This window comes from Gossypium hirsutum, chromosome D05 (assembly GCF_007990345.1).
Source record: "Gossypium hirsutum isolate 1008001.06 chromosome D05, Gossypium_hirsutum_v2.1, whole genome shotgun sequence".
NCBI lineage: Eukaryota > Viridiplantae > Streptophyta > Magnoliopsida > Malvales > Malvaceae > Gossypium > Gossypium hirsutum.
This window is the reverse complement of record NC_053441.1, coordinates 10,185,799-10,329,451: the sequence shown is the minus strand read 5'-3', so window position 1 is coordinate 10,329,451 and position 143,653 is coordinate 10,185,799. Positions and strand designations below refer to the sequence as shown.

The 143,653-nt window shown below is 32.1% G+C and overlaps 14 protein-coding genes across 19 annotated transcripts; 6 read left to right on the top strand and 8 right to left on the bottom strand.

Moving 5' to 3' along the window:
• The first annotated feature begins 2,047 nt into the window (after nt 1-2,047).
• LOC107906426 (cinnamoyl-CoA reductase 1-like) lies at nt 2,048-5,433 on the top strand. The gene is given in 5 exon segments (NM_001326976.1): nt 2,048-2,180; nt 2,309-2,463; nt 3,001-3,186; nt 3,381-3,733; nt 5,244-5,433. Coding segments are annotated over 5 exon segments (1,017 nt in total).
• Nucleotides 5,434-12,147: 6,714 nt separating this feature from the next.
• On the bottom strand, nt 12,148-18,923 carry LOC107906425 (metal transporter Nramp6). Of its 3 annotated transcripts, none has more exons than XM_016833405.2 (14): nt 18,599-18,923; nt 17,985-18,123; nt 16,608-16,686; nt 16,488-16,528; nt 16,088-16,166; nt 15,901-16,005; nt 15,450-15,559; nt 15,083-15,264; nt 14,924-14,993; nt 14,385-14,558; nt 14,112-14,216; nt 13,543-13,674; nt 13,253-13,348; nt 12,148-12,782 (listed from the first exon to the last, which is right to left on the bottom strand). In XM_016833405.2, the coding sequence occupies exons 2-14, from the start codon at nt 18,096-18,098 to the stop codon at nt 12,447-12,449; spliced, it is 1,623 nt and encodes a 540-aa protein (XP_016688894.1). In that variant the 5' UTR covers nt 18,099-18,123; nt 18,599-18,923; the 3' UTR covers nt 12,148-12,446. The 3 variants fall into 3 exon arrangements, with proteins under 3 accessions (XP_016688894.1, XP_016688895.1, XP_040949585.1); XM_016833406.2 differs by having other exon boundaries at nt 17,985-18,132; nt 18,599-18,889; XM_041093651.1 differs by lacking the exon at nt 13,543-13,674 and having other exon boundaries at nt 18,599-18,893.
• Nucleotides 18,924-28,236: 9,313 nt separating this feature from the next.
• Nucleotides 28,237-30,582, bottom strand: LOC107906424 (CBL-interacting serine/threonine-protein kinase 25). Its single transcript, XM_016833404.2, has one exon. It carries the CDS (start codon nt 29,859-29,861, stop codon nt 28,515-28,517), a length of 1,347 nt encoding a protein of 448 aa, XP_016688893.2. The 5' UTR covers nt 29,862-30,582; the 3' UTR covers nt 28,237-28,514.
• Nucleotides 30,583-48,497: 17,915 nt separating this feature from the next.
• Nucleotides 48,498-50,560, top strand: LOC107906423 (probable WRKY transcription factor 40). The gene is made up of 5 exons (XM_016833403.2): nt 48,498-48,936; nt 49,045-49,110; nt 49,233-49,574; nt 49,675-49,791; nt 49,930-50,560. Exons 1-5 carry the CDS (start codon nt 48,859-48,861, stop codon nt 50,275-50,277), a joined length of 951 nt encoding a protein of 316 aa, XP_016688892.1. The 5' UTR covers nt 48,498-48,858; the 3' UTR covers nt 50,278-50,560.
• Nucleotides 50,561-51,501: 941 nt separating this feature from the next.
• On the bottom strand, nt 51,502-56,759 carry LOC107906421 (probable GMP synthase [glutamine-hydrolyzing]). The gene is made up of 5 exons (XM_016833402.2): nt 55,829-56,759; nt 53,142-53,199; nt 52,954-53,037; nt 52,637-52,778; nt 51,502-52,388 (listed from the first exon to the last, which is right to left on the bottom strand). The coding sequence occupies exons 1-5, from the start codon at nt 56,325-56,327 to the stop codon at nt 52,032-52,034; spliced, it is 1,140 nt and encodes a 379-aa protein (XP_016688891.2). The 5' UTR covers nt 56,328-56,759; the 3' UTR covers nt 51,502-52,031.
• A 386-nt stretch (nt 56,760-57,145) lies between these two features.
• Nucleotides 57,146-59,481, top strand: LOC107906420 (photosynthetic NDH subunit of subcomplex B 1, chloroplastic). Of its 2 annotated transcripts, none has more exons than XM_041093650.1 (7): nt 57,146-57,609; nt 57,696-57,846; nt 57,953-58,143; nt 58,278-58,535; nt 58,687-58,792; nt 59,044-59,129; nt 59,214-59,481. In XM_041093650.1, exons 1-7 carry the CDS (start codon nt 57,173-57,175, stop codon nt 59,377-59,379), a joined length of 1,395 nt encoding a protein of 464 aa, XP_040949584.1. In that variant the 5' UTR covers nt 57,146-57,172; the 3' UTR covers nt 59,380-59,481. The 2 variants fall into 2 exon arrangements, with proteins under 2 accessions (XP_040949584.1, XP_040949583.1); XM_041093649.1 differs by having other exon boundaries at nt 57,696-57,876.
• Nucleotides 59,482-74,739: 15,258 nt separating this feature from the next.
• On the top strand, nt 74,740-77,459 carry LOC107906419 (probable N-acetyltransferase HLS1). The gene is made up of 3 exons (XM_016833400.2): nt 74,740-75,161; nt 75,360-75,490; nt 76,543-77,459. The coding sequence occupies exons 1-3, from the start codon at nt 74,946-74,948 to the stop codon at nt 77,399-77,401; spliced, it is 1,206 nt and encodes a 401-aa protein (XP_016688889.1). The 5' UTR covers nt 74,740-74,945; the 3' UTR covers nt 77,402-77,459.
• Nucleotides 77,460-80,453: 2,994 nt separating this feature from the next.
• On the bottom strand, nt 80,454-81,936 carry LOC107906418 (LOB domain-containing protein 24). Its single transcript, XM_016833399.2, has 2 exons — nt 81,334-81,936; nt 80,454-80,901 (listed from the first exon to the last, which is right to left on the bottom strand). The coding sequence occupies exons 1-2, from the start codon at nt 81,484-81,486 to the stop codon at nt 80,599-80,601; spliced, it is 456 nt and encodes a 151-aa protein (XP_016688888.1). The 5' UTR covers nt 81,487-81,936; the 3' UTR covers nt 80,454-80,598.
• Nucleotides 81,937-82,584: 648 nt separating this feature from the next.
• Nucleotides 82,585-105,268, bottom strand: LOC107906417 (ABC transporter C family member 13-like). Its single transcript, XM_041093648.1, is given in 36 exon segments — nt 82,585-82,931; nt 83,142-83,309; nt 83,838-84,027; nt 84,330-84,517; nt 84,640-84,795; nt 84,869-84,979; nt 85,115-85,207; nt 85,290-85,388; nt 86,251-86,373; nt 86,795-86,848; nt 86,956-87,067; nt 87,149-87,324; nt 88,312-88,468; nt 88,570-88,850; nt 89,298-89,445; nt 89,553-89,684; nt 90,724-90,791; nt 90,886-90,987; nt 92,527-92,775; nt 93,144-93,224; nt 93,334-93,450; nt 93,568-93,685; nt 94,472-94,538; nt 95,817-95,914; nt 96,259-96,377; nt 97,558-97,645; nt 98,417-98,477; nt 99,435-99,504; nt 99,770-100,021; nt 101,089-101,152; nt 102,464-102,564; nt 103,393-103,524; nt 103,644-103,799; nt 104,290-104,377; nt 104,507-104,547; nt 105,024-105,268. Coding segments are annotated over 36 exon segments (4,383 nt in total). The 5' UTR covers nt 105,066-105,268; the 3' UTR covers nt 82,585-82,850.
• A 3,422-nt stretch (nt 105,269-108,690) lies between these two features.
• Nucleotides 108,691-113,436, top strand: LOC107906416 (protein LOW PSII ACCUMULATION 3, chloroplastic). Of its 2 annotated transcripts, XM_016833397.2 has the most exons (12): nt 108,691-109,194; nt 109,718-109,748; nt 110,036-110,128; nt 110,206-110,268; nt 110,648-110,759; nt 110,916-111,001; nt 111,283-111,341; nt 111,427-111,529; nt 111,617-111,677; nt 112,438-112,520; nt 112,593-112,673; nt 113,065-113,436. In XM_016833397.2, the coding sequence occupies exons 1-12, from the start codon at nt 108,881-108,883 to the stop codon at nt 113,122-113,124; spliced, it is 1,146 nt and encodes a 381-aa protein (XP_016688886.2). In that variant the 5' UTR covers nt 108,691-108,880; the 3' UTR covers nt 113,125-113,436. The 2 variants fall into 2 exon arrangements, with proteins under 2 accessions (XP_016688886.2, XP_040949581.1); XM_041093647.1 differs by lacking the exons at nt 112,593-112,673; nt 113,065-113,436 and having other exon boundaries at nt 108,726-109,194; nt 110,916-110,994; nt 111,621-111,677; nt 112,438-112,511.
• Nucleotides 113,437-114,702: 1,266 nt separating this feature from the next.
• Nucleotides 114,703-120,161, bottom strand: LOC107906415 (putative cyclic nucleotide-gated ion channel 8). Of its 2 annotated transcripts, XM_016833396.2 has the most exons (8): nt 120,024-120,161; nt 119,169-119,302; nt 118,155-118,743; nt 117,401-117,613; nt 116,791-117,095; nt 116,320-116,431; nt 115,812-116,048; nt 114,703-115,532 (listed from the first exon to the last, which is right to left on the bottom strand). In XM_016833396.2, exons 2-8 carry the CDS (start codon nt 119,225-119,227, stop codon nt 114,807-114,809), a joined length of 2,241 nt encoding a protein of 746 aa, XP_016688885.1. In that variant the 5' UTR covers nt 119,228-119,302; nt 120,024-120,161; the 3' UTR covers nt 114,703-114,806. The 2 variants fall into 2 exon arrangements, with proteins under 2 accessions (XP_016688885.1, XP_040949580.1); XM_041093646.1 differs by lacking the exon at nt 120,024-120,161 and having other exon boundaries at nt 119,152-119,288.
• Nucleotides 120,162-121,704: 1,543 nt separating this feature from the next.
• Nucleotides 121,705-123,838, bottom strand: LOC121217694 (pentatricopeptide repeat-containing protein At3g14730). Its single transcript, XM_041093645.1, has one exon. The coding sequence runs from the start codon at nt 123,684-123,686 to the stop codon at nt 121,761-121,763; it is 1,926 nt and encodes a 641-aa protein (XP_040949579.1). The 5' UTR covers nt 123,687-123,838; the 3' UTR covers nt 121,705-121,760.
• A 7,747-nt stretch (nt 123,839-131,585) lies between these two features.
• LOC107906413 (putative receptor-like protein kinase At1g80870) lies at nt 131,586-134,626 on the top strand. Its single transcript, XM_016833395.2, has one exon. It carries the CDS (start codon nt 131,848-131,850, stop codon nt 134,002-134,004), a length of 2,157 nt encoding a protein of 718 aa, XP_016688884.2. The 5' UTR covers nt 131,586-131,847; the 3' UTR covers nt 134,005-134,626.
• Nucleotides 134,627-136,786: 2,160 nt separating this feature from the next.
• On the bottom strand, nt 136,787-137,852 carry LOC107906412 (lamin-like protein). The gene is made up of 2 exons (XM_016833394.2): nt 137,467-137,852; nt 136,787-137,256 (listed from the first exon to the last, which is right to left on the bottom strand). The coding sequence occupies exons 1-2, from the start codon at nt 137,636-137,638 to the stop codon at nt 136,907-136,909; spliced, it is 522 nt and encodes a 173-aa protein (XP_016688883.1). The 5' UTR covers nt 137,639-137,852; the 3' UTR covers nt 136,787-136,906.
• Between the last annotated feature and the right edge of the window lie 5,801 nt (nt 137,853-143,653).

The following is a 143,653-nucleotide window of genomic DNA, read 5'->3' as shown; positions in this document are numbered from 1 at the left end:
ATACGTCAAATATTATTCTTAAGAAATTTATATAATAATTAAATATTTTCAGAAATCACTTTGTTTACTTTTGTTTTATTATTTACCAAATCAAAGGTGTAATTATACAACTTTGTTTGGCTATTTATTTTCTTATTTAAAAAGTTTTAAGGTTTTTTTTGCTAACAAGTAGTCTGCTCTAAATAAACAGTTTTATCATAAACCCATTGTGATCTTGAAATTATATAATAATGGAAACAATAATTTTAGTCACAATCTCTATATCTAGTTCACTAGTAAAACAAGTTTTACTGGATACGTCTTATATATTGTTTCTGGACAATTTTTTTTAACAATTAAGAGATTCATGGATTTTATGATAAGACATATTATATTTTTAAAGAAAAATATTTATTCAAACTTTAAATTCTGACATTATTAAGACGGACATGAGAAAATAAAAACTTTTTTTATTAAACTTAAACTTTGTTTTTTTTTTATATTAAATTTTTGTCACTTATAAGAAGTGTGCCATAATGTCCTTTAATCACTCACATAGTGACTTTTATCTTTGAATGGAGTTTTCAGTTTTGGCATAACCGACTACCAAAGCATGAAGCAAAATCCGAAAATAGGCACTGACAAAAATTGGAAAAAGAAAATCAGATCTCCCATCCCTTTATTAAATTATATAACTATCATATGCAAAAATTGGTGTGGACAGATTTTGCTATTTACCCCTATCAATGGATATGTTCTTTCTTTTCTTTTTTTCCATTTTCCCTAGAAATTATGTAAAAAAAAGCAGAAAAATTCAAAATTATTTTTTATATGATAAATTTCCATGTCAGCATTGTTAAGAATAATGAAGTTTGTGAATGCAAGAATGGTGCAATTGTGTCTGTAATAAAGTAATTTAGAAGAGGAGAAGGATCTTTGTTATATATTATTACAATGGAATCGTTAATTAATTAAGGTGGAATCATTTCTCCCTCAATAATATTCTTTCAAGTTGAATTCAGATTACAAATCTAGTAAAAGAATGAAGGCCAATAGTCTTCAAATTGTTGTTAAATCCACATTTTTAGCACGGGTAGAGGAATAATAGCATCATTTCAGTCCACAAAAAGCACGTGGGCCGTTGTTCCCTTTAAAATCAATCAATATTGCAATATAAATAATTATGATTTGATGTGTTTTTTTTAAGAGGTAAATTTTAAAATTAGTTCATACATAATATTATACATAAAATTTAAATTTGTATACTTTTATGTATAAAATGTTAATTTAATTTTTATAGAATTATTAAAACAATTATTAATATGGCATCACTTTAAGCATACGTATTACAATATAAATAATTATATATTTTTAACATAAAAATCAATATATATATTTTTAAAATGTATATAATTGAATTAAATAAGTTTGATGTATACATTTGAATCACAATTAATTTTATATATATATAATTACATCAAATCAAATTTCAATATATATAATTGTACCAAATTAAAGTTCATGTATTAAATTACACATTAAATTAATATTCATATATAATTTTGAGATTTATAATGATTCTATCTTTTTAATATTATTTATGTTGTATTTATATTACTTTAGGTTATATTTTTCGTATATGGAATCAAACCTAATCCATCTACTTTCCAAATTCCTCTCCTTAAAAAATTGTAAAATAAGCAAAAACTGAAATCTTTAATACAAATTTATACTATAATAATAGCTTGCCGGAAACAACTTACTCAATACATCACCCCAAAAGAGTATTGAAGAAAAAAAAATATTAATAATAATTAACGCAAACATAATCATGATTTTAATTTTATTTACATGCCTATGAAGCCGCCTTCTCCTCTAATTATTGTTTTGTTTTTTTATATTTATTGTAAATACATTTTTTTTTAATTTTACCTTTGGTAGGTGGGAAGGGTAAATTTTTTTGGCTTACAAATACCCACCCCTGTGCCAATTGGCATCCCAGCAAAACAAAGCATCAAAACCCCAGAAGACAAGAGTTTCACCTCAACAAAACACCTACAGAGCAAATATGCCAATTGAGAGCTCTTCCACTAATGCCCCAACCGTCTGTGTCACCGGTGCCGGTGGCTTCATCGCCTCCTGGATTGTCAAGCTTCTTCTTGAAAAAGGTTACACTGTCAAGGGCACTGTAAGGAACCCAGGTTGGTTGCTTTCCATTCTTTTTAATCAGTCTGAAGAAAGAGATTTTGCTTGTTGATATTTGTTTGTGTTAAATGTTTTTTTTTTTTTAAACTTAAACATGGTTTTTGGACGTTGGTTTTCTGTTTAGACGATCCCAAGAATTGTCATTTGAGAGAGCTTGAAGGAGCAAAGGAGAGGCTATCTCTTCACAAAGCTGACCTTCTTGATTACCAGTCTCTTAAGGAAGCCATTAGCGGTTGCGATGGAGTTTTCCATACTGCTTCACCTGTGACTGATGATCCTGTAAGTTGTATTTTTTTTACTTTCGCTAAATTTTATATGTCCTGTTTGTTTGTAGAGAAAGTTCGGTGAGAAGAAAAAAAAAAAGAATCGATTTTACTTCCTTTTGTCGAAAAAGTTGAAAGTTACAGCTCAACTAAGATGGAGATGTAATGCACTAGATAATGCTTTTTTAACCAAAAATATTTGGTCAGCTTTATTTGCCATTTGCCAACACAGTGGGCCACCATCCCAATAGCCTAAATACTTTAAACCCTCAATTTTATCACCTACTCTTCTGATTCTTTTTCTATCAAATTTTTTTGTTCGTAAAATTCCGGTCAGATCATTTTCAAGTGAAAAATGTTGGTTGCAATTCTTTACAGAAGAATAACGTTTTCCTAGGAAAGAATCATTCCTTCACAGTATTCGTTTTATTACTATCAATAAATGAGGATTTTGATGTACACGATGTTTTTGCATTTATTTTTTTAATGTGATATGTATACTGATGATTGGAAGTTGGGGTATGTTTTTTTATTAATCATAAATAAATAAAAGGAACAAATGGTGGAGCCGGCCGTGATTGGGACTAAGAATGTGATAATGGCAGCGGCAGAGGCCAAAGTTCGACGTGTGGTGTTCACATCTTCCATAGGTGCCGTGTACATGGACCCCAACAGGAGCCCTGATGTGGTGGTCGATGAGTCTTGCTGGAGCGACCTCGAGTTTTGCAAAAATACCAAGGTCACTTGGATTCTTCCTTTTAATTACTGCTTAAGGCAAACTCTAAATTTTTCCCATCTATAAACTACCTGATTAAGGGTCCATTTGGATCCTGCTACTCATCACCAAAACCAAAACAGGCATTCAAAATAGGGAAATATTGGGAATTGGAAATGAATTAATGATTGGTACATGCACGATATTCAAAATTGCAGAATTGGTATTGTTATGGGAAGGCAGTGGCAGAACAAGCAGCCTGGGAAACAGCCAAGGAAAAAGGGGTGGACCTTGTGGCGATAACCCCAGTTTTGGTGCTGGGTCCATTGCTGCAACCAACTGTGAATGCCAGCATTGTTCACATCCTCAAGTACTTAACCGGCTCGGCAAAGACCTATGCCAATTCAGTTCAAGCCTATGTTCACGTCAGAGATGTCGCATTAGCACACCTTCTCGTGTATGAGAATCCCTCTGCCTCCGGCCGCTACCTCTGCGCTGAGAGCGTCCTCCACCGTGGTGAAGTGGTGGAGATTTTAGCCAAGTTCTTCCCCGAGTATCCCATCCCTACCAAGTAAGTTTTTTACTCATCCAATTTGTTTTTTTTTTCCATATGAACTTTGACAAAATCGGTTCAGAAACTTCAGTCAAAAATCGACTGCGCCAAATGTATTAACCCTGTAGTTCGGTAGGAAGTGGGGCAACCCCTTTGCTGTTTGGGATGAAGCTGATTCAGCTCTTTCAATCGGCAATTTGGGTAAAAATTATAACAAACATGAGGCATAATCACGATTTGTCAAAGATTAATCTTTTTAATACAAAGAAAATCGTCGTCTGATTTTTTTTTTTCAAATACAGATATTGAAATTCAATTTCCAAGTTGGATTATATCAAAGATTCTGTTCATAAAACAATGAAATAATGATATGCATGACATACAATATTAATGGAAGAATAGGGGTTATTTTAGTTTAATTAATTAATTGATAAAGTGAACAAAATCTGAATTCAGTGTTAGCTAGTTGTTAATTGCCTGTTAGTTTGTGCCCAATTGCATACTTTATGTATAGAATTATCTTAGTGGACGATCTCGTCTATTTCCAGTCTCTAACCTACTACAAAATTGCTAGGTGTTTTTTACTTGCCTTGAACGAATTCTCATGGGAGAATTTGAATACCCACTCTTCAGATAACCATGTATAGTAATATGTACATGTTGTGATGATTTGGAGAAGTTGAAGATGTGGAAAAGTTTTGGAAATTAGATTGGATATGCATCTTATTCATTGTTGTCATTGGCTAATTTGAAATTGTCAAATTGCTTGATGTATGCTTGCTTTGGCAATCTTACCTAACACTGGAAAATTTAACAAACAAACACCTTAACCCTCTGCTACACTTCAAATAGGGAGAGTTTATCCACAACGTGTTGACTAGTACATTTCGACCTTGTTGTTGTTGGAGGATAGTGACAGGAAGAATTGGTGCCTCTTCTTCAAGCATTAATCTAGTCCAGGAAAGTTACAAGGTATTAATATAGGAATAGACTAGGTAAACCATCTTTCAATATTGTACAGCAACGGGGGTGCGGGTGGTGTGGGGTTATGGGTGCACCCACTAGCTTTGAAAAAATGACAAACATGTCTACCTAATTCTCCACGACGAAGTGAAGTTTTTTTTCTGGTGAAACTGAAAGTTGATAGAAATTGTGGTTTAGAAAGGATCTTCACCAACCCCATATGTCTTTGTCAGCTAATCTCAAGAAAGTTGGATAAAAATGGATATTATATTCAATCCACCTACTGAACTTCAATCATGGAGATTTCGCAGTCTAGGGCAATTTACTTGTCTTTATTTAAACTAAACCTTTCTTTCTTTTTGAAATATTCAATGGATTGTAATCTCGTGCTGCAGAAGCAAGGACAAAATGGGGTCCCCCCTCAACTTGTTCCACCACCTTTTTATTTATTTATATCATTTTTGAGGATTTCATGCAAATCTTCTAAATATTTTAGGGGTTTTGTGTTTGAATGGAATATATATGCCAAGTATAGAAACTAAAGATGGTGTATATGGAAAAGCAGGTGCTCAGATGAGAAGAACCCAAGAGCAAAACCCTACAAGTTCACGAACCAGAAGCTGAGGGATTTGGGGTTGGAGTTCACCCCGGTGAAGCAGTGCCTATACGAGACGGTGAAAAGCTTGCAAGAGAAAGGTCACCTGCCTATACCAGCGCAACACCAGGAAGATTCTGGCCTTCGTATTCAATCTTAAGCCTTATTCTCATACACTTAATACTCCTGCTTAGCTTACCTACTATTAAGGGAACCGAGACATGCACCCTGGATGGCTAGCATTACTGAATGCCAATGTGTTGTGTGCCCATTTTGTGTTGTCGTATCTAATTAATAGCAAAAATAGCTTATTGGACCCAATAATCTGTTGAACTTTTCCATCTTCTAATTAATCAATTATTTAAAATGAAATGTGTGGAAAATATTATATTTTCATGTTTTAGTTGTTAAAAACTTCTCACTCCTCTCTTTATCAATAGCTAATTAGCAACTCACGAATTCTAATGTTTTAAAATTTTAACTAGTCATCAAATTAGTTATTAGTTTAATAGTTTTGATCCTGAATCTAATAACAATTAATAATTAATAAAGATTCGGTTCAACTCTCAATTTTTTTGTCATCATATTTAAATTTTTATAGGTTTCGACTAATTCACTTAAATACGGATTCAATCTTTTTTCTCAATTTGATATATTAATTAGTTCTGATCCAATCATATTCCAACAACATTGGCAAATTGTATGCTTCAATTTTTTTATATAATTTTAATTATATTATATTATATTTTTTTATTATATATTTGTTAAAACTTCAATATAAATTTATTAAAATCATTATGATGATTGGAAATAGTTTTATTAATTGAAAATTAGCGGCAAATTTAGGGGGCTGGCAGGGGCCCGACCCCTCTAAAATGAAAATTTGCTATTTAGGCTCTTTAGAAATTTTTAAAATTTTAAATTAATAAAGGTAAAATTGCACTTTAATCTCCCTAAAATTATAAAAATTTGATTTAATCGTTTAAAAATTATAAAGATATAAACTATTAAAAATTAAAATTTCATTTTTGCCTCCTAAAAAAATTTTCAACTTCACCCCTATTGAAAATACTTAAAAAGAAACTATCTTTTCAGTAAATAAAATGAAAATGTAGTGTTAGTTATAAAATGTTTTAGTATAACAATGATTTGAATCTAGACTATTTTTGGAAATGTGAACACATGACAATGGTCCACAACTTGGAGTTCATATTATATTTAAATTTATGATCTAGTATCTATACTTTAATTTTACATAATTTGATTTCTCTACTTTTAAATATCATCTGTCAATCCAAATAGTTAACACCCTTAATTATTTCTATTAAAATGCTAAGGCTGATTTTTTTTCTTCAAAATATTCATTCCAACTTATCATGTCAAACTAGACTTTTTTTTTGTGTTATAAATGTGTGTTTTTTTAAATCACGTCAACATTTTAACCGAAATAGTTAATGGTGTTAATTATTTGGACTAACTAATGTGATTGGAAAAGTATAAGAGTAAATTATGTAAACTTAAAATATACAAAAATCCTAAATTTGAGTATAATAAAGGGATCAAAAATAATTTGACTATTATCTTCTAATGACTAAAAAAGAAAAGAAAAGAAAATAGTTAGGCACCCTTAGGACCCATTTGGATGGGCAATGCGTTTATTTGCTATTAGTGTAAAAATAACGGTATTGGTGAGATTATATACTGTAACGATACGATAGCATGAGGCAAAGAGGTAAATGCCCATCCAAAGGGGTCATTAGTGTCTTTTTTTATATATAAAAATTAAAATGACAAATGATTGTGTTAGATATAAATTATTTTTAATTTAAATTATGGTTATGATGCGAATCTCGAGTAACTGATCAAGTCGTCAAAGTCGCTAAAGTGGTGATAAATCCTGTTAGTAAAATGAGTCCTATAGAAAGTCCATCTATTCCCAATCTTGAGTAAAAAAAAAAATTATCCATTTATAATCTTCCGCTAGCTGAATTAATGATTCTTCCAATCGAAAATGATAACAAAATACCTTTACTATGTTTAAATTTAGGATTTAGAATTTATACTTTAATTTGACATAATTTGTTCTGAAACAACCCAATTTTCAGTAGTGTCGAAAATAGTGATTTGGGATTACTAAATCCGGAAAGTAAGCTTAAAAATTTAATAAATTAATAATTATGGGTCAAGTGTGAATTTAGAATAATTTTTGAATTAGTGAATTTTGTGATTTAAAAAATTTTAATAGGTAAATTGGGTCTAGAATAGAGGTGTTCATGGGCCGGGCCGGGTTCGGGCCGGGCCCAGAAAAAATTTTGGCCCAGGTCCTAGGCCCAGGCCCGGCTCGAGAAAAAATTCATAAGCCCGGGCCCGGCCCGTTTTTTAAATAAATACTAAAAATTTATTTTAAAAATTAAAATAAAAATTAAAAAAATATTTTAAAATTAAAAAAAGTATTTTAAAAAATTTAAAATTAAAAAAATTAAAAAAAAGTATTTTAAAAGTATTTTAAAATTTAAAAAATAAAAATATTTATTATTCGGGCCGGGCCAAAAAAGTGGTGCCCGAGGCCCAGCCCATTTTTTAATCGGGCCTCGTTTTTTTGCCCAAACCCATATTTTGGGCCTATATTTTTACCCAAACCCTCCCATATTTCGGGCGGGCCGTCGGGCTGAGCCAGGCCGCCCGGCCCATGAACACCTCTAGTCTAGAACGAGGTATCGAGACCTCGAATTCATAAGCCGAGCCATAAATATTTTTATAAATATTTATGAAGTGTCATTGAGATAGTATCAAAGTTTTTCTACCCGGCCCATGAACACCTCTAGTCTAGAACGAGGTATCGAGGCCTCGAATTCATAAGCCGAGCCATAAATATTTTTATAAATATTCATGAAGTGTCATTGAGATAGTATCAAAGTTTTGTTAGAAAATTTTAATGTTGGGATAGTCAATTAATTAAAAAGGACTACATTGAAAATAAAACAAAATTTGTTAAATTGTGATTAAATAGCTTAAGTGACTAATAAGGAGGAATTTAAAAGGCAATTAGGCTCAAATTATATGGGTTGGACGATTTGGGCAAGAAAATGAACAAGAAAATAAAGAGAAACAATGGCAAAATTGGAAATTTTACAAATTAAACATATAAAACAAAGACAAAATTGAAAAATCTAGAGATTTCATCATTTTCTTCAGCCAAAACACCATAGGAGAGAGTTTTCAAGCTGTTTTTTCATATTTTCATCATGTAAGTTCAATTTTTTTTCTTTGTAATTTTTCATGTTTTGTGACTTTTACAATTAAGTCCAACCATTGAATTCATTTGTTTTTGATTCTATGAATTATTTTGAAAGTTACCATGAGTGAGTACAAGAATTTTATGATGAATTATCATAGATTTGAAGCTTAAATTTCATTATATTATGATTTTATTAAGTGATTTTAGTAGAAAATGATTTTTAGGACCTAATTGTGAAAAGGCTAGAAATTGGGGTTTTGTACAAGAAGGTTTTGGTTAAATGCACTAGCTTGTGACCATAGTTGAATGATATGATTATGACTTGTGTGTTAGGCATATGGGATAAGTGTGGAAAGTAAAGAAATGCAAATGAAAATAAAGAAATTTAGAAGAGTTAAAGTTATATAAAATCTTACTAAGCTTACATAAGCTTACTCCTGTGTGTTTAATGTTCTTTGTAGATTGATGTGAAATTGGTGGATCGGATCAACACATCAGGGCATACTATCCAGATTACTTCGGTAAATTTTATTGTGCATCTTAAGGTTTATATGGCATGTATAGGGTTTAATTAAACGGAAGTGAAGGTGTTATAAACTTAGTTATCAACATTTTTCACTAAAATAGTTTTGGACAACAGTAGTAGTCCGACTTTGAAAATTTACCAAATTGTGGAAATTAAATTAGAGGTTAAATAAAATATGAAATTAAATCTTATTGAGTTTAGTTTTACATAGAAGAAACGGTGTAAGCAAAAGAATTTCATATTATGATATATTTAAATTTTTATGAGATAGGGTCAGAGTGATTTTGGAATCCTCTGTTCTAACTTTAGAAAATCATTAAAAATTGTATAAAAAATAATTATGGATTATAATTTATATGTTTAAAATTATTAATGAGTCTATTTTCAATAGAAACAAACGGGAACATCATCCGAATCCCGTACGAGGAGATAATTAATTTTTAGTGAAGAATGGTCGAAACTATCAGATAACATAATAGGGATGTTTTTAAAGAATAAACTATACTTATTGGTTAAACCATAAATTTTGAAAATTTTATGGTAAGAAGATATATGAGTCTAGTTTCAGAGAAATTTAGCGGATCTTAATTCGGAGTTCTGTAGCTCAAGATATAAATAATTTAATGCAATGGTTTGAGTGGACAGCTTTGATATGATCATAAGTAAATAGTGGAATTATGTGCAATTATTCTGTAAACTCCGGTGATGCCTCTTAACTTATTCCGGCGACGGTACGGGTTAGGGGTGTTACATGTTCTATCTTCTTTTTTAATATCTTTAGTTAATTCAAAGAATTGACACTACTAATGATTTCAATAAAAATATATTGGAATAAATTTTATTCTTTAAAATGACTCATTTCTAATTTATTATATCAAAATTTATAGTGTATTAGAAAAAAATACTTCTAAAAGTTACCGTAAAGGTTAAATATTTGACCTAAATCCGTTTCAATTTTATTTTCAAAATAAAAGTTTTGGATTTAATCCATATTTTAATTTGATCTTTTTTAGTCCATGTATTTTTCAAAATTTAAAATTTCAATCATCGCTAGATGATAACTGTTAAATTCATTAGGTTAAGTTATGCTATTTCAAAAATTTGTTACGGGAAAAATGTTATTATACGTATAATGTCATGTTAGCTTGTTATTTTCATATATTAATTACTAAAAATCCAATTAATGGATTAGCAATTGAAACTTTGAAATTTGAAAAGTATAAGAGCTTAGAATGATTTAATTTAAGAATATGGACTAAACCTACAACTACACATATAGTACAATACTAGTAAATTGGATTTAACCAAATAGATTTAATTGTTATTAATTGGGTTAATACTAAAATTATCAATTCAAAAAACAAAAGAGTCTAAAATTAACCAACAAGCCTCAAATGTGAAACTAATAAAAGGGAGAAAGGCAGATATCATCTGACATACAGTTTAGGGTAATATTAACAATATTGCTAGATATGATGCTTTGGAATCAAAGATAATCTTATCTTTTGGATAGGCTTGTTACAAAGAAGGGTGCTTAAATAAAAATAAAAGGGATAAATACTAAATCTATACATGAATTATGATTTAATGTGTAATTGCACACATGAATTATGGTTTGATGTGCAACTTTATATTATGAAATTTTGATTTGATTCAATTCTTGTAAATTGTTAACACAATTATTGATATAATATCATTTTATGTTCATATACTACATACATAAATAATTATGTTTATCCAATATAAAAATAAATTTATGTGTTTGATTCTTTAAATGTGTATGATTAAATCAAAATTAAAGTTTCAAGTATACATTTGAACCACAATTAGAGTTTCATGTGTATAGTTACACCAAATTAAAATTCGCATATGCAATTACAAATTAAATCAAAATTCATGTGTAATTTTAAGATTTATCCCTAAATAATACAATATATCATAATCATATGACATGTATATGAAAATCCAAAGGATCTTATCTCTTGTTGACTCGTGGTACACATTTATTATTATATTTTTTATTTTATAAAAATAATTAATTTTTAATTTTGAGATTTAATTGCATACTTTAATTTTTAACATAATTTAATTTATTTATTTTTGTAATGTTATTAATTAGTTTAAATAGTTAATATTATTAAATTTTCAATTAAAATATTACGGTATTATATATAATTTGAAAGCAATATTTTAAGTCCAAAAAATAAAGAGATTAAATTCATTAAAATAAAAGTAGATAACTAAATTCTAAATATACAAAAGTGTAAAGACTTAGAGTTATAGTTGTTTAAACCGTAGTAGAATGGTCGGGCTATTGATCCAAAAAGAAGCATCAAATTAGTTGACCTACGAATTGAAGCGGACCGGTCAAATTAGACTTGTGATGATTTAGACTAGTTTGACTGCCAGTCTAGTTTTAAAAAACTTACCTAAAGTATATTTTAATCATTAATTTTTACTCTATAATTTAATACAAATAAATAATCAATCCAATACGAAACAAAATATATAAAATTAAAGCATCCAAGGAACAATGCAATGAAAGGACCGAAATAAAATTTAACGTTAAAAAGGAAAACATGATTACAAAATAAAATTATTGGTTTTCATTAAAAAGATTTCACTGGATATATAATTCGGAGCATTTTTCATTTTTAAACTTGAAAGGATAGATAAGGATTTTGCTAGTTTAATGGAATGAAATAAAAAATAGAATCTATACTACTTTATATTAAAGGCAAGTTTATTGTGATTAAAATATTAATGTAAAATTTGAAGAATTGTCCATTCTAATATTATTTTGTCACATGAATATTAATTGAATTTTTTTTTAATTTCAAATTATCACGCCAATAAATTTAATAAATGAATTTTAACCATATTAATAAGTAGACATATTTTTTTTAACTCAAAAAAGTCAAAGAGAATAATTCCTAAAAATAAGAATATGGAGACTAAATTCTAAATCTATGAATAATACAAAATTTTAGAGCATATTCCAATCTTTGAATTTTTACTCTATAATTAACAAATATATATATTTATCCCAACACGAAAGCCTGGATGAAAATCATACTAGCTAAGATTAAATTGATAAAAAGATGCATCAATGAAACTGAAATTTCACCATTCTATTAACAAATTGTAGGTATTGGTTAAGGTTAAAAGGAAAATGCTGTCAAAACCAGTGTTTTGAACAAGGGAAATGTTAAGAAAGTGTAATCCACTATCAAAATATTGCAGAAACAGGAGAAAGCCACATTAGAATCGGCAAGGTTTTCCGATTTGTACCCCTTTTTCCTATCCTTCCTAGCAAGTAAAGCCCTTATTCTACTACTCTAAACGAAAACACGAAAAACTAGAGTAAAACCTGCCTTCACAATGTAGATAAGCTGGTATAGTCTGTTAGTCAAATGTCCTCCGTCTGCCGTCTCTGAGGTAACTGCATGCTTACTATATCTTCTCGAGGGAGACAGTACATTGATGTGTTGCCTGCATCGTCAACCATATGTCGGTTTTCGGATGTTAATGCCAGAAGGTGCGTTGCTTCTTTGTTAGGCCGGAATACCAGGTATGCTATTGCAGCCAAATAGATCGCCACCCCTGAAAATCCAAATATTCCCAGAAACACAACTGCCACAAGCTCCCAGTGATTGTGAAGAAGCAAGTGGATGAAGTTCGTCATAAGATAGTATATGTTTATGCCCATGATCAGGGATCCGATGATCCACGTGATAGCTGAAACCTGCACACAACTTATCAACTAACTAGATTGTTCGATAACACAAACCCAAGTATCTGAGTTAGGAAGTATCCCAATTCCCAAATGCTCAACTCCGTAAGATCACAGCAATATCAAGTCTTCTAACTCTATTTACAACTGAGCCTAAACCCTCATAAAACATAAAATAGTCAAGAAGATTACGATCAAAATAAATTCCTAAATAACTTGGTCTCTTTCAGGTAGCTCCCAATAATGTGTTGATAGCATTTAAGACAAACAAACCCCCCAGGAAATTTCAGGTTGAACCAATCAGTCGAGCTAAATAAAATCATGTAAAACTTTATGATTTCTAAAGGTTCTCAGCCAGATAATTTTTGTTACTGTTTAGTCAAGCAACTTTCCAGAGCAAAGTCGGTTATAATACTTGTATCATATATGTAACTAAGATAACACCTTAGCCTTAAATTGGGAAAGGAAGAAATAGTCTTTACCGCAATTGAGTTGACATATGCTCCCATTTTCGTCTTACTGCTGGTGAACTTGAGAAGCGGAATGAGTGCGAAAGGTAGCTCAAAGGATAATATCATCTGCAGACATAAAATCAAGGTATAACTAACTTGCTGGTGATGCAAACGTAAATCATGATGCCTTTCCTCCATAACCATCAAAAGTTCACCTCTTTATATTCCAACAGCTGACGATATCTAGACACATGTGAATACAAAAAAAAAAAAAAGGAGAAGAAGAAAGAAACAGAAAGCATTAAGCAAGTATTTCATACTGAAGCAATGATAATTAGCTTTCCAGCCCCAGCAGAGCCACCAATGATGGCGACAATTAAACTAGGGACAATTGCCAAGCATCGAGTAAGCATGTTCCGGATCCATGGTGTTAGTCGTAAATCAAGAAAGCCCTACAGAAAAGAAGGGGATCTCAAAAGAGGGAGTAAATAAGATACGCAAGTTAAAATGCTACCATAGAAATAACAACTATCAAGTTACTTTGAGAAACAAAAAATATAGAAGGAAATGAAAGAGATAGAGCAGAAGTAATTTTGTTCTCAAAGAGAAAAAATAATGATTAAACCTGGTTGACACTACCATATCAAACTAACCCCTCAGTTTGTTTACGATCAAGATTTATTTAATCCGTAACCGATGGACCCATGACAGTCTAAGCTCCACAAATTAACTTTCACCAAAGTGATAAAAAGGCCAAGTTTTATAACAACAAAGTGACAATTTCTTTTAACTTTTCAAATTTTCAATATAGAAATGCTTAAATTGTTCAATTATGAGAACTTAAGGAAACATGAGCTGCAAAAGAATGCGGCATACAATAACAGAGTACCTGCATTACATATTGGCCAGCATATGTTCCCGTTATAGTAGAACTCTGACCTGATGCCAGCAAAGCAACTGCAAAAAGTTTTGAACTCCAACTGCCTAAGACATTCTGTAAACAATAATATAAACCATATTCAAACTCCAAATCGAACATGTTCAGGAGAGTGCAAATATTATCTTAGGATAAAGAAACATAAGCACTATTGATTAAAACTCAAAAGAGCCAGGGAAGTAAAGGGAAACTAAAGAAATCATAAAACGGCTTGGAACCACATACTCTTAGTAAGAACGAGGCCTTGTTCAGGTCTAAATCCTCACAACTATCTCGATCTTCTTGATTCAAATTTGATGAATTGCAAACTGCACCACTTACAGAGATAACTGATATGTTAATGAGAAATGCCACCATTAAAGCGAAGCCACTTTCTATCATATAAAATCTGCAAGCCTCCTGCAGAAGAAGTAACACATCAGATGTTGCTCATTGCTGCACATGACAAAAATCATCACTAACATGTAAGGTTTCCTGTTGTGGTGAATAATATCTTGTTGATATTGTTTTTGCAAAATTAACTTCTAACCAAGTCTTTCTAAGAGTTTACAACTTGAGCAATCAATTATGAGCATCGACAACTTTAACCGACTTCATTTGTTTTGTAAACTATACTATTCACCCTTCAAGGGAGGCTGATGTTGTACGATTCTCAATCATGGTTGGCATGCAAGCACATTTGGATCACATTTCTAGTCGCAAAAATGGAAAAGCAAGTTCAAAACTAGTCTGGTTAAATAACTTAAAATTATCCTAGAAATCACCTTAATGCCCCGGACGGATCGAGGGATTTTCCTGGAAAGCACCAGTGCAGAGTGGAGAAAGAGGTTGTGCCTGCAAAAGGGCACAAAATCCATCCAACAGATTAACAATGAGCCATATGGAAGGAATCACTAGAAACTCGTAAGAAGAAAGACACCTACGGCATAACCATAGCTCCAAGGAGTGAAATTGCTAGACCGGTGGCACCATTTCCTTTGAGTTGAGGAACAAAAAGCCCATCAAGAACTTCACTAGCCACAGGCTTCGCATAGTTCATCTCCGCAAAAAAGCACCCAGCAATTGTAAGTACAAGAAAAGCGATTAAAAACTCCAGTTTCCTAACCTGAAATAAATAAAAAAATAAAGAAAACAAGCACAAAGGCTTGCGCTTAGTCCAACTAATCAAAATCTTGGATCAATTAAACATTCCAATAAGATGCTTATCATTGGTCCAGTAACATAGAAAAACAAACCAGAAAACTGCAGTAAGACCTAGAAGCATAGGGCAGACAAACTTGATTGACATACCCCATATTGCTGCAATGCTAGAAGAACCAATGTACTGAGCCCCGTCAATAGGACACCAATCCAAACTGGGATGTTGAAGAGCATGTTTAATGCAAAGGCTGTGCCAATCACTGGACAAGGAACAGATCCAAAGCCGGAAGCAGTGAAAACAAAGGAGAATTGAAGGAAAAAAAAGGTAGATAATAAGCCCCAGATTTCAGTCCATTGCTTCCCAACCAACTGTTATCAATAGCATTAGAAGGCCATAACATGAATGAGGTGGAAGCTTTGTGAATCAAGCACAGCTGAATGAACATCAAAATGAATTGAAATGCCATATAATTTCAAATAATGATAGAAAATATAGTTTTTTGTCTTATTTCACTTTTGAGATATTTCCAATTAAATTAAGATCTTCATCAAGTGGCAATAAAGAACTCAGCTTGTTTAGCTTTTAAGATCTTATGGTCACCTTCAGGAATATCACATGCAACAATAGCGATTTCAGCAAGAACCCATAACACGAAGTTTGGGCCTCTAGGATATTCAGTTCTACAGTGCTCTGCTAAATGCTTCCCTGCAACAATGAAATCAACGCTAAAATGAAAAGAAATATCAGTAGCAAAATATAGAAACGGAAAATATGTGGTAATATATACCTGTAACAACACCCAAATTGGCAGCCAGGGACTGAATAACAAGAGCAGCACATGAAGCCACTAATATGATCCAAAGTAACTGCAAGAAAGATAAAATTAACTTAAAAGAAACCGAGGAAGTAAAATTTTGGAACTTTTTGAAAGAAAAAAAAGGTAAAATAAGGAGAAGCTAATATTAGCTTCGCCACAGGTACTCATCGTTAGCAGTGTCTATTGCAGCTCAAACAGGCTACAATAAGGGATACAAAGTGGCAAGTTTACATAAAATGGGAAGACTTCCCGAGTATTGTCAATTTATATTCCGAATCTCCGCAAATGGGACATGCTATCAAATTGTCTAATTCTGTCCAGAAAAAGACAATAATTTACAAGCCAAATAACTGCACTAGAAAGTACTCACCCCATATTTGTACTGCGCTCCGGCTTGAAGATCAGTTTCAACTGTAAGACAAAGATAGTGTTACAATATATGCCTACGTAACTTTTTCAGAATACAAAAGAAAACTTATAATGGTCTTACAATTTCCAGGATCAATATATGCAATTGAAACAAGGAATCCAGGACCCATGTATGCAAAAAAGTTTTTCCAGCTTTTCCGCTGCATAAACAAAATGCAACTAATAAAAATTTATAGTTCTTGAAAGCATTAAATTATTAAACCTAAAACCACAGTATATTCTAAAATAAAAAATACCATGAAAATCTAGTCTTTTAGTAATGACAGAAATTTATTCAGAAAAAGAAAAAAATAATGTAAATTTATATATCATGGTCCAGCAGGAACCTTATAGAATCCAAAACAAATAATACCAAATTTCTATTAACCGGTGTGCAGTTACGAAGAGCAATATTCTTAGCAGACTAGATAATCTGTAGTCATTGAGGACCACACAGAGGCACTCCGTTTACAACATCCACAAGCCTCTAACATTTGGATCACTTCGGATAATCCTGATTTATAATTCCTTTAATGAGTAAAGATTTCACACATTGTGAAATACTCTTTCCTAAACAATAGCAATATTGAATTGGTTATGTCTATGCATATTTAAAGGTTTGTCAGGCTACACTTTCATTGCACTTCTTAGATGAACTAACTAAATAGCAAAACTGTGATTCAATACTTGTTCTATCGATTGGATCAAAATACATATGAAGACATAGCGATAAGTGAATATGAATACAAAGTTCACCAGGAAATAGAAGAAACAAGAACTGAACGCTTTGTTAGTATAAAATTGTAATCTTCAAAAACGGTGTCTTGAAGGAAATTATAGTGAAAGATAAAAGAACCCCGCAAATATTATCCATGATTTAAACATAGTCGTTCCAGCTGAGTAAGAGGCTAATAAAATAACGCATCTTGACAACAAAAGCAGACTTCACATAAGACTTTAAGCAAATCATAGTATGTCATGCAAATTTCCGAATCCATTAACAACTCATCTCATCAAAGATTAAAATCAATCTCTTAACTAAACCTTTTATGAAGTAAACAATTGAAAAGCTCATCCTCAGTTAATTCTTAAACTGGCGACCAAAGATGAAACTAACCGTCCTTCCTACATATACAACCCGTATTGTATATTTAAAGTTCCTTCCAATGAGGACCTAAAATGTCATCTTCAAATAAACCCACCATTTGAATAAGACCAAATAATTCACACTCAAAATCTCATGTCAGTTTAATCTTTCTCCCTCGAAATCTTAAACGGTGTTTCGACAAGACTTCCCCCCTAACTTAATCCACCCATGTTAATGCTAAGCAACTGTAACACCCTTTTCAACATTTAATAAAAAAATAAGTTTCGACGATTCTGAGGACCCTATAATTCGAGAAAACGAAAAAAAAAAGTATAAAAATTTATATAATGGGAGAAAAAAAATCAGACTCACGTCAGGCACCACAATTTGATTAGTATCTGCATTCTGAATCAGCGGGGCATTTGAGAAACTCCGGTTGCCGGTGCTAGCTATGAACTGCGGCTGCCCGGAATTAGATCCCATCATACGTTCTTTTTCTTCTCTACCGTATCTGATTCAACTTAAAAAGAAAAAATATTAAAAACCAGTCAGCAAATTAAATAACAAATGAGCATTAAAGTTGAAGCAGACACAAGCTCGGAGTAGAAACCCAAATAGTTTTGAAGTAGGAAAAAAAAGTGTTTGATCCCCATCTGATGACGAAAAAACCAAAGGCTTGAAAACGCATGATGGTAGACAAAAGACAGATGAAAAAAAAAACACGCAGCTTTGAGATTGAATCTTCAAATGTCGATATAAAAACAGCGTTCGAACTAGATAAAAATTGCAGAAAAGGAAAATCAATTTTCTTATCATGTCAACAAACCAATACCAAAATGAAAAGACAATATATATAAATATAATGGTTATATCATGTGGGTTTATCTGTAAAAAGGGAAATCAAAGAATGAAATGAAGATAGAAAATTTTTTCTAGACAGGCAAATGAAACTGAGCAAAGAAGAAAGAGTGAAGAACCAGACAAACCTGAACCTAAGAAAAAAGCGTATAAAGGAAAGGAAGAGAAGAGAAGATCAGAGAGACCCAGAGTGGCTTTCCCTCTCAGTTTCCTTTCTCCTTAGTAAAATATGGCTTTCCCTCCTCCTATTATATATAGAGAGAGTTTTTGTATGAATTGAATGCTTGCCTTTCTTAAAATTTAATACTGTTTCATCGAAAGCAACTTTAGGCTTTGTTGCTTAGCTTTGACTTTTTCGTGTGGGCTCTTAGCTCTACTCCGCAATCTATAACTATTTAATGGTGTTTTTTTTTTTTTTTGAATTTCCGGAACAACAGAAAGGAGATCTTAGAGTCTCTTGTTTGTTTCCCGCACACTCTCTTTACAAAGCACAAAAACTGAGGGTGTTCTCCTCTCAGTTCGCTTCTATAATAGTCGTGGTGAGCCCACAATATGGGCCAACCACGCTCTTATCCTACACCTCTTACTAGTTTAATTTGAAGTCACCTATCTGTCCATAGGTGGGCCAAGATCCATATGCAACACAAAAGTTCCCGTCCACCATTTGAAATATTTTTATTTTTCTTAATTACATCTAAATCCAATTTTGTGTTTACTATTCCAAAAATACCAAAAGTAAGAAATATTAAAAGATTTATAAATAAATCTATTTAAACATAATTATAATTATTATTTTCTCAATCTTTCTCCCTCTCCACACTACAATTGATAAAAGGTTTTCTAATATCTTGAAAAAAATACCATATTGAATAAAGACTGTCAAGACTATAGTTATATTTAAATAAAATTATTCATATTTATTTATAATTTTTTAATATTTTAAATTTTACTCATTAATGAGGTGACATAATGTGATTTGTGCACAAGAGATATGTATTAACTGTACATCAAAAAATTATTTTTTTAAATAAATAATCATTTTTATTGTCAAATAATAATTGTTCGAATTTATAAAAAATTTACCCAAAACTCTATTTGTAAAAGTTGAGGATATAAGATAACTCTTGAATAAGCAGAAATTAATGTATTCTAAGGAATCTCATCTTCCTCAATAAAATGGTTAAAAAACATCACATGCTATTAGGTTTATAAAAGCCGCATGTATTCACGCGCACAACTGAGTCTGAAAGATTAGTTGAGTACAAATCACTTGATTTTCCTACTGTGCAAGCTCGGATTGTTTCTGCTTCAATTTTCTAAATTAGAATAACCTTTATTTATGGTCCATTTTTTTCAAAGGACATCCAAAAGTTCCTTCTTTCTCAATCAACTTTTATTCCTTGCTTTGTTGAGTGTTATTTTCGTTAATTCAGGATTCACCTCATTTTTCTAAATTAAATTAAATTAAATGTATTTAGGGTTTATATTTTTCTAGAGGGCATTCAAAAATTCGTGTTTCATTATCCTCCTCTCTTAATCAATTTACGCTTTCGCTGTTTTTTTTTAAAGCAGATATACTTGTTAAATTCTGAAATATATGCTCTCTGCGAATTATCCTTAAAAATAATGCCATGATCCCATCTCTTATGTTCAATCCTCCTTTCATAATTTACAACAAATTGCTGATATAAGGAGGATGCTGTAACAATTTAAAACAGTTCACTCAATGGGGGAAGTTTAGAGAGAAGAGAGTAGAAGAAAATTGAGAACTTTTTGACGTGTAAATTTTTAAGGTAAATCTTTTTTATAGTTCTTGAAATACTACATATTATCTACGTGTGTCTTGAACTTTTTATAAGCTAGCGAGCTTATAATCGCAGAAACATAAATGACTCCAGTCGTTTGCTTCTCAGCTACAATCCACGTATTTGTCCCTTTGCCTCTTCAAAAGTTTAAAATGGCACACACATCAATGCAGTTGACCTACATTTATTTTAGTTACAATGGAAATCTAAATTTTATGGGATTGACATAATTATAGAAGGTTGGTTTCCATTTCATTTTTCTTCCTTTGCCCCATCAGATGATGCAATAAGGTGACTTTAATTTATTTTTAAGTTAAAATATGTTGTTTGTTCTTGTATTTTTGTAGAGTTTGATATATAGTCTTTATATTTTAAAAATTAAAAACTCATTCCTCTTTTTTTTTTTTTTAAATTAAGTATTTTTCATCAAAATTTATTAATTTAATATGTTGATTAAGCTATCTTTATATGACATGACATAAGATTATGAGAAATAAATATATTAATTAAATTGATAATTTTTAATAGGAACTAAAGACAATAATGATTAAACTATAATTTTTAATTAAATTCTTAATTTTTAAAATATAAATATCAAATTCTATAGAATTACATAGCCAATAACATATTTTAACATAATGTTTATTACCTTCCATCAATTAACCTAATGTATTTCATATTTTTAAGTTTAATATTATTTTTTATTATACATTTGTTTTTTTACACTAATAATAATTTTTTAATTTCATAATCCAAGTTAACAATTACTACGTACTCAATTTTTTTATATTTAACTTCCTTATTTCACTCATAATATATCAAATAAATTTGTTTACTTCATTATGAATGCGTATCTTCTTTTTTTGTATTTTAAAGTTGATGAATCGAACGGTGTAAAAAGAGTTAGATGAAGTGCAAATGTAAAGAGTTAGCAGTATAGGATAAGGCCCCAGTAATATTCTCCAGCGTGTGGGCGAGGGAGCGTGACAAGTTTAAAAGACAGCATGGGACCGCTGCCACATCACGTCAACCAAAGATCAAAACGGGACCTCCCACAGAAAAACGCCCCCATGATTAAAAGAAAACGACAAGTGGCAAAGACAATAGGAGGTTTGTCCATGGGCTCTTTGGCCGGTTGTAGTTGTACTTATAACGCACCCCACCATCACTTCTTAGATAACACCAAATCTTTGACTTCTTCCACTTCCTTTCATCGAGACAGCACAATTATTTTTTTTAATTACCATGAAATTTTAATAACAACGCAATTAATATAATTTGAACTTAACTAATACTTAAAATGATAAACATCCATATACAAGAAATTATCCCATCCATTTTTTCCGGAGCTGTTAGGCTACACAATCTAGTAAGTTAACACATACCTTTTACCCTTTGATAGCTAAAAATATAGATAATGTGTCCATCCGGCACTAACAAGAATTTGTTCGAGAGCAAGACAGGATAAGAAATGTAGTCAAAAGAAGGAATACTATTATATTATGAATAAAGCTGGTTAGGAAATAAAATGAGAAAATATTATGATTTAGTAGAATAAGTTGATGTATTTACTATTCTGAATTAATAGTCTCCATTGATATATAAAATAATAAGGCCAAGTGGGGTTTACAATAACCATCCAATTCATGCACCATCTTCTCCCCCTTTCCCCCTTTTTTCATGGAATATTGTTTTCTCTACTGTTGTTGGATCGCTTGCATTTATGCACCATTCATGTATAATTTATGGCAGTCAGTTTCAGAACTCGTGCTCCCTTTACTTAGACTTGCCACTGATTGTGAACCGTCCATCAATTATTTCAAAACAGAATGAGGTATTCCACTACACAATTCCCCTTTTCAGGGATTTGTTTTCTAATAGAAAGAGCTTCTTTTTTGGTTGTGCAAAATTTTGAGACATATATTAATTAACTAACAAAGTGATGATTTGTTCTGTTTAAGATTCCCTACCCTACATTTGTGTGGAAGGAGAGTATGAGAGGCCAGGGAATGGTGTCAACTTTAATGCTTTTACATCTCCATTAGCATATATGCTGTCTTTATAATTATGTATACAGTATGACTAGGAAAGCCACAAAGTTAAACATTTTACATTGAGTTTGAGACTAAGAAAATAATTAAATTATGACCTTTTTTTTCTATATGCAACGTTTTCTTTATATATATATATATTTGTATGACGTCATTAAAAACAGAGAATTTGGGAAACAAGTGAACCCCTTACCTACCCCTCCTGTTGGCTTTTAATTATTATAATTTATATTAAAATCAATCCCACCTTTGTCTTCTTCTTCTTCTTCTTCTTTTCTAAAAAAATAAGAATAAGGGATAAGAATTGTATAAAAATTGAATACAAGATTGGTACTAACAAAAAATTTAATAAAAATTTATTTTCCACTCCTGCTATATAGTTCAGCTAGCTCCTTTGATTCACCTGTGATTATATAGTTTCATGTTATAGTCAATATTGATGTTCTAATGTTCTGCAAAAAAAAAAACATAAACAAACTTTTAGGCCCCTTCCTTTTTTAAATTCTAGGCTTCACCTTTAGTACAAACATAATTCAGTTTTATTTTTATTTTCTTAAAAAAATTATCAGGGTTATCAAAATCCAAAATCAGGGATGACAGGAATAAATGGCAGTCCATCCCAACACGAAGTGGTGTCCATTGGAAGGCACAACCAATGGCTGAAACTGTGCTTAACCCTTGGAGTTGAATGGCTACAGTATCAGTATACTCATCCTTTCAGCAAACGACTTCTTCAGTTTAGCCACAAGTCCAAGGGCAGCAGAAGCCCAAATCTCCTACAGCAGGCCTTAAACTGTTTAATTACTGATTGTTAGTTTTTTCCATTATTTGACAAATCATGTTAGTTTAAAGGTTAAAAAAATTAAATAATTAAATAAAAGATTAAAATAATATTTTTTGTAAAATTAGAGGGTCAAAAAAAATCATTATGCCATGTTTAAATGATCCTAAAATGATCTGATTTAATTTAAGCGTCCGACCCATCAATATATTGATCTGTCTTGAAAAGTAAACTTAAAGTCAATTACAAAATTAAACTTATCGACTCATCAATATTTGTAGGTTATCAACTTCTCCTTCTATTCTAATGATATGGTTTAAAATTGCTTTAAAACATTTAAGGTTATATGATTGAATTATCATAAACTAATAAATAATTATGGTATAAATATTTTTAAAATTAAATAAAATTTTTCAATTTTTTTAAATTATTATATAAATAGTTTACTTTTAAAAATTTCATATGATTGTTATTTTTTTATTTTTCAAATATTTAAATTTACATATGTAACCAATTAAGAATGTTTTTACTTTTTCAATCATAATATTTTTAAAATATTATAAATTTTATAATAAATAAATTAATACATACAATTAAATCCGTAAATCATACCATTTTCATGTTATAATGTTATCAACTATGAAGTAGTATCATTTTATCTTACAAACTGCAATCGTGACTTTATGGATGTTGATCCGTAGGAAATTATATCTCGACAACCATGAGCTAAATATTTTCCAAATATTCAATTTAAGTTTAACATTTCTATTTTAATACTAATTATCTTCTTCACTTTTAATATGACTTTTAGTAGCTTAAAGGTCAATTCTCTTGTATCCATCAATTATTACATATAATTACAAAGTTTGGGGAAGCTTAAAGATTAAATATGCATTCAACGTTAACTACTATCTTTATTTTAAATTAAATTTTAAATCATTTTAATTATATGTTTAGAATATCAATTAGGTTATTTCGTTATTAAAATAGTCACTTTAGGATAATATAATTTAATGACACATCATATATGTAATATGATTTAGGGTAAATTATAAAAATAGCTACTTTTGTTTGCCTTAGATTATATTTTAGTCACTTATGTTTGGAATGTTACGTTTTAGTCACTTACGTTATTGTTTTGTTACAAAGTGATCACTCTACCGTTAAACTCCGTTACCTCCCTAACGGCAGTCTTACATGACAACCCAGATGTGTTTTAAATGCCAACTTGGATGTCCTACGTGGCAGTTCAAATTAAATTTATTTAATTAAAAACCTATTTTCATCCTAGCAACTGGACATCCAAGCTGACATTTAAAATTCATTTGAACTGCCACGTAGGACTACTGTTAGGGAGGTAACGGAGCTTAACGGTAGAGTGACCACTTCGTAACAGAACGATAACGTAAGTGACCAAAATGCAACATTTCAAACATAAGTAACTAAAATGTATTATGAGGCAAACAATTTTTATAGTTTACCCTATAATTTAAAATAAAAAATTTAAAAGAAAAATGAATGTTTTAAAAATAATAGGTTCGAGGTTTTCAAAATTTTTACAAAAGTTTTAACTTTTACTCTTTTTTCTTGGTTTACTTTTGAGAGTTATGTAACAAAATTTTACATTTCTTTACATTTTTCATTTTAATTTTAACTACATAAAATTTGACGTTTTACAACTCTAATAATGAAAGGACTTAATTGATATAACGATAGTTTGAGGATATAATTAGAATGTTTTGAAGCTTGAAGATAAATTTAGAATGAGGGTTATAGGGATGTCAAATGCAATTAACTCTTTTTTAATCTAATATTTGTGTTTTTTTTTTGTTTGATATGTTATCTAAATTCGGTAAAAGTTTACATTTTGATACACGAAGCTAATGTTGTTAACTTTTTAATATTTAATTTATTTTTTAAGGTTGATTTGATTAAAAGTTGATTAATTTTCATTAAATCAACACTAAAAAAACACGATCATATTCTATTTAACAAAATAAGCATAGAATTAATTTTAAAATTAAATTTGTTGTATTAAAAAATCATCAAAATTCAAACATGCCATCAACGTTGGTCAAATTAACACCACTGTGTTTTGTGAAGGGGGTAAGAAGCAGTTAACTAATATCAAAAGGGTTCTTAGATGCTTTCAAGCAATGTCTGGTTATAAAGTCTATCTTGACGAGCCTTCCGCTATACTACATGTTCCTGTTTGAATTTCCTGTCTCGATTTATAATCAACTCAATAGTATTATGAGCAACTTTTTTTTGGAGCGGCAACGCTACTAAAAAGAGGATGCATTGGTTAGCTGGGCTGACGTTTGTGCTCCTATTCAGTCCGGTGGTTTAGGTATTGTCTTAAGAGTTAAAAACAAGTCACTCTTAACTAAATGGCTTTGGAGATATGAAAACGATAGGGCGAAAGGCTATGGAGAAAGGTGCTGCAAGTCCAATATGATCCTATTTCGAACAATATCCTACCTTCTGTTTCTGCTTTGGGTAATTGATCATGGGTATGGAATTATCACTAGAACACTTATCCCCTGAGATTGGAGCCACAATGATTTTTCCAATAATATTGTACTTTGTGTTGGCGATGGTGGAAGTATTAATTTTTGGTCAGATAGATGGATTGGTAATCTGTCGTTACAGCTCCGTTTCCCTAGGATTTTTGCTTTAGCAATCAAAAAGAAGGAAAGGTCATTGAATTCGGGTATAGGTCTAATGGTGAGTGGACTTGGAACATCAAACTCTCAAGACCAACCTTTGATTGGGAAAAGCAACATGGGAGGAGTTCTTGCAGGTTTTTGACTGTGCATCTTTGAATCGGTCTACTAAGGACAGTGTCTGATGGAAACCGTCCAGCTGTGGCAGCTATTCGCCTAAGTCTTTTTGTAACATGATCTTGGATAGAGCTTACCCAAAGGTTAAATACAGTAAATATGTTTGGGCAGGGTATGCTCCACCAAAAATCGAGATCTTTGTTTGGAGTAGAATACCAGCTAAAGTAGAGCTTGCTAAGAGGAATATTATCCCATCTAACGCTTGCTGCTGCCCATTGTGTGGTTCAGAGGAAGAGACTATTAATCACTTGTTTTCTAGTTGTTGCGAGTCTTGGGCTATTTGATAGCATTGTGCTTCGTTATGAGAGATCCTGTAGGTGGCCCCAAACAACCCTGATATGTTTTGCATGGCATGGATTCGTGCTATTGACCCCAACTGTTGCAACAAGATCTGGTCTATATATGCTATTTTTTGTTGTTGTTTAGTCCATTTGGTCTCACAGAAATGAGATGATCTTCAATAACAAAATATGGGATAGGTTTCAAGTCATTGATGTTATATTTGCTAGGGTTGCTTGGTGGTTCAAAGCTAAGTGGCCTGACTCTAAGGCCTCATTCGATGACATTTTACGCTTCCCTCATCTTATTGCTAGATCATCCAAAAGATGGCAGTCTCCGCAGTCTGGTTTCCTTAAATTCAACGTTGATGGTGCTGCATAAGGGAAGGACGGCCTCGCAGGTATTGGAGGTGTTTTTCATAACGAACTTGGCGAAGTTTTGATGTCTTTCTCAAGAGCAATCGGTGAAAATGATTTCATCACAGCAGACATGTTTACAATTAGAGTCGTGGTTATTTCCTTCACTGAATAACATGGTTCATCTCGCATAAGTTTATCATTGAATCAGATAGTTTGAATTTTGTCAATTAGATAAAAAATCTCGTTTTAATACCTCATCATCTCAAAAGCATTGTGGACTCCATTCTTATTTTTAAAAATCTTGATTATATATGAGACATTGTTCACATCAATAGGGAAACCAACAAATTTGCAGACAAGCTGGTTAAGGATGGTGCACTTAATGAGACCATCATAAGTTGATGTCGCCTATTACTTTGAGTATCAATTTGCAATTGAACGGAGTGCTTGGGAGCTCCTTTGTTTTGTTTCCCGTCTTTCTGACCCAAGTGCTAACTAAATGATTTAATGCTTTGCATTGATTTATTTTTGTTTTTTTTTTCTAGAATTGTCTTATCAATTTATTTTCTGTTACACTCGTTGTTGCAATCACAACTTAATCAATATAAGATTTTTTTTTAAGTTTAACACTATTATAATTTCATAATATAACATTGCTATAACATTTGCCAAATATAAATATTACATTAGACCAAAATATATATAATAACCGCATTAAAAAATATCAAATTTGAATAAATTATTTGCTTATAAAACATTCCATCAAAAGGAAATTAAAGAGAGGTTAGAAAAAATGGAAATAAATCATAATGAGAAACCAACATGTTTTTGTAGGATAAAACATTGTTAAAAGCTTGTACATGTAAAAAAAAAAAAGGAAAAGAAAGGCATAAAGCAATAGGAAGAAACTTCTCTATAGTTAAAATATACCACCGTGCACTGTTTTCATACTAGCAGTACTGTTTAAATCTAAGATTAAAACTACTTTATTGGCTTCAACCTAAGGGATGCTCAGGCCCTCTTGGCCCGAGAAACCACTGGATCAGTTCCGTTGTTCATCTTTTTCTTCTTTTCATTCTGGCCCATGCTTTCTAGGACCCATACTGTTAAGCTCGAAATGGATATTATCGAATATAACAATCTAATAATCACCATAAATTAGTTTTTATGTAAACATCAGTAATAAAGTTGAGAAAAAGTGAAGGACCATAATTCTAACTTCTAAGCTATTGATATAATGGATTAAAAAAAGGGGCTGATGTCCGTGAGCCTATATTATTTTGTGATGGAAAGGTGCATGATTTGTCTCGCTGTTTCCTGATATAACCAATACCAAATCGTCCTTTCTTTTTGCTTCAACCAAACTATCATCCATCACCAACCAGCCGCCTAGCTAGAAACGTAACAAAGTATGTCTGGTTATTAACTCAAGATTAACATCATCTTTTTAGGCCCTATTTTGGAGTCATCACTCATCCAATGGTTCATCAAATGACCACCACGTAAATTAAAAGAGAGACATGCAACTAACAGCAAAAACTAATATTGGAACTACCATTCCTCATTCTTTGATACTAAAATAATCAAACTACCATTCCTAGCTCTTTGAATCTGTAAGTTAACCCCACTAGCTACAAATTTCTTTGTAAAAAGAAAAAACCATATTTTCTTATTATCATTTATTACTGTAACAGCTCATTTACACACATATATATATATTCATGTACATATTTCATTAGCCCATGCCTCAAAACATGGTAACATTTGCTCATATTATACGTCGAATCAAACTAAACTAAGTAGACTAGCTAATACTAAGGCATATATAATCTAACAAACAAAAACTGGTTTACCGAGGAACAATTATTTGCGACAAAGAAAAGATTCCCATCTAGCTTGAGCCTCTTCCTAGCGACAGAAGCCATGTTACTGACAGTTATTTTCACCTTGCCAACTCCAAACTATGTCTGCAAGGGCTGGCCTTAATTCTTCCTCGTAAAACTTGTTGTACTCAAGAGTGTCACCCGCGGGCTTTGACAACTCCACCACTGCTACCTCCGGCGCCAGCTCGAAAACCTCCGCTGTAACCGCTAATTTCCCTTTCCTTCCTTCCACTTTGCCTTGCATTCTAACCTTGAATTCTTTCGTAGCTAACACCCTAAAGTTCAACTTCTTCGCCGTGGATACAAGCCTCGCCAGGGTTGCCGAAGCCGAACCCTTGGAAGTGAATAAAGAAGCTGGCTTTCTCTCATTTTCGAACAGATTCGACAAGTCAAACCCTGATGACATTGATGAAATCAATTCAAACGCGTTGTAAAATGGTGGCGGGGATGACTTCGTGGTTACCATTTCCAGCTCCCTATTGCCCTCAATCCCATTCATGTCGCCATTTTCATGTTCAACCAGTGATGACACAGTCTTCGAAAATCCCTTCCGGAACCAGGGATTGCTGATGATCCCCGGAACAGTAATCCTCTTATCAGGGTCAGCAACGAGAAGCTTAGAAATTAATCTCCTTGCGTCGTTTGAAATCCAGGGGGGGAACTCATATTCTGCCTTGAAAATTTTCCTATACATGTGCATAACATTTCCGGCTTGGAAAGGCAAAAACCCTGTCAGGAGAACAAACAAAACAACCCCACACGACCAAATGTCAGCTTTGGCTCCGTCATACCCGTTCTTCCTCAAAACCTCGGGGGCAACATAAGACGGAGTCCCACATTGTGTGTGAAGCAACCCATCGTTTCTTAGCTGTTCAGGCAAAGCGGAGAGTCCAAAATCTGAGACTTTCAAGTTGTCATTCTCGTCCAGTAGCAGATTCTCAGGCTTCAGATCACGATGGTAGACGCCTCGACTGTGACAAAAGTCGACCGAGCTGACTAGTTGGTGAAAGTATTTCCTGGCTGAATCTTCCTTTAACCTTCCCTTAACTACCTTAGCGAACAATTCACCACCTTTGGCGTATTCCATTATGAAAAATATTCTTTTTTTGGTAGCCATAACTTCTTTGAGCTCCACAACATTGGGGTGACGAACCAGCCTCATGATTGCGATTTCTCGCTTTATTTGCTCCATCAAGCCTTCTTTCTTGACTTGGTCTTTGTTGATAACTTTGATGGCTACACTTTCTTGGGTGGAAACGTTTTTCCCGTAATAGACCTTGGCAAAGTTGCCTTGCCCTAATACCCTCCCCATCTCCAACTTCCCAAAGATGATTTTCCTCGATCCATTCTTCTTCAAGCTGATAGTTCGATTCACACCTTGCTCTTCCATGTCTCAACTAAACTTCTCTCTAGTTAGGCAAAGGGAGCATAATTTTTTTTTTTAACTATAAAGGTCATTTGGCTCACTAAAAGGAGGAGACTTGCCCAGGGAACCGAAATGAGATATGGCTTGAAAAATTTTGGAATTTCTGAGGAGGTTGATTAGTGGGTGAAATAGGGGAAAATTGATGGGAAAAAACACTAGCGTTTGGGAAGGACGAAAACAAAGCAGTGATCGATTGTCTTCTATTATAGCCATTGAAGGACATGAACTTTGGGGGACTGCGGAAGGAGCGCTAAAGCACATGGAAATGGAAGTTATCAGAGAAATTAACTACAAGGAAAATCGTGCCAATAAAATAAGGGACACGTCGAAAAATATTCGTGGGGTAAAGTTATATAACGACAAAACTTGGACTTAGGTCTGTATTCCAAGCACCGAAGCTTCCTCCTGTGTATAACCCTATTTGCCAAATGAGTACCCAATTCGACGAGACCCAATCCGAACGGCTCGATTAAATTGTTTATGTTCTAACCGATATCATGAAGAAATAAAATTTTACTCTTTAGTTATGAACCACTCGGCTGATATCAGTTTAATTATATGGATATTGGGTCTTATTGCTTGTAACTTTGTCCAATAAATGAAACTATCACCTTTTTTTTGAATTATAAGAGGGATGTAAAACTCTAACAACAACGCGATTAATGAAAATCAAATTCAAGTCACATTTACGACAATGAACATCTTAACTATTAGGCTAAATTATGACAACCTTTTCAATTCATAGTTACGGACTCAGGCATCGTATATCCCATTTTAATTAAGATTTTAAACAATCTCTTTGATTAAAAGTTGGTGTTACACATAATTTAATAAATGTATATATGATCTCTAGTCACCTAAGTAGTTAACAAGAAGAAGAAGAAGGACTTAAATTAATAAACTAATTAATTGCGCCCCATCACTAATCAATTTACTGGGTGAATGTGTGTAAATATTCGGCCTTTTTTTGTTTTCGTTTCCTTTCTGAACTCATTTGAAGAGGAGAATTTTAGAAAATATATATACCATCATATTTGAAATACGGGATTTGAACAATTGTGGCATTTCGGCTCATTGGAATATATCTGGATTTTGGGCCTTTTGAACATTTGGATATTCTCATTTCATATCAGGCCCAACTCCCATTTTAATAGATAGCAATGATATAGGTTTTATAATTAAGATTTAGTTTATAACCAGGATCTTGGAGAAACATAGAGCAATACCTTTACTTTAAACCCTTATTGTTACTGGATTTTATTTTATTCGACTCAATTATTTAATTAATATTTCTTTTGTGGTTGATATGTACTAAAATAGTTTACCATCTTGTATTCGATTCTTACCTGAGAATTTATAAGATATATCAGCAATCTTTTACTTCATGAGTAAAATTAGAAGTTGATCATATGTTTTCGTTTCTATTAAACGTTTTGAAAATTTTAATCAGACAAATCATCTTTTAAATACATATAATTATAAAAAATCAAAATTGTATAATTAAAAATTATAAGGGTGAGTTTGGTTTGGTTCAAATCATCCATAATAATTCAATTCAGCGCACTCAAACTCACGTCCTTCTGCATTGACAATAATATCTCGAACTAAGACTTAGGTTTTAAGTTTTCCTTTTTGTGGTTGTAAAAATGTGAAAGAGAGTTGTGAGATGTGTGATCATCCGAATACAATAAACGTGCTTCATATGCTCATCATCAAACTAATACTCAAACATCCCTCGTCTCACTACTTACTGTTCCTATTTCGGCTGGATACGTTAAAAAAAAAAGTGATGCACTTTTGAATTAATTCAGTAATAATTATAAAGCTGGGAAGAAGAAATATGACAAAACAAGTTGAAGGAAGGATGTAACCAAAGTCGTCTAGCGTGCGTTGACTTACAATTCAATTTGGGACGTTTATGATATTAGAATTGGTATATGAATAGAATTCAAATTTATTTGGTCCCCAATAATTAAACAAACTTGACTAGTTTTTTAATAAATATTTCTTCTTTTAAAAATAAAAGACACAAATATTTTTACGAGGGGAGTGATTGACTTAAATCGATATAAAACTTGAGTGATTTTAGATCATTTTGTAATTTCTTTATATTATTAATATTTTGGTAATACAATCATCTTATTTCATGCTCCATTTATGTAGGTTATACATGCTAAGTTTGGTATAACCTAAAAATGTCTAACTATTCATTTTATGTAAACAAAAAAACTTTCAAATGTTAAATATATATTAATATATTGACAATATTTTACATCGATGTGATAGAGATTCAAAATTTTACATGCATTACAAGAATAAATATATTGATAAATTCAACATTTGAATTGTTAAAAATATTAATAATATAAAAAGTTACGGAATGATTTAAAACCACTCAAGTTTTATATCGATTTAAGTGGATCCCTTCTCTTTTTATTAATATGTGTGGTACAAGTAAATAATTATGTTGCAATGTGTTGGGTTGAGACCGAGAAATTTGGACATTAATATTTACATAGAAAAACTCCTCTGAAGAGGATAAAAAACCACGGGGAAAGAAAACTTCACTATAATGACAAAAATTGAAAAGGGGGGGTACAAGATCAAGAAACAAATAAACCCTGAACCTGGAATACAAAGTTTTCCCGAAGTTCCCACAAATTCTCTTAATTTTTATTGTTGTTTTTCTTTAACTATCTAGGGTTGTTAAAAGACCTATTTATAGGCTGAAATCAGTGTAAAAATATGACAAAAACATCCCTAGAATAATTAGAGTTAGACTAGGCAAATATAACAGAGTTTATGTAACATCCCAATTTTCAATGATGTCGGAAATAGTGGTTCGAGACCACTAAATCCGACAAGTGAGCTCGTAAATTTTATTATATAGTGTTTATGAGTCGATTGTAAATTTAGGAAGGCTTATGAATTAGTGAATTATGCTTTAAAAATATTTCTTAGATTAATTGGTTTTAAAAATGAGGTATCGAGACCTCGATTTTATAAATCGAGCTGTAAATATTTTTATAAATATTTACGGAGTGTCATTAAGGTAGTATTAAAGTTTCGTTAGAAAATTTTATCATTTCAATGTTAATTAAATAAAAAAGGACTAAATTGAAAAATGTGCAAAACCTGATAAAGTGATTAAATAGCATAAATGGTAAATAAGGGAGGAATAAAAGGGAAATTAAACGCCGAAGGAATGGCTGAGGTGGCATAAGCAGAAAAAAAAATCTTGGAATTAGGTGATTTAAGGGAAAAATTATAAATTTGGTAAAATTAAGCTTAAATAAAAAGAAATCTAAATATTTCTAGGCAATTCTTCTTCAATTCTCAGTAAAAAACAACCATTAGAGAGCTTCTTAAGCTGGTTTTTATATTTTTACTTCATGTAAGTTTAATTCTTGCTTTTCTCTTGAAATTTTTATGTTTTTGAGAATTTTACAATTGGGTCTAACTATCTAATTCATTAGTTTTTGATTCTATGTATAATTTTGAAAGTTAACATTGATGAGTGGTGGATTTTATGATGAATTAACATGGATTTGAAGTTTTAATTTTGTTATATGACGATTTTATCAAGTAATTTCAATAGAAATTGATTTTAGGACCAAATTATGAAAAAGATTAAATATTAGGGTTTGGTATTAAAGTCTATTTATTAAGGGTTGTGTAATAGATTATAATATTTAGATAAAGTTTTAATTGAGAAAAATTATCTCATTTGATGAGTTAATTGGTGAGGGACTAAATTGAAAAAATTGTAAAAGTTGGGGTAATTGTGTAATTTCAAAATTTGAGGGATATAAATTGTGAAGTGGACTGAAATTGAAATATATGCTAATTAATGAAAAATTTTACATTCTAGATCAAGAGCTCGTGGATCAATGAGAAAAAGAGAAATTAGCCGAGTAGTCTGTGAACTATTTCCAATTTTACAATTCAACCTGGGTAAGTTCATATGGTTAAACTTTCATGATTATTTGTTAATTTAGGAATGGTATAATATATTTATTCATATTTTGTTGTTGAAATTAAGATTATTGTAAAAGTATGAAAATTGAATTGAATGTTTAAAACGAGTAGAACGCAAGATTGAGTACGATCGTTCCGTTACAAAGAATGAATTGACGAATAATACCATGGTTAGACCGTGGTTAGACCATGACAATGTTTAAATGTAAGACCATAGTTGGGCTAGTAAGACCATAGTTGGGCTATGACATTCTGATGATAAGACCATAATTGGGTTATGACACTACAAATGTAAGACCATAGCTGGGCTATGGCATTCTGATAATAAGACCATAACTAGGTTATGGCACGACAAATGTAAGACCATGGTAGGGCCATGACAATGCATGTGTAAGACCATAGTTGGACTATTGTAACACCCCTTACCCGTAGTCGATATCGAAATAGGGTACGAGGCATTACCAGAACACATACACTTGTAAACGTGTTGAATCGAGTTATAAAATTTCATTAATATATAAAAACTTTCAAATTTTTAACATGTTTTTTTACTTCTTCACAATATACATAATGCAACATTTTCTGCCAACCACAATCTCAAATAATGGATTTACTCAATCGAGCTCAATATCAAATGTCAACTTATAATCTGACATTTAACTTCAATTGCACTTTTAGTTACTTGTCAAATTAAGGATCGTCTTACGGATTTGAGTACATCGTTTGCCCGGTGTCACAATTTGCTTGAATCTTTCACAATACTATAACTCAGTATGGTTTTCTTCACGGAAATACCATACCTACTTTTCACAAATCAGTATGGTTTTCTTCACTGAAACACCATACCTACTTTTCACAACTCAGTATGGTTTTCTTCATTGAAACACCATACCTACTTTTCACATTTTGCCATGGATCCACCATGGACTTATCCGTCAATTCATCACTTGTTGCCGAACATATGTACTCAATCCTGCGTATCCCTTAATTTGAACTAACATCCTCATTTTATTCTCATTTTCACCATAATCATAATTCAATAACAATATACGAATTGATACATTATATCAGAACCAATAGATAGTGTGATTTATCTCTAATAAGCTTCCAACCCAACCGATCTTCCGAAAATATATTATCTCAAGCTCAGTGGGATTTTATATAACTTTAACTCTTCATAATTTCTTTATTTTCATTTGCATTTCTTTACTTTCCACGCTTATTCCATATGCGTGACACACAAGTCATAAACATATCATTCAACCATAGTCACAAGCTAGTGCATTTAACTAAAGTCTTTTTCCGAACTGATCACATAATAAGTCATTTCATAAGAATTTGTATAATTTAAACCATACCACTTTTTCATGAGCACTAGCATATTTTCACTCAAATACTTATCAATTCAATACTTCCACTAAATAATCATATTACTATTCAACCAATAGCTTGACAATTGCCTAAGCATCAAGCAACAACATTGGTTAGTGTACTTGCACACATTACATAAAAACTCATCATGTATAATTTTCTTGTATCAACATATTAAAGATAATCATACATTTACATGTCATTATACATATCATTCTCCTATCGTTTCTTCAAAGGCATATATCATTCATTTCATTATTTTGATATTTCGTGTGCCACCATTTTCATAAATTTCGTGTACATACCGGTAATAGTTCATTTCTCAATATTTATAATTCATCTATAAATCTTTCAATTCAATCACATAAGTCTCTTACCATTTCTTAATCAAATTAGGGAACGGTTACGGAAAATTGAGTACTTCACATTCACTTTGCCTTAGTATAACTATAGTATTGCGTATGATCACTTATCACTTTCCGAAGCCGTAGCCCTGCCACGATCTTACACAGGTCACATTTATCACTTATCACAGATCAGAAGTACTCAAATCCGACGTTCTGCTCAATTTGATCATTTATTCAGTTTTCGCACTTTTATTTTATTCTCATTTCATCAACAAGTATATCTCATCGTGCATTATATAATTCATGAAATTAACATTTAATCATTAAATTTCAGCCATATGAACTTACCAAGCTAATATGCAGAATTACCAAGATACAAGGGTATTTTACTTTTAATCAATTTGGCCATTTTGACATTTTTCCAAAATTGCCCCTAAAGTTTTACTTTTAATCAATTTAGTCCCCGTGCCCAAATCATGCAAATTAACCATTTGTAATGCAAACCCATACTAGCAGAATATTCATATATTTATTTCTCACCTCCTCCTCTCCATTCAACATCTTTAATGTATATAACACACTTAAACAACATTAACTATAATTTCACTATTCACTCACATGTATATTCAAAGCTGTTTATCCGAGTCAGAGTCACTAAATTATTTTTATCAGGAGCTAAAGATATCAAAATTAAGATCCGTTAATTTTACCTGAAACTAGACTCACATATCTTCTTACCATAAAATTTTTAGAATTTTTGGTTATGCCAAATAGTACAGTTTATTCTTTAAAGTTTCCCCTGTTTTGCTGTCTGACAATTTCAACCACTCTTCACTAAAAATGAATTATCTAATTGAATAGAATTTGGATGATGTTTCTGTTTGTTTCCTTTGAAATAGACTCATTAAGGATTCTAATCATATAAATTTTAACTCATAATTATTTTTATTCAATTTTTTATAATTTTCCAAAGTCAGAACAGGGGAACCCGAATGCATTCTGACCTTGTCTCACAAAATTTATTATATCTCATGATTTACAATTCTATTGCTTACACCGTTTCTTCTATAAGAAACTAGACTCAATAATATTTAATTTAATGTTTTATTCATCCTCTAATTAGATTTCCAAAATTTATGGTGATTTTTCAAAGTTAACCTTCTGCTGCTGTCCAAAGCTGTTTTAGTGCAAAATATTGATTACTAAGTTTATAACACTCTTATTTTCCTTCTCTACACTATTTCTCATCACTTTCTCTTATTTTCTCTTCACTAACATATCAAGAACATAAAACCTTATATAATAAAACCCTACATTAACATCAATTTCATACTTTTTCAATAATATCAAACTCAAAAATATATTGAAATCTTGGTGCTCTTACCTTGCTCAATTGTTTTCAATCTTTAACTTGATTTTCTTTCTCCTCCAGCCTCTATTTCTTGAATCTAACTTGATATTCTATCTCCCCATAGTCTCCTTGTTATCTTTCTCTCTTGATGGATATGGAAATTCTTTTGATTTTTAGGTGAAAATGGTAATTTTTTTTAAAGGAAGGACCAAATTGTAAAGAAAGCAAAACTTTCTTTCTTTCTTTCTCTCTTCTCCTCACGTTGGTTGCATGGAAGATGATGGGTTGGTTGGTTTTTTTTCATCTTTCTTTCCACATATATATACTAAACAATAAAATAATAAAATATTATTTAAAAATCAAATTAAAATATAAATAAACTAATATTTATTTATTTATTTATTTAATCTAAAATATCTCCAACATCATCATTATCTTCTAGATTTCTCTCTCTTCTAAATGACCATTTTGCCCTTTATGATCTTTTAAAATTCCATCATTGAGTCATCACTTAATTTGGTAAAATTACGATTTAGTCCCTCAAAATTCTTCACCTTTTTCAATTTGGTCCTAATCCATCCATTTTTCTTAGTTTCTAGATCATTCCACCCTTAAAATATTTACACTTTTGGTCCTTCAACTTTTTTGTATTTACACTTTAACCCCTCAAATTTTGAATATTTACTCTTGACCGATAAAACTTTTCTCACTTTTGTGATTTAATCCTTTCTTGAATTAATATGTCATAATATACTTCCCAATGTTGACATAACTCAATATTACCCTTTTATCACTTTATTTCCTTATGTTACTATACCAAGGATAATATCTTACTGTAGAAATTTTCAAAATATTACATTTGTGGTCCCAAAACCACTGTTCCGACTAGGCCCAATTTCAGGCTGTTACAACTATGGCCTGTAAGCTGTTATTCAATTCAGTAAGAAATGGTAAGAGACTTATGTGATTGAATTGAAAGATTTATAAATTATTATTGATATTGATCTGAATAAAGTATGTTTATTGATTATATTGTATTTGACAAGGAAAAAATGTATGATTTATTTACAATTTAATTTATTATATTATATTAAGTTCGGTAAGATTAATGTTTAACCTATTGAACTTACAAAGCTTTATTAAGCTTACTCGTGTTGTTTAATGTTCTTGTAGATTAACGTGTAGTCGGAAGATCGGATTAACACGTCAAGCTACACTATCCAGTTTATTCCGGTAGTTTTTGCAATGTAAATTTTGGTTTACATGGCATGCATAGGGTTGGTTTGACAATGAAATAGTTTGAATTGTGGTTGTGAATATTAAATGTTTGTATGCATGTAATTAGTAGTAGAATTTGATAATTAAATCAATGAAATGAGTTAAATAGGTAGGTATAAGTAAATGAAATATTTGTGATGTTATGTCATGTTGAAAACATGTTTTAGCTTGTATTGATTGCTTGGTTGGGATATATTGGTGTATGTGAATGTTGAGTACAGGTTAATGTCAAAATGGGTGAGAAAAGTGGCCTTAAAATGGCCTATTTTCGTTCACACGAGCAGAGACACGGGCAAGTGTCCCCTACTTCTAAGAAAATTTTTGAAATTTTGGAAAAAATTCCCTGAGTACCCGGTTTATTTCCGATTCACTTCTAAGGTGAATATTGGACCTCGAAGGTCCATCTAAGTGACAATATGAGTGTTATATAATTGATTCTTAATATGTATAACAAAAGTTGGGAAATGTCCGTATTTAATTCGTAAAGTTCGGTAATGCTCCGTAACCCTGTTCCGGTAACAGATGAGGGTTAGGGGTGTTTCAGTTTAAATAGGAGAAGAAATTTGGTTAAGAAAGGAACACGTCGCCATGTCGTGACGTCGCGTTTGGCTTGTTGGGATGTGGTGTGCTGTGTCGTTGGGACGTCGACTCTTCCTTATCATGACGTCAACTCTGTTTTTTTCCAAAATGCGAGGCACACTCCGCACAATGGAAGAGAGAATGGATTTAATACTAAACTTCATATTAGTTAAGTTGAAATTAATACACATTATTATTAAGAAAATAATTTTAGATAGTTAGCGATACTAATTAATGATATCAAGATCAATTAGAGAGTTGTAATAGTAAAAAATATGAGTTATTCTTTTTAATTTGAAGACATAAATTATTTAGATAGTTTTTAAAGTAAAAAGGTGTTTTTCTACATTTTAAAACAATAAATTAAAACCTAAAAATTTAATTATTTTTAACACTATTTTTTTTAATTTGTAAGATTTTAATTGAACTAACGTGACTTTATTCATCAAATCAAACTATTACATACATTCATAAAAATATTATAGAAAGAAAGAAAGCAGATGAAATTCATAATAAAGAAAAGAAAGTTGGAAAATTCAAGGGGGAGAACTTGACTGAGGTGGAATGTACCATAGAACTCAGATAATTAATTAAAGGGTTCTTTCCCCAATCCCCACCTACTCCTCTCATAAATATTCTATAATTATTAAATTACTTAACTACTACTTTCTTATATGCATCATCAGAATATCATGATATCATGCATGGCGTTTTTTTTTTTGAAACTTCCATTAGGGCAGCCATGCATGCATGTCTGTCTTTCTGCACATCTCATTGTTAAATCAAGAAAATGACTTGGTAAAGTTTTGGAACCTTTGAACTCCATTTAATTTAATTAATTTTTATATCTTTGTTTAAAGCCAATATCTATAGATTCAAATTTTAAATATTTTATTTGTATTTTTTATTTATGTTAAATCATGTTTGTTAAAAAAAATTAAAATTTTAAATTTAATAATTAAAGTTCAAAATCATATATTTCTGTACTAATAATAATGTTGATATTATTAAATTGAGTTAAAAATATAAATTTATAAAAAAAATTGGGATTAAATTAAAAATTATATTCAAAAGTTTTAAAATGAAATAATGTTTGGAGGAGCTAAAAATAAAATTTCATTTGTTTTTGTTGATCACCGGAGGGAATAAATGTGTTTAGGGATTCAACCCAAAAATTAATATCAACCAAAATTTTATCTTAATGATTTACATTCAAACTCGATTGATTCAATTCCCCAAATAAATCCTACGTGTATAAAAATTATGAATTGAATTTCCCCTCATAATTCCTTCTTTTTATTTTTATTTTGTAAAAAATAAAAAAAATTGTAATATTGTAATAAAAGTGTTTAATTATCTGCCAACAAATATTGGGTGTAATGGCAAGATATAGTGCACTTTCAAGATAATATTATTGACAAGTCAGCTACAACCCTAAATATAGATTGTAAAACATACATGAAAATTGAAAAACAAAAGAGAAGATGTTTTAAGGAACAAAAAACAAAGATAAAAGTTGATTTTGCTTTTAAATTTGAAATAAATAGTATTTAGTGTTTGAAATAGATAATTTTTTAATTTAATTTTTTAACTTGATTATGTTAAAATATAATGATGTGACATTTTGAAATTGTTTCACATGATAATTTTTATATATTTTTATACTTTATGTAAAAAAAATTATATTTTCAAGTGTCGATATGATACAATCTCAGAGTGCTACTTTATCACACCATGATGAAATCCAAGTTCGGTATCAACTTGGGAAAAAAATGCTAAATTCCAATACTAATGTGGATAAAAAATAAGTTTAGAGATCAAATTGAAAAAATATTGTCAAGCTTAAGGATTAAGGTTTTGCTTGGTAGAGTGAAAAAAAACTGGAAGGATGAAAAATTTAAGAGGTAAAAAACTAGAATGATGGAAAATATAAATTTTCTTTCTATGAGTGTGCTTGGTAGGAATGATTGAAAAATAGAAAGAAATAATAATTTTATTTATATCCGTTACTTGATAAAGTTGAGAAATAAGAAAAAATTATTTGAAAATACATAATTTCATATTAAGATACTCTTCTCTCGTTATGTCAAAATGGAAGAATTAATTTTTATATATCAAAATGGAAAATAATAACCGGGCAATTTACCAAAAAAAACCTATTTTTTTTTAAAATTACCGAAATGAGCCCGGTATTTTATTATTTACCGAAATGGGCCTTTTCCGGCAAATCGCGTCCACGTCAGCGCGATGCCAGGGGACGTGCCAGGAAATCGCGGCCACGTCAGCACGCTTTGCTGACGTGGCAACAAATTGCGTCCACAAGGGGGCGATTTGTTGCCACGTCAGCAATGCGCGCTGACGTGGCCGTGATTTCCCCCCTCCCAACGGTCCAAAAAAAACTATAAATACCCCCACCCTTTTTTTTTCACAAACTAATCCTCTCTCAAATTTTCTCTAAATTTCCTCTTAATTTTGGTGTTGAGAGGAAGCATTGCAAATAATTAAATAAGATATTTCGAAAGAAGGTGGAAAGGAAGACTAAAGCATATTGACGATAAAGTTTAAAAAAAATAAATTGGGAGAAATAAAAAAAATTAGAGTCAAAATTTTAAAGGGTCAAAAAGTTCTTTCACAGTTATTCATAGTGATTTAAAAATAAAAATTACAAAATTAGCAATTAATAAAAATAATGAAATAAATTTTAATTATAATGACATTAATGATTAAAAACGGATGATAAAAATTTTCTATTGGTGATGGTTAATAGCAAAAATGAATTCTTTTAAGGAAAAGAAAAAAGAAAAAGAAAAGCATTCAAACAATAGGTAAAAAGATCAACAAGAAAGTACAAATTGAACGAACTTCCGATTATTGACCTGATCATGGCTCGGGTTGTCTAGCTTGGGTCGAAGGTCCGCCCAAAAAATAGTAGGATTTGAATAAAAATATAAATTCGAAAAATGTGTTTGAATAAAAAATGAGGCCCGTTTTCTAAACGGATCGAGCCTCGGGTAAAAGTTTTTGGCTAGGGCTCGACTCAAATAAATTAATTATTTTTAATAAAAATTATCTTGTTGTTCCTAGTGTTTTGGTGCTGTTATTTTTCTGCTGTTTTTGTTGTTATTTTTGCTATTGTTTTTGTTATTTGTACTGGCTAATTTACCAACAAAAGTTTAAATTTTTTATAATTTTTTATAAAATCGCTGCCACGTCAGCAAAGCGCACTGACGTGGCCGCGATTTCCTGGCACGTCCCCTGACATCGCGCTGACGTGGACGCGATTTGTCGGAAAATGGCCTATTTCGATAAATAATAAAATACCGGACCTATATCGATAAATTTATAAAAAAATTAAACTTTTATTGGTAAATTAGCCATAATAACCTCTCCTAACTTTTTTTTCTTACCTAATACACCAAAGATTCATTTTCTTTTATTTTTCCTTTCCCTTCTCTCATTTTTTTCACTTATTCTTTAAAAAAAACATACCTTTATCAATAAGCCGACAGGAATCTCTAAAGTCACCTTGAAGTCAAACTTCCTGTTTGATCCCTTAAAAAGTTTAATACGGGAGTGCAGAGTTATGTGCTTTCTTTCGAAAAGGGTAAAAGGTGGTTATGTGCTGTGCTTTCTATAAATTGGAACTTTACGGCCCGCCCCAACTTTTCAACCACAATTCAAATTCAAAAACACGTGCAAAGAACTATGGCCCACCAGACTACCTATGCAATGCATCACTGTACTCCGGTTTTTTCCATTTCCATTCATTCAAATTTACTTGATTGTTAGTTGTAGTGATTTTGATAAATAAAAGTATGATACATTTTATTATTAAATATTTATTTGTTTATAATATTTTAATTATTATTAGATAAAATTATTGAAATAAAATATTATTTCCAAAGAATTAAAACATCCATTATGAAAATTAATTAGTGAATATTTTTAAAAGCTTATATAACCAAATTTCTTAAGTTCTTTATTTACAAATATTAACCTTATGAAAATTGATAAATATTAATAGTGTATCAATATAATTGTAAACTATAGTCTTAGTATATAAATTAATGATAATTATGTCACGCTCTTAATAAATTTGTTAAATATCATTTCAATTAATATAAAGTTGTATAAGAAATCATTTTACATAGGTAAATTAAAAATAAATTAAGAGTGTATAAATATTCAAGAAATAGATACATATCCAAACAAGTAAAAACAAATATTTAAAAATCACGAAGTTGTCATCCAACTGCCATCAAACTAGTCGTGATATTATTACGAACTTTTGTCATTTCATTAGTACTCATATGCTTAACTTCTTGAGTGGAAATACATTTGGCATCCGAAAATATTGTTTCGGAAGAAATAAAATTCAAATTTGCATCTATGACCTTAAATATTGGGTCAAGAACTTTACTTAATTTGATATGGTTAATTGAATTCAGTTAACTAAGTTTGAGTTTAAGTAAATTGGAATTCTAATTTCAAACAATTTCACATCTGATTTCATCAAAGTTAGGTTATTTTACGTGAGTCATTTTGACCAAAAGTCATTGTAGCCAGGCTAGTTAGAATAATACAAGCTTCATTGAATACTTTTATAAGTATAGCATTTTATAACATTAAAACATCGACCTAGAATATGGATAACTGTTAGCTATATGCATATTTTTCAATGAAGAAAAGAAGAAGAAGAGTAATATGTCTTCTCTAGACGTATTTACGGATTAAACTGCTTGATACACTTAGCATCGATAAAAATTGGATTCAAACAAAATTTTAAAAATGTATTTTTCATAAATAATCCATAAATACAAATGTTAATTAAACTTGATCAGAGTCGGGCCAATTCTGAAGGTCCGCTTGAAAAATAATAATGTTTAAATAAAAATATAGGCTCAAAAAATGAGTTTGGATAAAAAATAAAGTCCATTTTCTAAATGAGCCGGGTTTCGGGTAGGAATTTTTGGTCCGATCCCGACCTGACCATTTTGTTATTATAATACTACTATTTTGTTGTTATTGTTTGTATATTGTATAACTCTGTTATTCTAGAGACATTTGCTTGATAAGTTGCAATTATCTTAGTGTTATTTAAGTATAAAGACATTTTTAATGTATTTTCAATTTGTTGGGAAACATGTATTTTAATATTTTTAGTATATTTGATGTATTATATTTTTTTAAATTTATTTCCAGATAAAAGATCATCAAAATAATAATAATACGAAAGGGTCGAATCAAATTTGAATTTAGCATTTTTAACTTGGACCGAATTTAGACAAAATTTTAAGCTTATTTTTTGGACTAAACCGATCTAAAACATAAAAGATGGATCTAAAATTTTATATCCATTAATTAGTTGAAATTGGAAGAGAGGAGATAAAACGTGTCAAACTTGTGGTCTATATATCTACCATTTGGAATTCCTCTTCTGTCTTAAATGTTCCAACTTGTATAGACAAGGGCATCCATTTGATGACTTTTGCTCTCACTTTCAACTGTTTCATGTTCCACACCTAATTTATATTTAACATCTTTATTTATTTACGACTTAACTGCAATCATGAGAATTGTATTTAAATCAATCAAATTATTAATTCTCAATTCAATTAATCTAGTTTTAATTAAATAAATTAATAAAATTAATAAAAATTATTTTTAAAAAATAATTTATAATCAATCCAAATCTTTATCCAAATCGATATATGGAGGGACTAAGTCCAACAACCATGCAAACATATCCGAGGCAGGGCTTCTAAGACGATAAAATCATGAATTCTACCAAAAATAGGATTTTCATTGAAAAGTTTGGAAGATGATGAGTAATTTAAGATTTGTGTAAGAAAAATAAATGTTAAACACGAAATGTCTCAATCTTACGCCGGACCAATAAAAATTTCCGAAGACAGAATCTAACTCCACCTTTGTTTTTTGGGGAGGGGATTCTCGTGATATGAATTAACTTATCCGAAAGATACATGAACTTTTGAGGATCTACTAGACGCCTAATCTTATTCTTCATATCAAACATACAATGCATTCTGCACCCACATGTCTTTTCAAACATATTCTTTTTTTCCTTTTTCAAATTCCTCCTTAATTTATTCTAATTTGGTTGGTATGGTTACTTTTGCAATAATTTAGAGATGTAAATTCAAATATACTTAAATATATATTTATATCAATTTTTTGATATAATTAATATTAAATTTAAACAATAAAAAACATATTTGTCAATAGAAAAGATCAATTTTGTTAAGAGCATGCTTACTTAAATACAAATTAAAAAATAAATAAAGATTTTATTCGAGTTGAAATGGAAAGTTAATAACTTAGTTGAGATGAAAAGAATTTATAAGTAAACAACTTATATAATTTAATAAAAATCAAATGTTAATGACTTATTCATTCTAATAAAAGTGTAGGTGCTTTTCTAGACAAATGGTAAAATGGTTTTTTTTTTAATTATAAGTGCAATTTCAAATATAATCACATATAATATATTTGGATAACCACAATCAAAATCAAATAATCACAGTGCATTGATTTCAATCAATATATATTGGGATACTACTTGTATATTGTGGGGTGTGTCTCGTATTTTCGGTTGAATAAATGGCGACGTCACGACAAGAAGTTTCCCAATATTGCGACGGCAAACAATGTCATGACGATGCAAATGGAGACGTTACGACGTAACGATGTGTTCTCCACATGAATCAGATTTCTTCTCCCAATTAAAATTTGTTGTTTTTTCCCCGTTAAACTCTAATTACTTCAGGGAAATTTTAGTATGATTAAACCTTCAATCTTAGTTTATTTAAAAGGGCCTTGTATCCCTATTTTGAAAGGTCAATTAAAGATGTAGTACTATAATGTTGTTTTTTGGGGGGCGACAATATGTAGTCGCATATGAGTTTTGGTGAGAGGTTTCGTGGTAACTATAGAGAGAATTTTGTACCTCTTTTGAGAGAATTCTATGAAAGTTAGGGCTTTGTATTTGAAGTTTTGGATAATGTACATTTAGTACATTTAGATTTATTTTCTCCATATTGTACTCTCGTTTGTTTATTCATTTAGTAAAAAGCTGAAGCCTCCTTTACCTGTCGTTTTTATCCTCTTCAGAGAAGTTTTTCACGTAAAATATTTGTGTTTGATCTTCTCTACTTTTTTTATTTGTCGTTTATAAGGGTCAATCCCTAATACATGTAATTAAACTTAAATTTAAAAAAATTAAATAATCTACTTATAGTATACATGGTATGTAATTTAAGTTTGGATCCAGAGGCGATTCTAGGGGGGTTGACATGGGCCCCGGCACTCCTAAAATAAAAAATTGTCATTTAGGCCTTTTAAATTTTTTAAAATTTTAAATTAGTAAAGATAAAATAGTACTTTGGCCCCCCTAAAATTATAAAAATTTGATTTAATCATTTAAAAATTATAAAGATATAGACTATAAAAAATTCAAATTTCATTCGGTCCTCTAAAAAATTGTTCTAGCTTCGCCCCTGTTTAGATCCTAATATTCACAAAGTATTAACTTTGTAGTTAATTAAATGCCATATCGACAAATATTTAAATCTCTTGGATATTTTAAAATTATTTTAACCATAAATTTAAACAAATTCCTTATTTTTTACTTGAAACAAGGAGGCAATCACTTATTATATATATAACAAGACTTTCAAATCTTGATTTTACATGTGTAAAATATAATACATTCATAATTATAATATAATTATAAATATATAAAATCAAATCAATACAAAACATAAATAAATAAAAAATAGAAATATAATTAAACAAAACTTACACATAATAATCACAAACATTAAAAATATAAGAAATCAACCTTTATATAAAAAAAATAAAAATGATTGGCAAATCTAATAATATTTATCAAATATTAAATAAAAATTAGAAACCAACGTAAAAAGAAGATGAATATATAAAAACACGAGGTATTTGAATTTGATAAATGTAACATTTAGATCGTGGAGAGAGAAATTAAAGGAGACAGTGATTGGGGCGCAGAACTTTGTGAAAATGGTTATGTAAATTAACTGGACATAGACATAGAATTGCTATCTTGGAATTTAAAATTTACAGGTTCATTGAACTGGTCAAACACGAAATATATTCGTTGTTTAGTGGGAGTGAGTCATGGTCCACGCCCGAGTCTTGAGGTCTACGTACTTTTTCCTCTTTTCTGTGTGTCGGAGTCGGAGATTGACTTTTGGAACCCCATTTATTTATTGTCTCCACCGTCCACTTTATTAAGTACAAACAGGTTAAACATGTGTTTGTCAAAGCGTTGACAATTTCCCTATCTGTTTTATTCCAGAAAACAACCTTCATTATTTTAACCCCAAAAGCTAAGTTTTTGTTTAATGGAATTTAACATTTGAGAATTTACAGAATCGGGTAAAAATAAACTGAAATAACAGTTTATTTTAGAAACCAATTGGTATTTTCTAATAAAACAAGAATCAGTGTATTATTTAAAATTATTTCAATTAGATTAGTTGATTAATTTTTCTCCTTATCAAGACCAATGTGTAATTCTCTCCAGATTTGTTTTAGTTTAAGTCTTATTGCCTAAATTTATTTTAATAAAGTTTAGATGTATTTATTTATTTATGTATTGTAATGATTTAATTTTAATTATAGTTGGTATATTTTTTTATGATTATAATTATATTTGCACTTGGAACCACTTAAAAAAAACTAGTTTTTAAAACTTGTCATTTTTTTTAATTTATTAAAAAAATTTAAAGAGTTGTGTTATCTTGTAAATTTTTGAAATTTCAGGTCATTATAAGCTAGACAATTTCTCTAATTATATTTTATACGAGCTAATAGACATCGAAAAATTATTTTATATATTTTAAATTTGACTTTGGCATGAAGAAAATAGAATAGTTACCCTTTTAATAGATTAACTTGGACCATCGAAATAACTTAGCGAAGATTTGGACCATCAAGCCTATGTCCCTTTTTCCATAACATTTTAAAATTTTATCTTCACATAAGTAATTGAAACCACCTAATTATTAATTATTAATTTTGTAAAATGATCCAAAAGAATATTTATAATAATTTTAATTAATTTATGGTTTAAATGTTATGTTTTGTTTATTAAAATTGGATCAAATTATAGAAATAAAAAAATATAAATTATAATGATATATAATACAATACGAATGGAATGAAGGTATAATAAATAATGTAATATGGGAAAGCAAAATGACAATAGAGAAAAATTCTACTCACTCTATAAAAAAACATCATAAATAGTAGTGATTCATATAACTGGAAAATTCATCGTAAACATGACAAAAAGGCAAAGCTCCCATCATTGGAAAAAGAAAATGGATGTATTTAACTTTTATAATAATAACTTAATAACTCTTTTACTATCGCTTATAATAATTTTATTTTTATATACAATAAAAAATAATAACTATATTTTTATAAACAAAAATAATATAAACTCAGTCAACAATCAACTTTCTCTCTTCCCCCCAAAACAAGAAGAGAAAGGAAGAGCACCCAAGGTGTGCTTGACTTTGGCAAATAACCAAACTACTTTTTTAAGATTTTCAAACCAAATCGATAAGTAGTATCATCTAAATTTCTTTTTTTAGAAGTTATTTTATTGATGAGCACATTCTTCATGTTTGTACTACTATATAATTAAATAAACCCCTCCTACTTTATAGCTCTTATCAGGTTAACTCAAATCACATGCCACCTTCTTTCTCACTTGTTTATCTTATCTTTCTTTCTTCTTTCTTTATTTTTATCACCGTTGGCTCCAAGTTTCCTCAGCCCTTTATTCTTTCTCTTGTTTCTATATAATATATAGACTTCCTGGATTTGGTTGGACAACTTGAGTTGAAGGACTTCAAGCGAAACTTAGCTTCTTCTTCTTCTTCTTCTTCTTCGGTGAGTTTGAGGCAATTTCCAGGTTTTTGGTAGATAAACTGGATCTGGGTCTTTGTTAAAAGGTTGAAATATAGCAATTTTTTGTTGGGAGAAAAAAGCTATGGATACTTCTTCATGGGTGGATACTTCACTGGATCTAAATCCTTCTTCAGATAGGCCCTTACCACTTGACACTCCGGTACATCAAAATTTTGTTCTGGAAATGTTGTTGTGTTATTTCCTGTTTTCTTACTTGAATTTTCTTATACTGAGAAAGCTTTTCAATCTGTTATCATATATGTTTCAGAAGAAGGAACCAAGTGGAAATGGCAACTTGATTGTGTTTGGAAAGAAACTTTCTATGAAAGAAGAGGTGAGTTTATGCATATCTTACATATGGAACAGTTCCAACTCCGAAATGAATTAAAATTAACATAAGACTTTTTTGTTTTTTCTTGGAATCTGAAACTGAATCTAATGCTGTTTGTTTTGCAGAGTGGTGCTTTAGTGGAAGAATTGAACCGTGTCAACGAAGAAAACAAGAAGCTGACAGAAATGTTAGCAGCAATGTGTGAGAGCTACAATGCTTTGCAAAGCCAGTTGACGAATTTAATGAGCAAAATCCCAGAAAAAGAACTCAGCCATTCAAAGAAAAGAAAATCTGAAAGCAGCAACAACAACCACAACAACAACAACGATAATTATAACTTTGGGATCATTGGAAACTCAGAGAGCAGCTCAACTGATGAAGATTCATGCAAGAAACCCAAAGAAGAAATTATAAAGGCCAAAGTTTCTAGAGTATATGTCAGGACTGAGGCATCTGATACTAGCCTTGTAAGATAATTTCACATAAAATATATATATTTTTCTGTGGATTTCAAGTACTCGAAGAAATTTACTTGATTTCTTATGCAAATTGGTTGAACAAATTCAGGTTGTAAAAGATGGATATCAATGGAGGAAATATGGGCAGAAGGTGACCAGGGATAATCCTTCCCCAAGAGCTTACTTCAAGTGTTCTTTTGCTCCAACCTGCCCTGTTAAAAAGAAGGTAAACCCTGGTTGGCTGGCGTCATTGCATTACAGTTTGTAAAATCAAAACTCTTTTAAAGTTCCAACCCACAATTCATCAAACATTTTCAGCTGAAAACAATTAAACTAAAATTGATTTTTGGGTTGATGTTTTTAGGTGCAAAGAAGTATTGATGATCAATCAGTGGTGATCGCAACATATGAAGGTGAACACAACCATCTTCCTCCTCCTCAAATGGAACCAACATCAGGTTCAAGCCACCGTGGTTCAGCCTCATTGAACCCATCTGGACCAACCATGACTCTAGACTTCGGCAAAACCAAGCCCAGTGGTAGTGATGTAGCTAGAATCTGCAGCTCCAGTCAGCCAAAAATGGATTCACCGCAAGTCAGACAATATTTGGTGGAACAGATGGCTACTTCTTTGACGAAAGACCCAAAATTCACAGCAGCATTGGCAGCTGCCATTTCAGGAAGAATGTTTCAGCAAAGTCCAGTTGAATAAAAAAAATGGGATGGAATTAATATCTCAAAACATAAGATCAATTTAGAGTTTTTTTTTCTCGTTTCTATTTTAGGATTTATATCTGTCTTTCTGGGAAAATATACCGGCGGACAAAGAGTTGTTTCTATGATTTTGTCACCTATAAGCAGTAATTGTTATGAACTTAGAATGTTGTATATACAACATTGCAGAAGAATTGGGGAAACACACAATTTAAAAACAGAATAGGAGAGGAAATCTGTTCAAGCATCAGCTTCTTGTAAATATTCTTTTCATTTTGTGTTTGTTTTTGTTTTTGAATAATTTGGTGTCCGTAACTATTTACAGTCCCTTCTCAACTTATAAATAGGGAATAATGTATTTTAACATACTCGAATTTATATATTCCTGCTAATGCAAATCTAGGGGTTGGCAGGAGCCCCGGCCCCCCTAAAATGTAAAATTGTTATTTAGGGCTTTGAGATTTAAAAGAAAATTAAATTAGAAAAGGTAAAATTACACTTTGGCTCCCCCTAAAATTATAAAAATTCGATTTAATCTTTTAAAAATTATAAAGATATAGACTATAAAAAATTAAAATTTCATCCGCCCAAAAAATTGTTCCGGCTTCGCCCTGATGCTAATCAAGTTAATATTAACCCACATATTCTTTTCATTTTGAGTATAAAACATAATGGGTTCAAAAAAAAGGAAAAAGAATAATTGAATATTTTCAGCTTTAATAAATTCCATCAACATTTCTGCACTAATCGTTGTCAAATTAAAAAAGCTTTTATTTTGCCAAGATCTTTACACAATGATGCTTGTGTTGGAGTATAATGAGGTTTTTCATTCTTGTTTTGATCAGCGACAGTTAAATAGTTATACTATTATTTGGAATTTGTTATAATATTGTTTTTAGAGAAAAGCGTATTTTATAAATAAGAAATGGTAAAAAAAAGGGAGTAAAATGAGTCATTAAGTCGAAATTTAAAAAAGAAATCAAAGTTGTGTTGTAAAAAGACAAAAAGAGGAAGAAAATAAGAAAAGCCATCGACGACTTGGCTAAGTCGGATTCCAAGTGTGTGCGCCCCCCACATGCAAACGTCCAAATTCCGTACATGAAAAATAGTCTAAAGCCCAATGACAAGGCCATAATTGCCAGTCAAATGAAATACCTAGAAGTTTAAAACAATACAATATAATTAGACAACTCTTATGCATATATGTTATATAAGCTCAAACTCAAACTCAAACTCAAATACGTGGATAGATTCAAAATCTATATAACATAAACATATAAAATACAAACAAACAAAACAGCAATTAATTATTGTTACAATTACAAACAGCGGGACCATTAGCATTAATTTTCAGTCCATATTCTAAAACACGTTTCGTTTACCCATGTCCCACGCCAGATTGCATTGCCAAGATTTTTCACTTTCTAAGCTGAAGATTTTCTCAGCCGCCTCACCTGATATGACAATTCTTACAATTCTTCTTCTTCTTCTTCTTCTTCTTCTTCAAAGTTAAAGTTTCTTGAAATGAAGATTTCCACCGTATATAGTCCCATTGGCATTTATGATATTCAACATGTTTCCCCCTATTTTTTCTACATAAGAAAACATTTTGTACACAAAACATTCCCCCACAACATCAATCATCATCCACCATATTCAAATGGTGTGAAAGCTCTCAATCAAATAACAGTAAAAACAAGAAAAATACAAACTCTCATCCCAAACCCCCATACCAGATGAAATACTATATACTTAGAAACCCCGAGTCCAGGCAAGGTATCCCAAGGCAGTCGTCTCCTCAACTTTTCTAGTTTCATCATTTGCTTCATCATTGTTAACTTTTCCCCTTGATTCCACCCCTGTTATGCATTCTTGAAACCTAAAGCAACTCATAAGATGGTCATTAGTCAATCCAGCCACTTGCATGAATGAATATACAACTGTCGGCCCCACGCTTCGGAATCCTCTTCTGATCAGGTCTTTGCTTATCACCTCTGATTTTGGACTCTTGACTGGAACCTGCCGAGGGTACCGAAATTGACCAACTATTGGCTTGTGATTCACGAAGCTCCAAATGTACTTGTCAAATGACCCAAACTCATCTATTACCTGCATATAACAGAACTTCTTGTTAAATAATAAAATCTACTGTGAGTGTGCTTTAATTCACTGCGTTGTAAATGACTCAGAGCCATTCATATAGATGGTTGTTTCACTATAATATGTAAGTTAGCTAGGGCTTTCTTTGCTAAACACCGGTGAGTGGTGACAATAAGAGTGTGCTCCAAGAGTTTGAATTTTACTTCTGCAATTTGTAAGTAGAGATTAACAAATCAATCATGAGAATAAGTCCATGCCTTGCATATTTGGCGTGCATTTTCAATGATGCCTCGAATCTTGAGTTCTGATAGCAGAGAGCTGGCAGGGCCTCCAGGAGCTCCTATCTTTTTCTCACTTAGTTTAGAAACAGCCCTGGGATCAAACTCCAGAAAGGTGTCCCTGCATACAAATAAAAGCCAAATTTAGCATCAACCACAACAAAAACCCACCTATAAAAGTAAGTATTTTATACATAATACTCGCTACAAATACTTGAAAGCAAACGTGACAAGCACTACAGGCCTCACAGTGGACCAACTTTCAAACACAACTGTTCATGGAGTATGAGCAATACCTAAACAAATGTCCTTTGCTAAGGATGGTAGGCCATGTCAGTTCAGCCAAAGCACCTGATAAGCTGAGCAATTCAAACAGTTTCCTGCATTTACAAAATAAACAAGCCAAGGAAGTTAACGTCTCATGCAGAAATTAAAAGAGAAAAAAAAGGTACAGCCAGATGAATAGTGCAACCAAATTACATACTTGTCATCATTAACTGGAACTCCCCATTCTTCATCATGAAAAGCGACATAACAAAGATCTTTCAAAGAACAAAAAGCAGTTAGTATTTGCAAATGTTTATAAAATGATACAAGTTACCTGAAAAATACACTAAAAGCAAGTGGTACATCAGTAGAAGCCGTAGGACTTTCGTGGGGAAAGGTCCCAAAAGCCTTAAAGAACCACGAAGAGAACTATAGCAGGACTCAGGAGCAACAAAACATGCTTACGACAGGGGGCAATGGATTTTAAGCAGCTGGAAATTGTAAAAATGAATGCAACTCGACATAAATGCTATCAGCCTAAAACCTGATGAAAAATTAGCTAAAGAACTTATTTTACCTACTTTACCCTATGACTGAGTTCCAAAACCACTTACATTGTGATCAATGTTTTGCCCTTTTTGTCGCTTAATTTGAATCAGATGCCCCTTTCTATCAACTGGATCCATATACATTAGATTGCCCCACCATCTTTGGGGCCCTTTTCCTATGCAATAAAAAATCAATCTGAAATTGCCAAGAAAATTGCTAACCTTGGTCTATCTTTCTCAAGACCTCCATTTAACTTCAACCCAAACCCTTCCATCTGAACATCTCTAGAGACCTTAGCCTTAATTAAGAATAAAATATTATTCCATCTCAACCTGGGGCAAAGCCTCAAATAGTTCATGCACTCAATTAATTGTTGGATGCACAGCAAGTTTTGGGTTCTAGTCTTATTTCCTGCGAATGCCAATATTCCTTGTAATTAAAAAAAAATTCAAATCCATCTGTAATTCTTGACTAATAGCTTCAGGTCTAGCTTACCAGAACAATCATAAAATTCCCTTCATAAATTATATTAATAGTATTTACATGGTTAGATCAATCAGAAATTACTAAGATAACATCAATTTTATAGCATTGTGAGTCTATAATACTTGGACTCGGAGTGTCAGATATGATATGTCTGACACGAGTATGTTTATCTTTGTCTAAGTTTTTCCAGGTATTTGGAGGGTCATATCCTCATGGCTCATACCCATGTACGGAAATGTGTTGGACACATACAGATACAGGTACTTTAAGAAAAATGAAATGTTGTTCATGGAAATTAAATGCAAGTTGTATTTTACAACTAGGAATCTTCAAACACACACATAGCCAGACAGATATAACCTGCTGTTCTAGTTGAAACACTGAGGATCTAAAACAAGAAGAAAAGAGTCTACTTTTTCTTCACATGTAATATAAAAGGGCATACATTTAGGTGTAGCATGAAATATTGCATAAAAAGCTTAGAGTTAAGATACACCATTTTCATTGGCTTGTTCTCTGATAAATTTGCTCAAAGTATGGGATTGTCCAGATCATTAACGTAGAAGTGTCAGGCTGGCCAAATTTACAGCCATGCTCAAACACTGAATGGTGTACTATTCAGGTGAGTCCAAAGTTAGGTTGAGATAAAAAGTAGATATCCCATTCCCTAATAAAATGCTAAAGTTGCACGGTTTTAGTCAATCACACAGGAAACGTTTAGACAAATAGTACATTCTAGCAAATACAACCTAAGCCAAAATCCCAAAAACTATCTGCCATAGCCCAAATTCAATAAAGGAAAACAAGACTGTCCAGAATGCTCAAGAAAAGTTATGCTTTCACGATTGACATCCAAATCAAGAAAACTTGCAATTATTGCAAACTTCAAGATGTGAAAGAATATAGTATATAGGGAACGCAAACAGCCACTAAAGCATTAATCTTTCTCCCCCCTTTCATTGTGAAGAATGTTCCAAATATCTAGTACAGAGCTCTTCAATATTACCTATCCATTCCTTCCAGCATATGCAGCCGTAAATATTTGATGCTGATACTGTAAATGAAAAGAATAAAAACAAACTACACCTTCTACGCTAAAGAAAAAGAAGAAGCTATATCCTTCCTAGCAGCATAAGAACTTCTATATGGGATCAGATAATTAAATAGAAAGCTATTCAATCAAATTTGCTTGCATTTCCAACCGAAAGGATAACATCACTCTTAAATAGCTTCAAATGTCCTCAGAGTAAAAATCTTCTCAACCGTCAGAATGTTTTGTTATATGAATACCCTCTAATATAAGTGTCAAAATCAACAATGAGCCAATTTCAAACTTGGTTACTAAGCAACCAGCAATCTCCTTTCAACAACTACTATAAATGATACAACAAAGATGTGTTCCTTGCTATCTAAGATGACCCACAGTACATAAATTTATATACTATTAATGAACCAAATGATGCCATCCCATTAAAAATAAAATTGTCTGTATTTACTATTCAAAACTTTTAATAAAGTGTCATTATTTAGTTCACGATAAGTGTATAGATATATACACAAACAATGCATCAAATATAAACTCATAAAAAAGTAAAAAAGGAAGGACTCGACTAGTGTAACTTGTGTCAAGTTGTTCCTCAATTCTTCTAATTAAAATCAAACCAACGTAAAGGGGTTACTACTTAGGCAGAATATCTCCTTCAGCCAATTTACTCAAGACCGGTCAACAAGTTCAAACATGATTCAACTATCTTAACATAAAAATCAACTCCAAAGCACAAGAGATATAAGGAATGATACCATTATTACGAATCAAGAGAACCAAATAATCTAAACTTAAAGAAGACCAGAAAACATTAAAAAACATACCCGAATTGGTTGTGACCCATCCACATCTTTTCTTGTTATCCAAGCAACCACCTTCCCCTGAATCCACCACAATCACCTCACTCTCCCCTTTCGGCCCACTTTGCTTCCTCCTCACTCCAACACCGATTCCATGTTTACCACCCCGCCGCCCTCCTCCGCCAGTCATCCCACTCGACGACGACCCAGCCGATGAAGACGATGCTCCTCCGTTCGACAAGCACGACAGACTCATCGAAAAATTCCCCGCCTTCCTTTCCTGCTGCCTCAAAATCGATGCAGTCAAAGTCAACGATTGAGAAGCCGGCGTTGGTTTCTTTTGTGGAGTTACCAGTTCTTTAACCTTCTCTTTGTCTTTTCCCTCAGGTGTTTGCTGGACCGGTTTTTTGGTCGATTTTGGTGCCGGTTTTGTCGGGACCTTGTTCCCAGCCGGACCCAGAACCGACCTCGCTTCCATTTCCGTTGCAGTGTTAGCCGACCTTACCCTTGGCGGTCCCGACATTTAGGGCTCAAAATTTTTTATCTTCTCAAAATTTCCCTACAAAAGTTTCTAATTTGAAGTTTTCTTGACTAAACAGTGAGCTTTTGAATCAGTAATTGAAGAGTAATGGAGTGAAAAGGAAGGTTAAGACCGTAGGGCTAAGGTGAGAGAATGCTAGTGGAGAAGAAAGCTGGGAGGACACAAATTTCGTGCTGCATTGGTGATATTAGAGAAATTTTGTTACAAGCAAAATACTGGAAGTGGGTCAATTGTTGTTTTCGAGAATGGTGTTGTTTGGGTGGTAGGAAAATGAGACGAGAAAATCAGGGGGGGAAATAAAAGCTTGGTGCTTTCGAGGGAACTGGGTGTAATTTTCGGTGGTGAGGGGGTGGTTTCGGATATTGATGGCAAAAAGCAAAGAATCAGAGGGATCCGCCAATGAAAGAGCGCCACGTCAGATAGGGTTTGGGTTTTTAAAAGGTTGTTTTTTGTTTTGTCCTACTCCCACCCGAGTCCGCATTAGCTGCGAAAATAATTAATTTTGGGGGTAAAATTACCAAATAGATTTATTTGCAAAAAGAAGAAGACAAGTTTAATATTTTCTTGTTCTAACCTAGCTCACATATGAGGATTGTATTAAGAAAAACGCAGTCAAGGGTGCAATTGAGAGTCCTGAAATGTTGCAGTGTTGTTCTGTGATTATCCAATAAAAAACAAAAAGACATACGCTTAGGTTGGGGACCCACTTATCCAAGTTCCTTCCACACATTCATATCCTAATGCCCGGAAAAGTTCACACAGGCTCCAATTCACAACTAGAAAACCAGTAAAAAGAACTAAAAGAAATTGAAAAAAATTAAAAATCAATGGCTACTACTGTACTACCCAAAGCTCTTTCTCCATTTCTTTCAAATCCATCTTCACTTCCTTCTGCTCACTTAACAGTTAAGCCACCATGTTTTAGGCCACTAGACCACTCTCCATGCACCAAAACTAGGCCAAGTGTTCGAACCCATGCTAAGAAAAAGAACCCATGGCTAGATCCTTTTGAAGATGATGTGGAAGACCCCTTCTCCGAATATGGTTCATTGTTCACTGATGGCAAGCAAGAAGAAGATCCTAGGCCCCCTGAAGACCCTGATAATCCTTACGGTTTCTTGAAATTCCCAAAGGGGTTCACCGTGGAGTTGGCTTCACTGCCTTTGAAAATCAGAGGTGATGTCAGGAGATGTTGCTGTGTCATTTCTGGTGGTGTCTATGAAAACTTGTTGTTTTTCCCTGTGATTCAATTGATCAAAGACAGGTATAACAATAACAGCAACCAAAATGTTGAAGCTCTGATTTTGGGTATGAAATTTCCATCTTTAATTGTTAATATATTTTGATCAGATACCCTGGTGTTCAAGTGGATATATTGGCATCAGCAAGAGGAAAGCAGACATTTGAACTGAACAAGAATGTGAGATGGGCTAATGCTTATGACCCTGACGATGACTGGCCTGATCCTGCTGAATACACCGACATGATTGGACTTCTTAAGGTTATTGGCTTTTCATGGATGAAAGTTTGGGTATTTAACAATGGTATTCAATGTTTTCATGTAGCTCCATATTGGATTAGATTGAATGTAGATTGTGAAATTGCAGAATAGGTACTATGACATGGTTTTGTCGACAAAACTGGCGGGTCTTGGCCATGCTGCCTTCTTGTTTATGACCACCGCTCGAGATAGAGTGAGCTACATTTATCCAAATGTGAATGCAGCAGGTGCTGGGTTACTCCTTTCCCAATCTTTTCCTGCAGATAGCATGAATCTTTCTGATGCTGGATATAACATGTGAGTGAGTTTTACAACAAGCCACTAATTCATATACTTTTGGTGAATTAGAAAAGCTTTGTTTAAAGAGAAAATGATTACGGTTCGGAATTCAATGTTATGTTTTTGGTTTAAGTGGGGTCGTACTGCTATAGGTACCATCAGATGGTTGATTGGTTGGGAAGACCATTTCGGAGTGTTCCGAGGCACGAGGTTGGCCCCCTAAGAGTGTCGATTTCGATGAAGCTGAAGGAGGTTGTGGCAGAAAAATACAGAAATGCGGGTGTAGAGAAAGGGAAATATATAGTGATTCATGGAATAGAATCGGATTCCAAGGCTTCAATGCAGTCTCGAGGTGATACTGATTGCTTGCTCCCCATTCAAGTATGGGCTGAAATAGCTGAGGATATAAGGTAAATCGACATTCACTTTTGAGTTGGAATAACAGAGTAGACTAGCTGATAAACTTGAGTTGAAAGAGCATGATCTCAGCACTTTTGAAAACATTGACTAAAACTAGTTATCAAGTTTAACATAATCAAATATCTTATATTGTGCCAACAGGGGATTTAAGCCACTTTTTGTCATTCCACACGAGAAAGAAAGAGAGAATGTGGAGGAAGAAGTAGGAGATGATGCTAATATTGTTTTCATCACTACCCCAGGGCAGGTATGCACTTTTTTCAACTCATTTTATAATCGGAGAAGCGTATACGAGTATTCTCAATGTTTTCTAAGGTTTTTCATATACGTATAGAATCATATTTCTATATCCAGTCCAAGTACTTTAGGAACAATGAAGAGTCAGGGTAACAACCCTTTTTCACTTGTCTGCAGAGATTAAAAAGAAACATACTATGTTTCAAAGTCTGACACTGGAAACCTCCATTAATTTAAGCTATGATTTTGATGATTCTTTAGCTAGCTGCTCTGATAAATGATTCAGCCGGGGTGATCGCTACAAACACAGCAGCTATACAGCTAGCAACTGCACGAGAAAAACCAAGGTGAGTGTCTCTAGATTTATGTAAAATCATTTACATCAACAATATATGTAAATCATAAAAGGGGCTTTGCAAATTTGAGTGCAGCATCGGCTTGTTTTGCTCAGAGGAAAAGGGGAAACTGTTTGTTCCTAATGCAGAAGAGAAGAAATGCGCCGTTGTGTCATCCAAGACAGGAAAGTTGATAGATATTGATGTGGAGGCTGTTAAACAAGCCATGCAAATATTTCAACAGTCCCTAGCTCTTGTATAGGAGAGGTGGTCATATATATATATTTTTTGGCTACACTCTTGTGATTCCTTTTCTTTCCTATTCTTCCCTTTTTATATCCATCTTCAATGTTTCTATAGTGCAGAAGCAGTAATAAGTTACACACGTCTTCGCTTGACAAGTACCCAAAAATGAATTATAGTGTTAAATATGATCTCAATTCACGACTAACTTGGTTTGTTGCATGTTATAAAAAGGGTGATGTTCAGTGTTGGGTATAAAGTGGGTTAAAGCCTGATATCCCAAAACAATCGCATAAGAGTTGGGGAGTTTCCACCATTGATTCAAGCACTAAATTTAGGAAATTTGAGGGCCATGTAGGCTATATGCTTTCCCTTGTGCCTGCCAATGTTGTGAGATTTTATATTTGGATACGAGACGAAGGGAAGAAGTAAATTTTAATAAATATTTAGTGACTTAACTATGAATATAATACAAGAGGAAAGGTAAATGTAATAGACTGAGCTTTATGGGCTTTGAACTTCCTGTGTGATTAGGAAGAAGGAACTGGGCTATGACATTGACTGCCCTATTCACATTATGAAAAGCCTCTTCCCTTCCCTTCTCCTTTGCTTTAATTTAATAGTTCATACAATTCGTTTTATATTCGTCTATTCTTGTACCTCATTATTATGTTTATTATGATATATTAATATAATGCAGATAATACAGATTTCAACGCATCAAAGCATATCCTTGTTTTGTATTAGTATAGATTTAATCAAAATTATTAGATTGACGTATTGACTCTTTTGGATCTGGAGGTCATATCAGCTTAGCTCACTTGGATCTTTGGCCCATTGTTTATCCAAATCAAGTCATGTTTTGGGTGTTATATATTTATATTAAATTTGGATTATGGATCATTATCCTTTGAAAATGTGAGTGTTATGGTTCGATTTAATATTTGAATTGAATTGTTATTATTATTAATTAAATTATTTGAAATGTAAAATTTTTTAACCATTAAGTGAATTAAATTTTTTTTCAAATACATTAACTGAACCGAAATATTTTGGTTAATTCGATCGGTTAACTGAAATTTATATGTTTTTATCTTTTGATTAAAATAAGTATAAAACATATAAAAAATACATTGCTAATGTTCATTTTATTTTATTTAATAGTTCAAAAAACTTTAAATGAAGGTGAAAACAACAAATAAGACATTAAAAACACTACATAAATCTTGAAAGCAGCAAATATTTCGGTTAGTTGGTTAATTTGATTAATTACCCAATTTCAAACCGAATTAACCGATAATCAAAATTCTAAAAAATTATTATCGGCCTCCGACTGAACTAAATTCGATTACCCACCGTTTAACCAAATTAAAGCAATTATTTAAGTTTTAAAGGAGCTGAAGACACCCCTAAAAACACGTATAATAATGTTATATATATGAAGATGATGATAATCGTGAACCATCATTGGTTTTGATTATTGCATGGCTAATGGCTACGTGGTTTTGATCCTTATCCACTTCTACCACTATTCCCATTATTTCCTTAATTTCTAAGAATATTCCACTCATTTGCTAGTTCCCATCCTTCAATCTCATAAACTTGGATAAGATCAATGAAAAGAGTGAAGCTATGTATCAACTACTCTCTATTTTGTTATTCATAATTAGGATTTTTGAAGATGATCTATTTATATCTTCAACTTTAATGTTTGCATTTCTTTCTTTCTTTTTTAAGGTTCATGCAATATGTTTTCTTACTTAAAACCGCTTGCAAAGGTCAAATTCTTATTACTATAACTAAAATATAGTATAACAAATGAATAATTAACAAGGAAAAAAAAATGGGTTCTTGGCATTTCGATTTTGTTTGCATTTTTAAAGACATTTAGCTGACCTAATTAAATCGAGGTGGGTCGAATAATAATTAGGTTTAACCTAAGAAAATGTAATTATCAGTATAGTATCTACACAATCTTGCTAATTACATTTTAAAAAATAAAGAATAATAATGACTATTTATCCAAATAATTTCTCCTATTTTCAAATATCTAAAAGAATAATACAAATAATTAGACGTAAATTTAATTATTAAGCGTTTTTGAAACATATATTGCTTTTTAATCTTAAGATTAGGTTATTTAAGTTATGAGGTAGAGTGATATCATGCAATTGACATCATAAGAATTTGGAAGGTATGAAATGGAAAAATAAATGATAAAGAAAAATGTAATGACTTCAATGGCTATAATTCCACCTCTGATCTTTTGTAAAGCAACTTTAACCACTTTATACTTCTTTTGTTATTATACCAGTCAATAACCCATCAAAGTTCTTGTAAACCTGAATTCTGATTCTTATTCCTCAATCAACATGTTTGATATGCATGTTCACTATTCAAAAACCTTGATTTGAACGAATTTCACTTTTGATCAAAAGAGTAAATAAAGTTTTTAATCGTGATATGTTGTTTGCTTTTTAAGCCAACCATGCATTGAATAATTTTGATTACGTTATTAGAAAATTCTTCAACTTTTCATTTTTTTTAATATATCTTAAAATTACACATGAACTTTAATTCAATATGCAAAATTATACATAAATATTAATTTTTTGTAGTTTTATACATGACATTTTAATTTGATTTATTTTTCATAAACAACTAACAACATTATAGATATTATAATATAATATTTTTTCACATTTACTTATTACATACACAAATTATTATACTTATCCAATATAAAAATAAATAGATATGTGTATTTTTTTAAATGTATACAATTAAATCAAAATAAAAAATAAATCAAAATTAATGTATAGCTTTAATATTATTTTATCTATTTATGATGCCAATAGCCATATAAGTGTATTGGTAAAATGTTGAAGTCTTGAGATGTACTTAGTAGAATAAAATGAAAAAAATAATTAATAAATATATTGGAGGTAGGAAAAGAAAGAAAATGAACTTTAGAGGCTTGATAGACATATTTAAAAGTCGGGTTATTGGTAAAGTTAAAAAAATATTTTGAAATATAAAATAGTTTGAATAAAAATATTAAACTTACAAATTGGTCTAACAAAAAATTTAGACCCATCTAAAATATCAGTCTGTTGTGGCTCTAATATTTCTATTCTAAGCCTAGCATTGGTCAACCGATTTTCTAGTTTCTAATATGTAAATTTTATTTTATTTTATATATTATGTAATTTACATCATATGAAAACTAAATACAATATGTTATATTGTATTAAAAAAATGTTAAGTTGTTTATGTTTAGAAATTTAATAAAAGACTGAGTATTAGCTTAGTTAGCATCAATATATATTATTTTCAATACGAGAGTTTAAGTACACTGAAGCACATTTATTTTCCTATTTAAACAACTGGATATAATATTAATATCATGTATGAACCCAACCAAACCCAAACCATAACAACTTATGAACACTCTTTTTTATTATTATTATCTTCTATATCTATTTTACAATCCGTGTTTGAAGTTGATGTCCACATTCTTAATAAAATCATCTATACAATAAAAGAGAGGCATAAAATATTCATATTAAATAACAACACATCCACTATATAAGATATTGTTAAAACTTAAACAATATGAATAAAAAACTGCTTCAAATAAAATTTTAGTGGACAGTTTTTAATATAAAACTATAAATATAATTTTAAAATTATATAACTTTTTAGTATAATTTTATAAAGCTTATAGATGTATCTAATTAATTCATAATATTAACCCAATCAATCATTTTAATATAATATAGCCTAATTTTTTAGCCTCTCCTGAAATTATCAACTTAGTTTAATACATTTTATCCTCTTAATTAAATTAAAAAGATTATATTTTAAACACTTATAAAAAACAATAATTCAATTGTAATCGTTTTAATACAATTTTTTTTTGTCTTAATCACTTTTTTAATTTATCTCGTTCTCAACATAAAATTCTTAATTCATCGGTTATTCAATATCTAGGTTAAAATATGCTCCAAATTCTTATACTCTTCATATATTTAGAATTTAGCCTATCTACTTTCCAAATTTAAAAATAGAAGTTCAATTGTTAACATCGTTAAAATTCTTCTATTAAATTCAGGTTCAATATTACAACATTTTTTTGTTACATGGTTGTTGTTGAGTTTTTTATATTTTAAAATGTCATATAAGTGAATTTGACAAAAGAACTTTAACTATGTTAACAATTAGATCTGAATTTTAGAATTTGAAGAGTATAAGAATTTTGAGCATATTTTTACCTATTATTTAAATGTGTTGAGGGGGGTCGACTTCTTCGAGAGAAGTCTTCGAAGTGTCATTGGCCAAGCAATTGACATTGCCCTCGACAATAGAAAGTTTTGTCCCCGTGTTGGGGTTTTGTCCTTCGACCTTCACAATAGAGTTAGGAGTTGACAAGTATTTATAAGGGTAAATATTTTAAAATAATGACATGACAATTTTTTGTAACTACTTGTAGAATAAAAAAATACACTCTCAGTATACCCTTAAAAAATTGATAATTGTTTTTTTAATATTTATTTATTTTAATACCCTATAGTACTTTTTGACTCTTAGCCCTACTTGTGAATTTTAAATATTTCACTAGTAGTGTATAAATAAGTTTTATCTACTTATATTTTTAATTTTATTGGTATTTATTATTAAAAATTTTAAAAATTAAACTAATTTTTTGAATTGAGGTATAATGGAGGATTTTTTTGAATTGAGGAATATGGAGGAACTAAGTAAGCAAATTTATTAAAAAAAACCCTACCAAAAAGAGCCAAATAAAAGCCCACAATTCCAAAATAAAAAATCCAGATTCCAACCATTTGAAAAAAAAAAAAAACTCAAATTTCATCTGATCCTTATGAAGGACAATCCTTTAAAATAAGAAATGCTAAACTTCAAATAATTAATAATGTTAATGTACGGTACCCTAATTTGCCTTTGACTTTGCAGCTTTTTTTCTTTTCTTTTCTTTTTTACAGTAAAATGGGTTTCCTAGAAGTTGCTTTTTTTATGGTAGTAATAATCAGGTATTGATTATTAAAAATAAATAAATTGATTAAAGTAATATAGAGGCATTATTTAATACGGGACCAAAATATTCTTTAGGTTAAGGACCACCCCACATAAAACTCCATGTGATGCCAAGTGCCAAACCAAATAATAATAATTAAAAGCCAATGGCTACATCACTCACCGTAACAAAAACAAACCCTTCATCTAATTTTTTTTTGGTTACTTGTCTAGAATATGCGTTTATTATGTTTGACAAGCAATTCATTAATTTTTAAATAAATAAATTAAGGCTTAAATTCCAACAATATAATAATATAGACATGAAAAACGAAATAAAACTAAAGCATGAAAATATTTAAAAAATATCATTAATTTGTACAAATTTATAATAAAAAAAGGCTGTTTTCCGACACATGGTAATCATAGTTATAGTTTTGAAAGATTAGCAACTTCCTTCAAATAATCTATAGCTTCAGCATCAGATATGTTTCATGATTATACTACTTTAATTCAGGCATGGGGTGGCTGTTGTTTCTTAAATAATCCACCCAATAGGCCTTTTTATTACTATATAATAAATATATGCTTCCTCATGTAATATGTTGACATATATTACCAAATAAATTTTAAAAAAATCAAATTAAGTGGTGAAAATGTTGAAAATTTAAGAAATTGTGGTGGGGTTAAAAGAAATAAAAAGAAACGTCTCAGAAATTGGTAGATAAAGAAGATAATAATAAAAAGACCAGAATACTTGAGATACAACGAATGGTAAGTAGTTCATTGTACCACTCGGAGTTTGGTTTGATTAATATTATAAATATCATCTCTTTGGAAAACGAGATGGATTTATATAATGTAAAGCGGAAAGATTGCATCAATTCCTTAACACCGATCCCCTCTGTCTCTCGCATCCCATCAACAATTCCTTTCAATGCCATTCTTCAGGGAAAATTACACCGTCTGGAAGAAAGAAAGTTGCTTCACATTGAAAATTTGATGGACAAATGGGTTGATAATAACCACCAGAAGAAGAGGCAAAAAAAGGGTTTGCTTGAATTTAGTATCCCTCAAAAAGTGGAAAAGGAAAGGTTTTTATTTTTTAACACAAAATCTTCAAACAAAGATATTATGGAACCATTTTTTTCTTTATACCAAGGACTCCATTATTTCACCACAACAGGAATATGCTTTCATCTTTTTATTTTATATACAAGTTAAAACTATACCATAATATCGGAATTTTGAATCTGTTACTAAACCAGCTAAGCTAAATTATTGGGACATTCTTATTCATCTTGAATTACACCAACTTGGACCATATCAGCACAATATAGAAGGCATTAGCTTAGAATTGGACCAGCCTACCACTCAACTATGCACTATTTTATAACTAAAGTAATAAACAGTGAGTTAAACTAGCTGTAGAGATGCCCTTTTCAGTGTGTGTATGTATATAATATGAGAGATTACTTTGCTAAATCCCTGAGATTGTTCTGGTTAAAGGGGTTGTAGTTTTTAATTTCTTCTTCTAAAACTTTCGAAAGCAACAAGTTGGAGGAAAAATTGACTGATTGGCATGGCAGAATTGAGCAAATGTTGAGTGGGAGGAACATGAGTCTTGTCTGATAATTTAAGGTCCCCAATCTTGAGAATCTTATTAGTACATTTTTCACCAAATAATAAGGGTTACAAAGGACCGACCATGAATTTTTTGGTGTAAGCATGCATGATCTATTTGAAGCTTTTTTCTTCTTCTTCTTTTTCCGACCCATTACCTAATTATCTGTTTCCACAAGTACAAACACTTGTACAAGTATTTTCAACACTCCCAAATCATTTGAAAGTTAAAAGGGCGGATTGGATATATATTTATGGAGGGTGAAGTTACACTTCCTTTTAGTAGTAAAAGTGTAATTTTATTATTATTTTTACGAGGATTAAATTATAAGTTTATCATTTTTCAAGTTAAAATTAGCTTACAATTTTACAATTTTGAAAGGGTGCAAAGAAAAATTTTCCCATTTTAAGGGGACAAAAAAATTTGTTTCGAATTTTTATTGACTAGTTTAAAAATTCATTAATAGTGTTAATATCAGGCACCATAATAAATAACATATTAATAGTTCATGTGCTAAATTATACATTTTCAAAGTATAAGTATCATAATAAAACACATATCAAGATACAATATTAAACATTTTATAAAAAAGTTAAACAAAGAAGTTATGAAATTAAAATAATTTCAGCACCTAATACTCAAATACATGTTACTTCCCATCCCCCCTATTGCTACAATTGATGATGATTAAATGGATGAGAATCACTATAATTCTCCCACCCCCAACCTTTTTTATACATTGTTCCCTTAAGATATAAGTCACATCAATTCAGATGTAAGACTTCATTTGTATGTATAAAATAATTTAGATGATTAAGCGGAGCAACAAATTGTACAATTCATCTCTCACAAATTAAGGATTGTGTGAACTATCCATTCCTTGTTTAGAAATGTGGGTAATCTTTTTGAGTGCAACAAATTTCTCTTTTGCTGCTTCGACTATCTGTTGTCCCACTCCTGGTATATCCCATCCCCAAAAAACATTAAACCACTCATCTCCATGTATTGCGTATATGAGGTTTCTTTGGTACTCTCCTTTTGCATCATATAATATTTGTGCGTTACCCACAATTTCGACAGAAATTAAGTGGAAGCTCCCATACTCTTCACTAATCTTACACCTGTCCTAATTATGTACCATAACCACCTTTCATTTAAATAAACAAAAAGCTAAGGTTATTATTAATATCATGACATATTACATGCTTATTTCTTTTTCACCAATAATTTGGTGAAAACCACTAGTATTTTATCATACTAAAAGTTGCATCATTTATATGGAATGGTGATTAAATTTTTTATCAAATATTTAAAATAGTGTTATCTCTCAATATTATATATATAAATTCTAATCGATGAAATTAATAAAAAATACCAGTTTCAGGTCTCCACATCATACACTAATACTACGTTCCACAATCTTTAATCATTTGGGTGTTTTTTTTTTGGAACGAAATTTTTAATCATATCTACTATGCATGCAATATATATTTATTGTATATAGAGATCATATATAATCACATATATTTATTAATTAGTTATATTGTTGTCATGATTTTCATCATCATATAGTTATCATAGTCACCTAATGAAATATCACATGATCATAAAGAAGTTTGGAACGTTACAAAGCAATAATTGTAACCTTATAAACTTATCCACTATTTTATATAAAGCCAAGTATAAGTTGGGGAAAGGATTACATCTAGAGGACTTAAACTTTAATAATTAATATGTTAATAAGAGGTTTAATCACAGTTCTCTTATATTGTTATGTTATAATTAACATTGATAATGGTAATAGGAATAATTGTAAAGCAATAAGAAAGAAAAATAAGAACACACAGATTTTATGTGAAAAACCCTTATTGGAAAAAACCATGGGCATCATATCTGTAGGATTATCATGAGTGCTAACTTTGCTAACAACAATATCACCATGAGCCATGGGCGAAGCCAGAAAATTTCTTTAGAGGGGCCGAATGAAATTTTAATTTTTAATAGTCTATATATTTATAATTTTTAAAAGATTAAATCAAATTTTTATAATTTTAGGGGGCCAAAGTGTAATTTTACCTTTATTAATTTAAAAATTAAAATTTTTAAAGGGCCTAAATAACAATTTTTTATTTTAGGGGGGTCGGGGCCCCTGCCAGCCCCCTAGATTCGCCTCTTCCACGAGCAATAATTTCATGCACAAAAATGATACCAAACATCAATTTTCTTTGTCCTCTCATGAAACATTTGATCATTCGTAAGGAAGATGACACTGTGACTATCACAAAACACTGTACTGATCTGAAGGTCTTTACTGAGTTCAAAAAAGAGTCTCTTCAACTAAATAGCTTTTTTACAAGTATTGTAATCGTTATGTGCTTAGCTTCAGTAGTAGACAAAGAAACTATAGTCTGCAAAGCGGCTTTCCAACTAATGGCACAACCCTCAATAGTAAAGACGTACCCTGTGAGAGACCTTCTTTTATTAAAGTCTTCAACAAAATCAGAATCAACGTACCCAATGACTCCATCTCTAGTTCTTCCAAACTGTAAGCAAATATTAATAGTACCTCGTAAGTATTTAAAAATTCACTGAATTACTTTTCAATGTTCCTTACCGGGATTCACCATGTATCTACTAACTGCACTAATTACATATGATAAATCTGGACGTGAGTAAACTATAGCATACATGAGAGATCCTACTACACTGAATATGAAACCCGTAACATGTAGTTAATCTTATCATCTTATTACGAAGACAAAGCCGATGAAAGTTTGAAATGGGCTGCTAAATGAGTACTAATAGGCTTAGCACTTTGCATATTGAGCTTGCAAAGAACTTTCTCAATGTACCATTTTTGACTTAGGTACAATTTACATACTTTTCTATCTCTGAGAATTTCCATCCCAAGTATCTTCTTTGTTGCTTCCAAATCTTTTATCTCAAATTCTTCACTAAGCTGGGCTTCGACCTTTCTTATCTCTCATTTATCTTTGGTTGCTATTAACATGTTATTAATATGAAGGAGTAGATATACAGATGAACCATCACTACTTTTTTTTAAAAAATAAACACAACTGTCAAAATTGCTTGTTTTGAAATCGTGAGTAGTCATAAATGAATCAAACTTCTTGTACCACTGCCTAGGTAACTGTTTTAGGCCATAAAGAGACTTTTTCAGCAAGCAAACATAGTCCTTCTTTTCTGAGACTATGAAACCCTCTGGTTGTTGGATGTAAATATCTTCGTCAAGTTCTCCATGCAAGAATATTATTTTCACATCTAACTGCTCAAGCTCCAAATCACACATGGTCACAATACCAAGTAATGCTCGAACTGAGCTATGCTTAACAATTGGAGAAAACATATCTATGAAGTCTACACTTGGAATCTGATTGTAACCTTTTACAACCAGTTTTGCTTTATATCTGGGTTCTTCAACTCTTAGAGTCCCTTCTTTCTTCTTGAACACTCATTTACAACGAACAACCTTTTTACCTTTAGGAAGCTTCACTAAGTTCTATGTAATATTCTTATGAAGTGGTTCCATTTCTTTTTGCATAGGAATCATCCACTTGCCTAAATCTTCACAACTAACTGCCTCGAAATAAGTAGACGACTCTTGATGTAACACCCCTAACTCATATCCATCGTCGGAACAAGGTTACAGAGTATTATCAGGATTTACAAATCAAATACATATATTTCATGTTATTTAACATTCACACCATAAATCGATCATATTCAATCATATTGTCCCTTATATGAGCCATCAAGGTCCATAATGTACATTAAAAACAAGTCAGGACTAAATTGGGTACTTAAAAAAATTTTCGTGAAATTTTAAAATTATTCCTAAGTGCAAGGGACACACGTCCGTGTGGCCAGGCCGTGTGGGCATTTGAAATAAGACACACGGCCGTGTCTCAGCCCGTGCCCTTACCGGTGTAATTCTCTGACTTAGGTCACATGGCTAAGTCACACGCCCGTGTACTAGGCCGTGTGAACATGAAAATTTGCATTAAATAGGTGCCGGGGTCACACGACCAAGCCACGCGCCTTTGTGCCAGGCCGTGTGAAAAATACTAAGCATTCTGTTTTGAATTTTAAAGATGCAGGGGACACACAGCCAAAGCACACGCCCATATGCTAGGCCGTGTGTCACACACAGCTGAGACACACGCTTGTGTCTCTGTCCGTTATGGACAAAATAAGGTCATTTCCAAGCCATATTTCTCACCCAAATTTTCCTTCCACCTACATAAACAGTTAAATATGTTCTCAAGCCAATACAAGACATTCAAATCCAATCAAAATCAAGCTTTATACTTAACATCTTACCATATCCATTTAAGAATCTTTACTTACCAACTTGACCATATACAAATATAAACTCATTTGTACCTAATTTATCAATTTCAAACCAACCATCAACATGTTTATAAATTATCCATCATTCAACCATACTAGCACACATTAAACATGATAAGGTCATTTACATACATATCAAAATATGTTAATCACAAGTCATTCCAATGGCTAGTTACAACCAAAATCATTTTCATATTAACATTGGCTAGTTAACCTATACATGCCATTATAACTAAAAGTAATTTACTATTTATACCAAATTGAGCCGATGGATAGTGTGATGTGTCTCCAACCAGCTTTTAACCTTTACGAGCTTCCAAATACTATAAAACAGAAGAAATAAACAGAGTAAGCATTTAATACTTAGTAAGTTTGTATAATAGGAAATTAACTTACCATTTATTTACATTTAAGGTTATAATGCAAAATACATCCAAACTAATTTGGCAAATAGCCTAAGCACACATAACATCATCAAACATCTAAGTCATATATTTAATGTGAATATCAAGAAACATGGATGAGCTTATCAAATATCAAATTTCCATGTGTTTTCAGGTGTATACAGGTATTATCTCATTCAGAATTCATCTTAACTTATATCAGAACTTTGCTCTTAAAACCATTTTAAATATCAATGGATACTCGGGTAGTACACACGAAGTGTACACAATTGTAATCCGTCAATTCATATTCGGGAATGCTCATGTGAGCACATAACAGGAAGCTCATATGAGTTGTATAACAAGAAGCTTATTCATGCTGTATAACGGAAAACTCATAAGAGCCATAATTAAGAAGCTCACGCGAGCCAATAACGGGTAGCTCTGAAAAGCCATTAATCGGGAAGCTCGGGATAGCCATATATTAGGAAGTTCAAGTGAGCCATATCGGGAAGCTCCGGAAAGCCATTAATCAAGAAGCTCACAAAGAGCCTTTAATCAGGAAGCTCACGAAGAGCCATATATCAGGACACTCATAAGAGTTGTGGTGTGTCTACAATACATGCAGAATTACAACCAATCGGAATGCTCAGAAGAGTAATTAACGGGAAGCTCACAAGAACCATATAACAGGAAGCTCGAGATGTCTAATAACGGGATGCTCTTTCGAGCTGTGGTGTGTCCGCAACATATGCAGGACCACAACCAATATGGGAACCCTGTATCCATCAAATCTCATTTATCCAAACGGGACTTATTATTTATCGGGTATTATTGGATATGTGATCAACTTTCATACATGTCAATTATGCAATACGCATACAAAATTATTCAATTTAAAACATTTAAATTTACAATTTAGTTACACGAACTTATCTTGACAAGTGTTCGTGGATTGTAATATACTAATCCGATATTTTTTCTTTTCCTTGATCCAATTTCGTATTTGGTCTATCTGGATTTATACGAGTAAATTTAGCTCAATTTAATACAATTCATACTCAATTCAATCCAATTCACATCGTAGAAAAAATTACTATTTTGCCCCTATACTTTTAATTAATTCTGATTTTGTCCCTAGGCTCGGAAAATAAAATTCATGCAATTTAATCCATATTCCAAGCCTAGCCGATTTTTACATGTAACATTAACAACCCATGTAATTCATAAAATTTAGAATTTTTCATTGAATTTTACATCTTTACAATTTAGTCCCTAAATCACAATTTTATCAAAATTTCCTTAACAAAAGTTGTTTATCTATCAACAACCATTCATTTTCTATCATAAAACTTCATAATTCATATATAATCATCCATGGAAAAACTTTAATACTTTGATAACTTTACAAATTAGTACCCGAGATAGCTAGATTAAGCTATTACGATCCCAAAAATATGAAAATTACTAAAAAGGGATAAGAATCCATACCTAATTAAGCCAATTAAGCCAATTAAGCTTGCTTGAGCTAAATTCTCTTAGCTAGGGTTTCCATGTCTTTATTTGGGAAAAATGATGATAAATGATGATATTTTTATTATTTAATCCATTTATCATCTTTTCATCTTTTTCTTTCCAATTTAGTCCTTTTCTTTATTTTATTTTCCATTGATGAATCATCATACTTATCTACTAACTCCTCTTAATGATCTATTTGTCATATAAAGACCTCCAATTTTGAATTCCATAGTTATTTGATCCCTTTAGCTACTAGAATTCAACTTTTATAATTTGTGCAATTTGGTCCGTTTAATTAAATTAAATATGAAATCAGTAAAATTTCTTTACGAAATTTTTATACGATATTTCTATCATAATACAGACCATGAAATAATATTAAAATATTTTTTTAGATTCAGATTTGTAGTCTCGAAACCACTGTTCCGGTTTAACTGAAAACGGGCTGTTACACTTTATTTGCATCTATATTTTAAGCCACATTTAAAGCACAAGCAATGAAATAAACCTTAGTGAACCTCTTTGGAGGTTTAATTTCTCCTCTAGGTCTGTTCTTGATAATAGAATATTGTGGTGCTGACTGTGGTGGAGAAAAAACTATACTCTAAGTTTCTATACAACCTGAGGAGTAGACTCTATTGTAGATCTTGGATCAATTTGAAGCTCCACCTATTTCACATGTGTGTTTGATCTTTGCTGGTCTTTTATCAAAAGAGTCTTTAAGAGGTAAGTTATACAACATAGTAGTCTCATAAAAAATAACATCTCTGCTAATTACAACTTTCCTAGTTTCAAGGTACCATAATTTATACCATTTAAAACTAGCCTTATATCCAATAAAAATAAGCTTAACAGATCTAGACTTCAATTTACCATTATTAACATGAGTATACGCAGGGCACCCAAAAATATTCAAATCAGAATAATTAGCAGGAGTACCAGACCATATCTCTTATGGAGTCTTTTTCTCAATAGCAATGGACGAAGACCAGTTAATTAGAAAACATGTTGTAGGGGCCACTTTAGCCCAAAACAATTTCGGTAAACAAGCATTCAGAAACATGTATCAAACCTTTTCCATTATTGTTCTATTCATTTGTTCTACCACACCATTTTGCTGTGGAGTATGATGAACTGTCAAGTGTCTCATGATTCGTTTTGATTTGCACAATTCATTAAATTCATCAGAACAAAATTCCAAGCCATTATCTGTGTGGAGGTGTTTTATCTGTTTTCCCGTTTGTTTTTTTTATCATAGTCTTTCAATCCTTAAACATGGGCAACACATCATTTTTCTGCTTTAGGAAAAAATGCTCAAACATTTTTGGAAATCTCACCAATGATTGTTAGCATATAATTAGCACTACCCCTAGAAGGCAATCTAGATGGTTCCCAAAGATCAGAATGAATATAATCTAGCGTTCCCTTCGTGTTACGGTTTTCTCTAGTGAATCAAATTCTTTAATTTTGCTCCCCAAAAATGCAGTGCTCACAGAACTTCAATTTGTTAACGTTTTGTCCATCAATAAGTCCTCTTTTATTTAATTCTGCGATGCCATTTTCACTCATATGCCCCAGATGCATATGCCAAAGCCTAATAACATCATCACCTGACAATGAAGAGGAAGCGGCGACTGCACCACCTATAACTGTTGAACCCTACAAAACATATAACTGGCAGTCTTTCTCTACCCTTTCATCACAACAAGAGAACCATGGCTAATCTTTAGAACCCCACTTTTAGCTGTGTACTTGTACCATTTTGAATCAAGAGTACTCAATGAAATCAAATTTCTCTTCAATTTTGGTATATGTCGTACTTCACCAAGTGTTCTGACGACTTTATTGAACATCTTAATTTTGACAGTGCCAATACCTGCAATTCTACATTAAGCATTATTTCCTATTAAAACAACACCTCCATACACTGTTTCAAATGTTGTAAACCAATCCTGGTTGGGATTTATATGGAAAGTGCAACCAGAATCGAGGATCCACTCCTTTGTTACTTTAGAGTTGTCAACAAAAGCAAATAGGAGTTTGTCATCACTGTAGTCTTCTACTACATTAGCTTCATTGGATTGTTTGGATTGTTTTGGTTATTTTACCTTTTGATTTGCAACCTCCCTTTTGACCTTATTTTGCAACTTCGCCCCTACATATCCCTTTTTTGCCTCTCTATTTTATTTCTTTAACAAGTGACGGGATTTGAACCACACAACTCTAACATGTTAAATATTTTATAAATATATAATTAATTCGTACTTTTTATGTTAATAATCGTGAAATATATTATAAACATTTTAATAATAATATGCCCATTATATTATTTTTATATTTTGCATGTTGTGACTGTTAGCAAGAAAAAAAAAGTAACATTAAATAAAATGTGACTCAATATGATTCATCATCATCATCATCATCTCATCCCTAAGAAATAGAATAAACTCCATTAAAACAGCTGCAGTTACTTTTGACACATCAGACAATCCACTCTTTATATATGGAGAGAGATAGAAAGCAAAGCAAACGAAGCAAACTATATAAAACACATAGACAAATAGTTGACAAGTATATATTTACTGCTACTTCCATCACTTTGATTACATCCATCTATTCTTGTTTATTCTTCTTTCTTTCTTGCTTGCTAATATGTCAGTGAAAATAGCGGCTGTGAATTCAGCACCGACGGTGGGGGTGGGGGTGGGGGTGGTGGTGAGAGAGTATGATGAAGAGGAAGACAAGGTGGGTGTGGAGGAGATGGAGAGACGATGTGAAATTGGGGAAGGAGGAAAACCTTCACTTGTGGCTGACCTTTTAGGTGACCCCATTTGTAGAGTCCGTCATTTCCCTTCTCACATCATGCTGGTATATATGCTTTATCAATTAATCCCATTACTTCTCATTCCCAATCCCAACATCATTCAATATATATATGTATATCCCAACATCATTCAATATATATATGTATATGCATGTTCAAAGTTTTCTATCTGAAAGTTATGATTACATGATTATTTCTTCTTACTTTGCTGATGTCACCTTGTCTTGGGGGTTGAAAAACAGGTCGCGGAATATGGAAATGGAAGAGAGATAGTAGGAGTTATAAGAGGGTGTATAAAAACTGTGACAAGAGGGAATTCACTTTATGTAAAGTTAGCTTATATTCTGGGTTTAAGGGTTGCTCCTTCCCACAGGTATATATTATACATGCATATATATCTACGGTTGCCTAAAATATTAAAAAATATAAACATCTTTGAATTTGTTTTGGTTTTCAAGTGCCTAAATTTTTATTGTGATTCTTTATTTAATATAGATTAGGATATAAATTAAACATATTTTATTATAAATTAAAATTTAAAACATATTCAAATGCAATAAAAATATAAAAATTATCTGAGTGAAAATAATAAATTTTTTGCATATTTTTGTAGTATGTTTTTTTGGTAAAGAAAGGTAATATTCACATGATCTCCTTTTTCTTATATGCAAGTTTTTTTGAAGAAATCTTATATGCAAGTTATTAGCAGCTAGTACATGAAGACAAAACAGGAGAGAACCTGTTCCCTTTTGCCTTTTCTACTGCATTTTCTCCTGAAATTCCAAAACTGTTTTTCTTTTCTCGTGCTTTCTTCCATCCCCATTTGGCCCTTTTAATTAAGGGTTGAAGTTAATAATTTTTCAATTTAGTCCCTAAATAGTTTTTGCTTTTGATCATTTTCCCAACAAATATGACATATTCCTTGTATGTAAAATGGAAAGAGGAAAACTGCCAACTAGTTTTGCACTGACACTTGTATTGAATCCACTTCATTATAAATTACTTATTCCAGAAAAGAAAAAGGAAAAAAATGTAGAAAATGGTAATTATTATCTCATTCTATGCTTTTAGTGTAATGGTCCACCCAAATGCCTCCTGAATTCTTTTGATGCTGCCGCCTTTTCTTATGTCATTCTTGAATTTTTATATGAATTACTCTCTTGTTTTATTTCCCTGAGGGTGCCTTTTATTATTATTTATTGCTTAATGCTTCTTATCATTGTGTTTTGGAATGTTACTTTGTGTGATTCACTTTATAATGCAGTCCACAATGCCTTCTTTATTATTATTATTTGTTTTTCTCCTGTTTAGTCACCATGAAAGATTATTGTATGCATGTGTTTGTTGATTTTTTCAATCTTATTAGGGGTTTCTTATTTTGTCTCAATGAATTTAGTTCAGGGTTCTAATTATTCGTAAACGCAGGAGGCTAGGCATTGGGAAAAAACTGGTTCAGAAATTAGAAGAATGGTGTAAGAAAAATGGAGCAGAGTACGTATATATGGCCACAGATTGCACCAATGAAGCATCCATCAATTTGTTCACAAGAAAATGTGAATACACCAAATTCCGCACCCCAACAATGCTAGTGCAGCCGGTTCACGCTCATTACAAATCATTAGGGTCAGGCATAGCCATCGTTCAACTCAATCCAAAGCTGGCTGAGACCCTGTACCGACGGGCATTTGCAAATTCAGAATTCTTCCCTAAAGACATAGATAAGATTTTGTCCAACAAGTTGAATTTGGGCACATTCATGGCCTTACCAAAGAAGTTTCTCCCCAAATGGGATCCCAAAACAGGGATTCTTCCACCAAGTTTCGCTATCATGAGTGTTTGGAGCACCAAGCAATTGTTCAGGTTGCAGGTGAAAGGGGTGTCAATGTTGACGTACGCTTGTTGCATGGCTTCCAGGGTGCTTGATACCTGGATGCCATGGATGATGTTGCCTTCATTTCCCGATGTGTTCAGGAAGTTTTGGGTTTATTTTCTTTATGGTTTACACATGGAAGGCAAGAATGGACCCCGTCTTATGAAATCTCTATGTGCCTTCGCCCATAACATGGGTCGAGATGATGATGGGTGTGGGGCGGTGGTGGCGGAGGTGGGGCAGAGAGACCCTGTTCGAGAGGTTATCCCACATTGGAGGAAGCTTTCTATGTCTGAGGATTTATGGTGCATCAAAAAGCTTAATTACGGATCAGACGAAAAATGTGGACTGTCTGATTGGTTGAACTCTCGACCTTCTTCACCATTGATTTTTGTCGACCCTCGTGATATTTGACATTTTCCTTTTTAAACTTTTGATAATGATTATCTTAAATGATCATAGTTTCATTATAAGAACAACATTTAATTGTTTATTACCATTTTACTTTTTTAAATAACAAATTAAATATGACTATCCTAATTTAAGAACAAAAAGGTTTTTATAAGCGGAAAACAACATTATCATGCCCAGCTTAAAAATTCTGGTGAGGAAAGTTAAAAGAGAGTAAATGTAGGGAAATGTAAAATTAATTAGGACTCAAGTTTTAGAGCTTTAAATAATTCATTGATCTGTTGTCATCCAAATATTAGTATTATAGTCTAAAGTAGAGACACTTTCGGCTGAGAATCCAATTCAATAAACCAAGTTTTATATTTAATCGTAAAGGTAGAATATCACAACAACTTTTATGTATTAACTTAGAATGCAGATTAAAAGAAATCAAATCCATCTCCAGCCATTTGTCAACTTATGAGCTTCACTATTGCAGGGAACAATGCTCTCCCTCACTAACAGGATCAACATTGCAATAATAATATCCCAAGTCGGCAATTGCCAAACACATATCCAACACAAGACACAGGGAATCAATGGGTGGGTATGTTTGATCTTTCACATGATTTGGTTATGATACTTTTTGTGATCCTCCATCTAAATCATTTATTCTTCCAACTTTGAATACCCAATTTCATTTGGTTTGCCCATTTTCATTATTTACTAAAATGTTTTTGTATTAATATTGATATGTTTTTATAATTAAATTTAAATCAAAATTTTTTTTTATTTTTAAAAAATAATTAGAGAATATTGAGAAGCAAAAGCTTAGCTAACCCTTAAACAGGTCTACATTATATCAGTGCTTGCAATCAAATAAATATTCAAAATATAACCCGAATGGGGCTACTACTTGCAGAGTGACTAAGTTTCCTTGAAAACTTTTTTTTTTTTTTTTACTTTTGTTCTATATTTGGGATGGTGATGGATTGCTTGAGGAATGACCTTAGATTTCATCAATAGTTTATGATTATAACTTCTTGATCAATGCCTAAACTGATTCAACCATTTAAATATGAACTTACTACCAACATGTATCATGGATCATCATTTGCACAGCTCAATCCCTCATGAAAAATTTATGGATTTCAAGTTTTGGGTTCAAAATTTCAACAAGTTAATGCGCAAACCAGTTCTGCTAGTTCCAATGCCTTGTGGTGTAGAGGGTTGAGTCAGCTAGTAGAACACCATCTGGCTTAAACTGTACAAAAATCAACGCATGTTGCCTTCTCTTGTACAAGACCCTCATCATCTTCTAATGAACACTTATAATTTTAATCTGACAAAAAACAAAGGGTCAATATAAAATGCTAAAGAATAGTGCAATAAAATGTAAATTTGCAGCAGTCTTGAATGGCAAGAGGAATAGCTTACTTTATCCAAGCAGCAGTGTGTCTTCTGGTAACCAGACTTGTTTATTAGTAAATATTTTTGGACTATAGCTAGATGGCTAAGACTCTTGACTCTCACTCTGTCAAAAGCTCATGGTCAACTCTCTGGCCGAGATATGACATTGTTAATACAGTTGGTCATGTTAAGGTTAACCTGTGTTCTGTTATGCCACTATCTCAAAATCACAAAAGACATGTCATTACCACAAAGCAGCAATCCTATTCAGTTATGTGCGCTTGCGGCTAACTCAATTGAAAGAGTTCATATTATTCCAGAGAAAAACTAGATGCAAAAGTACAGAACAGCAACAGAGAATTCATGCTTCATTAATACTTCTATGATGCATAGGGCTACTGATGATCAGAATTCTTAAGCTGATATGTTATCTCGTTAACACTCTCTGTCCCTATTTTCATTGTTGTTCATGCTTTGCATTGTTTTACAACCGATGGCAACCTGTTGCTTTATTCTGCATCAGTTTTGCAAAAGCAGGTTATCCTGCTTGCTGTTGGAGAAATGAAATTTCCATCATAAGAGAAAAACTAGGTCTGGACTTCTAAGATGAGCTGTAAGAAGGGAGTAGCAACTGACTAGATTGAGACGAATTCAATGTTGAAAAATCTTTGCAAAACTGTTGCTATAAAAGCTTAAACATGAAACCAAATGATTATATCACTAAACTATCACGATATATAAATAAGAGGTAGAGTTCTCAGGAACCAATATGATAAACAGTAGCTAAGTCAGCATTTGAAACCTTTTTAATTACTTTATACCAGATATATGACAAAGAATTAAAGTGTAGCAGATACCTTGGAGGAAAGAACTGTCATGCAATAACTCCTTTTGCTTTACTAATTTGGGTACTCACTTGCACGGGTCAAAATAGAACTAACTCTCAGCTTATACAACACAAAGTTCAGATTACAAAAAAGAAAAGAGCAGTATGCTTACACTAAGAGGAGGAACTTTCTGAAACCAATGATGGCAGCTAACATCTGTATGTGAAGCCTTTTTATTACTTTATACCATATGCATACCAAAGACTATACTAATTTGGGAGGGAATGAAACAGTTATTGTTGGAAATAATTCATTCTGCTTTACTAATTTAGGTCCTCGCTCACACAGGTCAGAATTGGAGAAACTCCCAACTTACAAGACAAATTTTAGATGACATTTCCAAAAGGAGTATGATAATTATTCTCACAAAGACTTTAATAATGCTAAGTATAATGATCCTAGATACTAACAACACTGTACATGGATGTACTTATCCAGTTCTTATCTGGTTCAGTGTTTCTTTAGCTATCAAGAATGAACCATATTAGAGCAAAGATGTCAAGACTATTTTATCTTTGGTGATACTGGTTGTCAACAAGGGGAGCCCGCATAACTATAGCACAGGGGAATATGATTTAAGCAGTACAGCTGCTTTCATACTGAGGATAAATAACTCAGCTATGTCCGACATGAGTCTGTTCAATTTTTTCCAAGATTTTAATGTGTTTGAAGAATCTTTGGAGGATCATATCATCGTATTCACATCTGGATAAACATCGGATATAGGTGATGGATACTGATGCTTTTAAAGGAACATAAAAGAGTATAGTAGCTAGGTGTGCTGGAAAACAAGGAATACGGTATCACTATCATATAATAAAACCTAAAAACATAAGTTTCATATGATATAAATCACTTTTACTGCATGATGACTAAAGCTTGTTTCGTGTTATTCACAACATTTGAACACACCGAATCTTAATCTTAAATAAACCCAGAAGAAACTTGGTTGGAGAAACTGAGGTTGGCATCATTGTCCGACTGTTGTAGCAACAAATTGTTGGAACCGGATATTGCTCGGAATGGTTGAGTTTGGGGGTGTTGGGTCTGGGATTTCATAACTGCAACCTCGGCTTGAGTCTTAATTAGCTGACTCTCTGCACTATGTATCTGTTGCTGCAACAGAAATATGAGGCCAACGCTGCCATAGACAGGGTCTTCAAGCCGACATTGTGCCTCGAAATATAAGGAATCTGCTGCTTCAGCTCGCAAATGGGTTGGAAGTCGCTGGATGATCAGAGGTAACTAAGTTAAAAAAGAAGTGTTCCATTCATTCACCCTCAACAGTATTGTTCCTTCAAAAACTATTAAGTCTATGCATAAGTCAATCATCTCCCACTGGTTGTCCGATGACACTAGATATCTAAAATCTTTATCAAAATCAATGTCAACAAATATTAAGCAACGCCACCCCTTTTCTTTATTATTATTATTATTATTATTATTATTATTATTATTATTATTGCATTATGTTGAACATAACATTTTTAAGTACACAGAGTTTCTAAAATCAAATGCAATGTTGAACTTGCAAAGAAAAATTGTAAAGACAGAAAGAAAAGACAGAAAGAAAGTTTGACAGTTAAAATCTAATTTAAAAAAAATAAAGATAAATGTGAAACCCACAATCAGGAAATCGATATATATATATATAGATACCTGAAGTAGTTTTGTGACATTACTTGCACCATAGATTCTATGAACAGAAGCAAATCTTTGGGGATTATTAGAGGGAAAATAAGGTGAGAGAATGCAATCTTGGGTGCATCTTCTCCTCAAATATCTACAAGCAGCGCAACGACCAGAACTCATGGCTTAAAATCTATTGAAACCCAACAAAGATTTTCTGAATCTCAGTTCTCCGGAAATAAATCTAGTGAAGATTATAGTTAAGAATATATAAGGGAATTCGAAAGGATTAGGGAATTGCAGTCGGAAAAGAGAAACGGCTAGTTTTTTCAAAAATTGAGAAATGAAAGGGAAAGTCTCTAATGAGGAGGGGATTGCCATATTTGCAGAGAGCTTGGACTTGGATAGAAGAAAGTATGACAACTTTTTTATTTCATATGAATATAAAAAATAAACAAAACCCCAAGAAGAAAATTTATGGAAGAAACACTAATGCTGTTTATTATTTTGATTCCTCAAATTCTGCGGACGAAAAGCTTTGGAGCTTCCCAACGGTTCTTTAATTAACTGGGGATCAAAAAGGGTAAAACAATCATAATATATATACATATAGCTTCTTTTGGGTGCACTGCATTCTCACTAAAATCCTTTTGACTAAACAAAAACTTTTATAATTTATTTATTTTACATTTTATTATTATCTCTATTAATATCATAACAATATATATTATTTTATCTTAAAAGATATTTTGTTATAATTAAATTTGAATAATTTTAATATTTTTATTTTATCATTTAATTGAAATCTCATTTAATATTTATTTTAATTTTTTATAAATATATTTATCATGTAATTTTATTTTTTAACCAAATCTTTGTTAAAAACACGAATTATCTCACATATTTGAACTGATAATCATATGTGTAAGACCCGGGGGGGGGGGGTTCTTGATTAATGTTGATTAATGTTGATATGTTAATAATTAATAGTAATTTTTATGTATTAGTATTTTTAATTTCTATAATAATATATTTTTTCGTTAATATATTGTGCGTAATGTCAGGATTGTAAGGACTAAGGAGTAAGGAGCCCTAACAGGTATTTCATAAATAGTGGGATATGGGCTGCTTGTATCTGTCTCCAAGCTTAGACACGAGAAGAGTGGAGGGATCCAACGAGCTACACAACTAGTTTTTGTTTTGACTCATTTATTGCTGCAGCCTATGTGATTGATTAATCTGATTTGATTTTTAACTATCACAGTTGATTTCGGGTCAGAGTTTCTTGAAAACGAACTTTTTGATATCTACTGATTTCAAAGTGTAAATCATACTACTACTAAAATTTAGAAATGTCAACCCACTTTTGTAACCAAAACCCATCTGTCTTCAACAAAAACATTCGATTGTAGTACTCTCCAATCCAACCTGATTTTACAGAAGATTGAAGAACTAATCTACCAAAACAAGTTGTGCGAGCTGCTTCCAACTGCTTAAAACTTACATTTGGAGTGGTAGTTTTAGTGAGTTTGGAGATCAACCATCTATTACATTGTAGACGCTTTAGCAAAGCTTGAAAATATGGAGTATTCATCTTGTAGAAGAGCATTTGGGTTACCTTCCTCCACCTGTACCATTATCAAATTTGAAACAGTTGTTCAATCATTTGGAAACTTGAAAAGGAGATACTACATTTCTAAAAATATCCAAATATAAAATTGAATCTAATATCGAGTAGAAGCCAGACTATATTTTGTAAGTAATGCTAGAGGGGATCAGGAAGGAAGGAAGGGGATTTAAATGAATAAAACAATTAAGAAAATAAATAGAAAACGCACCAGAGTTCCTTGATTGAGAACAAATACATTGTCCATATTCAAAACTGTTGAAATACGGTGTGCGATTGTGATCACCGTCATTCCTTGGCATTCTGTGGATATAGTTTTCTGTAGAATTGAAGCTGTCTGCGCATCCACATTTGCAGTGCATTCGTCCAAACAAAGAACCTAAGATTTTCAATATTGTTAGTGCCTTCCAATATTGGATTTAATTGTGACCACCGATATTATTATTTTAAAAGGGCAATACTAGCATTCTTTCTTTTGGAATATTATGAAGTAAAATAGAATTCTGCAACTCAAGTTCTATCTTTGGGGGAAAAGCCAATTAAAAACTATTAGCCAACCCAAGCTTGCTTCCCACAGTTATCCAACACATTGGTTATGCGTAGTGTTTTATGTTTGAACTTAATTTCATAAAATTTGAAACAGAACTTCAATAATAGAAAATTTGATAAAGCATTAATATATCTTCTTAGAGCTATTATCTCTTTCTTAAAGTTAAATCCTCCAGAAGACAGGAATCCGAAACAGTTGAAAATCTAATTTTCCATGCAAAAGCATTTATAGCCTGACGAAATGAAAACATTTTGACACCAAGCAAGTAGAACCGCACAAAAAAACTAAGGTATTTTTATTAACTAGACTTGGATCAAGTAATTTTATTTAGTATCAGAGAATCATCTTTTAATTTACCTTAGAAGACTTGAGAAGAGCACGTGCAAGGCAAAGGAGCTGCCTTTGCCCAACAGAAAATGACGTCCCAGCTTCCTTTACCTTAGCTTCCAGTCCTCCTGCCACTTCTACTTCCTCCTTAACATGACATTTCTCCAAGACATCCCATATTTTCGCGTCGTTGCTCATCCGGAGAGGATCCAGGTTGTCCCTAGAGATAATAAGGAAGACAGCAACAAAACTAATTAAGTTGTAATGCAGTAAAGGTTAAGTACAAGCTGAATGTTATTATTTTTATATGGTGTACTAAGAAGACATCCAGAGAGAGAAATGATAGCAAGGGGATAACATCAAATGACCTTCACATTTTATACGAGTAGAGATTTGCAGATCCAACCAAGATTTTACGATTATATATTACAAAATCAAGAGAATATGCTGATCAAATGTGCCTTGAAATTATCACAATATATGTCAGGCAAATGATCACAAAATTAGATTGTAGAGGAGTACCTTAATGATGCTTGAAATAAAAATGGGCTCTGGGGTACAACAGCCAAGCGTGCACGAAGATCTCTAACTGGAATATCAACTATGTTCAAGCCATCCACCAAAATCCGTCCTCCGCATATTGGGGTTAGGCGAAAAAGGGAATTCAAAACACTAGATTTTCCAGCACCAGTTCTTCCAACAATTCCAACCTGAGAATAATTTTGTTTTATTTTAAAGGAGAAAAAACACCTTCAGGGAAATCTATCCAATCCGAGGACTTCTGGTCATAGATTGATCAAGTTGCAACAAACAAACTGCAAATCACTTTAACCTGTGTTCCTCCTGCTATGGTGAAGGTGATATCATTTAGTGCTGCTGGTAAAGATGGGATATATTTCATGGTAACATTCTGAAACTCAACCACTCCTTGAAATGGCCAACTCGAATTTAAATACTGACGGAGTTCTTCTTGAGGCACATCAATATACTAGAAAGAGTATATCAGCATATAACCTGTAAATAGAATATATTTGAATGATAAAAGGAAAGAGCTATCTCACCTGAAGAGCTCTCTCCATTGAAACCATTTCTTTTTCTGTTTCAGTAAAACTTGTCAAGAAGCTTCCCAACAAGGAAACAATTGGAGCTGCATATGAAAGGGCTAATCCTACCTGTAGAAGAACATGGGATGCAGATTATCCATTTGGCTCCCAGATACAAGGAAATACTAAAGAGCTTCAACGATTTCCTTTTATTCCTAAAATGAGTAGCCTACAAGTTCAATTTGAAGAAATTCAGGAATATACCAGCCCTGGGGTACCAAAACTAATTGGTAAACTTCCATGAGATCCAATGATAGCCATCACAGCAATAAATGATATTATGGATGCAGCTAATAACTGTTCAACACGAAAAAAACAATACTGATTACAAGCATAACTTCAGAATATAACTTTCACTGCATAAAGTTTTAGAATATACCTGAAGGCGCAGGGAAAGCCACAAACTTGCTATTAACTCTGAATATGAAGTTCTCTGATACTGTGCTACAAGCTCAGTGAATCTAGCCAAGAAATAATCCTGTTCAGATCCCAGTCATAACCGTCAATAATGTTCTTTTCCTCTCAAATTATTTATGCTTTTCATGCCATCTATTCATTCTCTTTGCCAAACTGTATATACAGTCAAGGTTCAGTCCCCAAAAAGTATAGGGAAGTCTGATGAACAAGGGGACTGAGAAATTCAATGTGTTAACAACTTTAAGCTAAAATCAAGACATTTCAGGAAAACAAATTAAGGTTTGGGGATAGTTAGAGCATATGTAGTAACTGAGGCTAGAATGGACGTCAAACTGCATACAGTACTTTGCCCTTGGACATTGGCTCATTATATCAGTCCTTCTATGCAGCTTCCATGATTAAATAGCAGAGTAATTATGAGATCTCTAGCTGCTTTTTAAACAAACTAGAGGGCTTACACCTTCAGTTCATCTTAACGTTTCAACATTGAAACCCAAGTCACAAAGTACTTCAATGTATAGGGGTGACAGCTCAGTGTTCCTTTTTAAGACAAGCACTGTTAATTATTATGATTTTTCTTAAAATAATTCGAGATTCCATAACTAAAATGATTTGGAGATGGATAGAACTCTTACAAAAGGCAAGAATTCCAATTTTTGCCCTATGCAGGTTAAAGCCTCACAACTCTCTGTAAATAAACAGCAGAATTGATGACTGTTATATCATATATGACATACATTGAAAAGGTTGAACTCCTTTCTATCGGAAAGAACAACAGCTAATACAATCTCTAAAATAATCAACACAAAATGAATTCAGAATCTGACTCTCATGTTCTTTAGAACAGTTGAGCTTTTCTCCTATGACCTATGAACATCTAAAGGAACTAATAAACAAGGGATTACTAAAATCTGAAAATCTACCTCAGAATTGAAAGCTCGTATAGTTGATGATCCATCGAGTGTCTCCGTGAAGGATGCATAAATTGGAGAGCGTGAAACACTGTCCAACCTTCGCAGTTCTCTAGATGTCGACCTGTAGAAGAACTACAAAACTTTTGACTGAATAAAGAGAACCTAAATATACAACCTCTGCAAACTTAAAATGAGCTTATTGTTAATCAACAGGTTCCTCTCAGCTCTACCTCATTTCAAAGTCATTTTTCTTTTTTTAGTCTTGTATAAATTAGAATAGATATACTGAGTTCTGGAACCAAGGGTTTCACATCCACCTTAATACTTACAATTGTCCGATAATTTCTATATCTTCAGCTCCATTTCTTCCTGATTTCAGCCATTTTGCTTCTTGAAATTTGAAATTTTCATTTATTCCCCACTATTCTCAATTCAAACAAGTTTGCATTTATGCATCTACTCAGATATACAGATACACCTCCTTAAGTTCTGTAAGAATGGATAACCCATAAATATGTTCTAAAGAACGGACATGACAAAGTCAAGCAAATACCTGCAGCTTGCTATAGATGTACCAAAATGGAAATAGTAGAAGCAAGAAAAAGACCTACAAAATTTAAGTAAATTGTTTCCATCAAAATTTCATCACTAGGGCTATTTAATTTATTGAAATCTGGAAGACTATAGAATCGAAGTAATGGATGTCCAAAATACCTGAACATAGGACAAAACTACTGCTATTCCTAACAGTCCCACAAAATTAGCCAGGAGAATGTTGAGGATGAATGGGAGAGAATCATCAATTGTATAGAGATCTGATGAGAACCTATATGGTAAACCAAATAAGTTTTATATCTGCTAATACATCTTAAACTTACATGATCTCCAGTAGGCATCTCAGTCTAACCTGTTAAGTATTCGTCCACCTGGTGTTTGATCAAAGAACTGGGCAGGTGCATTAATAACCTTATTAAGCAGTGTATTATGCACCTGAACTGCAGCTTTTAGACCGCCAAATGCAAATGAGAAAGCCCTCACCAAGGTCAGAGAAGAATTAATGATGCAGAAGATGCAAAGTACCAGCTGTACCACCATTTAATAAGTCAATCAGAAAACAGAAGAAGCCTATAAATGACTGGTACCCTTCTCTCTATACCACCTCACACCCTCACTTCTTTCCCTTTCTTTTCTGGTTGCTTTATATTCTCCCTAATGCAGAACTACCATAACATGGCTATATCTGAAAGGTGCATATATCACTTATTATGAGCTGAATGGGAGGCTTAGACCCCTCAAGTGGAAAAGTAACAAATACAACCATATAGAATTTGTAGGATGAAAATCCAATAGTAGTCAGTCAAGAGGGATTATGGAGTAGTTAGATCCAAGGACAGGAGTTTCAATCAAATATCACACCATGAAAAGATTTTGGAGACTAAATGTTCTAATGTTTAGGCTGTTGCCTTTCCAAGTCAACTCAAGTTGGTCTGGGTTGAATTTCGAGAAATTTAAGACAGGCTGCTGGAATTCAGATCAGCATTTGACACTCCTGCTCTGCCAAAGATGGTAATTAGTGAATTCTTGGATTGGATAAGGTTTTGGTCATTCACTTTTCAAGTTGGTTGTTGAGGTTTGGATAAGTTTTAACAAGCACACTCCTGGTGTCAAATCAGGATTTTATTTAATCAGTGTATAACCTGAACATGCTAATTGTTGGAGAATCCACCTCTAAATCAACTGGGAATAACTGAATTATTTCCGTGGGACAAATTTTTTTTCAAAAAGTGTGCGCGTGTGAATGAGAGACAAAAAGAGACTCCATTACAAGGTTAAAGATAACGTAACATTCTAAAATTATGCTCAAAAGAAAGAAAATGCTATATATGATATAAAGTTTCACCTAAGTTGTGCTCAAAATCACGGCTTACTCATTGTATAATAACACAAAATGAAAAGAACCCATAAATTAAACTATTGACAGTGGAATTATGCAATATTTTACTAGACAAAATTTTTAAAGAGAAAAGTATGCATGGCTATTGCAATTCTCTATGCGGTGATGGGAGCTACCAGATAAAAGGATGTTGAGTGTTTTCCTTGACTGATCCCTGTTGTATCAACCCAATATGATAGCCACAAATCATTTCCATTTCGAGAAGCTTGCATTAAGATTGCAGAAAGCAATATCACAACTGAAATGAACCAACCAGCAAATCCAGCATACTTTCTGAGCAGGAAACAGATTATAAGTTGTAAAAATCTAACAATCAAAGACAGAAAATGGAACCTAGCATCACAAATGGTGAGCAGAAAATACAAACAACTTACTTGTAAACAATAAGTTCAACTTTACCCTCTTTCCTCTGCTCAGCTTCAATAATATCTTGTGCTTCCAGTGGGACATCCAAAGCATTATTCTCCAACAGGGGGCTTTGTTTGTCCATGTTGGAAGTATTTGTGCTGTATAATTTACTATGAATATATGATGCATCAAAATCATTAACTGATGCAAACCCCGAATATGCTGAAACTGCCAAGTCAGACGAGTTTCCTACCCACTTCACGTGCCCTCTTTCCATTACAACAATCATGTCAGCAGAAGATATTGCCTGTTAGGGTTGAAAGAATTTATCAGATAGCAAAAGAAAATTTACTCGAATTACGCACTAATTATTTCCTTTATGATCACATTCATTAATATGCATTATCAACCACTACATTCAACATTTAACTTTATTCCAAGAACCAAACTTAGTGAAAGACTAAAAATACAAATACAGCAACAGACAACTCATGCTCCATTTGCACTTCTTTAAAGAGTCTACATATGGAAATTTAACTTAAGTTGAAATAGAAGTTTTCATAGCTAACAATTCCGAGGTAATTACAGACCATCCTAACCTGGCAATCCATATATATGAGTTTCAGGGTAATTAATGACTTTCTAAAGTGTTTCAAAAATGCTTATGTTATGTTAAAATCAATAGACTTATGCCGCTGTCTATGCAAATATATGGCTGATAATCGAGTGAAACCAACAGAAACCACACAATAACCTGGACATTATGAGTACAGAGGATACGAGTCTTATGTTCCACAAGAGGACCAAGAATAGCATTTTGCAAAATCCATTTAGCAACATGTGCATCAACTGCACTAAGGATGTCATCAAGCAAATAAACATCGGAATCCTGATACATGGCCCTGCTTAAAAAGCACAGTGAGCACCGATTATTTGTCAGCATAAATAACAATATTTCATGCTAATCTCTCCAGAAGCTAACATCAACAAGCACGCAAAGATTATGAACCTTGCTCAAGCAAGACGAGCTCTCTGTCCACCTGATAAATTAGTTCCTTTCTCTCCAATATAAGCCAAGTCATGTCCAGCCATCAATGAAATATCAACATCTAGAGCACATGCCTCTAAAACATCTGCGTACCTGATCAATGTATAAAAAAGATATAGATGATATACATGAGAAATCTGGTTCTACATGTGTTCTCTCTCATGATATAGCATGCTCAAATGTTAGACGAAAGATTGGCACTCATTTAATCATTTTAGATCACAATAATATATAATCTTAGATGGATTACTTTTACTGTCTCAAACACAAATTTAAGCATCTATAGACACTAGGATCAATTTACACCAGAATAAAAAATTTCAACTGTTTCGCCCTTTCATATCTGCTTATGTAATTCACATTTTTCTGAATGAACTACTGGATTTGAAAATTTGTTCATGTAAATAGAGCTTCCACTTGCCAAGTTGATTATGAATATCAATCTGTCTCCATTCCATGATAGAATTTAACTATTATGCACACACACATACCATTTAAGTCATTTTTCTAAAATTTGACAGACATGATTTTTGGAAAGTTTAAATAATTCAGTCAATTAGATTGAAGCATTTCAATTTTTTTTTTTTTTGGCACTCATCATGTATCTGTTTCATAGTCTTAGTCTGACTAAAATACTTATTATTTATTATGAACCTTAGTTATTATAAATCTGTATATGAATATCACTTCTTACTTGTATATAGTTGATGAATATAGCATAACAGTGAGCTCATTCTTAAGAAAAACTATGTTACCAATTTTCATAGATGGTATCAAAGCTAGTGCAATTTGATTACAGTAATTGTTTTTGTTTCTGGTTCTACTTTGTTATTTATGCCAAAAAATAGTATTTCCTGCAAGCTTTTATGCTGATTTAAAAAAAAGAAAAAAAAGAAAAAAGATCACAGACTTATTCCTCATTTCACCTAACCACTGACAACTTGTGTCTACCTGCAACTTTTCCATACTTTTCTTACATCAATCATATTTTGTCATTTCAACCCTCTGCTACTTCTACCTTAAAAAAAGGGCAAAAATCAAATTTACCAATTCCAATCTTATCCAAAGTTCTTTAGTTCAGTGGACTAGATCAAAGCATTGGGTTTTTCTAATTCTCTCAATAGGATGATACCTTTGGGAATCTAGATTCTTTCCAAACAATATATTGCCACGTATTGTTCCAGATAAGATCCATGGAACCTACAATATCAAAAAATGCAACTATAAGAACATATTATAAAGTATAGGAACCTGAAGAACCTAGTGAATATACTACTTTTAACATTGTCAATACCTGTGGTGCATATGCAACAGAGCCACTTGAATATATTGATCCAAAAACAAGCCTCATTTCTCCCAATATAGAATTTAACAATGATGATTTGCCTGAACCAACCTGAACATAGCATATTACCAGTGATGTGGATGTAGGAAACACTGGATCCTCCAAATACAGTTATACTAGTGCAGATCTATAATTGTATCAACTACTAGGTTCCATTTCATTTTTCTCCCACGCAAGCAGCAAGTAAAAGAAAAAATATCTACAACTAAATCACTTTTTTTTGTCACTTTTTAACAGAATGAATATGATGCAAAAGAATCTGCAAATGATAACTCTTAATCTCTTCTTGGGACGAAGGATGGAAAGGAGTAAGGATGGAAAATTTGTTAATCTAATGGTTACACTACAAAATAGGAAAGTGGTTATTAATCTTAACCATTTGATTAACTAATTTTCCATCCTTCATACCAAGCAAAGCCTTACTGATACAATAAAAATTAATACATAAACTGTAGATCTCTATATGTTATATCACATAAATTAGTAAAGCAATTGAGTTTCACTAGGAATCAATAAAAATACTAATATATAGTAACACTACTTCAGGAGGCAGAATCAGGACTAGCATGATCTCATTCTATCAACAAGTTTTAAGCCAGAAAGTCATAAGTTGAATATTATGAACATAATGGAACATGGAAAGCTCATGCTATCATCCAAAAATGTTAGATAAGATAATTTCTCCCACTAAGGATTTGAACCTAATCTGTGCTTTCCTTGTGGCAGGAAATGTGTGTATCAGTTAGATGATTCTATTTGAAATTTCTTCATAAACCTTTTTTTGCAAAAAAAAAAATAGAACCAAAGGTAAAGGATTTCAAATCAAAACAAAAGAAAGAATGAAACAGTTGTCATCACATTATAATGGCCACATGATAGTACACCTAGCAATACTTTGACAGTGCCCTTCTGCATACAAACTTGATATGCAATCCCTTCTCACACTATGAATGGAAAATGCACCTATATAACATCTCTAAAGAGAAGAAAGAAAAGAAGCAATTATATAGGGGGAGGGAAAGAGAAGAAAAACTAGAGAGCATATGCATGTAATTCTGACCTCCTGTATTTCTATGAAGAGGCATACTCAAGGAAAGACACTATTTTTCTCATATTAAATAAACCTGATAAGTATCTTGTGTCAAAATTAAGAAATTCTACTGTGCAAATATTTTGTAGTATCTTGTGTATTACTTGTTCCTGCTGCTTAGCAGAATAGTGTTGTTCACTATTACCAAGAAATGAAAAGGAACCTCTAGAAATGCAAGAATATGGAGACGCTAAGTAACAAAGAGACATGAATCTGAAAAATGGATAATCAAATTAGCTTCTCCAAAATTTTGCACAATAGATCCCATTTCTTACAAATAGTCTCTCTTTTTTTTATGTTAAAACTTTGTACTTTCTTAATGTCCCCTAAATCCACGTCTATAATTTTCCATTGAATGCAGGCATAAGTACCACTTTTGTAGGAAATTACGTTTACTAGTTTGTTCATATCCTTACTATGTCATGAAACACTCAGAAAGAAAAGACGGCACTTTAAAGATAGAGCAGAATAGTAAAATAGCCTCAAGGAATATATTTCACCTCTCCAACTACTGCAACCAAAAGACCCTTTGGGAGACTTAGTGTGACATGATTCAAAACCAAATTCTGATCTTCATTATCGCTTGACCAAGCACAAGATGCATCATGCATAACTACTACCATATCATTGGAGACAAGATCATATTTTTCATTTGAGAAACTTGGTTGAAATTTAGCTTTACGTTCCAGTTCAGGTTTTTGTTCTGAACAACAAAGGAACCTGCTCAACCTTCTGCTAGATATAAAGGCCTGCAGAAAAGCAAGGAAAAATAAGGCATTTTCATTCTTAATAATAACTAGACCTGTCAATTCTTATACACAAACCCGAATACCTAACCCAATTTGCAACAAAAGGTCAACAACCCAAACATGCCCAATCCAAACCCGTAAACAACCCAAACAAGTAGCCTAAAATGACCTGACTTGGAAACCCAACCAGGAAGTCGAAATACCGAACCCAAAATAACCTGAAAATTTTAAAACCTGAATTGATCCAAGTCAGATTGACCCGATCCAAAACCCACACAGAACACCCAATTGACAGGTTTAACAATAACTGCTACTAAGTATGAGTAGCTGTTCTAAGCTCATTTTAGATCATGTACAAGGGAACTCACATCAATAAGTCCATTGATGACCCATGGGAATGAATTGAGAGGAGATATCAAATTATTAAAAAGAGCAAGACATGTGAAAACCTGAAACAATGATTCATAGAAATTTTAGCTTCATATTATTCTTTAGATAACATTTGAAACCAAAATGGAAATAAACAAGGAATTATGCACAGAAATATAGCCTAAATACCATTGCAGCATCAAGCTGATGTCCCATCAATGTAAAGAGTCCAAATGTGCATAAAGAGAAAAGAGTTGGTGTTGTAGCCCAAAAGAATACACACCAGGCATCCAAGTACTTCCGTGTCTAAAATTCAAAAAGTAATTAAAATCAAAACCTATCCACCTACTGTAAGAAAACAGAATCAGTAATGTTAATTATATTAATCTAAAAATGCCCAAGAATAAAAGCATGACATCATACAGCCAAGTGTTTCACTTCCAAAGATCTTGTATCCATCAACCAACTAGAGAAAAGGCTCTCCCAGCTATACATCTTTAAAGTGCGAATGTGAGCCAAAAGTTCCCCTGTCCTCCTAATCCTGCCAAAGAACATTTGGAAATAAACCATTTCTACAATTAGTACCATTCACGAACTTCTGGTGTCACTATAATTGTTACTCTTCAATAATCATCAGCATAATGATAATCCTTTATTGTCCAAATGTGAAATGCTTTATTGTCCACAAGCAAACAATAAGAACTTTGAAATGCTTTCATCACTAAAACCATTCATCTCACGTGATGTAGCAGTTTGACTATCTCAGTGCATTAGTTAACAGCTTGTTAACAACCTCTGTTTTATGGCCAACCACAGAACGAAGTTCTGCCTCGATATTTCAAGCTTAAGCCAAAGTGCCAAACAAGCTTAAACCATGTCATCTTGCGAACCTTTGTTTAAACTGCCAAACAAGCAGTTTCGGTTGCAATCTCTTCACCATGAATCTGTACTATTTATTTGCTTGTGAAATTTGTTCTGTTTTCTGTTTTGATCTGAAAGTAACCTTAATACATTTTTCTCATACATCAGTAACATTAGCCTTTTGTCGCTCAACCAACTTTAATAATTGCATTTGCGTATCCATCCATTTAATCAACTAGGGCCCACTTGATAGTTAGCAGTCAGACCAGAAGGTATTTCTGTAATCACCAAGCTCAAATTTTTTGCTTTTAATATTTTCCTCCAACCCAAGTAGCATCATTTGTGGAATTTAACCCCCGTAAACTTCTTGGTTTTTTTATCTTCATCGGGAAAATGGTTTAGACAGGCTCAATGTTTTGGCAAACTTCATTTTGCTATAATAATTTATGTAAAAAGGTGAACATACCTCTCATCCTTTTGCTTCATCATTTTCTCAGTGGCACTGGCAATCAATTCAGAGATCCATTTATTTACTGCAGATATAAAATTTCAACAATAAGAATTAAGTGTCAAATCATTTGAGAAAATCTTCAATAAGGAATGTACAGTAATTAGGCAGTTCCACAGTTAGATTACTCTAGGCTGATCTGTAGAGTATTTATCTGCACCATATTATACTAAAATGATCTTTACTTTTCCTAGCCTGAAGAGTCTAGAGAGACTTTCAACTAGAATCATGGTGATATATCTGAAAGCAAAGTTTTACAATAACAGTCATTACCAACATAGATAACATCAGATTTCACATTATACGCAAACTAAACTTATTTAAGAAATAAACTCTCATGATTTATTGCAATTAGTGGCCACTCTTCTGAAAATGAAATTTACTATAGAAATTTGTATTTTAGATTTTTAAAACTAGGATCAGAAAATGAAATATTAAAGAGTATTTCTTCAAAGAGTGCAACATTCCAATCTCCACCTTATATCACTATTGCTACTTTATTTTATAGCAATTGAAAAATTTTACCAATTCTCTCAAAGAGAGTGATTTCCAAACGATACACATGAACTATTTTGCCTTGCATGGATGAATTCATTTGTGATAACTACTAATTTAATAGATCAGAAACAGGTTTCTGAGATTTAGCAATTTTTAGTTGCTTATTCTACCTCATTCTTGAAAATGTGTTATTTGCAGAAAATGACCTAACTCTCTTTTGTGCTGGATGTATGAGCTTTTAAAATTCATTGTATACATGGATGTTTGAGCTTTTAAACGTTCTGCATTTTTTCCATAGAGATTTTATTATGAATTGTCAAATACATTCGTGAAAATCACAGGTATATACCAAGTAAAACATCCAAAAAAGGAAAAAAGCTCTACCCGTCAAGAAGCATCCTATCTTTTCAAAACAAGTTGGCTATCGCTTTGGCAGCAAGTCTTATGCTAGTTTCTTAGTCCTTGGAGGAGGTATGGATACCTTTTAAACTTACTAGAATACAAGAAGGCCAATCTAGTACATTTAGTAGTAGTAAAATCAACCACAATAATATAGAGATTTGTCCATCAAGAAGTAAAAAGGCCATAAAAAGCCAAGAGCCTGTAGGTTTTGTTGATTACCAAGCCCCAAACAAACAGAAAGTTTCATATACTGAATTGACCAGACGCCCCTACGTGGAGGATGAATGGACAAGTATGCTTAAATAGTATAGTAACTACAGAACCAAATAAAGAAAATTGCTAATGTAAGATTAAGAGTTAATTTATACCCAAAAGGAAATCAAATCTTAATTTCTAGCACTACCTGGTATTAGTAAGATGGTTATTGCAAGCCCAGCCGTGAAAGCCAATTTGACTTGTGTATACAGAAGATACAGTGCAACTCCAATTTGTATAGGTAGGCTGAAAAAAATTGTAAGCAAGAGGTCATACAAGAGATCTGCTTTAGATTTAACCTAACATTACAGCACAAGAAGGGGCTTTTTTATTCCTGAAAGAAAAACCAACTATATTTCTAGTAACATGATATGACTATTCATAGTTTGTGTTTAATGATTCTCATTTCATGATTTCAAAACTTTGTGATAATAAAGATAAAAATAGATAATGATGCAGTACTGACAGCTTTGATGCTAGGAAAATATCTATGTTTATGTCTTCACCTCTTTCCACAAAGATATCTTACTCTTACCATGCAATTTATAGAACAGCTTGCTTTAGGAGCTATGTGTGATTTAAGAGATTACCTCCACATGTCATGGAAACTGTTGCATAAATTGACAGTTCGATCAGCATCTATAGACATAAATGTTTGAATTTCCCCCTCCGAAAACTTTGATCGTTCTGCTATGCTGACTGATAAACACTGATGAAAGTTTGTGAATGTAAAATCGAAGATAAAACATTGCTCAAATATACAAAGGAATGAAAGGCCCAAATAAATATGACATAGTGTTTCCAGTTATGAACAGAAATATCAATCTCAACAACCAAAGTATAAGGTTACCAAGTAGAAGGGAGAGAGAGGCTAGACCAATAATTTCAAAAAGTGTCTTACAACAATTATCAAAGTAAATACTAAAATTCAAAGGTATAACATTGAAGGGAAAAAAAATCTTAAAATCTATTAAAAATCATTATAGCACCAATGAACCATTTCCAACCATTCTACAAGGACTAACTTGCATTCCAAAAGCCAAAACAAAATCAAATTCACTACAGAAACAGAGAAACTGCAAACTAGTTTTAGGTTCACTGTTCGTTGGAGTATGAATCTGGAACATAAAACTACACTTCTGCTCTTACTCAATCTGTCACATCCTAATTAATCCTACCTTCATTCTCTGTATCAAGGAATATGGCTAGTTCTAGTCATTTCCTGGCATCCATATTCATTAAACCACCCTCAGTGTTAGTTTTGTATAGAAAGCATTCAACTGCAGACAGCACATCTGATGCTTATGACTGACCTCTCCATTCTAATCAATCTCTTTTCTCACCATAGAATATATAATTTAGATTATCATGATAGATAATTTTCTTGAGCGTTGCAACAGCCAGAAAGACTTTGATGTAAAAGATGCCAGCATGTATTATATGACCATTTTAATAAACTCGTTTCTATTGGTGAAAAAGGTAATAATCATGTCTTCCTTTTCAATATATGTGCAAAAGTAGCTACACTTAATACAAAAAATGTTCTGATCCATTTAATCCTGAGAGTGCTAGCCTTCATTTTACATAATATTGCATGACAACTTGCATGCATAATAAAGAACTGGAGTGATCATTTTTTTCATTTTGTTGGATATAGTAGTTGAAATAAATTCCCAACTTCCTCAGATTATCATGAAATTTCTCAAAAACTGTGCAAATGCATCTCTTATCACTGGAATCATTAATACAAGCAAAGGACAGAATTCTTGTTTCCATCCCGGATATTGAGACAGACAACAGCAAATTTGAAAGAATATAAAAGCAAAATGCATCTTTTAGTTAACTTTTGAAAATTCACATTAGGAAATTTTGAAATAACTTGTACATACCTTATGATAGATAACAGTCATGATACTAGATCGTAACTTTAGCTTCAGCTTTGAAAGATGAAAAGTATACTGTGTATCAGAAAAGGATCTGCATGATTGGGGTAAGTATTTATTAATTATTACATTTAAGCAACAAAAAATTAGCCAGGCATCATTCTTTAAGACAAAAGAATTGATCATAGGGGGCAAAGGGGAAAAAAAGCTGTTATAAGAAAGGAATCTTAAGAGAGATAAGAGGAAAAGAAAGCATTTCTAGATTTATATATTTCACATATTCTCAATTCAAGGATTTCACAAGAATTCTGAACAACATTATAAACACATACATTAAACCATATGATATTTTACTACATTTCAAGTACTAATTTGGATATTATCTTTCATGCCTAAACCCTGTTCCATGTTAGCATGCCAGTGTAGCAAGTCGGCAACCCATTAATAGTTTGCTGTAAACTTTCCGTTTCCTGATGAATGATGTAACCATTATTGTGTTTCTAATAAGTATGTAGATAAAAGATAAGTTAAAGGCTTAAGAGAAATTAAAATATGGTGAAAACAAAATTAATCCTCATGTTGTCTGTTTACAAGTGGTCCAGAATGAATAGAAAAACAAGAATCCAGCACATATAACCGATATAGTTTTACTTGAATCGATCCAAACTAAATATATACCCAAGGGCCCAAAACATGCTAAACATATTTTTCCTACTTTAGGACACATTTTAGTTGCAAAATCTAAGCAGACCAATACAAGGAAACACAAACATAGAGAGAAAATAAGTACAAAAATGTATAAAATCATCATAAATAAGGACAAAAATGTATAAAATCATCATTGATTATTTAGCGAAAAGCTCACTTGACAACTGATACTAGGCCTAACGATATTGCAAGAACATAGCCATCCAAATTTCCAGAACCTGACAAAAGAAAAACAAGTCGCATAAGCAAGGTCAACATAAGTATATTTCCAATTAAAACTTCATTATAATTTAATTATCATGAAGCCCTAGTTAGTTACAAACAGTTTTCAAGGAAAAGTCATGTTGTCTTCATGGAAAGACTATAAACTTAACAGAAAGAGAGAAACTTAGCTTAACTGAATTCATAAATTCGGCAAGAGATATTTCAAATTACAGAATATGCATATAACAAAAATACTGACTTGTGATCTAAAGCAACATGACATATCATTATGGTTAAAAGATAGAGATAACACCAGATATCCAAGAGATCAACAGAACATGGTCTCATTGATGTATGAATTAATGACCGCTATGTCAAATCATACGTTAGAATAAAGGCTAACTTTTCGTACAGACAAAAAAAATTAACTAGAAAGTATTATCCCCCCTCCTTTACTTACCCTTCATTCCCCACAATCCAATCAAACCCTGGGTAATGACAAAGATGGTTTCCTTGAGAGGTGATCAGGAACAGTTCTTTAAAACAGCAGAAACTGGTAGGAACCTCAAATCCTAGTATCCTAAGAATCCTTTTATGGAGCTCTCTTTATCATCTCATGTGGGACAGATGCGGGAACTAACAAAAAGCCGAACAGTAATATGACCCAACTCATTGAAGGCTTGAACTCATACAACAAAACTATGAATCTTACTAAGTAGAACCAAAAACAGTACCAAGCACTCAGTCACAGATTACAGAATAAGTTGCATAAGATAATAACAGTTGCAATTTAGATGTTTTATCACATTCACTAATATAGTATTTGGTTTAATTGTATCATAGTGGAATACAGAAAAAGTAATTAATCATTCCAAAGTATAGAGAAATATTTAAAAATGAAATAAGTGATGCAACAAAACTAGGGAGGTGGTGACCACTGACATCTTTCCAAGAATTAGAACTATGCAAACCTTGTTGAAGAAACCGAATTTGCTTATTCAGAAGCAGTGGTCCAGCAAAACCAATGAAATCATTAAAAACCTGCAAAAAGCAAAATTATACATGTGGTAGGAAAAACTTAAAATTCATATAAAGCAACTTGAAAACTTCAGCCACGGATCTTTTATTTTCTACAAGTTGAACCCCAGAATTCCACATAAGCGAGTAGACCTCAATTTCTAAAAATGTTTTATATGCATTATGGAACACAAGGTTTCATCAACATACAAGCTTCTATTTTCATTCTTTTATTGAAGCATAAAGATCTTCAAGATGTCCTCTCAAGCACTGCATAGAGTAAGAATACCTTTAATAAACCTAGACGAAGATATGGCCATCCATATGCAGAGAAGATTGCTCTAAATAATGATGCATTTGAGGAAGAATTACTGTGCTGGTGTTGCCAGCAGCTTAATAGTTTTTTGTGACATGTAGAAGGATCCATATCAGTCGGCAGCAAAAGTAAATCATCAAAGCCAAGCTGCTTTCCCAAACCAGAATTCATTACAGAAATGATAGATCTGAACACAATATGATCCCAACAGCCCTGCATTCTTCTCTTTGACAACCAAGTGACATGCAAAATATTAATATTAGTTTAACTACTTCAGACAAATAAAAAAGGAAAACAAGACACATTTTGTACTGCAATACAAAAAAATAAAAATAAACACAATAAGATTTGGCATGGCTATTTCTTGGATAGATACAATGGACAGTAAGCTTACAGACAGCTGCTAAATATGATGCAAAAGTCAAGGAGGGTCCTCAAAAGCAGGCATGTCAAACAGCTACACATTATTCAAACTAGGTTTATTTTAAGACTAGCATACAAGAGAGTAATTTACACTATAATGAAGCTGGAGATACACCAGTTATAAAGATCTCTTTACAATTGTCCATGTGCACTCATCATGCTAAACAGAGTATCATTATTTCAGCTATGATCAAAATTAATGTGAATTTTTAAATATATATTGTAAAATGGATTTCAAAACTGTAGGGGAAAAAAGGGAACTGGTATTTACTTTAAACAGAATGGGAACTTCGGAGTTCAGACTTAGAATCAGCTTACATGAAACTCAAGAAAACCTTAAATCACCAAGGAAAAGGTAGGATTTTAGGAGTATATAATATAGATTGCATTGAGATGCTTACAAAAAAAGTACTGGAAATAATACCCAAGTATCCTATTTATATTTAGATGCATCCTTCACACTTCCTAAAAATTTTTAGAACACAATCATACTTCCAAACACAACAGATGGATAACGGTAGAGAGGCTCAACATCAATATCAAGCCAATGCAAAGTATAAACCTAATCAATGTGGGATAACACCATAGAAAAATTGCTTTTATCTAGAAGACTTAGTTGATTTGGTTATGTAAATTCCAGTTCGGTTATTTCAGGTAGGAGAGGGATGTTTTGGAACAAAGAAAAACTTATGACATTGACAACAAAAGGAGGTGGAGGATTCAAACTCCTTTGGTATAAGTTTAAAAAAAAGGATAACACTACTAAGAGCTCAGTTTTTTAAATTGTTTCTAGAAAAATAAAAATTGTATAAACAATAAATAGGCTGGAAGCATACATGCGAAAAGTTGAGAAGATAAGAACTACTTACAGAATCCCTGTGACAACCTTCCTCAATGTCCATCTCAGCACAAAGAAGTGAATCTTCCATTGGGCTGCAGTGTTTGCAGGCAAAGAGTTTAGCCAATAAGTCTAAATAACATAGAGGAAAGATATAAGGCAGTTATATTCAACAAAGCTCCTATAGCCTTAAATTCAGCTGTCAAGTGAGACTTAAGTATGAACAAGTTCATCAAGCGATTCTCAAAATGTTAGATATGGAATATGGGATATCTAATGAAATGGAATGGAACAATTGGCAAAGTGGTCCGTGGAAAAATAAATTTTTGTTTAGATACCTATTTCTTCATGCAGAAAATGAATAAAGAAGGACTTTATAAGAGATCCAAAGTCATAGAAAAAGGACACCATGCAATGGTGAGAACCTTTTCAATTTGATTTGTATTACACAAGTTACAACCGTAAGACAAGAATTACATACTACAAAGGGAGAATGAAAGCTATGCAATGCATGTGATGATCATGTTGAGTCACTTACATTTGGTCTGGAAAAAGAAAAAGAAAACAAAGAAGAATAAACTAACACAAGAATGTGTGACAAAGTGATAATGTCACGGGTCATAGTGACAATAGAGCCAAGTTGTTATTGAATCTATTGCACATCATGATCTTTTTGTAATGTGTTTATATGTTGTAATTAAATTAATCACTTTCCCACATGAAGCATAATAATTTAAACATTTTCACACTTCACATGTCCTCACAATTCCTCGATAATAATTCTTTTTTGTATTTATCCTTTACCATACCATCTCCCACCTCTTATTTTCTATGGTAGCTATGATTGAAAAGGCACCTCAGAAAGTTTTTAAGTACACCAAATATTAGACTAATCCTAGAACTTTTATCTTATTTAGTTATGGATCCAGTCAAGATAGAGAGAGGTTGAGGCACTAACTTAGTTGGTAAATCCCTAAGGAATTGTACCAAGGACCTCATACGCCTTCATTAAGGATCAAAATGGGGTCGAGAGGATTAAACCATTGTCTCCTCCAGCCTTGGGGAAAACAAGTATTAATGAAGAAATGTAATAAGCATTACAAGATCAGACAGAGTCGATAGGATAACCTATTAATTGTTGAATGAAATTCCTGCTGCTAGCCTCATACAACACATAACAAGAATAAGAAAAGATATAGTGTATTCAAGAAGCTTTTCTCTGTTTTACTTTCTTTTAGGTGGAAGGAGAGAGAAAGCTGTCTAATTGTGCATTTTAGAGAGAAAATCTCAAGATGAGATTATATCAAGCAGCATATTCAAGTAATTTAATTATCTAAACTTAAGATACACCACAGAAAACAGTAACATGTAACCTGTGGTACGATCAACATAATTGAAAATTATACCTGCTATTGGCGGATGCCTGTTTTATCCGGATACAGTTAATAGATATTGAAAACATAATATCCAAAAATAAAGCAGAGCTTTCTTTAAGACAATCTAAAACCTGTCAAGAAAGATATATAAATAATTATGAGTTGGTTCGCTGAAAATTCAATACCAATTTTCTAAAACTTGCAGTGCCTATGTTGAGTGATTAACTCTATTAAGAATTATATTAAGTACATAAACCAACATAAGAAATTATAATATTGCCTCAAATGGAGCAAGACAAAACCTTTAGCTTGTAGTTGCCTTAAAAAAAATTTAAAAAAAAAAAGGATGAATGAAACACGCTATTGTGACAGATCAGCAGTACGTAATTGCATGATGCATTCCACGTTTGAAAAGATGATTTGGTATGGAAGAAGAAAAGGTTGATCTAAAGATCTTTTCACAATATCACTAACTACACAGTTTAGACTAGTTTTAAACTGCAGGTTGAACCGGAAACTAAAACCAAATGGCTTAAATATTCTTTTCCAATAATATATGTAATATTCATATCCATGAACACTTTCAGAAACGGGCACCACCAATGATACTTGTGAAGGACAATCATTTGGGCTATTGACTTATTACAGGAATAAGTATGAACTCCCAAAGTTTACTCTTATTCACCACAATGAAGACAATGGAGGCAAATATTACAAAATGAAATTGCAGGGAGTAAGATGTTAATTAAATAAAATGGTTTTAGCATCTCAACATTGTGAAAGAAATGATTGTTTCTTTTAGTCCTCAATAATATGTTTATGTCTTTTATCCGACTATTTTAGATGGCTTTGTACCATAAAAACATCAATTTAGAATGGCAAGATCCATAGCACAATAAATTATATAGAAGCATTCAATACATTGAAAGAGAACTCTAAAAAGAAAAACAAAGTAATACCTCCATTGAAGAGAATGCCTTCTGCAGATGAGGGATTCCAAACAGAGGTTTTATAGTCCACCATATACAGAGGACCATATCACAAAATATGTGTTGAAAACAGGCACACCTCAAGGAGAATACAATAGTTGCCTAAATATATTTGAACCAGACAAACAATATTAAGATACCAAAATAAAGTTTTATAAGTAAAAAAAACTGCTTAAAGTTTTCAGCAAGAAAGCCAATGACTTGAAGATAGGAAATCTTACCCAGACCATGAAATGCGAAAATCTGAAAAGCAACTCATGATATAAGACAAAATCTCCATGAAGCTTTTTCTTCACAAGCAAAATGGCATCCACACATGATAAACATGCTCCAATGACTGCTATAGAATGTAGAAGAGCCTTCTCTGAAAAATTTACCTAAAAGAAATATAAACACACACATAATTTTTGAAGCATTAGTAAATTGCTTGGGTTGGATTATTAAAAGCAATACATTGCTACTCGAATTCAAAACTAAATAAAAAAAGGAGAGAGAGAGAGAGAAAATTGAAGGAAATGGGGGAAGAGGAGGACATGCAGAAGATTACTTGCTTAGTTTGATACATAACAATAAATAAGAAGGATTAGAACTTAAAACCAGAGCAGCAGCTGATGCATAAACCATATATTTTGAAAAAAAAAAAAAGAAATAGAAATAAGTAAATACATATCCACCAAGACCGCAATAGTGCAAGTGACCAGGGTTCATTTTTCCAACTTGTAAATTGTAATATGTCCCCCCCAAAAAAAAGCAAATATATTTCCATTCAGGAGGCATGGCATAAGCCAAGAACAAATAGAAATTTCTCATTAGACATTAGTAAGAAGGGAATGAAACGAAAATATTCTTATATAAAGAAGAATTTACCGTCCAGTTTGTTCGGGCCCCCCTTCTCATTATTCCAACTATGCAAATCACGGCAATACTTGCTGCATTTATACCAAAACCCAAGACCGTAAACACGAATAAGGAAAGCCAAACTCATAGAAAGTAGAATCAATCCGTGTCTACTTTTGTGTTAAAAATTAAAATGAAGCTTAAAAATAATTAAATAAATAAATTTTTAAAAATAAGAGAAGGATATAAGTCATCAAAACATTGCGAGAAGCCATTTCCATCCCAAACCTGAATAAGAAAAAGAGTAACGTTAAAGCGATCAAGTATTTATCTTTTAAACATTTAAACTATCATAGACAGAAAGAAGCAAAACTTAAACTAAAGTACAGGGAAAAAAAACTAGAAAAATTAAAATCCAATTGAGTATATCGGCAAACAAAAAGAGGACACAATGCATACAAAGCTTAAAAACACGTCGCTTTTCGGTTCCTGGGAAAATCCAAGAAAAAACAGTCTCTTAGACTATCACTAAAGTCAAACAACAAAAAAAGATAAACTAGTTTCTTTAACTGCATTTTTTTCTGAAGAAACAAACAGAATTTTCAAGTTTCAACCAACGTTGAATAGAAACAGAACCGAAACGCTCTTTCTTCTCCATAAGACCAAGAAAAACTAGTTTTCTTGCCCAAAAATTAAATAATAATAATAATTCCTTTGTCTTTTTTTTCTTTTTTTTTGTATGAGAAAGGAATGGAAGAACTTACGAAAGGAGAATTACGGCAAAGGAGGAATATGAGTTGCTTCATTGTGGCTGGCGAGATATAGATTCAGGAGCCACTACTGGAAAATATAACGGCGGTTTTTAAAGAAAAAGTGACATCAAAGGAAGTTACTTAGGGCGGGCTTGTTTCAGCTCTCACACCATGCAATTTTGGTGGGGAAATAAATTGATCTGTTGTTGGGGATTCTCTTTATGGGATGTACAACTGGACTTTCTTCAGTGCACGTGGCGTAGTTCAGTTGAGAAAGAAAGGCATGAGTACATTGCCAATTGAGTAGTCCATGATCAAATTAAAGAAAACAATATTCAATCATTCAGGCAAATTCTAAATTAATAAAATAATGAAAATACAAGTGACATAATATGAAAATCGAGCAATTTCAATACTAGATTTCGAATATTTTAAAATACAATCTAATATCTTAGATTTTATTTATAAAATAATACAGGCATGAGTATAAGATAAATGCACCTCCAAGTCAGTCAAGTCAGTCCATCTCGCATGCGCGGCTCACAATAAAGTCGATACATAAAACAAATATAAAGATACCGCTTTTTCCTTATTAAAGGTTTTCTTTTCGGCTTTCTAGTAGGGAAAATAATATCATTTTTCTAACACGTAATATATAGGAGTATTATGGAATTTATATTATATAGACATATAGATATTAAAATATGTTAACATATAAAAGAGAAATACCATCAAACTACTAAATATTAAAAAATAATTTCAAAACTACATATCAACCCACCTAAATTACTGGTTCTTAAAATCTGAATAATATATATATACATATAAAGATCCCTGAAAGTCATATGATCTCCTCAATGTTTTGTCTTCCTCAGCCTCATGCGCTCCACTTCACTCCTCCACTTTAGTCTGGAAAGAAACCGCTTTGGTTTCCTTTTAGCTGGAAAAAATAAAGCAATTTAAAGGAAAGGATGAAATTTGGATAAAAAAAGAAAGGATACCCACCTCCCTTTGCCTGAAATAAAAGTAGAGTAATCTGTCCGTGTACGCACGTGAATAAATAATAATGCACATTACAAAAATGAAGTAACGTAAATTTATATCAAATGTATCAAACTTTATATGCCATGAATTATTAAATCATCCAACTTTATATCCATTCTAATTGTTATACCTATACTATAAAGGACCATATTAGTTGAGCCACTTTAATTGACAATAGGTGATTTAACAAATATGATTTAAATATTTTATTTTATAATTATAATTTATAAAATTAATCTAATTCTTATTACAATGGTAAAAGATCGTCCTGCAAATGACATAGACCTATAAAAGACTCTCTAATGCGTTCTTATACAATAATGGACAAACGATCATTATAGATGTCAAGTAAAAAGAAATAAATTCAATCATTTAAAAACAAAAAAAATACAAGTATAAAAGGAATGAGATAAACTTCGTATTCACTTCAGATCACCTATTTTGTTCTAGATATTATATTCATTACTTTTTTTATTATTTAATATGTAAGATCTATTTATATGAAAAACTATTAGATAGGTATTTTTTACCAAATCAACAATGGTCTCATGCAATAATAAAACACTATGTAAAAGTTTTTCTCCACGCAATAAAGTTTACCGCAAAATCATATATTACAAGCGCATACAAACAAGCATTAAGACCATGATAAGGAAGAGTTAAAGGTACACAATAATACTGACGAAGATACGAAAACAAACAACATTTAGATTTCAGGTTCATGAAATCAATGAGTTAAGCGGAGGGTGAGGTCAAACTCAGATGTAATGGTCAATGCTGGGATTAGAGAAAGTTGAGTAGAAAAGAGAATAAAAATTACTGATACGTGGAAAACTATTCTTACATGGCATTCTATAATTGCATGAGATTATTGCTGATGTGGTAAAAATAGTTTATCTAATATTTTTTCATTTATAGATTTGTACTATTTTTCTCCTGATAAATTATTATTTTTCTCCAAAAAGATATTGTTATGTGCTATCTTGGGTAAATAATTGTAAAGGGAAGGAAAGGAAAAAGATAGAAAGACTAAGCAAATTAAGGAAATGATATATGTTTTTTTTCGTTTAAATAATTGAAATTAATAAATGAAATAAATTATAAAAGTGAAGATTTTTTTTGTATTTTGTTTGGTTAAACTATGAAAGTTAAGTAAAAAGTTATTTATTATAAATTCTTTAATTGTATTAAATTTATAAAATAACTTATCTAAAATGTTAATATGATAAAAAAAAACAATATTTTGTATCTTAAACGAAACATTACTTTCTTTTCCCTAGGCTTTTTTCTGAAATTGGGGTAATTAAAAAGTAACTCAAGAGAAAGTGAAGGCCCTTTACTTTCGCTTACTTGAATAAAAAAATTATCCAAACAAGAGAGAGAATTGACTTCACTTACTTTCTTTTCCCTTATTTTTATTCAATCCAAACATAAGATTAGTTTGTCAAATTTTGTTAATTACTTTTTTCTATTTTAAATTTATTATTATCAAATTAAGAAGTATATATTTTTCATTATAAATGTGCTAAAATTAAATTTTACTTATAAAAATAATTAATTAAAATTTAAAATAATAGAATCTTAAAAAATTGACTATTCATATAAATTAGTTAGACAAAGAAAATGAAATGCCTGTAGTCTCTCCTAGGATTGGGCTTTGTTAAACGGATAAGTCCATCAGGAATGAGGTGGGCTATATATAAACTAGATTTAATGTTTGAATTCCTCTTTAATCACCCAACTAGAGGATAACTTGGAAATTATAACAATCTAAAATAATATAAGTCGAAGATGAATATATAAATTTACATCATTATGTGCAAACAAAATTAAGAAAACATCAACCATATTTTATTTTAGAAATTCATAGGGAATATTAATATTATTAATAAGAATTGATAATTATTTTGTTTGGTTTATTTTTTGTAAGGTAAAAGTTATTATTATTGGTGTTCAATAAGTTGAAAAAGGTGATGGTCACTTGTGATAGATAGAAAATAGGAGAGAAGGACTAAGGAGGAAGGAAAGTAGGAGGACAGAGAGAGAGGTTGCGTGAGTTTAGGTTATGAGGTAAAGTACTTTGGGAAAGAGACTATTAACTATTTATGTGTTGAGGACATATAAAAAACATATTAAAGAGATCCTCTTATCATGTAGTGTCATGCTACTCACAATACAAATAGTAATTCACTTGTGTAGTCAATAAGTGGTAGGTATGTTACGTTTCAATTATTGTAAAGCATGATATTGTACGGTCTTACTCTGATATTTTCTTTATTGAGATAATATAAAATTGTTATTTTTTAGTGATTCTCGTGAAAATCTCGTAGTAAGTGGCTCTCTCATGCCCTTATGAGTGGTGTGAGAGCCATCACGAACTCTACAAAATTGAGAGCCATCAACGGATGCATTTTAAATTGTATTTTATATTGCAATGTGTCTAAGTTAGATAAAATAAATATTCAACACAAAATTACAAACACAAATAAATACACAAACATATCAAAATTTAATAAAACAAATTATTTACCTATCAAAATTTGTAAAATATATAATATAATGAATTTGATTAATTCAATCCATTTTTATTTCTTTTATTATTTCATTAAATCTTGTTTAGATAAAATAGAGTGAAAGCAATGTATACTTTATTTACTTCGACATTCTGATAATCACGACGAACCCCGATAACAGGGGGAAAAAAGTATGACACGTGGCAGCAGCTGGTTATCATATAATCTCATCTTAGACGGTTTCCATGGTGTATCCCTTCTTGTCTTTGAGGCTTTCAGCAAAACCGCTCAGCAGCTCCCAAGGCAATAGCCATGAGTTTCATGGCCGTCTCTTTCTCTTCACTCCTCTCTATCCCTCCACCTCCCCATTCCCTCATTCCACTTCGCCTTGCTTCTTGCCATCGTTTTCCCACTTTCACTCCCGGACCAAGAATACAAATCCAATGCGCCACCAAAGACAACAAGGAAGCAACTCCACCCGCTGCAGCATCGATGGGGAGCTTCGATCCCAAGAAAGGAGTGGCGCTTTACAAGCCTAAGTCATACGATGTTCTCGTAACCGATGCCGCTAAGTCCCTTGCTTATGCTATTCAAGATGGCAAAACCCGTCTCGAGATTGATTTCCCGTACGTTTCCTATCTTCCTCTTTATTTATGATTTATTTTGATTTTCTTGGTCTTTTTTTAGGTTTACAAAACCTTTTTCTTGATTTTCTTCATTTTCTTGATTTCCCGTACGTTTCCCATTTTAGCTGACTGTGTATGTAATAGTAGTTCACTGTAACAAGCTTTTCAGGTTAAAAATTGCGAAATCATCTGATAATAGTAGTTTGGAATTGGCAGTTTCTGATATTTATCTTTTTTTATTCTATCTGCTTCTGCGTTCCTAATATTTAATGTAAACATAGTCATAGTTGATAAGAACGAACAAATCACAAATGACTTGATTTCTAGCGACAATTCTAATAAAAACTGTTGTTTATATATATATGAAATCATATATTTTATAGTTAAAAGAAATATATATTGTTTCTTTATGTACGCTTCTTCAGTTCGTCCATTTTTATTAAGAATTTCAGTTGATTATCTGTTTACTTTCTTCTCCCTAATATTTGGTCTTTTTCTATGTATGGATTTTCTGCCTGTGCAGGCCCTTGCCAAGCAACATTTCTTCATATAAGGTACCTTTTCATTTTTACATTTCCCAAAATGAGTTGAACTAACCTTCGTGGATTTTCTTTCTCATTTAAAAGCTTCACTGCAATCATTTTTCATTCTATCTTTTGTATCTTGCTTTTGTTCCTAATCTGTCCATTTGGCTTTACTCATAGGAATTGAAAACCAAAGCCTAGTATTGTTGTCTCTTGGTGTAGTACTTCCAGAAATCACAGTATATTGTATGATGATGATTATGTTTAAGGAGAAATTTTATAGTACATAATTTTCTCTGATGTCTAAATATGTGAAGGGATCTTCAGATGAGTTCATTGATGCCAACATTCAACTTGCCTTGGCCGTTGTCAGGAAACTTCAACAGAAAATGGAAACCCGGGCTTGCATAGTAAGAAGATACTTCCAATTGCTGAAAAATTGATATTTCGTTTCAAAGATAAGTGTAATTTCTTACTTCTTGTTCAGGTGTTTCCTGATAAGCCAGAAAAGCGGAGGGCCTCTGAGCTTTTCAAAGCAGCTCTTGACTCGGTAATAAAATGAATCATTCGAGATCACTCTCCATTTTCTGTGCAAATTTGCCAAGGCGAGCTCTTTTCATAGCAAGGGTTTTGTTGTTTATTGTCACTGAAGTATATATGGGGTATCACATTGGCCCTTTGGCATCATTACTTGTTTCATTCCTTAGATGGTTTCAGGGGTTAATTCAATCTGCATTTATATCGAGAAATTCTGACACTTAGATTTAAAGATATGACCTCTCAAAAACTAAAACCTGTCTATTCATGCAGCTATAGATTTTTATGTAGGGGCAGTACACTTTTCACCCTCATGCTTTAAATTCATAATCCCTTATTTGCATAATCGCCTGCAGAGTAAGGGAGTTTGATTCTTGATTCTTCACTTTCAGATTGATGGTATATCTATAGGCTCCCTCGATGATGTCCCTAGTGATGCTGTAACCTCATTCTTCAAATCTATCAAGAACACTCTGGATTTTGATTTTGTAGATGAAAATGAAGGTTTGTTCCTGAAAATCCAGCTGTATGTGAGAATTTTCCACTCCACCTAACTAATCAATGAACCTTGATACTTAATTGCTTCAAAATTTCATGTCCTCTTACCCTGTTTATACTTGCACACAAGAATTTAAACATTCTGCAATCTCTGCAATGTAGGTCGTTGGGAACCAAAGGAGCCACCAACTCTTTATATATTTATTAATTGTAGCACACGTGAACTTTCTGTTATAGAGAAGTATGTGGTATGATTCTTACATTTTATAAGGCCTTTCACCCTTTTCATTTTCCTATTTATTATCTATTTATAGATTGAGCCGTACTTCAAACTGGTGGCTAGTCAAAGTTATGCTCTTCTGCTTACATGGGTCTGCTAATCTGATCTGTTTATATGCATGAGTAAACATGTCATATTACTCACTGCAGGATATATTAAGTCGGTACACAGTTAAAATTTAATGTACGGGCATAACATATCCATGCCTTTATTTCTTCTCCTTTGTTTGACTGTGATTTGAATTTGCAGGAGAAATATGCCCCATCAACCCCAACACTTCTATTCAATCTTGAACTTGATACTTTGCGGTAAAATTTTTACTGCTTTTCACCTTTCAATGGCGATTCAATGATCAGTGAATTTACTTTTGATTGAGGCTGCTTATGTTTGCAGTGCTGATTTGGGTCTTTTGGGATTTCCTACCAAAGATTTGCACTATCGATTTCTTTCACTGTTCGTCCCAGTGTTCTATATACGAATCAGGGAGTACTCCAAGGTAGTTATTCAATTCATTGTTTAGCTCCATTGAGTTTAATTTCTGACATAGTTTTATACTGACCGTTTTCTTTCCAAATGTTGAAAGACAGTAGCTGTTGCACCTTTTGTGGTGAATTACAGTGGAGCTCTATTTCGCCAGTATCCTGGTACACAATTAAACCTTCTTGAAATTTACCTTTCAACTGTTCCATTTCTGTTCCATTATACATTTTGAATATGGAAGAATGACTGAGTCATACAAACTAACTATAGGCAACTTAGTGCTTGCATACTTGTATCTCTGAAAATCTATAAGCTCTTTCCAGATATGGGTATGCACTTGCATACTTGACACCTGTCCAACATATTTCCAGACAAGTATGTAGATATGACCTTCAAGGACCCTTCAAATACATGGAAAGATGTAAATAAATAAATAAAAAGAACATATCAACATCGACACATACTTGTATCTCACACTTACATGTGAGTCTAAGTAACTTCATCTAGTTAATTTGATATAGTAATCTTGAAAGTAGGGAAACTTTAAAGCAGATTGGACTCTGATGAGAGCAGGCAGTGCAGTCCAAATAAGAAAGATTAGGAGGCATCTGGAGAATAGATTATGGAATGATTTATTTGACATGTAAAAGAAAAATGATAAATCAATGGGATCATTTTCTATTAAACAACCATATCTTTTTTGGACCAAGTTTCGATAATCTTATAGATGTTTTTCCATTTCTGCAAACAATTTTAATTCTTTTTTCATATTGATTGGGTGCTTATCCTTTTAATCCCCCGTTTTTTTGTCCATGTGAATGCACAATATTAGGCCTAGAAAAGAAGCTTTTATGTCACAATCGGATTTGGTACATAATGACATGTATTTACATGTCTGCCCATTTTAACTTGGAATCTGTGCAGGACCTTGGCAGGTGATGCTTAAGCAAGCAGATGGTTCTTATGCTTGTGTAGCTGAGAGTTCAACTCGTTTCACTCTAGGAGAGGTATTTACCTTGGCTCTTGGTCGTTTTGAATTACATTCTTTCCAATGACTTGTATGATTCGATTTGGTCTAGACCAAGGAAGAATTGCTGCGGGTCCTCGGATTGCAAGAGGAACAAGGAAGTCAACTAGAATTTCTTCGTAGAGGCTACAAGGTTTTTATCTATTCTATTTTCTCTTTTACATTACCATGTTTCGTTTGAGATTCTTAAATCGAATGCTCATAGCAATATCCTCCATTCCTCCCTGAACAAAGTTCCAACTTTTTTCTTCCTTCCGGTTTTACATGTTCTGGCCATACGATAACATTTCAGCTTGGTATTCTCAGAAAACATGTTCTGGCCATACGATAACATTTCAGCTTGGTATTCTCAGAAATTAGGAGGGCATTCTGCATTGGATTATTCTAAAATACACATAATTCATGAAACTTAAGGAAAAAAGATGAGAAATAGGTTTATATACATGTATATATTACATAGTAGGGATTAAGCACCTTGAAATTCTAATCAGCTAACCAACAAACCAAGTCATTTATTATTGCAGACTTCTACTTGGTGGGAAGAGGAAGTTGAATTGGAGGTTTCTTCTGCGTGGCGTAGTTGAGTAGCTGAATGACAGTTAAACACAATGATACATCTTGCGCATAGATGCTGGAATTTGATGATGCACGGAACAAATTTTCCTTGTAGATTTCTTTCAAACTTTTTTTTTTTTTACATTTCCATTTAACCAAGCCCCTCTTTACACAAATCAAAGTAATATAGAACGTGTTTTTTGCAATCTCCTTGATTCAGACAGTAATGAGGAAGAAAAGTAAAATTCAAGGTTGTTCATATTGCTTGTTGATAAACCTTGGTTTATGTAATGCTAAATTTGATTTTTTTTCCCTAATGAAACAACCTTTTATGCCATAAACTTGATCTCCTGTAATAGCAGTCACAGTGCAAGTGATTGTGATATGAAAGTCCAAAAATCATAATAAACTATGCAAATGTACTACTATGACCATGTGTTTGTTATGACAACCATAAACTTGAGAAGTAATAGAATTCTAGTGTATTATTTAAATTGTAGTAAATAAAATTTTTTGAACTAAAAAAATGAGGCATTCATTTTAATGATAAAAGAGAAAATATTATAAAAATAAAATAAGAATAAAAACACTCCCACTAACCTTGATAGTTGATAGGCTCTTGAATAAAATATTTTGATAGTATTAAAAGTTCCATGTTTCAGAAACTTTGAATAAAAAAACTTGCATATTGACACTTTAAAAAAAATATTTTCAATTTGATAGATTGTGTAGACAAGAAATAATTAGTTTAAGTATTTACTAAAATGTAGTTTGAAGCTTTCTACTAACTGTATAACTTATTAAAGGATTTTGAAACTTATTATTAGAAATAAAGAAAGTAAAAACCAAAGTGTAATGTTCAATTATTATAAATATATGATTAATAGTATATAACTATTTTTCAATAAAAATTAATGCCATTGTTTGAACCAAGATAGTTGTATGGATGGGTGTCTCATTTTTTTTAATATAATATATTTATCAATTATATAAGAAATTCATCAATAAACTCCAAAATAAAAATCTATCATTCAGTAAATCTAAAATTAACAAAAAAAAAATTATCTTACATATTAAACAACAATATAAGAGAAATAAAAAAATTAATTTTTTTTCCTTGAGTGAGTTTATTTTTTATTATATTTTAATTTTAAATTTTAAATTTTAAGTTTTGTTGGATTAAATATAGTCTTGATTAATGCAAGTGTTGATTTTTTAAAGTTTTAGATAAAACAAACAATAAAAAATTAATATTTTTTAATATTATTTGGTTCGATGATCGGTGCACCATGTTCCGTACGATATGATCGGGATTGGCCGGTGCAACGTGTACGGGCTAAAATTTTCATCGATACAAAAAGGATCATTTGATATTTTGTTTTAGTATTCAAACAGCGCGCACCAATCAAAACCAGTGATTAACCAACCACGATGATTTCAACCTAATACTTAACCTTCAATTCACCGAGTATAATCTAAGACATTTAAGATTCAAATATCGATATTTGTAACCTTCTTCTTCTGCATATTTTTTTAGAAAAAATGATAATAAAAAAAAAAGAGAGTAGCTGGCAAATATATGAGACAAAGTTAAACCAAGAGTTGACTAAAGTAGAAAATTGGTTGATGTAGTAGTAGTAACAGATACCAAAACAGCTTGAACTTGTTCAAGTATGGAGCAGAATAAAGCTCATTAGATATTATCGCCAAATTAACGATTGTCAAGATCAGTGAAGTCAGGATCTGTTGGCTTTGAAACCTTGAGCAAGCTCTTGGAACTAGTCGAGCCTCGACCCCTGTGGCCTCTAAGATTAGCCGCGAACCGTGATGCAAATAAAGTTGCACGAATGCTGTGTTGTTCTGTGGAGCTACCAGTTTGGCCAATCAAGGCCTGTTGATCGTCATCATCATCATCATCATAATAGTCTAGCTCTTCCTCCTCTTCCTTGCGTCGAAGTTCTGCATGTTTCCTTTTGGCATACTTGCGCCATGCGGTTTGGATGAAGCAGGCTGCCCAAGTACGCCATTGCTGTGAGTAGAAGCGGAAGGTGTGCTGAACCTGCCTACTATGAAGCCGCCTGAACTGACTTGAAACGAATTTCAGCTCTTCAGCTTCTAATGCAAATGCCTCCACCTCGGTTAAAGCCATGACTGTTCGAGTTGATAATGGCAAGTTGGAACCAGCTTTGGGGTCAAGCGCCCAAGTCAAGAGCTCCTCACCACAAAAGTCCCCTTCTTTCAGCAAACCTCTGTTGAAAAACCCACTCCTTCCGCCATCTGTTGTCACACTTTCGAGGCGGCCACGTATAACAAAAAGCATCTCGTTTACTGGATCCCCTTCTCTGACTATGTAAGTGTGTTCTGTGTATAAACTTGGTTTGAGTCGCTCACAAATTGCATCAAGTAACCTCTCATCCATGTTAGCAAACAGAGGTACCTGCATACCGTAACATGAGTTTAATGAAACTCAAATCCAATCTCAAAAGTCAGCTCGTAAGGCCAAGAGTCTAATAGGGTATGCAATTTTAACACCCCTCTCGACGACAAACAGGCGAGGGATCTAGTAAGCAAAGCGTGACTTTTGACAGTACGTAATGCAAGAAACGTACACTAAGATCACCCTCAAGTTACTTGATGATTCATATGCTGGCCCCAAAGAAACACTAAAAGTTGGTTGTAAGAGAACAAGAAAAAATGTACTCTTGATGATCCTTACCCGTCGGACCAGATTCAAACAAAGATGTCGCTTAATGTCCCTCCTCAGATCTTTTGGTAAACTCTGGACCAAGTTTTCTTCGTCAACTCCACGAGTCTCTAACCATTTGTATTGGTCATAACGTCGAACTCTCTCCTTGAGATCCTCGGGAAGCGCACGATGATGCATCCACTGCTCGGAGTCACGCCTTTTAATCCTCATTTCCTCGAGACGAACTGTAAGAGACTGAAGGTAGGTCTGTTGCAATAACGAGAAACCTCACTTCAGCGTTGTTGTATAGCTTACGTTTTATTTTGTTTAATTTTTCGAAGATAAACGTGTAATAATCCCTTGAGAGTAAAGTTTCAGCCGTTTCTGGCAGTTATGAGGAATCATGCTTTAACAAAAAGGATTCAGAATCAAAGCCATCAAGTCAGTATGCTGAAATTTAGACCTTTTTTTCCAGCTTTCAGTTCTCTGGTTTTGCTTTTTAATTCATTCCTAAAAACACAACGGCCTTCAGTTTTACCTGCATGTTTCCAATCAAAAGCGCGAAGAGGATAAGCCCAAAGATAGCTATTGCTATGGAAAACAGAACCTCTCCTGGATATGTGCTGGTTTCAAGGCCCTGACCCAGGGTGCTGCACAAAATAAAATTAATTTCGATCAGTATATATACACACAAAAAAACAGAACTCAAACATCAAAAGATGACAAATTAGCAGAGATAATTCTCTCATCCGGCAAGTGTCATGCCAAGCGCTCTAAAAAAACAAGCAGGATGGGTTAATCCGGAAAAGGAAGGTCCTTAGGTATATTGCGAAGATGATAATGGGATTTTTTTTCGTTCTATCCTACGTATATTAGAACACGGGTATCAGAAGTATTTTGGTAGCTTTTTAACAGAGATCACGATTTGCTACAAACATAAAATAGATAAGACAATGAAAATGTGTGCTTATGTCTGTAGACTGTAATGTATTGAGGAGAAAGTGCAGACCTTAAATTCTGTAAGCCCCACCAGAGACAGTAACAGAATTTAGAGAAAAAGACGTTGGATGAAACAATCTCAGATTCTATAGCTCGTGTGTAGATCCCATAATTGAATGGTGAATCATCATCTTGAAGACCACATTTACCATCAAGTTCTTTGTCTCTCACCCTTCGCCAGGCTGCAAAACCCTGCATATGCTTATTGCCGCAGTACAAGAAATCTATGTTGCACTTTCCACTTTGTTCACAAGCAATTCGCCAGCATGTGTCTTTACGCTCTACTGCCAATAAGTACCAAAAGGCCCCAGCTATCTGCATACTCCATCTCAAACTAATCAAACCAGTCCAGTGTTGTATTTCAATTGTATCTTGAATACGCACTTTTAGTGAAAAGATTTGGTGTTGGTGTATATCCTAAGACCGATGGGATTGATTATGACATCTAAAACTGCCACTGCTGATAGGGTGGCAGATACTAAAGAGGAATGCAGTGCAACAATATATAATGGCATGCATAACCTTACAAAGGCTGGATGCTTAAACCATCCACTGTCCGTCATGGCTAGAACAGAATTGGAGAAATTAGCAAGCTCTTGTAATAGCTAACAGAAACTTACATGGCTAGCAAGAATGTACCATAGGAGATAATAAGCAGCACCGACCCAAGCACTGTCAGCGAAAGTACCGGCTGTTTTCTTCAGCTCTGAAGTTAAAGGTATAAAGCGGACAAACCTAGGAATATACTGAACAAATACAATGACTAGCAAAGCCTGTTTCGTCGCCCATACCTCTGAACCTTTTGATTTGTGAAGATATTTCCACACCACCATCTGCAGATAAGGAAGCAGTTAAGGGAAAGAACCATTTCCACCTCCTATGCAATTCAGAACAGATACAGCTGCATGCTGTATGTTATTCTACCATAACATCTCTCACAATGTTAGCATTGAGTTTTCATGTAAAATTTCTTTGGTCAATCTATATAATGATCAATTAGGACTCTTAAAAAAATGCAGCAAGGGTCTTTCGAATGTATGTAACAAAGCCTAGATTGCAAGAAAGTGTGCTCAGATCAGCAACATAAGAAAAATGGGATTTTTCTTTATTATGTCAAAGTTTAGAGATTGTTTCTTGAATTATGCATCTTATAGTATTATTCTTATACATATTGTACAATAAAGTACCATATGAGTGAATATAAACGGATGATCGTATTCATATCAACCGCAAACTACCACTTGAAACTCAAAGAATAAACTTTCAACAGAATTTTATAAAGTAGCTAATAGAAATTGAATTTTCTGATGTAGCAGAGCTCTACTAGATATACATAAACATACAGACATTGGCGAAGCAAGTAGTTTCTCAAACCTGTGGCAGGGGGAGCACAGAAAGAAAATCAACAATGAAGTAACGACTTAAATATCGAGTAGCTATCTGTGCAGGATCTATCACAAGTTCACCTCGTCCAAAAACCCTCGAGGATGGTGCGATATATGCTGTGCGGAACTGAAGACCCATACGAATGAGGTAGAAAGCATCGATGATTGTCCGAATGGTGGTAGTTGTGACTCCCAACCTTACGTCAATGCCAAGGCAATGTGCTCGACCATTGAAGATGGGAAGATAGAAAAACAGTGGATCGACAGATACTGAAAGAATGCAGGACACCACAAAGAACCTGTTCCATAGCAAAATAGATTTATCTTGGGGATCAAATATCATTTTATCGGACACTTTGAGATCTTCCGGGAACACAACTCGCGTCACCTCGGATCTGAGGTTGCGACCCAATGTTAGTAGTCCTTCTGGTCCTTTCATCATCCCTATATTAAATGATTTTTTTGATGCCTTCTTCTTTCCTGGACCACTGTATTTGTAGCCCTCTACATTAAATCCACCTTTCTTCATTCCTCCGGTCCCTGACGCCATTGACACTGGAGAGTCTAAATCGTCCAACCTTGAGTTCAAAGTAGATGCAACAATCAGGCACTAGTACAAAAATCATATAACAATAATACCCTGAACCCTGCAACCTTGCTAAATAGATTCAAATGAAAAGAACAATAGACAAGGAAAAATCATAACTTTTAGATTCATTAACTGGACAATCATTTTCCATTTGATTTCATATAGATTTCACTTTTCTGATTCACAAATGCAACTCACTGTCAACTAATGAATATTTAATTATATGAAAGATGGCCTATACCAATTTGTCAGTCCTAGTGAGGAAGAAAGTGATAAATTTGGTCACACAAGAATCGACAAGTACTCTCCCCTTTCCATCCGATCGTATGGTGTTTGAAATGAATCACATAAGATGCAAAAGAAATATATCTGAAGCAAAATAGAAAAAGATATGTACCGTATATTAATTAATACCTAACAAATTTCTCCTTCTGACCTCCAATAATCTGAGACTTGTAAGCACCACCAAACATTTTGCAGAAAGATCATGTGTTTTGAAACATTGAGTCCCGCTACTTCATGGATATATCAAAAAGTTCACATCCAATCTTGCGTCACAAAATTTTCCAAAATTTGTCAGCATCATCATCATCATCATCATGGAAAGCAAACATATCATTTCAGCCATGAAAATTCTGATTCTTAAACACCACAATAATCTCAAGACAATAAAAGCTAAGCGGAATTTTGAGTGGCACTAACGATACAAGTGATGTATGAAAGTTGTGTTAAAAACTTCCAAACTATCAGCCCACATTTCTTCCATTCTCAAATTAGGTATAAACGCCTTGAAAATTGATTCCCAATAATACGTACCTATTTATCCTATTCTTAATATTGTGTTTGTAAATTCTAATTACAATATCTATTTTATGTTTCATTTGGCTTATTGGAGAAGACTATCATGCCATGAACAAAAACTCCAGCTTTTAATTCTTTTTCTTCATTTTTCTTTTTGTATTGCTAAAAACTCCTAAGATTTTTTTCTTTTAAATTTTTGCTTGGAGAAGTCTAGGAACCGGATATTTAATTGAAGTATGCTGACCATTAAAAGAAAACCAGAAAGGAGAAAAAGAAAACTGAGAATTATCTGGAAATCCTAGAGAATGTATTCAGAACATTACCCAGATTTTAACTAAATAGGGTAGCAAATGATTAAAAGAAAAACAAATGAATTACGACATGAATATTACATTGCATTGCATGCATAGCATTGTATATTAAATATGTTATTAATGCAAAATTAAAATTACAGATAAAATAACTTACAGTAATTATTTGCTGGTTGGTGCTAAGGGAATGTACAATATAGGAGGATCAGAGAAAGAAAAACACACACACACACACACACAAATAAGGGCTTGAACAAGGAAAGGAATGGTCCAAACGAAAAAGAGAAAGAGAGAGAGAGAAATTTATATGTTATTTTTGGGGAGGTTTAAGAGTTAGTTATTACGGTTATTGGCCTTTCCCAAAGTACTAAATTAAATTAAGTTTTGAATGCTGACCCTTTATCAATATTACTCCTATCTATACTTGGATCATTATGATTATATTATATTCATATTTTAATGTTTTTATATGATATTTTGGACCAAACTCCTGCATCCTTTACTATTCAATTTTTCACCCTCCATCTTTACCAAAGTAAAATAAAATCATTTTAGCCTTTCATTTAATTATTCACCTATTTTAACCCTTGAATTTAAATTTTTTGTCAAATCACCCATAATGGATAGAGAAGTTAATCTTTATTCGCTATGCTAATGTGGCATATACGTGAATAACATGTCAGCACATTAATAATATTTTTGATGGTTTTAAATTTTAAAAAATAATTTTATTTTTTTTTGAAATTTTAATTTTTTTAAAAAAATAATTAAATGTTGACTTGTCATCCACATGACTATCCACATGTATGCCATGTTAATAAAGTTAAAAAACGTGAACTTTTTTTATCCATCTTTGGGTGGTCTGACAAAAATCACAATTTTTAGGACTAAAAAACGAAAAATTAAATGAAGGACTAAAATGATTTTTTTATAAAGTTAAAGGGCCAAATAAGTCATTATGCTTAAATATTTTCACCAAATTTATTCAAGTTTCTTAACCTAAAATTGTAATGTTTTTCCGATATTTGGGAGGGTTCTAACTTCTAATATAAATATTTGATCAAAAAATGAGCTTAATATAAAAATAAAGCTCGTCTTATTTTTCTTAATTTATTTATATTATTAAGAAGATACAAATTTAAGTTAAGTCAAAGGCTTAATGATAAGTTTAGCCACTAATATTTGCATGTTTTGTCAAAATGACCCTAATTGTATTTTTAAGCATTTTTTTGGCCATCAACCTTTGTTCTTTTTTTAAATAATTATGTTTATTTTCTTTAAATTAAGATTTATTTTTTAATTTAATGTATTATTTATTTTATTATTTTTTACATGTAATTATCTTATTGGGTTATCTCAATCCAAGAGTGAAATCAGAAAAATTATAACAAAAGATTGTTATAGCTCATGTACATGCCATGTAAAATTTTACCTAGCATACATAAAGTTTACCTTCAACTTTATCAGAACTCCATTTGACATCTCGTCTTCTAAATAGCTTTAAAATAACCAAAACTCCAAAACGTGTAATCAATCTTCGACTAGACTACAGGCGGAAAAGTTTCAGCATACAAGTTGGTCAGCTAGTTCTTTCCCTAAAGCATATTATAAAAGTTTATCTTATCATTATACAAAAAATTTCATTCAGTGCTAGGTACCTGCCAATTGCCATGCCCATGCAACCAGACAATTATTAGCTGATTATACTGCTCCATTCCAAGCGTTTCCTTATTCCATAATTGAACCATGAATTATATGGGGTTTGTTGGCGTTATTTCTCATTCATATCTTATTCTGGACCCGAGATTTTAAGGTTGTATCCACGTATGAAGAAAAGATGGAAAAGCATTCTGTCATTTATTGCCATGAGAATATATCCAGCACGAAGTTGACACTAGAAGTCTGGTACATAGTCGTGTTCGTGCAAAAGAGCAGTCAATGAGTGCAATCCGTCATAAATAGAGTTTGATCCAGGATGCGTCCGATCACCATTAATAAAGGCATGGATTCCATTCTTGACTTCAATCCAGCTACACCCCGGTAATTTCCTGACATTTTGTTGCTTCATCATGTTTCTAACATCCAATACTTCTTTGTATTTCCCAGCTGCTACATAAACATTGGACATCAATACATAACTACCACTATGCTCAGGCTCAATCTGAAACACATGCTTCGCAATGGCCTCAGCTATATCTGAGTTTCCATGGAGCCGGCATGCCGCCAATAAGGCCCTCCACACAACAGCATTGGACTCAGTAGGCGATACTAGAGCCAACTGATAAGCCTCCTCAAGCTGGCCAGCCCGACCAAGCATGTCAACTACACAAGTATAATGGTCTATGGTAGGAACAACACCATACTTTGACTTCATTTGCCCCAGGAGTTCACGCCCTAGGCTCACAAAGCCAGCATGGCTGCAGGCTGACAGGACCCCCACAAATGTGACATCATCAGGCTTAAATTCACTCTCACACATGAGCGAAAACATATCCAATGCCTCACTTCCATAACCATGTATGCCATAACCCATGATTAAAATGTTCCAGGACGCAACATCCTTATGGCTCATCTTATCAAAAACCAAATGAGCCTCTCTCATACTCCCACATTTCGCATACATATCCATAATACCATTGGTGAGAAGAACATCATCAATATCTTCTTCCTTTCCATCTTTTGTCAACCCATTAATAATCATATGGCCATGAATCTCCTTACCATGCATCAGTGCTGCCATCTGAGTACAAGAAGGAAGCACAGTGGTCAAAGTGATCAAGTCGGGCTGAATGCCATCCCTTAACATCACTCGAAAAAGTCTCAATGTTTCATCATGATCACCGCATTGTTCATGAACAAACAAAATTGAATTCCAAGAAAAAGTATCCCTCTCATCCATCATTTTGAAGATCTCCAATGCTTCACTAGCACACTTACACTTCCCATACATATCAATCAAAGTATTTGACACAACGATACTGGAGCCATACCCCATTTTCACGACCACTCCATGAATTGCCCTCCCATTGTCCACATCTCCTGTCATTGCAAAAACCGACAAAACTCCAGTAACCGTGAAACTACTCATTTCAACCCCTTCTAAACACATCTTCTTAAACACTCCCAAAGCCTCATCGAACTGCCCAACCTGCGCATACCCATTAACCATAGCATTCCAAAGCACAACATCTCTCACAATCAATTCATCGAACACCTTTTCAGCATCCTCTATGAATGAAAACTTCAAATAGCATTTAACCAAACCACTCCCAACATACAAATCTAAGTCCAACCCAAGTTTAAAAACCAACCCATGAATCTTCCGAACCTCTAAAACCTCCATAATATCACAACAACCTTTAAGCAAACAGGGAAACGTGTATTTATCAGGGAAAATACCAAGAACCCTCATTTCCCTGTAAACCTTCAACCCTTGAATGGGAACTTCATTCGTGATAAACCCAGAAATTATTGCATTAAAAGAAAAAATGTTTGGGCTTTGAGGGGCAGTTTGCAATAAGGAAAGGGCATGGGTCATTTGGTTGCATTTGGAATACATGTTGATGAGACTGGTGAGGGACGCGGGGGAGGCTTGAAGGAGGCCATTCCTGAGCATGTAAGAGTGGAGTTGCTTGCCTTGTGTGAGTTTCTTTTGATGGGCGCATGATTGGAGGGAGGCAATGAATGAAGAGAGACGGTAAGACGGGGGTTTGGGCGATGATGAGGAAGAAAATTTGGAAGACGAGAAGCAAAATGGATAAAGAGATACAAATTTGTTGGCGTTGATTGAGGATTTTGAGAAGATGCCTCGTTTGTTCATTAATTACTGGAAAAGAGGATGACTATGAGGATACAACTATAAATCATACGTTTGTTTGGGGTTGCTTTTGTTTGAGAGCCAATTTTTGAAATGGCAGTTAGGCGGGCAAAATGGAAGGGCTGCAGCATTAATTACGCAGTCTAGCATATTACTTCTCAAAAAGCATTTTTGAGGAATTTTCTGTTTGTGGTTTGGGAAGTTTAAAAATATATTATTTAGTAGTGTTTTTATCGTAAAAATATCTTTTTTATTCCAAAAATATTTTTTAAAAACAATATTAAACGAGTCCTTAATTAGCATTTACTTCTTTTGCGGTAAATTTGAGGGCTAAGCCCTGATTATCATTTATCAAACCATTATGATCCACAAAATCTAGTATACACATACTCTCAGTCTTTATTGTTTAAAAACAAATTTTCAATTACATCAAAGTAAATGTTCAGATTCGTAGCAAGTGTTATACTCAGTTCTTATTTAGTTATTCTAATTAATTCCATCACAATTTTAAACTAAAATCATACAAACATGGCATGTCACACCAACACATCTCCATTTATTAATGATCAAATTAATTCAACCTAATTTTAGTTAACCAAAAAATCTCATTAATTTTTTCATCATTACAACTTAATTAAATGAGTTTTTTTATAAAAATCTATTCTTTATAAAGAAAAAAGACATTATATATAAAAATTGGGATGAGGAATTTGCTCACTTCGCGCGATGCGAAAAGATTCGTCTTGCTATGAATATATATCGCACATCAAATCACCGAGGAAAAAGAAATGTGCGGCACATCAAATCAGTTCCACCATAATAATGTCACTGTCACATGGCAAGGCAAGCATGCACATTTGTAGTCAAAAAGTCGGTCCTCATTATCTATGCTTTAATTCCCACCATATTCTTACTTTTACAGGATTTTTATTTTTTTATATAATATGGGTGAAAATAGAGTTATTGGATATTGAATCCAAATTCTTATGTTTATAATATAATGTTTTTATTATTAGGTTTAAAAGTTGTCGATATTTGACACGTGTTATTAAAAATTAATTATATTAATTTGTTTTTAAGTAGAATTTACCAAACTCAGACCCGTCATCATCTGTCGAATTAAGAGCTGTTGAAACTTCTTAAGCATCAATATAAATGATTCCTCCATTCACACAATTTCTTACTAGCCAGTTTAAAGTTTCCTTCAACGCCAAAGCTTCAGCTACTCTCGGTCAAAAGAATCCTGCAACTCTCCATTAGTCCCCCTTGGAAAAAATACTTGTTCCCCCTTTTGTTCATTAAAAAATTGCAGCAATTTTATCATACATTTACAGGGAGATTAAATTGCAACTTTCCTATTTTGGGGAGCAGGCCTCTGCATTCAACCGTCTTCCTGCCTGGTCATTCAAATAGTCAAGCACACCTGCATTCAACTAATAACTACAAAGGTGTACACAAGATGTACGAGGGAGACATAACAACATTACTCTATACGGCCTCGTTTTTCTCCCACTAAAGACGCCAACATATCATACAAAATTCTTTAATCACAGTTTATTATTATGTATTAGACAATGCCTTCAAACAATCAACAAACGAAAAATCAGAAACCCATTCAAGAGGTATAGGACACGAAAGCAAGAGATGAGAAGTGCCCTCAATCGGACGTTAGATGGCAAAGCCCTCTACATAAACTCCTTAACCTTATGTGAAATGCGCAAGTGCCATAACATTCGCCAATTTAAATTGAATCATATAAAAATGAAAGCCAAGTTTTCATCCCTAACTACTTGCACTTATGTGATCAATAAAAGTCTGCATCACTTGAAGAAAATATATATATGAACTACGCGGGAGTTATGGATCTGATTTAAAAGATTTAGTCCATCACGATTTTAAATAACATCAATAAAAGCAGGCTTGCTTTACAACAGTATTTTTAAGACAAATATATTTTGGAGTACTAAATAGATAATTTTCGAATTTAAAAGTGGTTTTAGTTTTTGCGTATGTAAAAATAGTTTTGAAGTTAATAAAATGTATTCTTGTAATATTTATATGGGATATGCAATTATTTCCTTATTAAAATTTGTTTCAAATATATAACATTTTATATTTGAATTTGTAATGTTTATATAATATAATTTATATCTCTAAATTAAATTTTACAAACAATTCACATTAATTTCTTTTCCTAAAAAAATATTTGTTTAAAAATATTTGAAATTTATATTTTTATATAAAAATATTAATAATAAGCTATAATAAATTGTTTTTATATTTTTATTGAAATATCATAATATGGATGGAATCAAACATTATTTGAATAAGAAGATAAAAACACTCTCATGGTAATATTGGTTAGTTTGTAAAAATAATATTTTATTAGTAATTTTTTAAGTGAGTTAGAACACAATTGATGGAAACACCACTATGGGTCAGATTGACATTGTTATTGTGGTTGAGAAGTGATTTTAAAAAGATTGGTTTAGAAAAAAATACTTTTGAAGGGTGCTATGAAAAGTGTATTTGGTATTGTTGTTAAAAATTATAATAGAAATTTTTAAAAAATAAATTAATTTAGATCATATTTAAATAATTTAATATAATTTTACGTGTAATATACATTTTAAATATTTTTAAAATTTTAAACATAATGATACATAAAATATAAATTAATTTAAAATTTTAAACAAATTTTAAATATTTAATGTAGATAAAGGATATTTTGATAATCTTACTTCAAAATGTCAAACTTAAAAGCACTTAAGTCCCAATTTTTTTTTTGACTGAGTCTTAACTCGATTGGTATCAGCATTATTGAAGTGAAAGTGTTTATAATTTTTATTAAATTAGATGAAAACCTGAAATTTAGAATATTTTTATTTTAATATTGAAATGAAGGGTTTTTATAAATAAAAACCATAAGTTAAAGCTTATTTAACTAGGAAAATAGTATGATGAAGGGCATGTTTAAATCAAGGGTAATAGCTTAAGGACGTTTTTGATATATTATAGCCATATATACTCAAATGATGATAAAGAGAAATTGGGTAGAATTGAATAGCTGTCATAGTAGTTCTGCCTTCTATTCTATTTGGAATGTTATATTGTTTTCGTTATCCATAATAGTGTTTTGTCTCCTGACCAAATCAATATTACTTTAAAATTCTTTGCTTGAGAAAATGGTCACACAATTAATCGGTTGGAGTAGCTTTCCTCGTTAAATGTGGTCTTTATACTCTTATATTTATGTATGCTATAATAATAATTTTAATTCTCAATCTTAACATCTTTTGAGTTTGATTTTTACTTTTTTTTAATTAAATTTTACTATTAATATTTCAAAAAAAAACGAAAACAAAGTTAAATCACTTTTTTAACGAAAATATTGTATAAAAGATTAATTTTTTAATGATATTGGCATGACATCCTACATAATAGTTCATGTGTATTTTATACCAATATAACACATCAACAAATAATTTAAAAGTCATAAAAATGTTTAAAATTTATTTTTTTAAAAACCCATAAAAATATTAAAAAATAACATGAAGTATACATAGATTGTCATGTGGGCTGCTATATTAAAAAAATTTTAATGTTTTAGTTCTTTTTTACTCTTTTTTAAAAAAATAATAATCAAATTCGACATTTTTTAAAGATAAAAAATCAAATTTATCATAATAAAAAGTAAATATTAAATTAACAAGAAATATAAACATTCATAATTAAATTTATCATTATACTTCTTTTTTTTTAATCCCATACTAACATTTTCAAGGAATACGTTACTTTTTAATACAATAGATTATATCATAATAATAATCTTTTTCCTTGTTCAGATAAGTTCAAATGTTTAGACTTTATTGTTAAAAGGAAGATTCAAACTTAAGTCATGTTTAAGGAAAGTGAATACCCATCTAATAAACTACAATTAGGGTTTAATGTTTAGACTTTTTTGAACAAGTGATTAGAAACACATTTAATAATGAATTAATAAAAAAAATAGTGGTTCTTAAAGGCGACAAAAATTAAAAGAAAGGGAAAGAAAATGAAGCCACAACTTCAAAAGCAAAGAAAGTAAATTCCAAGACATCAATAGCTTAGGAGTTGAGAAAAGCAACCCCAAAAAATAGAATCCAAAGTCTCATTTTCAATCTCAACTCTTCTTGCTTTTTTAGTGTAAAAAATATCTGACCAACCCACCACCGCCCTTTAACCTCTTGCTAAAAACAAAGACCCCACAAAACGTTTAACATAACATACATTAATGAGTATTTTAAAAATATAATAAAATTACATGAATATGACATAAATCGGCTAAAACAGAGTGGGAAGAAAAGAAAAAGTAGACACCGTTCCACCACCCATGACTTCACTATTTTTGCACCCATTTTTCTCAGCTTTTTTATTTTTCTTTTTTGAAAATTACAGCCATTACCTCGTTTGGTGTGTAAAGATGATTATATTTATTTTTAGGTTTTACCTAAGGAAGAACGTAGGCCAATCTCAATCAATTACACTGATAATTCAAAGGTATCTTTTATCTCTTTTTTAAAAATAGGAGGATAATAATAAGAATATGTAAATGTATTTGGATCCTGCAGCATTATTAAACCTTTCCAAAACATGAAATTTAGTAGGTAAATGTATACTCAAAGTAGAGTAATAAGAATATGTAATGTATAAAATATTGTAATTTAAAGGTATTGTTAAACGACGTGGGATTCTTATGTTAAAATTAGGGATTAAATATAATCGTAAAAAATATAAAGTAGGAGAAAAATATCTAGGTTTTTAGTGAGCTGTGAGCAAAAGAATTCCTCATTTTTTTAATAGCTAAAAATAGAGAGAAGACAAAGTAATAAAGTAGAGATAGGATAAATGATGCAACAGAATCCCAATTTAAAGGGGAAATTTAAGAAAAAAAAAGTAGAGAGAAAAAGGTTGCAAAAAATTGATGATTATCTACTGGTGGCTACACACATGCATGGTCCAACATAAAGAAATGATTAACTAGCATAACATATGGCTTTTCATCATTTCTTTTATAGCGGTAAATATATATATTTATATATTTATATTTGTAACATTTGAATTTAAATTTTTTTATTATTCAAATTTGAGTATTATTTTATTATTAAAAATCCAGCTTAGGAAGTTATGTAGTTTGTTCGGTGTTACTCCGTGATGTGGAATCAATTTTATTAAAATTCGATTCGATTTAAAAAAATATAAATTTAAGTTAATAGAATTGAATTATTTGATTTGTTCGAATTATTTAAGTCAATTTGAATATATAATTTGAGTTTTAAATTTTAATCGAGTTTAGTTTTATAATTTGAATAGCTTGAATAATTTTAATAACAGATCGGTGTAAATACCTTTTTGGTCCCTGTCAAGTTTGAAAATTAGCAAATTGGTCTCTTTTAACAAAAATTACAAATTTATCATACTAAAGTATTTTTTTATTATTTTGCTTTGAAAAAAATTTCAAATATATATGGTATCAAATTTATATACTCTAACATGAAATTAGTTATATTATAACAATATTTTAATTTGACATGTTTAATTTTTAAATTTAACTCAAATAATTTCACTTGATTCGACTCGACTCGAATTTCATTTCATTCGACTCGATTTAAAAAAAAATTCAAATCAAGTTAGGATGATAAAAATAAAACTCGTCAACTCAATTAACTTGCCCCTAACTTTTGATAACTGATTGAGTGTTATAAGGCGTGTGCACGATTCTTAATTTTTGTTCTTTGATATAATACCTAAAACTACCCATAACCCCTCCTTAACCATTAAATAAGAGAATAATGCGTTTCAGTGTACTAAAACTCACATTCTCCTGCACTAACAACAATATCGATACCAACCAAATTAAAACACAATCGACTTCTCTTCAAATTTTTGTTGTAGATAAGTGTAAATAATTGTAGGATTAGTGTGACTATACCATTACTCAATGCTTTCTTTATCGCTCTGTAAATATGTTCTTTTTTAAGGAATGCTAGCGTTTTATATTAAAAGAATTTTAAATAACATGAATGTTCAACCCACAAAGAAAAATAATTTATTCTTAGGTTGAATTCTATAATTTATCTAATAATCAGGAGGTTTGGTGATATATATAGTTAGAAGATATACATCTATGATGGCAAGAAACAGTGTATCCTGACTTATCACGTATACAAAGAAAATGACATTTCAACTTTTCTACTTTCATAACTAACAATCTTTTTGCTACTTCTAAAAGTTGCACATTTGAACTATATTCTTTTAGTTACTCATTGCGTTTGGAAAATTGGAATTGCTTTCAACTCAAACTACACTTAAAAGAGTTGTACAATGTCATCAAAACCTTCATTGCATTTGGATTGAATATAAGATGATGATAGATGTCTTTAAATTTTAATTTAATATTTTGTAAACGTTTTTATGAAAAATATTTTCTGTCTTGTTTCATGTAAAATAGAATGGTTAACATAAAAGGCTTTTCAGTTAACGTAAAACTACCTCTTTATTTTCGTAAAATGTCATACCAAAATTTTTTCCATATCTGACCCAAATATTGGGTCAAAGCACTAAGATGTTACATTCTCTACTATATTATTCACTTATCAAATATTTTCTTATAAACTTTCATAACTTTTCCATTTAGCCCCTTTTTGTCATAAAAGTTCAATATTCACTAATTAATCATATTAAATCAATTTCATTTCATATTACGCTTTAATCACATAGTTTACCTCAATTTCTTGTTTCACATATCAAATTTCATGTATTTCACTTCTATTATTTCATCCAAATATTTTCTCAAGTTTAAGAATTTAGTCATTGTTATCATAAAAACTTTTACAATACTTTATGCATATTTCAGCATCTCATAACACTTTCATTAAACTTTTTATCATAATTTCCTTATACACATTTAATTGTTTCACACTTAAACTTGTATACATTTTTCAATTCAGTCCCTATTATCATGTGTAATTTATTTTTCACCATATAAGCACTTTAATCAAATAATTCATTATAATATCTTATTTCGCATAACAAAATTTCATGCATATCACTTCTCTTGTTTCAATTATAAATTTCACAAAATTTACAATTTAATCCTTAACATCATGAAGATTCATTATTGACTATAATCTCACATTAACATCACTTTGTAATCAATTTATTACTTCATTTAAAATCTTTATCATAAATCTCAAATGTATGTTTATTACCGTGGAGACAATTTTTATGCAATATTTTTAAGAAATCTACCAAATAATAAAAAATATTATACACAGATTTATCCTAACACTAAAAAATATTAACTTTTCTAGAAAAAAAAATCATTTAGAGTGAAACAAACAGAGTTTAAGTATGACATTATTTTCATAACTTTACTATAAGAATTGAATGGAAAAAAGAGAGGGTAGGTTCACTACATTTCTTAGTCTCATTTATAAAATTTAGTTAGGATGGAATTTTTATGACTTTAATTACCATAATTAAGAATAAAATTGTAGTTTGGGTTAAGTTGCAATAATTGTAATTACTATGACAAGAATCAAAATGTTTAATGATGATAGTTTGTCATCCGTGAATAAATCATCCCAAAGTTGAGTCCTTATGAATTATGAAATCAAAGGCCATAAGGGGAATGTTTTGTAATCATACCCTTTCTTATTGCAAAAAAAATAAAAAATAAAAACTTAGTAATGAAGAACTTGGAACAGGTGTACTATTTCAAATCTTTTATATTTTTAATAATATTCATTAAAGAGAAAAAGAGTAGTTTGAGTTAAGATGAATCACGCGCGACATAGATCGCGTGAGTGTACAAAAGAATTTAGCTTAAATCATGCGCCCAGTTTCTTTATCTGCACTACATCAAACAAAACATCCCCTTTCAGTCAAACACTCCGAAAGCTCCTCGGGACCCCCTCCTTTCTCCTTTTTCATAATTCCAAACATTTACTCAAAAAAAAAAAAACACACACACACACACATTGTTTGACGATAGGAATGATTAAAGAAAAACAACCCCATTTCCTGATTTCCGTTTCCAATTCTTTTTCTTCACCAAATCTAGGGACCAAATCAAGAAAACTTGAGATACCCAGAAACTGAAACAAGAAGAAAAAAGAAAACCATGCCTTCTAGGCCTTTACCTCCAGGTCCAAACTTGCCAAGACCAAGTTTCCTCAACAAGACAAGAGTTATATTCTTGGTCTTAACCATCTCATCTTCAGCTGTTATTCTCTTCACTATAATTTACTTCCTTTACCATCTTTGGAACTCTCTTTCGAACCGAGCTAGAACCATCCCTTTTGACTCCAGTGCTCCTCTTAAGCTCCAAAGGTTTTGTTACAAAGAGTTGAAGAATGCAACCAATGATTTTGATGATGCAAATATCATAGGAAAAGGTGGCTCAGCTACCGTCTTTCGTGGCATTGTGAGAGATGGTAAATTGTTTGCAATCAAAAGGCTTGATACGCTTTCTTTGCAAACCGAGAGAGAGTTTCAAAACGAGTTGCAGATTCTTGGTGGGTTAAGATCACCCTTTTTGGTTACCCTCTTGGGGTACTGTGTTGAGAAAAACAAGCGTTTGCTTGTTTACGAGTATATGCCCAATAAAAGCTTGCAAGAGTCACTTTTCGGAGATGGTCATCTGAGCATGAATTGGCAAAGAAGGTTTGATGTCATCCTGGATGTGGCTAAAGCGCTCGAGTTTCTTCACTTCGGTTGTGATCCACCCGTGATTCATGGAGATATCAAGCCTAGCAATGTGTTGCTGGATTGTGATTGTAGAGCAAAGATTTCGGATTTTGGACTGTCGAGAATAAAGGTGGAGGGTGAATTTGGTTTGGATTTGTTCAGTCAAGATTTTGGGAGGAGCCAAGAGTTGTCTGGGACTTTGGGAGGAACTACTGGTGAACATACTCCTGCTATTGGAACTCCAGTGGAGAGTAACAACACTGAGGTAGACTTCGCACTTGCCTTACAAGCTTCTTCTTCTTCAAAAAACAGTAAGAAATGTTATAATGTTAGGGCTCTGAGTTTAAATTCTTCGAATTATAATGCTAACTTAGCCAGTGAGAGTGATTGTAAGGGTGGGGTTAATGGGAAAGGGAAGGAGGTTACTTGTGTGGATGATTGGAACACCAAGTTTGTGCCTTATGATGATGAGTTCTGTAGTATTGACCATAGTAAGGAATTGAATTCTAGTGCAAATTTGGGCGCTGACGAGGTAGCGGTGGCGATGCCGACGAGTGTGAAGCAATGGGGAAAGGATTGGTGGTGGAGGCAGGATGGTAGTGGTGAATTGTGCAGTAAAGATTATGTAATGGAATGGATTGGGAGCCAAATATGTCCATCAAATCCTGATTGGGGTGATGACAAAAAGCCAAGTCCCGAGAAAATTGAGCTGGACAATTCAACTCAGTTGGATAGGCCTGAAGATGTTAATGAACCCCAGGTGCAAGGACTAGGCTTTGATGCTTTGGATAAGGGTTTCGAGAAGGAAGAACCGAAACAGAAAGGCAGGAAAAACCGAAAAAAGACCAACAGGAAGATGCAAGAATGGTGGAAAGATGATCATTTGGGTGAGGTAAGCAAAAAGGATAGTAAGCTGAAGCAGCTCAAGACGAAGTGGAAGAAAGGGTTTAAAATGCCACATTTTGATCTAGGGAGACGGTTTTATTTTTGCAGGAGCAAGAAGTTCGGGGAACCGAATCAAGATGACTGTGATGCGAATGGAGAATTCAGTTTTAGAAGGGGATGGAGGAGAAAGAACAACAATTCGATCGGAAGTGACATGTGGAGCGGGGATCTTTTCAGTCGTGAGCTAAGCAGCACGACGAGCATGAGAGGGACTTTGTGTTATGTTGCGCCTGAGTACGGTGGATGTGGCTACTTGATGGAGAAAGCCGATATTTACAGTTTAGGAGTTTTGATCCTTGTGATTGTGTCTGGTAGGAGACCATTGCATGTGCTTGCTTCGCCTATGAGGCTCGAAAAGGCAAACTTAATAAGCTGGTGTAGGCAATTAGCACAATCCGGAAACATATTGGAACTGGTAGATGAGAGATTGAAAGATGAGTACAACAAGGAACAAGCTAGCTTGTGCATAAATTTAGCACTTAGTAGCCTGCAGAAAATGCCCGAGTTGCGACCCGATATCGTGGAGATTGTAAAGATCTTGAAAGGGGAGATGGATCTCCCACCAGTCCCCATCGAGTTTTCTCCGTCTCCACCTTCTAAATTGTACAACAGATCAAGGAGAAAACAGAAAGCCAATGCAGATTAGTTTCTTTTTGCTAATCCTTTTTCAGTTTTGTTTCTGCCTAGTTTTGGTGACTATTGATGAGTGTAATAGAGGATTAGATGATATTGATTGCAAGCTTTTACTTCAAAACGCATATGGGGGAAGCTGAAGGTGCGTGTGTCATGATGATTATGTTGTATGTATATTATATAAATTACTTGTAACTTTTTTCCCATACTAACTTGAGGCATATATTGATGCCTAAAGTGAAGATCCTTTTCTACCAAATTTGCCTTTCAAAGTATGACATTTCATATGCTTGAGTAGGTAGGAAAACAGTATGGTCATTAGAGGTCCGAACAAGGATTCAAGCTAGAATGGTATGGTGAAGTATTGTTGGAATCCATTTGATTTCCTCAGTCTTGCACTAATCACAGGACAAACTTTGTTTTTATGGAAGTGGAAGAGAATGCGTTGCATGGGGTCTTATTTTTCTGGAAGCTTCTTTATGTACTGTCCCTCTCTTCTCTGCTACATTCTGCAGCTTTCACTATTCATCCACGGTGCACAGACCCCGAAAAAGCATTTTGGTGCAAGAACCTTTGCTTTTTCTTTTTTACCTAATTTCGACAATTACAGTATAAAGATATACTTTTTATCATAAGCTACAACCTATTTTTATAGAGCAAGGTTAACGGATTACGTGTAGGTGGTGACGACACTATAAAAGAAACAAAAAGAAAGATTCAAACTCAACATTTAATGCTCCTGGACATATCTTGGAGGTTTGGGGTTCAATATTTTGGACAATCAACGGCTACTATTAATTGATGTTGGACCACCCCCCATTTAATTTTTTCTGTTTTACTTGGATAGTTTTAATTTTAACACTCACTTTTGGGACAGAAATGATTGCTGCATTATTATTTTTTGGGACTAAAGCCTTTTCTTTCTTTTCATAAACAAATAATGGCCTAATAAACCAGGTGATGATTTCCTTTGATACCAGTCAAAGGAAACTCACAAGAAAACAGTGTTAACGCGGAAGATCTCGTTCATTGTAATTATTAGATTAGATAAGTTGGATTAATGAAATGACATATTTTTAAAATTCCTAAATTTAATTGGAGTGGGTTTTATTAGATTAAACATATCTAAGAAAGAGATTACTTGGCAGAATATTCAAGAATCTTGTTGTTTTCCATATTTTTGTTGTTTTGCTTAGTTTGGAATGATGCGATTTCCAATTTTTCATGGCCATCAACAACTTCTTAGGAGCTCGAAGATTATTTTAGGATGCCGTAATTGAATTCTTTATATTTAGAAGATTTCTTTCAATACTGTGTTTCCAAACAAAGATAATAGACCACAGTTTGTGATTATATTTGAACATGGTTTATCGGAGTAAAATTTGTCAGTGTAAGGTACTGAATACTAACCTCAAATAAAAACAAAATATGTAAATGTTAATGGATTTGGAAACAATCCGGGAATGGGATGACAGATGTTTTGAAATCTAAAGACGCGTTTGGGTGTATATTGATTGTATTCTGAATGCAGGACGTACCCAAAAATCCTTCATTTAAAGAGAAGGAGACCAAGGCGGTGCTGGCTCGGCTCATTGGCAAAGAATAGGATGGATGAGCCCCATGGGCATGGACCCCCTCTTCCTTCCCTTCCCACCCTGATTGTTTTTACATTTTGGTAGTGGTGAGCATTTTCTGGGCCGATAAACTCTACTTATCACTAACCTTTGTTTCCTTTGATTTAATGAAACAAGAATGAGGTGAAGTAGGCTGCTCTCAAGGGGAAGAAACCATACACATGCTTCACGCAAGGGTAACATTGCCTCAGCGAGGTTCAGTATAGTTGCCACTATTCCCCTCCTTTTTTCACATATCCTCATCAATACCAGCAGAATATATTATATGTAGACATATATGGCTGTCAATACCAGAAGAAAAGTAAGCTGCTGGTTGATCCAAAAGCAGTACTCTAGATATATAGTGAATGTGTACCTGTTTGTAGGTTAAAGTAGAAACAATATATGATCATATCATTTCTAACTCCTTGAAGAAAGAAAAATATATATCTTAGAAATATCTGCTTGACAGCACTTGTTTACAGCTATGGATTAATAACCAAATATAAGGGGAGAATTTGGATATATAAAGAGTATGAAAAATATAAGTAATGTTTTCTCTTCCAACAAATATGTACAAGTTCAGAATAAGCAATTTGATGAAATGGAAAAGGCCAACTTTCATATATATATATATATATTCAACAGAAGAAAATGCTAACGTATATGGTGAAAAGCGGAATATACCATAACGTGAAACAGCCAATGGTGGTTCTGGTACCAAGTTGTTTGCTATAGTACAGATCTATCAAGAGCAGTTGGCCGAGAAATATATATGCCATTATTTTGGTGTTCAAGGTCGCATATTGAGATATTTAACTAGATATTATCGTATTTGAAAATGTGATTTTTGGCGAATGAGGCCTTGGCACAAGGCAAAAACGGAGGTCTTGAGTGTTCAAGACCCATTATGCACAATAAAGATGCATGGTTTTCGAGTCCCACCTGCCACCATGAACTGTTGCCATATGTGTGGGTTAACTTTCCTTGAGACTAGTTATCACAGTGATGAATTATTACAGCATCTATCACATGTATGAATGTTCCTTTGTTTGTTGGGAATCAATTGACTTGTATTTGACATGCTAAAGATAAGGGGAAGGGGAAAAATGACAGGTTCTCAGATTCAAACCTCATACACTAGAAAGAGAATATGCAAATTAGTGGAATTCAAGTTAATCATTTTCATCAACGAAACACCACCCGAATTTCACTAAAAACAAAAACAAGAAAAATAAGTGTCACAAATCATTTTTAAAAAAATACAGTTCCCTAAGCTTAAGCAGCCAACTGAAAGTCCTGCTAAACCCACCCAGATCCAAACCAAATAGAAGCTAAGGCAACAACCAAAGTTCTGAAACCAGTTATACCCCTTGGCAAAATTACCAGTCCAGCGGCGTTGGAGCTGTTTGATGAATGGGAGGCAGCGGGTGACGCAGTGGGCGAAGGCAGGGGATGAACAACGACTGAAACCTTCATGCCGTTGAAGCACTGCCCATTGCCACAAATGAAGTAGTATCTCTTGGACTCGTTGAGAGGTATAAAATCCTTGCCGCTGCTCCAGTTCCCTACTGCTCCTTCCGTTGTGCAGGAGTCATACCCAGTTTGGTTCACTTCAAACACATTGTATTGTGTCTTTTGGTACCTAAACGCTGCAAGGAAAGGCAGAGTAAAGTACCCAGCTCTGGGTTTTGGACTTTCTAAAGCATAGAATGGGAGTGAACTAGGTATCCAAACTAGATCTAATATAAACCACAGTCATTCGCAAAAATAGTGCAAAGCTGGAAACTGAAAATGGTCGCTACTAGTGAAATAATAGAAGACTACAAAATAGAAAAGGAAGTGAGAGTTAAAGAGAGTACAGATGAGGTCTCCGACGTAGAAGGTCTGATTGTTGGCCCAAAGGGTGTAGTTGATGCCAGGGTTCCAGCCTTTGTTAGCACCCACGATGTGGTCAGTAGCGGTGACAGTGCCAAATATTAGAAGAAACAACAAGCACACGGGGAGGAGCAGGCCTGAGGTTGAGACCAACATTGTTGGGGGAGGTTTGGTTACGCTCCCCTTGCCTTTTTTGGGGGAGTGGGAAAGCAGTAGGGGTGCAGGACAAGATGGCAACTTGTTTATTTGCCCACAAATGAGCTGGTGGAGCTTCCCTCACAGGGATCCCCAAAACAAAGAAAGATAAATTATTGGAGTATGGGGCAAATCGCGGGCCCCTCTTCGTCCCTTGAATTTAAATTCAATTTCAAATCCAAATTTGAGCATTCATTATCCATTCATTTTTCTAGAAAAATGTCAACTAAGGCCACTAGGTTAATCAGCTATTTTTATATACTGATTAAATCATTTTAGTATATTAAAGTCTGGTTTAAGAATACTTTTTGATCAATTTTTAATTTAGGAGAAACATTTTTTCTCTCAAAAAATAATTTGTTTAGTGTCAAAAGTAATTTTTAAAAGACATTAAGTAAACTCAATCTGATATGCTAAACTTGCATACATTTTATATATGAACAATGTGATCCTAAAAACAAACAACTTTATTTTATTTTTAGCATTATATAAAAATTCATTAACTATAAATTCTTAATTTTGAAATTTTGGGCCGTTTTGGACCTTTTGATTTTGGACCTAAGGCCCAATCGTTACATTGTTGATTATCGGATAAAATTGGGCCATGTTTAGACTTTTTAATTTTTTTATAATAATAGCTATTTATTTATTTATTTTTCATCCACAGAGTAAATGCAATAGCTTTTCGTGTTACTATATAAAAGAAATTTTGTGTATTCCTTTTGGCAGATTAATATTTAAAAGTATGCATGAAAAACTATGATAATTTTTTTAAATGGATTTCATAACTTTATTAATTTTTTTTAATATTGAATAAGATAAAGTAAGTAAATAATTACTTATAAAAGGTTAAGTTGATTTAAATATATATTAGAAATAAATTATCTATTGTTTTTGTTAACAAGTGAAATATCTATATTATTATATTTAACTTTTATCTAAAATTATGTAAAATAAAATCAAATTTATAATAATAATTTTTTAAAGAAAATAATTTTTTTCAAGACAACATAAGATAAACTTTATAAATATCTACTCGAAACTTTATTATTAACTTCGATTTTTTATTTCTTACCATGAAGGTAACCCATATAAATTTCGGTTAATTCAATTAACCAACAGAATTAGCCGAAGTCGGTTCAGTTAATTTTTTTTGAAAAAAATTTAATTCAGTTAACGGTTAAGGATTTAAAAGGATCGGTTAATTCAGTTAATGGCAATTTGGGTCAGTTAACCGATTGAACACCCTCTACTTCCAACACCATGAACCAACCTCTAATGTCCAAGTGAAGGATGAGGAACGGAGTGGATAATTTGGGTTAACAATTTTTTAACTAGTATATGGCATTGAAATGATGTGTATTAAAAACGAATATTAAAAAAATAAGTCATTAATTTAATAACCACATCAGCCAACGGTTAAGTATTTAACGTATTTGAACTTGCAAAAATAAAAATAAAATAAATTGAATGATTAAATAAAAAAAATTTAATCATCAAGTGAACATTTATATAACCTATTTTTATTTTATTGATATTCCAAACAACATTATTAATTTTTAATTTTCTCTAACCACACATTAATATTTTTGACATTAAGATATTATGCATAGATAATGATTTAAAGCTTAAAATAAACAAATGTAAATATCCATCTAATTGTCAAATTGCCTTAAAAATTATTCATTTCGAGAGTTGTAGCTTTAAAAAAATAAAATAAGTTAATATTTATTGTATAGAAAACATTTTGAAAATTACTTTCTTCGAATATAGTTTTAAGAGATTTTATTTATAGAATTATAAAAGTTTTAAAAAATATTAATTCTATTAAACAACAAATGGTATTTTTAAACAATAAATATTTACTCTATTCTAATTTTGCCTTATTTTATTCTTTCTAACTATATAATGACTAAATTAATTACCTAATAATAGTGGAACTAATTTGATCAAGTCCTCACAATAAAGAGATCTCTAAACTACATTCACATAAAACTATCCATAGTTTAGTATATTTAGACCATGTAATTTTCGCCAATAAAAATGAGAAGAAAAAAGCTAATAACATTTTGTTGTATTCAAATTGTAGTAATTTTTTAAAAGTATAATCACAATTGCTGTAACAGCCCGTTTTCAGTGAAATCGGAACAGTAGTTTCGAGACCACAAATCTGAAATCAAAAAAAATTTAGTTTAATATTATTACATGGCCTACAGTATATAGAAATATTGTATAAAAATTTCGTTAAGAAATTTTACTGTTTACATACCTAATTTGATGAAAAGGATTGAATTGCATTAAGTGCAAAAGTTGAGTTCTAAAAGCTATTGGTATTAAATAGCTATAGAATTTGAAATTGGAGGTCTTTATATAGTAAATGGACCATTAAAATGCTTAGTGGATAAGCATGAATAGTCATCATTGGAAATTTCATGAAACATTAAGGCTAATTTTGGAAATTTGTGATTAAAGTGATATTAAATAAAATAAAATAAACTATTATCATCATCTTCCATCAAAAATAAAAGAAAAAAATGGAAAACCTAGCCATGGAAGCTTGAGATATTAGCAAGCTTATTTTTCTCAATTGGGTATGTATTATTGTCCCGTTTTTTATGATTTTTATGTTTCCGATGTCGTAGTAGCTTAATCTAGCTATCTCGGGGATTAATTTGTAAAACTGGTAAAGTATTAGGGTTTTGCTATTGATGAACGTATTTGAATTTTGAAGTTTGATGATAGAAAATGAAAGGTTGTTGTTAGATAAACAAATTTTGTAAAGAGAATTTTGATGAAATGATCAATAAGGGATTAAATTGAAAAAGATGATAAATTTATAGTAAAATTTGTGATTTTTGTGAAATATATGAGCTGTTATTAATATGTATAAATTTGACCAGGCTTGAGTAAGGATTAAATTGTATGAACTTCATTTTTCGAGCCTAAGGACTAAATTGCAAAGAATTAAAAGTATAGGGGTAAAGTAGTAATTTTGTTTAAAAAGGTGTGTTGGACTAAATTGAATATGAATTATGCTGAATTGAATTAAATTCATTTGTATAGATCCAGTTAGACCTAGTACGGAGTTAGACCGAGACAAAGGAAAAATATCGAATTAGTCGCATTCATATCTACGTACATTTGTTGAGGTAAGTTCGTGTAATTAAAGTGTATATTTATATGTTTTATATTGAATTATATGTATGTGATTTGTATAATTTCCATGTATAAATACCGATTGTATATCCAATAATTACCGAGTCCCGTTTGAACCGTAGAAATTCATAGAATTTCATAGAATACAAATGACATGCCATTAGGGTTATCAATTTGGTTGGGGTTCTGCATGTGTTGCAGACACACCATAGCTCTTATGAGCTTCCCGTTATTCAGCTCGCATGAGCTTCTCATTATTCAACTTGGAAGAGCTTACTGTTTATAGCTCATATGATCTTACATGTATATAAATTGACGGATTACAATTCAGTACAACTCGTGTGTACTACCCAAGTATCTAATGATATTCTAAATGGTTTAACAGGCACAGTTTTGTTATGAGATTATATGATATCGATATGAACTATTATTGGTATTTATATGAAAAACATGAAATGTGATTATTTGATAAATTCAACCATGTGTGTTAGATCTTATATGTGATATTCATGGCTAATATGTTGGTGATCATGTGTTTAGGCTTTGGTCAAATTGGTTGAGATATGCTATGTTTACTTACCTATTGTAAGGATATATGGTAAGTTAAATTTTGTGTTATACGAACTTACTAAGCTTAAATGCTTACTCTGTGTTATTTTTCGTGTCTTATAGTAATTCGAAAGCTTGTTCGGGTTGGAAGTTTATCGGAGCTATATCACACTATCCACCAGCTATTTTGGGTACTATTAAGAAGTTAATTCTGGTTATAATGGCATGTATATGTTATTTTGGCCAATGTTGGCATATAAATGTTTTGTTGAGACTAGCCATTTGAATGGCTTGTGTTTGGTATATTTTGATGTGTATATATGTGACATTTTCATTGTAACACCCCTAACCCATATCCATCGTCAGAATAGGGTTATAGAGCATTACCGGAGTTTATAAATTAATTTACAGACACTTCATTTCATCAAGCATTCATATTTATAACCGATAAAAATCAAAACATTAATGAGCTAACGTTGGCCAATTTAACTTATACATGCCATTATAACTAGAATCAAATCATCCAAAATTACCGATAGAACCAATGGATAGTGTGATATATCTCCATCAAGCTTCCAACCCAATAGAGTTTCCAATAATCATTTCAATGCATCTAATAGTTATACACATTACCAATAACAATTCAATTCCAATAATAAAACACATATTTATATAATATTCATCACCAAATAACATTCACTTTAATTAAAATTATACAAAACATAGTTCATACGAACTTACCAGGCTAAATTGTAGAAATACCAAAATTTAGGGACATTTTAGTAATTTTCTATTTTCCTCTAATTTCCATCCAATCTTGATCTAAATTAATATTTCATTCAATTTATTAATTTAAATAATAAAATAATTCATTTCATGCAATTTGGTCATTTTTGACATTTTTACAAAATTACCCCTAAAGTTTTACTTTTTATTCAATTTAGTCCTTGATCCCAAATCATGCAAATTAACCATTTTTAATGCAAAACCATGATAGCAAAATATTCATATATTTATTTTCCTCCTCCTCCTCTCCTTTCCACATTCTTAATTTATATAACATGCTTATAAGTAACATTATCTATGATTTCACTATTTACTTATAAATTTATTCAAAGCTGTCCATTTGAGTCATAGTCACTAAATTATTTATATCTTGAGCTAAAGAAATCTAAATTAGGATCCGATAATTTTACCTGAAACTATACTCACATATCTTCTTACCATAAAATTTTCAGAATTTTTGGTGTAGCCAATAAGTACATTTTATTCTTTAAAGTCATCTTTGTTCTATTGTCTGACAGTTCCGACCGTTCTTCACAAAAAATAATTTATCTCCTCGTACAGTATTCAGATGATGTTATAATTTGTTTCTATTGAAAATATACTCATTCATGATTTTAAACATATAAATTTAAGCCCCTAATTATTTTTATTCAATTTTTTTATGATTTTCAAAAGTCAAAATAGGGGAACCCGAAATCATTCTGACCTTGTCTCACAAAATTTATTATATCTCGTGATTTTCAATTCCACTACTTACACCGTTTCTTCTATGAGAAACTAGACTCAATAAGATTTAATTTTATATTTTATTAATCCTCTAATTAGATTCCTAAAATTTTTGGTGATTTTTCAAAGTTAGACTACTGCTGCTGTCCAAAACTGTTTTAGTGCAAGATATTAATTACCACGTTTATAACACCCTTATTTTCTTTCTCTACACTATTTCTCATCATTTTATCTTATTTTCTCTTCACTAACATATCAAGAACATAGAACCTTATATAATAGAACCCTACATTAACATCAATTTCATACTTTTTCAATAATATCAAACTCAAAAATATATTGAAATCTTGATGTTCTTACCTTGCTCAATTGATTTCAATCCTTAACTTGATTTTCTCTCTCCTCCAGCTTCTATTTCTTGAATCTAACTTGATATTCTAGCTCTCCATGGTCTCTTTTTATCTTTCTCTCTTGATGGCTATGAAAATTCTTTTGATTTCTAGGTGAAAATGGTAATTTTTTTGTGAAATGACCAAATTGTAAAGAAAGCAAAACTTTCTTTCTTCTCTTTTCTTCTAACGTGAAATGCATGGAAAGATGAGAAATTCTCTTCATCTTTCCTCCCTTTTATATTAATCATTTAATAATAAAATAATACTAAAAATCTTAATAAAATATTAATTAAATAACATTTATCTAATTAATTAATTAAAAATATCACCAACATCATCATTACCTTTTAGATTTCTCTCTCTTCTA

What these genes read in the sequence shown, in the direction of transcription:
- LOC107906413 (XM_016833395.2), top strand. Translation starts at nt 131,848, where the DNA reads ATGCCTTCTAGGCCTTTACCTCCAGGTCCAAACTTGCCAAGACCAAGT.
- LOC107906416 (XM_016833397.2), top strand. Translation starts at nt 108,881, where the DNA reads ATGAGTTTCATGGCCGTCTCTTTCTCTTCACTCCTCTCTATCCCTCCA. An exon ending in GCAACATTTCTTCATATAAG is followed by an intron (nt 109,749 to 110,035) that starts GTACCTTTTCAT and finishes AAATATGTGAAG; the next exon opens with GGATCTTCAGATGAGTTCAT. An exon ending in CTTGAACTTGATACTTTGCG is followed by an intron (nt 111,342 to 111,426) that starts GTAAAATTTTTA and finishes TTATGTTTGCAG; the next exon opens with TGCTGATTTGGGTCTTTTGG.
- LOC121217694 (XM_041093645.1), bottom strand. Translation starts at nt 123,686, where the DNA reads ATGAACAAACGAGGCATCTTCTCAAAATCCTCAATCAACGCCAACAAA.
- LOC107906420 (XM_041093649.1), top strand. Translation starts at nt 57,173, where the DNA reads ATGGCTACTACTGTACTACCCAAAGCTCTTTCTCCATTTCTTTCAAAT. An exon ending in TCTGATGCTGGATATAACAT is followed by an intron (nt 58,144 to 58,277) that starts GTGAGTGAGTTT and finishes GTACTGCTATAG; the next exon opens with GTACCATCAGATGGTTGATT. An exon ending in GAAATAGCTGAGGATATAAG is followed by an intron (nt 58,536 to 58,686) that starts GTAAATCGACAT and finishes TTGTGCCAACAG; the next exon opens with GGGATTTAAGCCACTTTTTG.
- LOC107906412 (XM_016833394.2), bottom strand. Translation starts at nt 137,638, where the DNA reads ATGTTGGTCTCAACCTCAGGCCTGCTCCTCCCCGTGTGCTTGTTGTTT. An exon ending in CTACGTCGGAGACCTCATCT is followed by an intron (nt 137,257 to 137,466) that starts GTACTCTCTTTA and finishes CTTTCCTTGCAG; the next exon opens with CGTTTAGGTACCAAAAGACA.
- LOC107906424 (XM_016833404.2), bottom strand. Translation starts at nt 29,861, where the DNA reads ATGGAAGAGCAAGGTGTGAATCGAACTATCAGCTTGAAGAAGAATGGA.
- LOC107906419 (XM_016833400.2), top strand. Translation starts at nt 74,946, where the DNA reads ATGTCAGTGAAAATAGCGGCTGTGAATTCAGCACCGACGGTGGGGGTG. An exon ending in TCCCTTCTCACATCATGCTG is followed by an intron (nt 75,162 to 75,359) that starts GTATATATGCTT and finishes GTTGAAAAACAG; the next exon opens with GTCGCGGAATATGGAAATGG. An exon ending in AGGGTTGCTCCTTCCCACAG is followed by an intron (nt 75,491 to 76,542) that starts GTATATATTATA and finishes TCGTAAACGCAG; the next exon opens with GAGGCTAGGCATTGGGAAAA.
- LOC107906425 (XM_016833405.2), bottom strand. Translation starts at nt 18,098, where the DNA reads ATGATGGGATCTAATTCCGGGCAGCCGCAGTTCATAGCTAGCACCGGC. An exon ending in TAGCATTGCAGCAATATGGG is followed by an intron (nt 15,265 to 15,449) that starts GTATGTCAATCA and finishes TATTTATTTCAG; the next exon opens with GTTAGGAAACTGGAGTTTTT. An exon ending in CTGGCCAATATGTAATGCAG is followed by an intron (nt 13,675 to 14,111) that starts GTACTCTGTTAT and finishes TCTTTTCTGTAG; the next exon opens with GGCTTTCTTGATTTACGACT.
- LOC107906421 (XM_016833402.2), bottom strand. Translation starts at nt 56,327, where the DNA reads ATGTCGGGACCGCCAAGGGTAAGGTCGGCTAACACTGCAACGGAAATG. An exon ending in GTTCCAGTTAATGATGACAA is followed by an intron (nt 53,038 to 53,141) that starts GTATGTAATTTG and finishes TTGTAAATGCAG; the next exon opens with GAAACTGTTTGAATTGCTCA. An exon ending in AGCAAAGGACATTTGTTTAG is followed by an intron (nt 52,779 to 52,953) that starts GTATTGCTCATA and finishes ATTTGTATGCAG; the next exon opens with GGACACCTTTCTGGAGTTTG.
- LOC107906415 (XM_016833396.2), bottom strand. Translation starts at nt 119,227, where the DNA reads ATGTTTGGTGGTGCTTACAAGTCTCAGATTATTGGAGGTCAGAAGGAG. An exon ending in TGGGGCTTACAGAATTTAAG is followed by an intron (nt 116,432 to 116,790) that starts GTCTGCACTTTC and finishes TATTTTGTGCAG; the next exon opens with CACCCTGGGTCAGGGCCTTG. An exon ending in TTTTGATTGGAAACATGCAG is followed by an intron (nt 116,049 to 116,319) that starts GTAAAACTGAAG and finishes TTATTGCAACAG; the next exon opens with ACCTACCTTCAGTCTCTTAC.
- LOC107906418 (XM_016833399.2), bottom strand. Translation starts at nt 81,486, where the DNA reads ATGAGTTCTGGTCGTTGCGCTGCTTGTAGATATTTGAGGAGAAGATGC. An exon ending in ATGTCACAAAACTACTTCAG is followed by an intron (nt 80,902 to 81,333) that starts GTATCTATATAT and finishes CTGATCATCCAG; the next exon opens with CGACTTCCAACCCATTTGCG.
- LOC107906423 (XM_016833403.2), top strand. Translation starts at nt 48,859, where the DNA reads ATGGATACTTCTTCATGGGTGGATACTTCACTGGATCTAAATCCTTCT. An exon ending in AACTTTCTATGAAAGAAGAG is followed by an intron (nt 49,111 to 49,232) that starts GTGAGTTTATGC and finishes TTTGTTTTGCAG; the next exon opens with AGTGGTGCTTTAGTGGAAGA. An exon ending in CCTGCCCTGTTAAAAAGAAG is followed by an intron (nt 49,792 to 49,929) that starts GTAAACCCTGGT and finishes TGATGTTTTTAG; the next exon opens with GTGCAAAGAAGTATTGATGA.